This window comes from Haliotis rubra, unplaced genomic scaffold, assembly GCF_003918875.1.
Source record: "Haliotis rubra isolate DU_JTF1 unplaced genomic scaffold, ASM391887v1 Scf58, whole genome shotgun sequence".
In the NCBI taxonomy this organism is placed as follows: Eukaryota; Metazoa; Mollusca; class Gastropoda; order Lepetellida; family Haliotidae; genus Haliotis; species Haliotis rubra.
In genome coordinates this window covers 1,853,584-1,997,762 of record NW_025767279.1, presented here as the reverse complement: position 1 = coordinate 1,997,762, position 144,179 = coordinate 1,853,584, and the positions used below count along the sequence as shown (strand labels likewise).

Genomic DNA, 144,179 nt, shown 5'->3' with positions numbered 1-144,179 from the left:
TTCACCATGGTTTACTTCATCGTCTTTCACTTCACTTCCCCGCACTTCACTTCATCATGTTTCACTTCATCGTCTTTCACTTCACTTCCCCGTACTTCACTTTATCATGTTTCACTTCATCGTCTTTCACTTCACTTCCCCGTACTTCACTTCATCATGGTTTACTTCATCGTCTTTCACTTCACTTCCCCGCACTTCACTTCATCATGTTTCACTTCATCGTCTTTCACTTCACTTCCCCGCACTTCACTTCATCATGTTTCACTTCATCGTCTTTCACTTCACTTCCCCGTACTTCACTTCATCATGCTTCACTTCAACATCTTTCACTTCACTTCCCCGTACTTCACTTTATCATGTTTCACTTCATCGTCTTTCACTTCACTCCCCCTCACTTCACTTCATCATGTTTTACTTCAACATCGTTCACTTCACTTTCCAAGTACTTCACTTCATCATGCTTTACTTCATCGTCTTTCACTTCACTTCCCCGTACTTCACTTCATCATGGTTTATTTCATCGTCTTTCACTTCACTTCCCCGCACTTCACTTCATCATGTTTCACTTCATCGTCTTTCACTTCACTTCCCCGCACTTCACTTCATCATGCTTCACTTCAACATCTTTCACTTCACTTCCCCGCACTTCACTTCATCATGCTTCACATCAGCGTCTTTGACTTCACTTCCCCGCACTTCACTTCATCATGTTTTACTTCAACATCGTTCACTTCACTTTCCCAGTACTTCACTTCATCATGCTTCACTTCATCGTCTTTCACTTCACTTCCCATACTTCACTTCACTTCATCATGCTTCACTTCCCCGTTCTTCAGTTCACTTCCCCTCACTTCACTTCACTTCACTTCCCCGTACTTCACTTCATCATGCTTCACTTCATCGTCTTTCACTTCACTTCCCCTCACTTCACTTCCCATACTTCACTTCACTTCATCATGCTTCACGTCATCGTCTTTCACTTCATCGTCTTTCACTTCACTTCCCATACTTCACTTCACTTCATCATGCTTCACTTCATCGTCTTTCACTTCATCGTCTTTCACTTCACTTCCACGTACTTCACTTCATCTTACTTTACAGTACTTTATACACACCGTGATACGGTTTCTGCACTCTCCGAACTTCACTTTACCGTAATTCACCGTACTATATTTCCAATTACCGTCCTTCACTGCATTTCACTTCGATCCCCTTAATTTCAAGTTATTTCCGCGTTTATCCCTTCACTATAGTACTTAACTGTACTTCACTTCTCCATACCTCACTTAGCCGTATTTCGACGTACTATACATTAATGTACAGTACTTCACTGCATTTCACTTTTACCGCCTTCACCTCGAGGTACGTCGCCGTACTTCAGCTTACAGTACCTCGGAAGATATTTTAAAATAATCGAACAAAATGTTATTGGTTTTGACATAAAATAAGGTATGGTTGCCGTGAACGTGAACTGGGACCTTGATCTGACTGTACCTAAATAAATCCGCACTGATAGTGACAGTGGTAAAAATACCATGGACACAGATATACAGCTCATACTAATGTTGTGTGAGTGAGTGAGTATGAGCAATATTCCAGCAATACCAGAAATGGGCTGCAGATACCTTAACCACTAAACTCCCCTCACCGCCCTTGGCCGTATGATCAGTTGTGTTAATGTATAGTAAGGACTACCATACACCCAAACAACTGGAGTCGCGCTATTGCGCAATGAGCTAACACTCAGTATCGTTGCCTGTAATCAGTCAAACATCCAAGGATTCCATATAAAAACACAGAAAAAATCGTGATGATCACCTGTGATGATTAATGGGTTTTCACTGGAGTTTCATAATCATGTGTTGAGATAAGACATCCGGCTTCTAATGACGACTGTGGCAGTTGTGATTATGCATGAGTGTAGCCTGTGATCAACGCATGACTAATGGCTGACATGCTGTTAAAAAGGCACATTCCATCGCGTGGTCCTGGTCCTTTAAATTTATTTCTTTGTTTCTCGGATTCTTTGGTAAAATTTTAGGATCTGGGGAATACAATTATAAGAAACGTATATCGTACGTTATTTAACTCTCAATCGTCGATAGTCTATCTACTTTTTAAAATTTATATTCAAGTTCCACGGTGAGGTGTTTTGGTGTGGTAGAACAATGTGGTTAACATCAGAAATAGGCTTCACGCATTTTACCCATGTGGGGAATCGAACCCCGGGTCTTCAGCGGGACCAATCCATTTGACCTTTTCTGTCAATACATTATGTATAAAGAAAGAATCACCCGCCTACAATGCACGCACATACACATTGATTTCCGCAGGTTTTGACGCCTTCAATCAATGTTTTCTTGTATTTATTGGGTTAGCAAAATTCTGATTCGTCAAGCCAAGGGGCGGTGGGTAGCCTCGTGGTAAAGGCGTTCGCTCGTCACGCGGGTTCGATTTCCCACCTGGGTACAATGTATGAAGCACATTTCTGGTGTTCCCCGTCGTAAAATTGCTGGATTAATGCTAAAAGCGGCGTAAAACTCACTCACTCACTCACTCACCTGCGTTTACAGATGAGTCTAGATTTCACCAGACAGCACTGATGGTCGTGATGGTCTCGTCGTTGACATTTTCTACCCAACTGCAATGACGTACACACTTACTTCAGTTGTACCCGCTTTTAGGGGTATCTCTGTCTCCTGTTGTCAGGTATTGGTTGTATTCACGGCACTGCGAGACTTTACGTTGTTCAGTACTTCCGCTTTATACCTTATCGAATTGTCTCTTGCTTGTGAGTTGACAGTAAGGAACCGATAACCGAGGAATAACAAAGAAATTTCCGATCTAACCATCGCCAAATGAACCAACTATTAGAACTGTCAACAGCTGTGACAGCCAAGCATGGTTTACACTTGGTCCGGTCTAGTAAAGTCATATTTCACAGTCGCGCAATTTGGAACCAGAACTGGTTCTTGAATATACGCTTGTCACCGGAAATCTGGTACCGGAAGTAGCGCCTTGCGAGCCTTACGGGCCCTATTGATAATGTTTCATGGTAATATTTTCATCGTACGAAGGCCAAATATTATACTGATGCTTTCAACGTACAACGTACAATATAACGTATATATTTTATCTTACTGGATTTGTAAAATCAGTTAAACATATTATGACAAGCTTAAAACTTCTGTAAACATGGTTTCAACGATGTATAAAATAGTTTAAATAAAGCAGTGAAAGTCGGTAGAATAAATGTGTACATAGTGAACTCAAAAACAGCTAATCGAAAGGTTTTCGAACGCCGTGAACTGCATGCGTCATATTATGACGTCATACGATTGTTAGAGATACAGCTTCTTGCCGGAGAGTTTGGCGGTTACCGTGGCAGCGGGTATTTTTTCCAGTTGTCACCCTCCTGACAGGGGTGACATGGAAACTTGTTAAAGCGTCATTGACCAATGAAATTAAAGTATATTACATGAAGGTAAGATAACATATTAGGTATACATAACGTTTCATGAAGCACAGTTACTTTCCTTTAGTATACATGTATATAGACTCGTCACTATAAGGCTGGAATAATGCCGATGTGTCGTAAAACTCAATATAGATTCAGAAGAGAGAGTGAGTGAGTATGGTTTTACGCCGCTTTTAGCAATATTCCAGCAATACCAGAAATGGGCTTCACACATTGTACCCATGTGGGGAATCGAACCCGTGGCGAGCGAACGCTTTAACCACAAGGCTACCAGACCGTCCAAGATTCAGAAAGTCCGAAAGGGCTCCATCAAAATATTAAAGCAACATGAGGCAAGTCAACACACATATTTAAAGTGCGGCAAAGGTTAAACAAAAAAACTTTAATAGTTACTGAAAAATGTAGTGGATTGGTATTTACAGCCCGCGTTTGTACAATCCCTTTAATCTTTGACAGCAACACATGTTGAGACCACAGTATATAATTATATACTTTACGCATCATGACGTGTATCCTAATTTTCTCAAAGTGAAAGCTATAAAGATATGAACATGTCTGTTAATGATAGGGTGATGAATATGCAGCGACATGATTTGCAGTGTTCACAGACCATGGTGTCTCACCCTGGGACGAAAAAAATTCTCTTCTTATTTTCAGAAGATAAGATTTCGTAAGACTGAATTAGTTAAGTCTGTTTAAATGTTAATTTCTTTCGGGGAAAATGCACCTTGGAATGATAACAGGGCAGTGTATGGATCCTCCAACACAATGCGTGTAATAGTCCCGTATGTTTATTATGCGTATCATACTGTCATGGTTTGCGTGGGAGGATCGCTTGTTGTTCGAGCTTCAATTTTTCACGTTGGGTCGTGGCGCTTGGACAGCCCAGAGGTTCAAGGCACTATATCACACCACACCACAAAATAAGTAAATGCATTTCTCTCAATAATACTAACTATTATTTATTCCACGAAATATGACCTATTTAGATTACAATATTGAATTAAAAACTTCGAATGAATTAATGCAACGTTGCATTAAATCGACCCTCCCGCCCTCTACCGGCCGAACATTATTTCAAGCGAACCCGATAGAGTTATGTCCTTTGGAGAGCTCTTTCCGAATATCCCACGCTCATCTTGCGATTGAAACCAGTTCGGCGAACACCGCGTGCGACAGTTTTCTATGTACGGAGCAATTGTTTGTATTCCATATATGGCAAGTGTTCTCTATTTGGAAGCTGTTCGCCTCGAGGTTTCAATTATCGATTTCAGGGAAGTCGTAAGGGAGAATACGTCTTTTATTGCATCAATAGGAAGTTAAAGTAAGAGCATATGCCCAGTATATGTAATAAAGGGCCAAACTATTGTCAAAAATTTGTGACATTGTGCCTTTAAAAAGAGTGACATTGCGCCTTTAATGTGTTCACTTGGCAGGTCGAAGGGTTTGTTAAAAAAATAGGAACAATGTGTGACACCGGTTTTGTTGTCCCGGCATGATGTTGGACTACTGTTGAACGCGGCCTAAAACTATACTCACTCACTCACTCATTACATTGGGCCAGAAATTTTAAATACTGTAAAACACCTATGTGTCGCAAGTTAACGAGACTTATGCAAACACTCTGAATTATCCGAAGTTCGACACAACCGAAAAATATATGAATTAAAGTGAGAATACGAGGGGACAAGGCATTTATTTCGAGACAAGCGTAAATTCGACACATCAAAGTTTGACTGAAAATACATCACATTCTTAGATGTCAGCATCACAGATTGCAAACATTGGCAACAGGGCGGTACAGCATTTAGGGCGGTATAGCATATTTTTCATATTTTCAAGAAAAGAATAATGCAGTGGCTGACAGACATATATGTCTAACAACATACTGTAAATCACGTACTTTTTATGTCACGTTGACCAGCACATTGCGTCACAATATTTTTGCGAACTCAAGTCATTCGCAATTTTCGCAAAAAATATCATGCTCGCAAAGATTAAGTGTTTTACAGTATATCTTCGTCACTCGTCTCGTCGGTACAATAATTGTTATTATCGAGTACATTGTGTTCTTGAGTTTACAGTCTGTCTGAAGCCAGAATTGGCCCACCCATTAGTTTTGCAGTGACTTCTACGATTTCAAGAAACTTATCACCTTCGTTACAGGTGTCATACGTGAAGGACTTTGTGTCATCCGAACGTGTTCTGATGGAGTTAATCCATCGCCGCATCTTGTCTGACAAAGAAGAGGCTTTAATGTTTTTGAAGCGGGTAGTATCGAGTTACCTGTGATACGGGGTAATTAGTGTTTGGGTGAAAAATGAGTGGTACGTCAACTGAGATTAAAGACAGCTTTAACAATCACTTGTGAAGTGAACTGTGGTTTAGAGGTTGATATCGCGTTGTTTGATAGACGTTACCTGTGAGTTTATTCTGTAATCCGCCTTTCAGTGGCGGGGAGGTGGGGTAGCCTAGTGGGTAAAGCGTTTGCTTGTCACGCCGAAAACCCGGGTTCGATTCCCTACATAGGTACACTACGTTTCAGCCCCCCCTCTCGGTGATATTGCTTGAATATCGCTAAAAGCGGCGTAAAACTAAACTCCCCCACTCACTGTCGCCAGTACTGAGAAAGTAAAGGCAGGAATTTGATCCCAGGTTTATCACCGGTTCATCGATCTCCTGAGTACACGAGTAGATTTGAAACCTCTGATTGACGAATCACAATCGAGTGTTTTCCAGTGTAGAATTGGTTTCATCCGCTTTGAAATCATTTAAGATGTATGATGGGGTGTGGTTAACATGGGAAGAAACCTGGATAAAATTGTGATTTGAAACCTCTGATTGACCAATCGGGAGCGAGTCTGTTTCTGAGTAGGGAATGATTCAAGACTAATTTTTGACAGTATTTCAGATATATGCATGTCTGGTTAAAAAAATGTCCGGAGAAAGAGTTGAATTAAAACTTCTGATAAATCAATCGGAATCGAAAGAATTGGATTTTTCACCGTTTTGAATGTGGGATGGAAACCCTACATAAGTGAAACCTACTTGAAACCTATAATTGGCCAATCGGAATCGAGTACTTTCCTGAGTAGAAATTGGCCTAATATCATTTAAACGGTATATCAGTTATAGCACAGTGTGTTAGCTTGATGCGAGAATTAAGCTGAAGTGAAAGAGATGATTTGAAATCTATGATTGGCCAGTCGGAATTGAGTGTTTTCAAGGACAAAAATGGGCTTAATCCCACTTGAAAATATTTAAAGTCTATCAGCATGATGTGGGAGACAAGCTCAAATGAAAGAGACGATTTGAAACCTTTGACTGATCAATTGGAATGGAGGTTTCCCAGAGTAGAAATGGACTTAACGTCACTTCTAACAATATGTCAGTTATGTCATCGTGCATCAGCGTGATATGGTGGTGTAGCTGCTTCCCACACAAAATTGTACACCTGTCATGATCATCTCAGCCATCAAGTGTGATATACAGGGTTGAACACCACGTAAATACAATAAAACCAAACACTGACAAAGGAATTACCAAGAATGTTTTAAAAATATGTTTAAAGAAAGCTTCAGCACAATACTAACAATAGATCAAACACTACAGTGGCAATAGGCGTAGCAAATAGAGCTCAATACTGACGATTCCTCAATAGAGCTTGTTTTTTTCACAAATGTATTTAGGTCACTGCAGCGAGACGTACCACACTTTCCTTAGTCACCCGTACTATTGTTCTATCACGCTGGGAGGTACAACAAATTGAATTACACGTTCTGAAAAGTACAAGTTGCAAAAGCTGCATGCTTGCTTCTGCGGATCTCCAGATATTCTCGAGAAATGCCCCCTGCCTCGAACTGCTGCGCCCTGGAAATACCTGCAATGAATATGCATACAATGCGTGTAAGGTGTCCCCTGCATAAAAGGTATGTGAATATAATTTCATGCGTGCGTCTAACTCGCCATTAACCTACCTGTAACACAATCTCATGGAATGGTGTACCTATCCTTGGTGATGCACGAAATTTGTCGGTATTTTACTCATCAGAGCCACCGACAGTTGTACATTAGAATACAAGATACTATAATACAATACAATTAAATATTGAAGATGACGGGAATATTTAATTTGTTAGATGTAATAATATCATAAAATGATTAATGAAGATTACGGGAATGAAGTTTATATATTTTGTGTAAATGTACAATAATGTTATTGACTGTCTTTGCATAGATTCGTGATTTAAGTGTACATAGCGTAGACAGGTTGGGTGATCGGACGGTGTATGTTTAGACTAGACTTAGTATATATTTATGACGGGTGCCACCAGTGGGGCAGGATACCCTCACCTTCTCGCGAACACCTGGTGTCATCATTATTCCATAGTGATTAAAAAACACGTGCTCTGTCATAGTATCACATAGTGACAGTCACTGGATTGTCCGGTCCAGACTCGATTTGTTTACAAACAACATCGTACAGATGTAATACTGCTGAAACAAATGTATACTCATGATATAGTCATAACTGTACAATCGATGTACAATTTCTTATGTAAGCGGAAAGGTGTTTGTTGCTTCTATCATATATACATATTTAATCTCCGTACTTTTCAAAACTCATATATAAATAAATAAATAACTTCATTCCTCTACAATAGAAATGCACATAAATGACAGCATCTGGGGCCCGATCAACAGAGTGTACGTAGTACTACGGTATTCGTAAAATATGTAGCTACGATAGCTCCTAACGTTACGAACGCTTTGCGAATTGGGGCCCTGATATCTCTAAGTCTGTTATAACAACGAACAGTTTAAATGTAGCGATTATAGTAGAAGCTCAAAACTTCAGATATGGTAAATGTATATATTCATCAGATACATGTATATATTATTTTCAAGATTTGTAGTACGTTTAAACTATTTGACTTACCAGACATATTTCTTCCACTAATTAGTTCCACTTTTGTCAATATTCAGAATGTTCAGAGAAACATACAGTACAACCAGAAATTATTGAGAATTTAAGATTGTAATTTAAAAAAAATAAATTCACTCATTATTCACGTATTAAATGTGAATATTAGCAGAACATAACTCCAGATTCAAAGACAGGTGAACAGTTAGTATTTTGTCAAGTCACCATGGGCAGCAATGCAGACTTCAATGCGGCGGGGTATACTACTGATCAAAGAAGTTAGAAAGTCGTGGTCCATGCTGTCCCAATATTGGACCACCTCTTCTTTCATTTCAGCAATATTTTGTCAGATTTTTCTTATTGACACTTTCCTTCATAAGTCCCCAAACATTTTCTATTGGATTTAGGTCAGGGCTATAGCTTGGTCAATCTAATAATGCCATATCTGTGGTCCGAAACCAGGCCTGTGAATGCTTTGAACGATGTTTTGGGTCGTTGTCCTGCTAGAAAATCCACAAAAATTTCATAGAACACGTGAGCAGATGGAAGAAAATGTCCCTCGAGAATATCTGTGTACCGCTCACTGTTCATATTTTCCCTTCAAATAAACAGAGGGGCGTTGCCCCTAACACAGATATGCCATCCCACACGATAAATTTCGGACTGTACTTTGGGCGCTGATACAAAGGTTTTTCAGTTTGTTTGGTCCAGAATTTCAGTGTATTAGGACACAGCCACAAAGAACTTTCATCTAAGAAAATCACATTGTCCCAGTTAAAATTTCTATGCTGTAAGCACCAGTTCAACCTTCGCTCTTTTTGTTCAGGTTTCATGATCGGTGATGGAATTCCTCGACTTTTCTGCCAACCCATTGCATGCAGCTCAGTTTTAATTGTCTCCTTGCAGACAGCCACAGTTCCTCTATCAATCATATCCAGCCTTAAGTTTTCTAAACTCCTTCGTTTGTTTTTAGAAACAAGAATACCAAGCCGCCTCCTGTCACCGACAGTCAATTTTCTGGGCCTACCTGCGCCTCCCTGGTGCTCATTGCCATATCCATTTGCAATACTTTTCAAAACACGATAAACAGTGGACAAAGGGATGCCTGTTCTACTTGAAATCACTTTAGCTGATCTGATGTCCTTGTTATAATACTCTGAAATCAACTTCCTCTTCTCTAAATCATCCATACTGAGGATCACTGAAAATGTCGTCTGCTAGCAAGTAAACAAAGGGGGATAGCTCTTCACAAACTAATGAAAAAGGATTAACGGAGTTGTCTCTCTTGAATGAACCCAAGCACTTGATAGCTGGTCAAGGTTGTTTATACTAGAAATCCAATTAAACATATTCCTACAATTCTCAATAATTTCTGGTCATACTATAGTGAGCAGTTATAAACCATCTGCCATGAAAATCTGACTGAAAACAGGCATCACGAAATCTCAAGCTACGTGGCAAATCGATACCACAGCTGGTGTTTGGGTGAAATGTGTGCATATATTAAATCAGTGTTGTTATAGATATACACTGACAAAATTTACTTACATAGTAATGTGTCTCTTGCATATTGGCCAGTTAACTGATAGATGTAATATCCACTGCCCGAGTATACAGAACTTGTTTTGTTAATGTCAAGAAACACATGGCAATGTACATTAAGCATGTTAATGTCAAGGAACACATGGCAATGTCCATTAAGCATGCTAATGTCAAGAAACACATGGCAATGTACATTAAGCATGCTAATGCCAAGAAACACATGGCAATGTCCATTAAGCATCTTAATGTCAAGAAACACATGGCAATGTCCATTAAGCATGTTAATGCCAAGAAACACATGGCAATGTACATTAAGCATGTTAATGTCAAGAAACACATGGCAATGTACATTAAGCATGTTAATGTCAAGAAACACATGGCAATGTCCATTAATCATCTTAATGTCAAGAAACACATGGCAATGTACATTAAGCATGCTAATGCCAAGAACCTCATGGCAATGTACATTAAGCATGTTAATGCCAAGAAACACATGGCAATGTCCATTAATCATCTTAATGTCAAGAAACACATGGCAATGTCCATTAAGCATGCTAATGCCAAGAAACTCATGGCAATGTACATTAAGCATGCTAATGCCAAGAAACACATGGCAATGTCCATTAAGCATCTTAATGTCAAGAAACACATGGCAATGTACATTAAGCATGCTAATGCCAAGAAACACATGGCAATGTACATTAAGCATGCTAATGTCAAGAAACACATGGCAATGTACATTAAGCATGTTAATGTCGAGAAAAACACATGGCAATGTCCATTAAGCATGTTAATGTCAAGAAACACATGGCAATGTACATTAAGCATGTTTCAAAAATGAATTTCGTAAAGTTGGCATACACCCGTTACTGTAAATCATGAATCATGACGTCTTGGTATTCTGAGTGAGTGAGTGAGCGATTGAGTGGGTTTAGTTTTTCGCCGCACTTAGCACTATTCCAGCTCTTCTTGGTATTGTGAATAGAAACTGAATTGGTGAAATATATGAAAAGGATATGTTGATAGACAGCGTTGTGTTTCTTATTAATTATGTGCAAGACTTTGAGTAAAGGAAATAAAACCCCAAAAGACCCTCTCCATTTTCCTTTGAAAAATAGTAAAATGTACCAAAGTAAAGAATGAAAAAGCGACATTGTCATACAATTTATTTATAGTCTGTAATTGTTGTGAAGAGTGATAATTACGTGAAATGTTACGTGTTAACAATTTAGATATTATTTGTTTGAGTGGCATTCTAAAAGTTGGTGGAATAGAGATGACAATAATAATTTACTGTAATACTTTAGATACACAAGTTTAAAAGAAATTAATGGGCACACATGTAACCCTGGACGCACTTTACGACCCTGACTGTATGATCGGGAATTTACGCTTCCTAGTAATGTTGGAACCCTGTCCGTGATGTGAAATAGCTATGACTTGTCAAAGCGGATCGCAATCGTGACCAGAACATTACCGGAACAGTTTAGTCAGACGTCGGATCATGAGTAAAGTGAGTGAGTGAGTTTAGTTTTACGCCGCACTCAGCAATATTCCAGCTACACTCTAAACCTAAGTGTTCTAGTTCTGAACACTATGAGAACACCTTCCTATAACAGATTTAGAACGCAGTCCGAGTGTTCTGATTTAGACACTATGTGTTCTGCCGTCAGAACACTAGTGTTCCACTTACAGAACGCTCGTGTTCTAGATTTCAGAACACTGTGTGTTCTGTATGTGTTCAATTCAGAACACCCCCGGACGCCTCGGACGCTGTAACAGATTTAGAACGCCCTTAGAGTGTTCTGAGCCTTATTTCAGAACACTAGTGTTCTCAACTTCCACCAGCCTGACATGAACGAATAAAAACTACAACAATATGAAATGATTCAAAACTTTATAAACACCTATATTGAATACGAAAAAGTGTTCTTATCCTTTTGTTAGACCGCGGACATTTAAATAGAGCGTAGGAGAAGGAGCTAACTCTAACTGCAACAGCTCATTCGTGGACATCTTATGTATAGGTTAGATCACGAGAACCTGGCGTCTAATCGTTGAAGTGGTTAGTTAGATACCACTTCAACGATTAGACGCCAAGGTCCGAGTGGTCTAACCGACTTAAACCATGACACATAATTAAATGGCTACATGTGCATTAAACGTTATCAAAACAACGATAAATTCAATGCACTATATTTAGTTGCGCTCTCACGTAGTAAAAGTTATATTTTCACACTTAAGGTCCTTGAAAATTTCGTATAGCACGTGCCTTCACATGTCACTTACAGCACGTGCCATCTGATATATCTGAACACGATAAGGGCTGTTTGACAATGTAATGTGCCCCTGAATGCGCAGAGTAATTGTAGTAATTGATATGTTAATTCTTGGTTAGAGGCGAATGATTGAATTTTAGTTTGCCCTGTACGAGAGTTATTAATGAATGATTTTCCCGCATGCGCAAACGTTCATCAAGAAACATGCTTTCACATTCACCGCCATTGCCAGTGTCAGTAACAAATGGGTCCAGAATGTCTGAAGAAGATTTGATTCCGTGCTCACAAATATTTTTGAGCTCAAATGTTCATAGTAATGCAGTTTCTCCGACAAATTATGCTACTCTGTACAGTGATATTAGCGACAACGGCGACAACGTTGCTGAGAATATGCAGACTGCAGATAAACATTGTGACATACCGTCAAGTGAAGATGATGCCATGTATGTAGCTTCTCAATAGATTGAGAGCGAGTTGTTTAAAAAACAGAAAAGTGAATTTCTTGTTTTGTCTTCGAGCGATGATGACATGATATATGCAGTTTCACAAGAGATGGAAAGGCAATATGCAAGGAAATCAACTAATACACGCTTCGGTGAACCCTTATCATGCTATACTTAATTGGCCTCAACTTTGCTTTACGCAGTGGCGTTGAACACATAATTTTGACAGTTAATCAAATTGAAATTGGAGAAAATGACTAGGGTGAGTTCATACGCTACCATGAAAAGGTAGGTAAATGTAATCAACGTGGTTTGAAGGACTACCATGTTGCACCCAAAAGTGTTACTGCGTATGCTAGTGATGTATCTGATAAATGCATCGTCCACCTGTACCGGAAGTACCTCGGTCTTCGTCCTGCTGATGCTCCTACAGCTTTATACTTACGTCCACTTAGTAAACCCAGGCCTGATCGATGGTATTCAGTGTCGCCAGTAGGAGAACACACACTGAGTAAAACTGTGTCCAGATTTTGCGCTGCTGCCGGATTCAGTGGTAAGATTTTCAAATTCATTTATCTAAAAACCTGCATTACTCAAAATATATTACCAACTTTACAGTGTCAAAAAACACAATGAAAACATTTTTACATTTCTTCCTTGAACCAGGTGTTGTTTCTTTACCAGTAATTTAGTTAGATGCAAATGACAAAGCGTGTTTTACACAAATATAGCATCAATTCATCTCTTGACTTGTTTTGATTGGGTTAACATTTGTGTTTTCAGGTTTCTACACAAATCATTCGTTGAGAGCAACGTGTGCGACGCGGCTGTTTCGCTCAGGTGTAGATGAGCAGTTGATTGCTAAAACAACCGGTCACAGGAGTAACGCCATTCGCAACTACAAGCGTGTCTGTACTGAACAAGAGGCGACTATGAGCAGGATAGTGCAAGGGAAACCTAGAAAGCGACGAAGTGAAACGGCATCCATGTCATCCAGTTCATGCGAGAAATCTAGGGCTTTACAAAAGACCAGTACCGATGGTATCAACATGTCTGTCAACGTTACGGTCGCAAAATGAAACTTTGTGTATGTTCTGTGAATAAATACATTCTGCAGTATGCATTGCTGTTATTGTTTTTATTGTTCCATTAAACCATGACTGTTTTGTTTCAGGTCGTAGTCTAACCAACCCAGATATTAGACTACGACCGGGACTACTTTTTAAATGTTTGCTTTCATGTTGGAATCTGACCAGCTTTACTTCACATCAGCGTTTGCCAATTACAATCATCCAGCCAAAACTAGGCGCAGATTGTTAAAAAGGTCTTATGGAACAATTATTCATTGCTGTTATTTTTCTATTGTTCCATAAGACCTTTTCAACAATATTCGCCTAGTTTTGGCTGGATGATTGTAATTTATTTATTTATTTTTATTTATTTTTTTTCAACATTTTTTTATTCACATCAGTAGGTACAGTCAATTATACAAAAGTCGTACACAGAGACAGGTGACAGTTCTAGTTATAATCATTTTATACAAAAATCATACAATCAAGGTTGTATACTTGCGGATCGTCTAAGCTTGAGCAATTAGGTAAGTCGGTGCTATCGGTAATAATACTTGTTTGCTCCTGGGTTCATTTGGTTTGTTTTCATAATAGTACCATGTCATTCTGGGTAACCAAGAGGTAGAAACATTCATACATTATTATACAGATGTCATGCCTAATACAGGCTTGTACATGTTGACAATTCACAACACATCAGTCTGCAAACATGAGTAGGTACATTCAAGTATATATATTACTGCACAAAGATCATAGATTGTATACATCGAAGAGTCATAACACATCAGACCATGTTGTGTAATGGGAGCCCGTTTACTCCACATTCGTCTGGCTGGTTTTTCATTCTGGCAACATATCTTTCAAAGAAGCGATTGAGGATTTTAAGGACAAAATTAAATTTCTAATGCAGCTTATCGATATAAATATATATATCTTTTCCCGTCCGTGAATCGGCACATATTGTAATTCACTATATCAAAATTCTACTTTAAGCATGTTGAAGAGTCATAACACATCAGTCCATATTGTAAGTAGTGGTAGCCATTTGCTCATACATTCATTTATTTGGTTTTTCATTCTAGCAACATATCTCTCAACTATCTTTCAAGGTAGCAATAAAGGATTTGAAAGATACAACTTATATATATATGTGGTTCACCAGTTTGAAGTTTGCGGTCCCCTGGATACCAAACAGGATGGATTTAAGATTAAGCTGAATCTCATAACACAGATGTTGTCTCAAAAATTGTTCCAGATTGTACCAAAAATGACTAACCTGTGGACATTCAAAATATACATGCACAATCGATTCGTTTTCATTGTTACATCTTTGACAAATACTATTGTCGATCAAATTCTTTTTGAATAATTTCTTTTTGGTGTATATAATGCGATGCACAAATCTATGTTGATAATCTTGTAGCTTGATATCTCTACAGCATTGTTTAGGAAGACTAAATATTTTCTTCCAGTTTAAGTCAGTTAAGAACATGTGTTGCCATTTACTGCAGATAATAGGGAGATAATTATTTTGCACAAGTATATCATATATCTTCCGAGATCCCTTTGATGGTTTAGTCCATTCCATAAGAAAGTTATTAATCCTAAGATCGTAGACACATATAGGTTTAGGATTGTCTATCACCCTTATCCATTCTTTAGGGAGGTTACTAACAACTCGATGATGGTCCAAATAAGTACCCTTGAGGTTGAATTTTTTTCTTCAAGTCTACAAAGGATAAATGCCCGTTCTCGTCACATAGGTCTCTTATATAATGCACTCCTTTACAGAACCAGTTTTCTATAATAAAATTTGAGTCTGTACACTGGTGGTTAAATCATATCGGTTCAGCTAGAAAAGCCTGAATATCTCTTGCATCTGTCAAATGAGACCAAAAATATTTACTCCAAATATATATCAAATCCTGCCAGTAGGGGTTATCAATTTTACAAAGTCTGTAAGACGGTACATGGACACCAGGTTGAAAAAGGAGTTTCAAAGGAAAGTAGCTATTATAGAGGTTCTTAAACATGCTGTTTTTAGAATACGTAGCTTTAGCGATGATATAAACACATTTATATCTACCATTCTTAATCCACCATTCTCAAAGCTTCTTGTCAAATTCGCCCGTTTGATTTTATCAGGTTTGGAGTTCCAAATGAACTTAAAAAAAATTGAACTTAGTTCATCAACAAATTCTTTGGGTGGTTGAGGCAAAGCAGAGAATATGTGAACAAGAGTAGATAATGCTAAAGTTTTTATCACAGTTATTTTTCCAATTAATGTCGATTTACGTTTACGCAAATTTGCTAATAATCTCTTAATGTTTTCTAGTCTTTTTCTGGTGTTGATAACCCATAGTTTTTCTAAATTTGCGTTTAATATTCTTTCCAATCATTGACCCAAGCCATATTGCCTTAGTTTTATCTGAATTCATCCTTAATCCTGAATAATAGTGAAAACGTTCCAAAGTGTTAAGTGCAGCTCTTAGGCTTTCTTCTGAGCCGTCCAAAAAAAGCTGTGTATCGTCAGCATACTGCCCTAATTTATGCTCTATGTTTATTAAATAAATGCCTTTAATCGTATCATTGTCTCTAATCATAGTGGCCAGTATTTTGGCTACAAAAAGAAAGAAATATGGTGAGATTGGGTCCCCCTGTCTGCAGCCTCTACCATTGTCAAAAATGAAGAGAGGTAGCATACCTTTCTTATTCTTAGATTTTGTTTCCAGGATGATGTCGTACAATAATCTTATATTATCTGCTAAAGATCTCCCTGGAATGAATCCTGTTTCATTTTCGTGTATCAAAAGATCCAAAACAATCTTCATTCTCTTAGTGTTACATGTGCTAATAATGACAACCATGGCATGAGTATATGTATTGTGGGCAATTGATGAGTGTTGATCGGTCAGTTTAAGCAGAGCAGCGGCACAAATGTCCGTTAAATTCGAAAATGTTACTATAAAATGTTTTAATATTGATTTGAGCATACGGAAACATCACGGAATGTAAAGAGAAAACAATAGACAATAGAATAAAGGAGGAGCCTATCCTTGTTTAAAAGTGCCAGATATGGGGATGTCAAAGTAATGTAAGAAATAGATAGGCACAGGTTAGAATAAAATCCAATATCTAGCAAAGTTATGTTTGAACCTGCATTAACATTTCTTGTGTATGACTTATGATATTGTGGAGCATATAGATTGTTTATGCACTGGTCGAAGAGATGCGTTAATACTGGGTAAAACTAAAAGAAATGCCAATTAAAATATTCCTGTAAGGCTTACATGATGTTATATAATCCTGACTTTGTAGGTCCGACCTGGGTACGTGATGTTAGACATATTTCACTTAGTTCATGCTTTGGGTTTGTTTGTTTGAACATATCTTATTTAATGTTGAAAGGGATTGGGCACAAATTACGTTACTTATTACCGCCCCCTCCAATCAGACAAACATGAACAATAATGAATGGACGTAATGAATGGACATAATAATATTTAGACATATTATTCATTAATGGAAGCGCTTACTTCGTACAATGTATTTATGCACATGTCCAAAGATATTTTCATTAATAGTATTTAGTAGAGCAGGGTTGCCGTAAAGAATGGTATCAATGTCTAAGAACTTTTGATAGATCAAAGTCTTGCTTCGTATAAACGGCATCTTCCACCGGAGCACCACAATTGCAAGCTTTACTCTCTGATAAATTAACACGAAAAAGATCTGCATGTAATGAATTACACGAATGTCTTAACTTCGTGTGAAGTATATTTGTCTTTCTTTCACCAAATAGTAAATATTTTGGAACTTTGTCATTTTTTCAGATAACTTTGATTTAAACGATGATATTGAATTTGTACATTTTGTTTTAGAGGAGAGAGCATTCCATAAACTTGCAGAATCATAAATAAATGACTTTTGGAGAATTTAGGTGCGAAATTTAGGAACAGCCAAATCTGATTTGTTACACAATTTGTGTCCGGAAATGGTTTCAGTTAAAGGTGGAAGTAAATCTATCAGGTAATCAGGAGCTTGCATATTAACAATTTTGTAGAATGTACTGAGTTTTTTTGTGTTCGTCTAACTTTCAATGGTAACCAACCAGTTTCACTGTATAAACTATATCTTGAAGCGAATTTAGGCAATCCGGTTACAACTGTTGCTGCTTCAAGTTGTAACATTCAAGTTTATCACAAATAAAGCTAGGGCAATTATCCCAGACCTCACATGCATATTCTAAAATAGGCCTAATATACATTTTATACATACTAGAAAGGCTATATCGAGGTAATACGTACTTCAACGTCCGTAATGAGGAAACAAGTTTTGAGGCCTTTTCTAATACAGCAGATACATGATGTGACCATTTTGTATTATCTGAAAAGATGACACCGATGTGTTTATGTTTATGTACACATTCCAAATGTTCATTATTGAAAATCAAGTCAGGAACTTGTGGACAATTTCCATTTTTAAAAAGCGCGAATTTTGTCTTATTTGGGTTAAACTTAACTAACCATTTGTCAGCCCATTCATTCAGTTTTGTTAAATGACATTTAAGAGTAGCTTCTATGGTTTTTACATCTTTTCCTGCAACACCAATTGACAAATATGAGTCTTGTGGCATTTGTTTCAGGTGAATCATTGATGTACACAAGGAACAAAATTGGACCAAGGACAGAACCTTGGGGAACCCCTGCAATAACGTTTAATTCTTTTGATAATGTACCATTGATGGAAACACTCTGTCGTCTATCAGATAAATAGTTTGTTAACCAACTAAGTAAATGCCCACGAACACCATAACTTAATTTTTTCTAATTTGTGCAACAACCCTTTATACCACACCCTGTCAAAGACCTATGAAATGTCACAAAAAATCATATAATAAAGGTGATGAGTATCTAGAGCTGAACATATATTGTGATAGATTTCATTAACTTGAGATGTGGTAGAGTGGTTTGTAGTAAAACCTGATTGAAATTTACTTAAAATGCTATGTTTATTGAATGGTTATGTAAATGCTTTTACATTTATTTTCTCACAAATTTTCCTGAGGATAGATAATAACCTTATGGGTCTGTAATTAGTAGGGAAGGATTTACCTCCTTTTTTGAAAATAGGGGTAACATTGCCTGTTTTCCAAACTGAAGGAAAAACATACTGGCTAAAAGAAATATTATACAGTAAACAAAGAGATTCATCTATTGATGTACAAATCAGGTACACTAGATTTGTTTGAATACATGACACGTTTTATGGATAACAACTTCTTTTTTATTCTTTACACGACGATGTGTGAAGAATAAAAAAGAAGTTGTTAGCCATAAAACGTGTCATGTATTCATGTTCATCCAACTTCTAAATGCCCTTCAAAAACTAGATTTGTTTGCTGGTAAAGTCTTAATCATATCCGATACTTCCTTTTTAGTTACACTAACGCTTGTAATGCTGTGAGGTCAGCGATGGCTAACAGGTGGCAAAGTTTTGCCCTCATCATTGATATCAGAAACAATTACAAAATATTTATTCAATGTTTGGGCTTTGTCAATGTCTGTAAATGCTGAAGGTATTCAGGAATCATCAGTTACGAGAGGGGGAATGGCTCCCGATGAAGTAGAACCTTTCAACAAATTATTATGAACTTTCCAATAATCTGCTAATTGAGTACAGTGAGAAGATAAAAAACAAGCTGTTGGATGTATTGAAAGTTTTACAATATGTTCAAGTCATATTGAAATATAAATGATCGTTTTGAAAAGAAAATAGTATGTTACACTCTAAAACACCCCAAACATTTTAAGAATCACATTATATGATATAGAGATTATCAACCTCGTGTGTATCCGTATCATTAATATCATATATTAGGAATAAAAATTATGCATAATAGGAATATTTACATGTATTGTTAGTAATTGTTAGTAAACTTACTTCTCGATTATGGTAGCCTTATTCCTGTGGATACACAGAATACATACAGAAAATCAAAAGAAATTTTAACACTAAGTCATAGCTATTCCTAGTGGTATACCTAATCTACCCCTGAGTTATCTCCCTTGATCCTGACGTCACTGTATTGTTCTCCTAGAACCTTTCATAATTTTTCTAAAAACACATCTATGACATATTTCTAAGGATAAATTCGCAGGGAGGACAAAGGGTGGGAACTACTCCCCATAATCCAGAGGTATGTTTACTAACAATTACTAACAATACATGTAATTGTTCCTAATTATAACGTAAACATTCCCTCTGGATTATGGTAGCCTGAATCTCAAGTAAGGAAGGAGGGTTACCCTTGGAAGACACTACCCTCTATACCACTAACAGAGTTGATTACTCAACATCCTAAGAGGCACCCGTGAAGAGCCACCTCCTCGTGGTGGGTGCTGGGTAACGCTAAGCGCTCTTCAACCCCCTGTTGTGGACCCGGGTGTATATTTGGTCCACCAACCTGTTGGCCGTGGGTTGCGCCCCTGTGTTGGTGGAGGACGGGAGTCTGGTGGTTGACGGCACTGGGTCCAGGAACAGTGTTCCTTTGCCCAACACACCACTTTGCCCCTTACTTCACCTAGATGGGTGGTTGAATGGCCCGGTTCAACCAATCGGCTGGTCATGCCGAGCCCTGAGCACTAAATTGCATTGCTCTTTTATTATTTGGCTTGGTTATATTTGGACACAATATTGACATGTTTTGTTTTGTGTATCTACTATGTGATATATGGATTTTCAAAATTGTGAAAATTTGCCTGGATGCTGGTGCCAGAAGGCGGTGGCTCATGGGCCAATCTGGTGGAAAAATTACTTTTTGTTTTTTCTGCTTGAGTATATCATCCGAGTATCCTTGGTGCTGCAAGTCGGAGACCCTCTTGTTTTTAGCATTGTCCTTTGTGATACTCCGTGGTGGGTGGGGAGCTCGGATGATGAAGTCTAAACACTTACCATGGCTTATGAAACCCCAACAAAAACAAGCTAACGTCCTCTTGAAACTGATCCTGATGACAACGACCTCAGACTATCGAAACAAATTGATTTCTGGCCACGTTTTGTTGTCATTGACACCAAAGATAACACACCATTGAAGTTAAACCCTTTTGCTGTGTCTAAGGGTATTAAAGGCATTGCTGGCGATGTAAAGAACATTAAAAGATTACGTTCTGGTGCGCTGTTGATTGAGTGCAGCAAAAAACAACAGTCTATCAACCTGTTGAACACTGACACTTTTGTTGGCATTCCGGTTACCGTCATGGCCCACAAAACACTTAACACGAGCAAGGGAATCGTGCGAGACCGCGATAGATTGCTGGCTGACATGTCGGAAAATTGATATCGTCTCCGAGATGAAGGATCAGGGTGTACTATATGTTAAACGTTTATCATCACGTAAAAATGATACAACCATTAAAACCAACACATATCTGTTTTCCTTTTCTTTACCAAATGCTCCAAAATCACTGAAGGCAGGTTATTGTAACCTCAATGTTGAGACATATATTCCAAACCCTCTTAGGTGCTTCAAGTGTCAAAAGTTTGGCCACGGCGTGAATACTTGCACATTGTCTGTTGTGTTTGCTCACTGTAGTGAAAAGACACACACAACAGAAGATTGTGTCAGTAATGTCAAAAAGTGCACCAACTGCGCAGGGAATCTCCCATCTTACTCTAAGGACTGTCCCGTATGAAAAGAACAAATGGCAATTAATAAAATAAAATTCACACAAAACATTAGTTTTGCAGATGCCAAGAAACTAGTCCACAGCCCAGAACAGACAGAAAGTTATGCTTCCATTGCCAGACCAACGGCTGAGTACCATCTAGAGTAACTAAAGTGTCTGCAAGTTGTCAGACAAACTTAACTTGGGTAAAAACAGAATCTCCTAAACCTTCTCGCCTGCTACATCTACACAAACTGGAAACTCACCTCCTGGTACATCTCGAATCCAGTCAGAGACGTCCCCTGATCATGAACCATCTTCTCAGTCGTCAACAAAGTCTCAACAAGATATCACTAAACCCAAAAGTAACAAGCCAGATTTATCTAAAAAGCTAAGTGGCAGAGCCCCAAAAGGGTCGGAAAATAAAATTCAATTATACAACAAATATGGATCTCTTGAGGCCATGGACGTATCTGAAAACGTCCATTCTAGGGCACATAGCTTGTCGCCCTCCAAAAACGTGCGGGGTAGATCCCCAATAAATCCCCCCAAAAGATAATGTCTTCTTATAATCTTGTACAGTGGAACTGCAGAGGGCTAAGGAATAATTTCAGTGATTTGCAGCTATTAGTCCAGGACTTCACACCATCAGCCATTTGTCTTCAGGAGACATAATTAAAACAGACGGATACATTTGACCTACGCCATTTCAATGCATACCATTCTTTTTCACCTCTGGGTGACGGGGCCACTGGAGGATCTTCGATCCTTATCAAACAGACTATTATCCATAGCCCTGTTATACTTAATACTGGTCTCCAGGCGGTTGCCGTGCGACTAACGTTACATGCTGCGTTCACATTATGCTCTTTGGACATCTCACCGTCTTCAACTCTTCAGAAGACTGACCTTCAAAATTTATATGACCAACTCCCGAAACTTTGTATCATTATGGGAGATTTAAATGGCCACAACCCACTCTGGGGTGGTACATCTACTAATGCTAAAGGTAAACTATTAGAAGAGTTCTGTTCAGATAATGATTTATGCATATATAATGACGGTTCTAGCACATATTTACATCCTGGCACAGGAACTTATTCAGCTCTTGATTTATCAATTACAGACTCAGACTTATTGAATGAATTGAATGGTCCGACCACGACGACCTATGTGGCCGTGACCATTTTCCAACAATACTAAAACCGGTGAATCCATCTGATGTTCCTCCATCATCAAGATGGAACTTTAAAAAGGCTAATCGGCGTTCATATGAAACTTTCTGTGCTGACAGGCTCAGGCCTGAACTTTTTATGATATTCCTGATGCAATAAAAAAAAATTCAGATGAGCTCAAACACATATATAGCTGACAAGTGTATCCCGAAATCCTCTGAAGTTCCTCATGTACGAAAACCATGGTTTAACGATGATTGCAAACAGGCTCGCAAGGCACGGAAGAAAGCTGAAAAGTTATTTCCGTTGCCATCCTATGGTCCACAATTTAGACAAATTTTAAATTTTAAATGCCAAAGCACGGCTTACTTTTAAACAAAGTAAACGCCAATCTTGGCGAAACTATGTATCAAACATCAATTCACGCACACCGATATCAAAGGTATGGAACATGATCCAGAAAATCAAAGGTAAGGGCTCTAAATCTAGCATTCAGCATCTCAAAGACGGAGATAAATTATTAACTGATAAATCTGACATAGCAAATAAACTTGGAGAAACTTTGGCCAAACATTCTTCCTAATCTTACTATGTACTTGAATTCCAGAAATATCAAAGACAGCAAGAAAAGAAATCTCTTAATTTCAATTCAGATAATGGGGAAGACTACAATGAAACCTTTTCGATACATGAGCTACATACTGCTCTTGATCAGGCTCATGATACTGCTTCAGGGACTGATAATATACATTATCAACTCCTGAAGCACTTACCTGAATCATGTTTAAAGACGCTCTTACATATTTTTGATGACATTTGGACATCTGGAAATTTTCCTTCGTCGTGGCGGGATGCTATTATTGTTCCCATACCTGCACCTGGACGTGATCATACTGATCCCTCTAATTATAGACCAATTTCACTGACTAGCTGCGTTTGCAAAACCATGGAACGCATGATAAACAATCGACTTGTTTGGTACTTGGAAACCAATAAACCTTATAACTAATATACAATGTGGTACCATCGATCATTTAGTGCGTTTAGAGTCTTTTGTGAAAAATGCCATAATTAATAAACAACATGCAGTGTCTATCTTTTTCGATTTAGAAAAAGCATACGACACGACATGGAAACAAGGGATTTTAAAAGATTTACATGACTTTCAAAGTTGTTAAGGAGGCCAAGTTCTTGGGTCTAATTTTCGACTCCCATTTAACGTTTTTGCCGCATATTAAATCCCTTAAAGCAAAATGCCTGAAGGCCCTTGATTTGTTGAAAGTTGTATCCAACTCAAAGTGGGGAGGGGGATCAAGCTACCCTCCTCCACCTATATCGATCATTGGTCCGCTCGAAACTTGATTATGGCTCCATCGTATATGGTGGAGCCTGTAAAAGTAACCTAAACCATTTAGATTTTGTCCACCACCAAGGCCTAAGACTTTGTATTGGGTCTTTTCGAACTTCTCCTGTTGACAGTGTGTACGTTGAGGCAGATAAGCCATCACTTGCACAGCGCCGTATAAAACTATCTTTACAGTATATTACAAAACTTTATTCCATCGAATCAAACCCTGCATATAACTGTGTCTTTCATCCTCTTTATGAAGATTTATACAACAAGAAATCTTCTCTTGCTCCGCCACTTGGGCACAGAATTAAACCTTTTCTTTCTGCTGCCGGCATTGATCTTGAAACTATATCTCCTTCCCGTGTTCTTTCTTCCCCGCCTTGGCAATTGGTGAGGCCACAAGTTGACCTAACATTAACCACATTTAAAAAATCAGAAACAAATGAATTACAGTATAAACAAGAATTTGGTCAATTAAGAAATAATTATAATACATATAAATCCATATTTACAGATGGGTCCAAGGACGGTGGCGCGGTGGCTTGTGCCACAGTCATTGGATCCAGAACAATCTCTTCTCGTGATAACAGCTCTATTTCTACAGCAGAAGCAAACGCCATATTAACAGCCTTAAAATATATTAAAAAACACCCTAAATATCAACAATATATCATCTTTTCTGACTCACTTTCTTGCCTTCAGGCTATTAAAAATATTTCTTGTAAACATCCACTTTCATCAGAAATTATTGAATTGTATAATGAGCTTGCTACTGGCCAATGCGACATCGTCTTTTATTGTTTACCCAGCCAGTTTGGCATTTCTGGGAACACAATGGCCGATCTTGCTGCTAAGGCAGCACTCAACAAATCTTAGACACCACTTCTTATTCCATACTCTGATTACAAGGCTAGCACTAGAACTTACATCCGTGATCTGATGCAGAAGAAGTGGGACACTCAAGGTATTAATAAATTACATGCAATAAAACCCTACATTGGTTACACCTACTTGGGTTGTCAGTCCAGATTTGAGGAGGTCATCATACGACGATGTCGTATTGGCCACACAAAATATACTCATGAGTACATATTAAAAGGTGAGGATCCTCCGTTTTGTATCCCTTGTGATGAAAGAATCACGGTCAAGCATGTCCTGCTTGACTGTTGAATATTCCATCACAAGGGATATCTATTTCAAAGTAAAAACTATGAAGGATCTTTTTAGTAATATAAGTTCTCATTTAATTATTGCCTTTTTAAAAAAAAAAGACTTGTTAACTGATTTGTAAATAGATACATATTTTATTATTGGTAGTTTAGATTAGTAACTGAGATTGTTAGTGGCTGTACCCTCAAAGGGGGTTGAAGTAGCGTAAAATTATTGTCCTCATGAGAGGGTACGTAAGTCCCAAAACTTTCAAAGGAAATTTAAATTCACCAGCTGGTTTAAACGTAGCATTTCTGTCATTTTAATTTTGGCTAAATTTGACTTCAATCGCCAGCGGCTGAAGGGATGATATAAATCCAGCTAGGGCCCATGCAGGTAGCAGAAGTACTGTAAGTCCCATGGACCCTAGTATGGTGATCTACCTTCAGTTGTTGGTGATCTATAGCCTATTTTTATATTGTGTTGTCCCCTATAGTTAAAATGGTTTAGATTCAATTTTAGTTTTACATGTATATCTGTGATACCCTAGTTGCTTTTCTGTCATTTGTCGGCTGGTTTTTATACTATCTATATATATATTCTATTTTAAGGTCAAGTGTTCTCATCACGATATGGCTGAAATATTGCCGATGAGACGTTAAATAATAACTCTCACTCAAACAACTCCGGTTTATGATCTCTCTGGGAACATCTTCTAAGCCCGATCTGGTTAAGACAACTGTGTCCAATCGCCTAAAACTACAATGGTGAGTAAAGCATGGGGTCTCAAACCTTTCAAAAGAAAGGGTATGTGTTCTCACATCCCAAACACCACTGCTCTCAAATGAACAGGACTCCATCGACTGTCAAATGTTTGCACTCTGGCTGAAGCTGAAATAAGCTTTGAGGTTAATGACGTATTGTTTTCAATTAGTCTATCGCATTACGAAACACAACCAAAATACACGTTGCTGCCATGAATGAGTGAGTGAGTTTTACGCCGTTTTTTTTTAGCAATAGTCCAGCAATAGCATCAGTTCCAACATTGTACCCATGTGCAGAATCGAACCCGGAACTTCAGCGTGACAAGAGAACGCTTTAACCTCTTGGCTACCCCACTGCCCCTGCTGCCATGAATGTATACATTTCATCTGGTGTGTGTGTGTGTGTGTGTGTGTGCGTGCGCGCGCGTTGTAATGCAACTATTTTGTAAACCTCTCTGACAGCATTTAGAAGTGTGAAACGCCAAGCAAAGAGCTCTCAGTGAAGACGCTCCAAAGCCACGTGACCCTGCCAGCATGATGTGGCGGACTCCGGTCTATAAATCAAGTGCAAAATGTCCCACTCCCGTTTCTGTTTTCAGAAACCTGATATAAACTTTGCAATTCAAGGCGTCTTACAAACATATACATTTCATTTCTTCATGAAAAAAATTTATCCATACAACACGTCAAACAAATGGATTAACAAAACAGTCGAATAAACTGACAGTGCACACATGCCCTATTCACATAGCAATTGACGTTTTTCAAAAGTAACTACAAATATAGCTTTGCGAAAAGAAAGAGCGACATACTTAAATGTGTGAAGGTTTCATGGGTATAGGAGTCACGGAGTGCAGGCTAAATGGACACAAGAACACACCGCAGTTTTCACGTGGTGGTAAATGGCACAAGTAACGTGTTGAACTGTGAACTGCGGAGCACTATATTTGCAGAACAGGTTTATTATATTGGTAGAATCAATCCTACTACTAGTGTAGACGTGAAACTGTTTTAAAGGACAACAATCTCGTGTGCACGTATTGCCCCTTCAAGGCACATGAGGATCAGTCTTCCATGACACCGCAATCCCCTGAGTAGCGCCCCTTTGGCACACCAGGAGCCAGATTGCGTTCGAATCACAGTATGCCGGGATTCCATGCTTTTCAGTGCCAGACGCAGCCGGGAAGGAATGTTTTGTTTAGCTTGTGTGTTGTTTGTAGAAATATATATTGTTAGAAATACAGTCTGGTCAAGTCCACCCAGTGACTGACATCACAAGCATCAGATTCGATGACATCTACCAAGTCATCAAATGTCACATGGCGAAACATTGATCAAAGCGACACACACTCACTTGATAGGGAGGGGAATATATTCCTGGTTGTCCCAGTATCAAATGTCAGACAGCCTGAACACCTGATCAGTATTGTATTGTTACAAGTATAGGTTGATAGGAATCTATTGAGTAAATGATTAAGATGTTCCCTATGAAGATTCGATTTAAAACTGGTCTTCATCAACCCATGCTGTTCGTAAGAGGCGACTTACGGGATTGGGTGGCAAGGCTGCTGACTTGGTTGACACATGTCATCGCATCCCAATTGCGTAGATAGATGCTCATGCTGTTGATCACTGGATTGTCTGGTCCTTATAGCTGGAATATTGATGAGTGCCGCGTTTAACGACAACCAATGTAAGACGTCATGCCAGTATCAGCAATATGACAGTGACATCAAGGCCAGAGAGTCAAGTCTTAATACACAGTAAACAACCAATGTAAGACGTCATGCCAGTATCAGCAATATGACAGTGACATCAGGGCCAGAGAGACAAATCTTAATACACAGTAAACAACCAATGTAAGACGTCATGCCAGTATCAGCAATATGACAGTGACATCAAGGCCAGAGAGACAAGTCTTAATAGACATAAGATCTTTGAGGTGATGAACACTTCAACCATTAGGCTGCTCAATGTCTCCATCCTAACAACGAATCCAGACAGGGCAAGGAACTGATGAAGATTCAAGGTAAAAGTTCCCTTTGACAAGGTGTTGGCAGGTAAAGACACTCAGATTCTTGCTGCATAATGTTTTATTGCCTTGACAACTGCATCCCTCGTCCATGTTAATTTCACAAGAACATCATGTCAGGTCCCGTACAATGTACAGTAAGCTACAGGACATGTCTATGTAACGATGTACATTTCACCGCCATGTACACAAGTCACACTCATGCTTCTCATATCAAAAACACTATGTACACTGTACACAATAATATTACAATATATTACATTTTGATTAGCTTGGTTGACAATGTTTCAATACATGTAATACAGCAATCCTGTCCAAATCAAACCTTTAACCTTGGTGCCAAACTTCTGCATGGAGATCTGAACACCCCTTCAAAGAATCTCTCAAGGTCAGGTCATGTGACTGGATGACCGACCAGTCAAAATGAAGAAGGGATAGGTTCTTGAGCCAATTAGACATCAGGCATATTTTCTGTATCATTTCTTTAATATCTAATTTACAAATTTCATTCCAAGTATACAAAACTGGCCTACATGAATGTACCCTTGGTGTAGATGTATGGCATTTTGAATTGACATGATCCATAAAATATTCACTAAAATAAAACATGCAGGCTTCATTATCATTCACTGAGAACTTCATTATATCAGAGACCATATAATAGAGGGATGGCCCTCCCCAACAGTTTATCACTAACCATCAGCGCTACGGCCTGGCATGTAACTGATACACATCGACACCCTGCTGCTAACTTCCCTCTATTATATGGTCTCTGATTATATTATTCATGTTTTGATGTAAAGAAATCCAATATGATGGTTGAATGATTCACGAACTTAAACCAGAAAATTCAGTGTTGATTGGCTGAAGAGAATACTGACCTGACAGAACACCAGGTGTTCATGTTGACAGAAGTATCAGATTAAAGATTTGATATGGGTTGGATTCATAACAACAAACAAATTCAATGTCTTAATGGAGACAGGTCTGGGTAGTCGTGTTTGTATTTCTAATGCTGTATTCAACAATATTCAAGCCCTTACATACCATCACTGTAAAGACTTCACCAAAATATACCGATCCAATGCCATAAGTTATATTATGAAGGGGCGGTGGGGTGGCCTAGTGGTTAAAGCATTGGCTCGTCACGCCGAAGACCCGGGTTGGAATCCCCACATGGGTACAATGAGTGAAGCCCATTTGTAGTGTCCCCGCCGTGATATTGCTGGAATATTGCTAAAAGCGGCGTAAAACCAAACGCAGTTAGTCAGTTTATGAACAAGCAAGCTGAATGAATAATTTTGAATCAAACCTTGGCAGATATTTTCGCGTTTTATAACTTCTTCTGGGAATCTATTGAGTAAATGATTAAGGGGCATTTTTAGGAGTTGAGGTGATGAAGAATGATGATAATTTTATGGATATACAACTTCTATATTCTGTGAAAGGCAACGTTTCGACATAGATTCTAATGTCGTTGTCAAGCAAGTCGCAATGACATTAGAATCTATGTCGAAACATGGCCTCTCACAGCATGAAGAAGTTGTATATCCATAAAATTATCATCATTCACCTACTTCTAGATCACAAACTACTGCAGCTGGAGCTCACCTGAGCAAACAGTCAAGAATTTACAATGTCAGCCATTTAACATAAGTTGCTTTCAGTATGGACATTCAAACAATTTCTGTAGGCATACCTGGGACAAAACACTGGCACAAACGTCTATGAATCTGAACCAAAATCATGCCATCGAAAGAACTAACATGGCAAAGTACAGATTTTTAATTTCAGAGAACAATGTAGGCATGGAATACAAGACAAGGTATGACCAGGGTTGAGAAAAAATGAAATGAAATAACTTTACTGAAATTTCCCCAAAACAAAATAAATAAAAGAAAAGACTGAAAAGATATGTTCAGATCCACTGATAACTACGCATATGGTAAATTTAGTTATATTTCTAATGAAAGCTGCTTAGCAATGGCCATAGATCTTCATAAAATGTATTTAATTCTATGGAATATTCAGTTATCACCACTGGCAAGCATGTTAATCTTCAGCATCACTGGCTTCTGATAGGAGACACAGAAGACGACAGACAGACAAACCTGAGTCAGATAATCTACAAATGAAAGCATTGGGGGAAAAAAAATACCAGTTTCAGCCACGGTATGGCTGAGAGTTCATCAGTCAGACACCAGGTACATGCACAAACATTCACCCATTTTGATGAATGGTCAAATCTAAAATGTTATGTAAATCTATTTTTCCATTTCCATAGTCATGGAATTACTGCAGAACAACAAAACTAATTTGATGATGGTCAATATAAATAAGATATAAAAGTCGACCTGATATACAAATCATAATTAATTATATATCAACATATGTAAACATTTGGCAACATGTTTCCTTATCCGGCTGAAAAAACAGCAGCATTATGATAAAATAAAATATGGTAAAATATTTCTAAAGTATTACATATACATATGTACATATAGTGAGTATTTGACTTCAACTTCTAAATGAAAATAAAAAGGAATGTTTGTAAAATTCATATATGGCAACATGTGACCAGCAGTCAGTTTCAGCAGTTTATGAGTTAAGACTTGAGTGAGTGAATGAGTGAGTTTAGTTTTATGCCACAATCAGAAATATTCCAGCCATATGTGGGTACAATGTGTGAAGCTCATTTCTGGTGTCCCCCAATGTGATATTGCTGGAATATTGCTAAAAGCGGCGTAAAACCAAACTCACTCACTCCAGCCATATGGCGGCATTCTGTAAATAATAGAGTCTGGACCAGACAATCCAGTGATCAAATATGCTTAAATATGATGATGTAAACATTCTCTCCAGCTCACCCTCTCATCATAGCACAACATATTCGATTAGCAGTTGAACATTTAGTTAACAACACATTTCTCTTGAACATGAGTGAAATATTATCTAACCTGAATTAAATAATAACCTATGAGAAACAGCTGATTTGGATGTATTTAAATTAATTTTGGATGTTCAGCATTTGAAAAGAGACGGAATGGAACTGTATTGCCATGCTTTATTTTTGTATTACCTCTAATAATTCTTATGAGAAATGGCTAAAATGTGGAATTTATCAGCAGAGACAACTCAGCCAGTCTGTGATGTCAGATGCAATCGAAAGACACAATTAGTGCCAAATCTAACTTTTTTCACAGGTTGTTCAGTAACCCCAAATAGTGATGGGGACCCTCAAAAGGACTAAAATCTGTACTTTGCTGAGGAAGTGTAATCCCAAATATAACATATGTTATTCCTTCAAAGAGGTTAAAGAAAATATTCTCTGATAATATTTGCAATGACAGATAAACTACAGATTCTGGTGTTCCTTAACTTTTTGCTAGTAGTATATGATGACGCTCTGAGCGTATACAGGAGTGTATACTGTAGAATGAGTGCAAGCGTACCTGTTTCTTAATCATATACAACACAGATCACATGACATTAAAAACACACCATTCTTACAACACTCATGGTTTAACGAGCATGTAGCCTGGTGTTGCCACAAAAGGTTTTAGTTTCAATCACATGTTTTCTGTTAAGTCATCTCCTAATAATGTTTTTTTTTCTTTGAGAGGCATTTTAGAAGTTGTATAGATGAAGGAAAACCAAGTTCTAGGGATAGTCAATGAGGGCGACGTAACACTCATTGCAATAAAGAAGTTGACTATCCATAGAACTTGGTTATCCTTCATGTGTTTTTTTTGTCTTTTGAAATGTGAGAACCCACATCACATAAACAAATCACAGAAGAAAAAAAAAGTGTTGTGTTTGATCAAAATTTTCATCATTTACTGTAGGGAAAGGGAGACACTGAGTCTACTGGTTTAAGATCCAGTATAATGTCAGCACAATGTTTGTTAAAGAATAATTCATGTCAGCTACAACTGCCTCTTATAGCGTCATGTTGTGCAACCACCTCTGTCAGACCTGCAGAGTGAGTGAGTATGGTTTTACGCCACTTTTAGCAATATTCCAGCAACATCATGGCAGGGGACAGCAAAAAATGGGCTTCACACATTATACCCATGTCGGGAATCAAACCCAGGTCTTCGGCGTGATGAGCGAACACTTTAACCACTGGGCTACCCAACCAACCCACAAGTTTGTGACATAACTTGAAACCTTCATGACTGAAGAATCCAAATGATTAGTAGAACAGCCCATCACAACAGCATTGGTCAAGGATTTTGAATTTTGGTAAAGTGTATTACAGATTTGAATTTAGACATATCTGCACAAAAACACATAGTTAGAATTAAATTTTGAATCTCCAAAATGTAATACAGTTTGCTTTTTCATTTTTTGTGGTGAAATAAAGTATAAATCTGCCCTGAACTATTATAGGTGTGGTGAACTAGGATAAGGTCGAAGCATTTCGTCGTCAACGTCTTTGTGCTTTAACTATATTAGTTATAGCTAAACTATACTCCTTTACACAACACTTGAGGTTAGAGCAAAATATATTTCTTAAGTATGGTTTCAACTAGTGTTGGGAATTGGTTGAAATCTCACAATTGATGATTGTTTCATTACCAACGAACAATCATCGAAAAAAATTGGTTAGCGTCATTTTTCAGATTTTCCTATCCAGGTTGTTACTGCAGATATTTATAACATGATGCAACTTGCTACTTTAAAGTCACAGTGATGACTAATATATCATGAACATAAACTTACCGGAGTCTTCAAGAAATATTCAGTCATGGCTTTTCAGTTAGTGAAGTGAGTTTTCTAAGAATTAAACACGTTTTCAGGCCCTGACAACTTCAACGATATGTTCCATTGTCAAGTATTTCAAATACTAAAACAGTAGTTCCAAAATCGTTTATGTTCGTTAATGAGAAAATGTGATCGATTGCTTGGTTGTTTGGTCACTGCGATCAATCTTCGATTATTTCAATTAATCGGAACACCACTAGTTTCAACTCAACAGTTTGCATTTACAGAGAAAAACAAAAGTGTATTTCATTCAGTTTCTTTTTACTTTTAACAAAGGTAGGGTTGTTAGGTGCATGGAACACAAACATTTGCAAAGTATATCTTACTTGAGAGAATCAACAAAAATGATATAGCAGTTTTTAAAATATTGGTAATCTGAAAAAAGCAATTAACTTCATATGCAAAGAAATGTAGAAATCTCATAAATTATCACATTGCTATGAACATAAATAAAACGTTATGAAAAGTATAATTTTATAAAATGTCATACATAGTAAAATGACATAAAATGCCTGAGCAGTTCATAAACATTTCTAATATTCAACTTAGTTACTATGGTAACAACAAACAGAACAAAAGAGTACTTAATAGCAGGGGACACCAGGAATGGGCTTCGCACGTGCTACCCATGTTGGGGACTTGAACCCAGGTCTTAGGCATGATGAGTGAACACTTTAACCGCTAGGTTACCCTGACGTAACTGTATCAGAAACACAGAGTCAGATGAAAGGGATGCTAGGTCGAACATGGCGTGATTGTTCAACATATTACATGACACTGTGCGTAACAGTTCATAACAAAATATAATAAGACTATATACAATAATATCAACAAGCATGCCTCATCTCACAAACATACAGAATTCATTACATATTCCCTGTAATAATGAGTCTCCCTGTGTTCCACCCTGAAGCCATTTCAGGCGATTGTTGTTTATTTGCATCCCAGAATTATTTTGTCATAGTAACAAGTAGCAGGGGGAATAAAAATATTTAAAAAAGAACAAAAACATAACCTCATTTTTTTTATTGATTATTGAATATTTAAAAAGAAACCATTTTCAGTTCAGTTTAAATTCACTTCTGAACACTCTCGCAAGGTGTACATTTGAGTAATACACTACTCACAGCTGCGTTTTTGGGGTATTTTTTTCTCATCAGCACATAAAAGAGTTGGTTTTGGCAAAGTATTTATATCTAGGACTTAGGGCATATTTCTTGACTCAGTACACAAAAACTTTCACCACAACTCATTGACTTAATTGGCAAATTATTGATGCCAAATCAAGCATCGTAAGATTTATAGTTGACTTTCAAAAAACTAGCATCTACATAATTTTGCATCTGTATTGTTTTAGCGAAAATATTGCAAATTTTTAAGTCATTGAATGACATTGATTAATAAAAATTTGGATTACATTTTCACCCACAGTTTTAAAAATAGTAGGGTTGGCACATCAGTGAACCAACAAAAAATCCAGACAATAACAACATCGCTAATAGTAAAATATTAACTTCAAATTGTTTTCTCAAGGAAGTATCATCTGTACAAGAAAAGAATGGCACATGACAACAAATAGATTATGACTTCGAAACAAAAATCTGATATTTTTATATTTGCCTGAAAGGATTATGCTGTAAAACCATTATACCTCTTAAGCACAACATAAAAAAACTGTTTATCTTGAAACAAATAATTTCAACAACATTCAAATTACCTTTTTTTGGTGACTACTGAAGAAAACATAGCTAGACCAACAATAAATAATCAACATAAATGCTGTAGCTGGCTTTAACACATAATCATCAACATAATATACCCTTTAAAAAACAATCTCTGTTACTAAGAACTGTCATGTTATAATGCATTTATATTTTTCAAACAAAAATACCCTGAGAGGACTAAGATATTTAACCATTGGACGTATTGGCATCCACAGTCTCTGATGAGGGCTGTTCTTTATCACCTGACTCCTTTGATGAAGGTGGTTCTTCATCACCTGCATCCACTGAGGGCTGTTCTTTATCACCAGGACTGTTTGATGAAGAAAAATCCTTATCATCCTTCAACAATGGAGTGAGTGACGACTGAGAATTTGTAGCGCTGCTCTTCATGGGAGAACTTGATTTCTTCCTCTTCCTCTTATCCTTCTTCCTCCTTGGCATCGTTGACGCCTCTTCGGTAGTTCCTCTTCCATCCTCATCTTCATGCTGCAGAGTTTCCAGACTCCTGGCACCGCTGACATTGTCTTTGTCCCGTTGGTCTGAGGTCACAGAAAACACAGACCTTGTCGGTGACTTGTGTGACAAGCTATCAAACTTGTCAGTATTGCTTAAGATGCTAACACCATCCAACAAATCTACATTGCCCACATCACCAGATTTGCCGATAAGAGGGAACACACGGTTACTGTACATCATTGGCTTTCTGCTCTTGGGGCTTCCGAGAATTGGACCTGAAGGCATGATACGCTCCACTTGTTTCGGCCGCCCATTTGGAATGATTGGCAGACCTTGCTCCCGTATTGGCGACATGTCCTGACCCCTGGGACTGATTTTCAATGACCTCAGGGTCAGATATAAATGTCTGACCTTTGGTAAGGTCAATGTCACGTTCCCAGGCAAGCTGTGCTACAGTGGAAGAGAAAGTCTGCCCGAACAGATCTGCAGACGACGATAACTTTTCGTCATCGAAAGAAGTACTCTCTATTTGCGTCAGTGTGGGTCTGGATCGGTATTGAAGGCGATCAATATTAACTGTCTCACCACGTTTCCGAGCTTCCTTCAGTTGGGTCACTATCTCCTTGCCAATCCGCTAAAAAGACAAAAAAGACAAGGTATTGAAAATATCAAAACCCTAGCAATTTCCAAACATATTATCATGTATATATCTGTTTGATGGTATTCCTTACCAATAATAATCTAGTCTGCTTGCAGTGAAAACGTATCGATGAATTTCACTTTAAACAAAGAAGTAAACCAAATAAAGTGAAATTAAGATTGTTGCGAATCCTCATAATTTTACCTTGCCAATTGAACATTTAAATCTCAGAATTTTATTCTTCTTAGATTTTGACAATTTTACATTTGACATTTTAGTTTTGACAATCATAGTTCCAAATTGCTATTTTTGGTTTGTATTACAAGGGGGGTAAGCGCAGTAGTTGGAACAGTGAAACAAATGCGCGTGCAGTACATGATGAGTGTTAACTTAGACCAACCCTATTTGTTCTCAGTGTTTCATTCTGAGATTTAAACGTTCAGTTGGCAAGGTGAAATTATGAGGATTCTCAATCTTAATTTCACTTTAGTTGACTTACTTTTTTGTTTAAAGTTAAATTCATCGGCACGTTTTCACTGCAAACAGACTATAAGAGCAGCCCTTTCACAGTTTAGATGTTGATGTTTATTGGACTAAATGCATGTACCTTTTATCTGTGAATCTTACTCAACACTAAGGGACAAATATACTACCCATCAAAAGTTTAGACTCACTAGTGTAAATGTAGCCACTTACTTCAGTCAACTGTTCTGAACTAGATTTTGCCAAATATTCCATACTGTTTAAAGGTACTGTTTACACATGAACTGATGTATTGTAAAACATATTTGTAACGTTGAAATGATTATTGTCATAAGTTCAATAAATGATGAAACTCAGTGAAAATTGGTGAAATCTAAACAAAACTTTAACCCAAACGCAGCTGTTCACATGCACGATATTTGCACATGCTTTTCAGCAATTTGATGCATGATCCTCGTGCAATTCTTCTGCATAAGGTTTACAGTTGGTTCCCCCAAGTTAGTGGAGAAATCAATCTTCGATGTAACCATATGTATATACATAACATATAGTGAGTGCTTTGAGTGAGTCTAAACTTATGATGGGTAGTATATGTTACGAAACCATACACTACCTGCACATTGGTATCTATAATTCACAACAATAACCTTGACATGGTCAGGCCTGTTGTTATATACTTATACCATGTCAGTATAATTTTAAGTCACAGAAATTAGGTAAATGATCCTCCGCAAGGAAATAAAATCATGAATGTAGGTATTCTGGGCCGGACGCATGTTACAGAAAAAAACCTGTCTGTCATATCTTTTTGTAGTTATACAACTCCGAAATCAGTTCACCCATGAGGTGAGGTGAGGTGAAATTGGGTTTAACGTCGTGCTTGAGAATATTTCGCTCATATGACGACGTGCATGCGTGTGTACGTGTAGATGCGGCTCCTTGTACTAGCCCAGACTGAAGCTGGTTTTATAGTGCTAGCCCACTGAGATACCATGCCGCAGTGAAGCATGAATACCCCACTCAGACACAGTATACTGACTCCGAGCCGACCAGTCCTTCTTGTACCCATCAATGCCGAGCGCCAGGCAGGGACCAACAAGTACCATATTTTAACGCTTTTGGTATGACGCGGTCGGGGGATCGAACCCGCGACCTTCCGCTCTCCGGGCGGACGCTCTAACCACTACACCACGGAGGCGGTCAGTTCACCCATGAACAGCTGTGTTACAATTGGTCTTCAGCAACCCATACTTGTCAAACAAGCAAAAAACAACAAAAAAAACAACCAAACAAACAGAAATTAGTCAGTAGTATGCCATCTATATCAAGGACAACATAATTTGTAGGGCTGTGTATTGGCAAATAAATTGTCTTGCAATATCGCGTTTCAGGTACCCATATTGCATTACATATTGTGATATATTGGGTAAGTAAGTTTTTCTACATGATAGGTCAAATTTTTTGTTTGTTATGGTTCTGATAACAGTAATCTCAAAATTAGGTTGCATGGTCTGGGGGTTCTAGTTTCTTTTTTAATACAGTTTATAATATTACAGTATGTCGTTTTGTTATTGAATGATGAAGGAAAACATCTGTTGTGAATGAAAGTCTGTGTAGATTTCATTTTAAACCATAAAGATAATCATAAAAACTTCATAGATGATCTTTACCCAATATACCAGATCTCCGAAAAATATCATAAATACGCATCATTTGAAAAGTGCATTGTGGTATACTAGTAATACCATGCAGTCCTAATAATTTGACAAACCAATAACTGATATCATGACGATGATCAGTGTCGATGACTGCCACCAGTCCTGTTGCTAACTCTCACCACCAGTGCCGATCTACTGGCAAACAAGGAAAAGTTGAACACCGACCTGACAATTGACCCATATTAGCATGTATGAGTGCCACCCACTGGGGCTTGCCATTGTTATCGAAGGGGAGCCAGGTTGTCCACGATCAAGCATAGTGCGACTTGCTACACCGACGTGAGTCTTATCAGCAAGGCGTGTTCAGCTATGCCCGCAATCAATTTCATCGTCATGCAATGTACGTGCACTAGCCTACGTCTGCTCCACCTTTCACAAACCAAATGGGTTTGCTCATTGCTGTGCACTGCCTACTTCTCGTAAACGTGTTCTCTGGGTCGGTCCAACGTATCCTTGTTTGCCAGCAGTTGTGTCTTACATTAACCGACAACATGCTTCAGGTGTGGTGGTATCATGGACTACAGTCAAACAGCATAACACAACACATCTGTGGATGAGTGAGTGAGGTTAGTTTACGCCACACTCACCAATATTCCAACTATATGGCGGTGGTCTGTAAATAATCCAGCCTGGACCAGATAATCCAGTGATCAAAATCTACGCAATTGGGATACGATGACATGTGTCAACCAAGTCAGCAAGCCTGACCGCCCTATCCCGTTTGTCGCCTCTTACGACAAGTATGGGTTACTGAAGATAAATATTCTAACCCAGATCTTCACGGGTCTGTGGATGAGAGTGAGTGAGTGAGTGAGTGAGTGAGTTTTGTTTTACGTCGCACTCAGCAATATTCCAGCCATATGGCAGTGGTCTGTAAATAATTGAGTCTGGACCAGACAATCCAGTGATCAGCAGCATGAGCATCAACCTGCGCACCTGGGAACCGATGACATGTGTCAACCAAGTCAGCGCGCCTGACCACCCGATCCCGTTAGTCGTCTCTTACAACAAGCATGGGTTACTGAAGATCAATATTCTAACCCACGGGTACTGTGGATGAGAAACCCAGTTAGATAGCTGGTATAAAGCCAATGAGATCGAATACCAGTTCCGTGATTGGCTGCTCCATGGTGATGACCTTAGGTCAGACTAAAACGGACTACTTCCCTGATGGTAATTTCGGGATAAGTTTGATGAAGTTCAGTTAATCTTCATAGATTTTGGAAGTCTTAGGCTATTTGATGTGTACCATGAATTAATGCATGACCATGATTATGATAAGAGACAAAATATGCCAAAACACTGCAATCATAGGGTATGCAAAACATCACAGCACACGAACCTGTTAATTTATCTTACAACTCATTATATTAGTAGTTGCATTGGAAGTAGTAGCAGCACAAGTAGTAGTAGTAGTAGTAGTCTAAACTTTGATTGACTTGAACGTATTATCAGCTGATATAGCCATCACACAACAGAATTAAACGTACCACGCTGTGAATGATGCCGTTTCTGTCTCATGTTTCATGCCCTAGTTGACTACACTGGACACTACTTGTGCCAGGTAACACTCAGTGGTGCGGGTTTTATGTTTCAATGACTGTACCGCCCAGGATTTCCCTTTCTGGTAAACACAGTCATAAATATATTGAAAATTTGTTGAACAGGCCACGCGTTAGACAAAACCAGGAATTTGACATTAGTCAAAAACACTGATAAATACATTGAAAGTTTGCTGTTAAAAGTATGGACAAACAGCAAGAATTTGAAGCGACCAAAAAAATCCTGTGCTGGGATTCAAACCACAAACTTTCTGATCCAAAGTCGGACGCCTTGTCCACATGACTAAAGAAGTTAAACCAGTCAAGCTGACAATTCCTGTTCAAGAGAAACCTATTTTCAAAGTATCTTGCACATTTGTCCCAAAAAATGTCACTATGAAACTTTGTTACTTTACTTTTTGGAAAGTCTCTGTTGAAATATAAAACCTTGTAATAACCCATTAAGGTGCACTATCAATTAAACATTACGTCTTGTACAACTTGTTTGCGTCCTATTAATATGCACTGGCACATTCTTTTGAAAACTGATGAAATTGCGACCCTCTACGAGAACCCTACCTCTCTGTATTGTATAAGTCGAGCATGGTGTATGACTCCACTAGAATATATGTGTCCTTGTTAGGCATGTCTGTTATCGCCATCTTTTGTGTGGCAGTTTCCTTTATTTACTGTGTACATGAATAACACCAATTTTGTATGCAAACAACATATCAGCGACAATGAAAAGATTACATCTTGTCATCTTGTGTCAGCAATAAATTGTCCCCTTTCTCAATCACTCATGGGGTATGGTCTCTTACAGACAACTCTATTGTCGTAAGTTAAGGAATGCATGCGACGTTTACGAGGTGCAACTGCATTTAGTCTGTATAAAAACAGCAGTAGAATGCCCCTAGAATGCCCTTAACTGTAGAGGCCTGACAATGAGGTATCAGTAGCATGCCTTATGAAGGCACTGCAGAGGGCCTTACAATGAGGTCCCTGTCTGTATTGAGGTGCTAAAGAAGGCCTTACAATGAGCTCCCTGTCTGTATTGAGGTGTTAAAGAAGGCCTTACAATGAGCTCCCTGTCAGTATTGAAGTGCTGCGGAGGGCCTTACAATGAGCTCCCTGTCTGTATTGAGGTGCTAAAGAGGGCCTTACAATGAGCTCCCTGAGTAGGGCCTTAATATGTCTGTATTGAGGTCCTGCAGAGGGCCTTACAATGAGCTCCCTGTAGCATGTATGTATTGAAGTGCTGCAGAGGGCCTTACAATGAGCTCCCTGTAGCATGTCTGTATTGAAGTGCTGCAGAGGGCCTTACAATGAGCTCCCTGTAGCATGTCTGTATTGAGGTGCTGCAGAGGAGCTCCCTGTAGCATGTATGTATTGAGGTGCTGCAGAGGGCCTACAAGCATCCCTCTGTATTCTGTATTGAGGTGCTGCAGAAGACCTTACAATGAGCTCCCTGTAGCATGTATGTATTGAGGTGCTGCAGAGGCCCTTACAGTGAGCTCCCTGCAGCACTGTATTGAAGTGCTGCAGGGGGCTTTACAATGAGCTCCCTGTAGCATATCTGTATTGAGGTGCTGCAGAAGGCCTTACAATGAGCTCCCTGTAGAATGTCTGTATTGAAGTGCTGCAGAGGGCCTTACAACGAGGTCCATGTAGCATGTCTGTATTGAAGTGCTGCAGAAGGCCTTACAATGAGCTCCCTGTAGAATGTCTGTAATGAAGTGCTGCAGAGGGCCTTACAATGAGCTCCCTGTCTGTATTGAAGTCCTGCAGAGGGCCTTACAACGAGGTCCATGTAGCATGTCTGTATTGAAGTGCTGCAGAGGGCCTTACAATGAGCTCCCTGTAGCATATCTGTATTGAGGTGCTGCAGAGGGCCTTACAATGAGCTCCCTGTAGCATATCTGTATTGAAGTGCTGCAGATGGCCTTACAATGAGCTCCCTGTAGCATATCTGTATTGAAGTGCTGCAGAGGGCCTTACAATGCGCTCCCTGTAGCATATCTGTATTGAAGAGCTGCAGAGGGCCTTACAATGAGCTCCCTGTAGCATGTATGTTTTGAGGTGCTGCAGAGGGCCTTACAATGAGCTCCCTGTAGCATATCTGTATTGAAGTGCTGCAGAGGGCCTTACAATGAGCTCCCTGTAGCATATCTGTATTGAAGTGCTGCAGAGGGCCTTACAATGAGCTCCCTGTAGCATGTATGTATTGAGGTGCTAAAGAAGGCCTTACAATGAGCTCCCTGTAGCATGTCTGTATTGAGGTGCTGCAGAGGGCCTTACAATGAGCTCCCTGTCTGTATTGAAGTGCTGCAGTGGGCTTTACAATGAGCTCCCTGTAGCATGTCTGTATTGAAGTGCTGCAGAGGGCTTTACAATGAGTTCCTGTAGCATGTATGTATTGAAGTGCTGCAAAAGGCCTTACAATGAGCTCCCTGTAGCATGTCTGTATTGAAGTGCTGCAGAGGGCCTTACATCGAGGTCCATGTAGCATGTCTGTATTGAGGTGCTGCAGAAGGCCTTACAATGAGCTCCCTGTAGAATGTCTGTATTGAAGTGCTGCAGAGGGCCTTACAATGAGCTCCCTGTAGCATATCTGTATTGAAGTGCTGCAGAGGGCCTTACAATGAGCTCCCTGTAGCATATCTGTATTGAAGTGCTGCAGAGGGCCTTACAATGAGCTCCCTGTAGCATGTATGTATTGAGGTGCTAAAGAAGGCCTTACAATGAGCTCCCTGTAGCATGTCTGTATTGAGGTGCTGCAGAGGGCCTTACAATGAGCTCCCTGTCTGTATTGAAGTGCTGCAGTGGGCTTTACAATGAGCTCCCTGTAGCATGTCTGTATTGAAGTGCTGCAGAGGGCCTTACAATGATCTCCCTGTAGCATATCTGTATTGAGGTGCTGCAGAAGGCCTAACAATGAGCTCCCTGTAGCATGTCTGTATTGAAGAGCTGCAGAGGGCCTTACATCGAGGTCCATGTAGCATGTCTGTATTGAAGTGCTGCAGAGGGCCTTACAATGAGCTCCCTGTAGCATATCTGTATTGAAGTGCTGCAGAGGGCCTTACAATGAGCTCCCTGTAGAATGTCTGTAATGAAGTGCTGCAGAGGGCCTTACATCGAGGTCCATGTAGCATGTCTGTATTGAAGTGCTGCAGAAGGCCTTACAATGAGTGAAGTGCTGCAGAGGGCCTTGCTTGAGGGTCCCTGTACAATTGAAGTGCTGCAGAAGGCCTTACAATGAGCTCCCTGTAGCATGTCTGTATTGAAGTGCTGCAGAGGGCCTTACAATGGCTCCCCTTAGCAATGAAGCTCCCTGTAGCATGTCTGTATTGAAGTGCTGCAGAGGGCCTTACAATGAGCTCCCTGTAGAATGTCTGTATTGAAGTGCTGCAGAGGGGCCTTACAATGAGCTCCCTGTAGCATGTCTGTATTGAAGTGCTGCAGAGGACCTTACAATGAGCTCCCTGTAGCATGTCTGTATTGAAGTGCTGCAGAAGGCCTTACAATGAGCTCCCTGTAGCATGTCTGTATTGAAGTGCTGCAGAGGGCCTTACAATGAGCTCCATGTAGCATGTCTGTATTGAAGTGCTGCAGAAGGCCTAACAATGAGGTCCATGTAGCATGTCTGTATTGAAGTGCTGCAGAAGGCCTTACAATGAGCTCCCCTGTAGAATGTCTGTATTGAAGTGCTGCAGAGGGCCTAGCAGGGCTTGAGGTCCCTGTATGAAGTGCTGCAGAGGGCCTTACAATGAGGTCCATGTAGCATGTCTGTATTGAAGTGCTGCAGAAGGCCTAACAATGAGGTCCATGTAGCATGTCTGTATTGAAGTGCTGCAGAAGGCCTTACAATGAGCTCCCTGTAGAATGTCTGTAATGAAGTGCTGCAGAGGGCCTTACAATGAGGTCCCTGTAGCATATCTGTATTGAAGTGCTGCAGAAGGCCTAACAATGAGCTCCCTGTAGAATGTCTGTATTGAAGTGCTGCAGAGGGCCTTACAACGAGGTCATCTGCAGTATGGGATAGACACCATTACTCCCCTTGTATAGAGTGCTCCGCTGAGCAGAGACTATTTACAGCCTTGCTTACAGTTATCCACTTCTGAGACGTTTCCCAGACACTTCTTGTACCAATATATGAGTGATTTGACTGCAATTGGAGGCCTTTGTTCTACAACCTGTCTAGTGACATATCTACTTCCCAGTTCCCACTGGATGCCTCTCCGAAATCACAGTACACATATGTATTTTCTGATTTCTGGGTCATCCTATGCATGTTCTGAATCAACTCGTAACTTGCCTATGACTGTATGTCACTAAACATGATTATGTATACCACAGGAAGTTTGTTCTAACTTACAAGAACCATACTGGACGCTGTGTTCAGTCTCACCTTCCAGTTGCTGATGGCTGCCTTCCTCTGCTTTGCCTTTGTCTTGGAGGTTGTCTTAATCACCACGAGAGCCCTGGCCTCGGTCTTCTGGTTGTCTGGGGTGGGAGGTCCGGCAATCTTCACAGCATACTCCTGCTGGAACTTGAGGAGCTGCTTCTTGGAGAACCCTCGCTCCACCACAACCACGATCTTAGCCCACTGAAACACAACCACAATAATAACCCACTGAAATACAACCACGATCTTAGCTCACTGAAATACAACCACGATCTTAGCCCACTGAAACACAACCACAATCATAACCCACTGAAATACAACCACGATCTTAGCCCACTGAAACACAACCACGATCTTAGCCCACTGAAACACAACCATGATCTTAGCCCACTGAAATACAACCACAATAATAACCCACTGAAATACAACCACGATCTTAGCCAACTAAAACACAACCATGATCTTAGCCCACTGAAACACAACCACGATCTTAGCCCACTGAAATACAACCACGATCTTAGCCCACTGAAATACAACCACAATCTTAGCCCACTGAAATACAACCACGATCTTAGCCAACTAAAACACAACCACGATCTTAGCCCACTGAAATACAACCACGATCTTAGCCCACTGAAATACAACCACTATCCTAGCCCACTGAAACACAACTTAGCCCACACGATCTTAGCCCACTGAAACACAACCACGATCTTAGCCCACTGAAATACAACCACGATCTTAGCCCACTGAAATACAACCACGATCTTAGCCCACTGAAATACAACCACGATCTTAGCCCACTGAAATACAACCACGATCTTAGCCCACTGAAATACAACCACGATCTTAGCCCACTGAAATACAACCACGATCTTAGCCAACTAAAACACAACCACGATCTTAGCCCACTGAAATACAACCACGATCTTAGCCCACTGAAATACAACCACGATCTTAGCCCACTGAAATACAACCACGATCTTAGCCCACTGAAATACAACCACGATCTTAGCCCACTGAAATACAACCACGATCTTAGCCCACTGAAATACAACCACGATCCTAGCCCACTGAAACACAACCACGATCTTAGCCCACTGAAACATAACCACCACTGAAACATAACCACGATCTTAGCACACTGAAACACAACCATAATCTTAGCATACTGATAATTGCAGCCATGATCTTAGCCCACTGAAAGTGCAACCATGATCTTAACCCACAGAAACACAATCATAATCTTAGCATACTTATAATTGCAGCCATGATCTTAGCCCACTGAAACACAAGCATGATCTTAGCCCACTGAAATTGCAGCCATGATCTTAGCCCACTGAAACACAACCACGATCCTAGCCCACTGAAACACAACCATGATCTTAGCCCACTGAAACTGCAGCCATGATCTTCGCCCATTGAAATTGCAGCCATGATCTTAGCCCACTGAAATTGCAGCCATGATCTTAGCCTACTGAAATTGCAGCCATGATCTTAACCCACAGAAACACAACCATAATCTTAGCACATTGAAACACAACCATAATCTTAGCACTCTGAAACACAATCATAATCTTAGCCTACTGAAATTGCAGCCATGATCTTAACCCACAGAAACAGAACCATAATCTTAGCACATTTAAACACAACCATGATCTTAGCACACTGAAACACAATCATAATCTTAGCATACTGAAATTGCAGCCATGATCTTAGCCCACTGAAACACAACAAATATGTTAACACACTCAACAACAACCATGATTTTAGCACACTGAAACACAATTTCCTTAATCCAAGCACCCTGAAACAAAACCCCAAACTTAGCCCACTGAAACACAACCATAATCTTAGCACACTGTCACGATATGGCTGCAATATTGCCGATGGGACATTAAATTTTAACTCATTCACTCTTATCACACTGAAACACAACAATGATGTTAGCCCACTCAAACACCACCATGGCCTTAGCACACTCAACAACAACAATCATAAGCACAAGCACACTGAAATTACAGCCATGATCCTAGCACACTGAAACAAAAAACAATCTTGGCCAACAAAAACACAATTATGACATTAGCCCACTTGAACACAACCAGGAGCTTAGCCTAATGAAACACTAGCATAACATTAACTCGCTCCAACATCCAAAATCTTAGCTCAATGAAATAGGATGATCTTAGCGCCCAATGAAACACATCACGTACCTGTTTCCTCCACTCTTTCTCGGACTTGGAGATGACCTGGGTGTAGGTGTTGCCCATCATGGCTATCAACATGTTCAGCAGCAGGATCGGCACCAGGAACATGAAGAACGCAAATACTATCTTTGTCAGCTGGGGGTAGCGGGCGTAGTTGAACGGCTCGTACTGAAACAGACATCAGTCCAGTAACACCACTGAAATAGCCTTAAAGTGAGTGAGTGAGCATGTTTTTTCGCCGCTTTTAGCAATATTCCAGGAATATCTCGGAAGGGGACACCAGAAATGGGCTTCACACATTGCACCCATGTGGGGAATCGAACCTGGGTCAATGGCATTCCAGGAACACTTTAACCAGCAGGGGACCCCACCCTGAAATAGCCATCCTATCACTTATTTCATCTCTGAAACTTCATTGTCCTCAAGACTGGGTCTTAGGCATGAAGATCTGTTGATTGGTAACTATTGTTGATTTAACCAGTAGGCTCCTGTCCTGTAATGTCTTAGAAATAGACATCAAGACACTTATTGGTCAATCTCTATGAAACATCATTCCTGTATTGTCTTAGAAATAGACATCAAGACTGTTGATTGGTCAACACTGCTATTGCTGAAACATCATTCCTGTATTGTCTTAGAAATAGACATCAAGACTGTTGATTGGTCAACACTGCTATTGCTGAAACATCATCTTAGAAATAGACATCAAGACTGTTGATTGTCTTACTGCTATAGACATTCATTGTCTTAGAAATAGACATCAAGACTGTTGATTGGTCAACACTGCTATAGCTGAAACATCATTCCTGTAATGTCTTAGAAATAGACATCAAGACTGTTGATTGGTCAACACTGCTATAGCTGAAACATCATTCCTGTATTGTCTTAGAAATAGACATCAAGACTGTTGATTGGTCAACACTGTATTTGAAACATCATTCCTGTAGACAGAAATAGACTGTTTGATTGGTCAACACTGACATCAAGACTGTTGATTGGTACTGCTATAGCTGAAACATCATTCCTGTATTGTCTTAGAAATAGACATCAAGACTGTTGATTGGATTGGTCTGAAAACACTCCTGAAACATCATTCCTGTATTGTCTTAGAAATAGACATCAAGACTGTTGATTGGTCAACACTGCTATTGCTGAAACATCATTCCTGTATTGTCTTAGAAATAGACATCAAGACTGTTGATTGGTCAACACTGCTATTGCTGAAACATCATTCCTGTATTGTCTTAGAAATAGACATCAAGACTGTTGATTGGTCAACACTGCTATTGCTGAAACATCATTCCTGTATTGTCTTAGAAATAGACATCAAGACAGTTGATTGGTCAACACTGCTATAGCTGAAACATCATTCCTGTATTGTCACTGAAACAGACAATCAAGATGTTGATTGGTCAACACTGCTATTGCTGAAACATCATTCCTGTATTGGCCTTAGAAATAGACATCAAGAATGTTGATTGGTCAACACTGAAATTGCTGAAACATCATTCCTGTATTGTCTTAGAAATGAAACATCAAGACTGTTGATTGGCCAACAAAACACAATTAGCTGAAACATCATTCCTGTATTGTCTTAGAAATAGACACAGACCAGGGCAACACTGCTAATGAAACACATTCCTGTAGTCATGACATTAACTGTTGATCGGCTCCAACATCCAAAATCATTTAGCTAGAAATGAAATCAGGATGATCTTGGTCAACACTGCTAAATGAAACATCATCCTGTATTACCTGAAATTCCTCCACTGTTGATCGGACTTGGAGACACCTGGTGTAGGTGTTGCCCATCATGGCTATCAACATGTTTAGCAGCAGGATCGGCACCAGGAACATGAAGAGCATCAAACACTATCTTGCTGTCAGCTGTATTGGAAATAGGCGAGTTGAGTTGAGCGCCTTCATACTGAAACAGACATCAGTCCAGTAAATTCTTAGAAATAGACATCAAGACTGTTGATTGGTCAATTGCTGAAACATCATTCCTGTATTGTCTTTAGACATCAGCTATAGCTGAAACATCATTCCTGTATTGTCTTAGAAATAGACATCAAGACTGTTGATTGGTCAACACTGCTGAAACATCATTCCTGTATTGTCTTAGAAATAGACATCAAGACTGTTGATTGGTCAACACTGCTATTGCTGAAACATCATTCCTGTATTGTCTTAGAAATAGACATCAAGACTGTTGATTGGTCAACACTGCTATTGCTGAAACATCATTCCTGTATTGTCTTAGAAATAGACATCAAGACTGTTGATTGGTCAACACTGCTATAGCTGTCAACACTGCTATAGCTGAAACATCATTCCTGTATTGTCTTAGAAATAGACATCAAGACTGTTGATTGGTCAACACTGCTATTGCTGAAACATCATTCCTGTATTGTCTTAGAAATAGACATCAAGACTGTTGATTGGTCAACACTGAAAAACATCATTCCTATTGTCTGAAACATCAAGACTGTTCATTTCCTGTATTGAAACATCATTCTTAGAAATAGACATCAAGACTGTTGATTGGTCAACACTGCTATTGCTGAAACCAATCATTCCTGTATTGTCTTAGAAATAGACATCAAGACTGTTGATTGGTCAACACTGCTATTGCTGAAACCAATCATTCCTGTATTGTCTTAGAAATAGACATCAAGACTGTTGATTGGTCAACACTGCTATTGCTGAAACCAATCATTCCTGTATTGTCTTAGAAATAGACATCAAGACTGTTGATTGGTCATTCCTGTACTTAGAAATGCATAGTTGATTGGAAACTGCAATCATTCCTGTATTGTCTTAGAAATAGACATCAAGACTGTTGATTGGTCAACACTGCTATTGCTGAAACCTAATGCTGCTGAAATAGTTAACAACTTCATATGGTTAACATGTATATCAGTGGACATTTCTATTTTTGCAGCATAGGAAACAGTTTTAACATAACATTATCAGATTTACGATAGTCAAACTGTCCTCGTCGCCACCACTTAAGACTGAATGATCCAATTCTGCATGCTGCTCGTAAAACATGCCATAGTATTTCTCAGCTTTGTGTTCCTGGTGCTTGGTGTGATACCTGATGGCATATATCTGTACATCACATGAACCTAAATATACTGATTGTAAAATTTGAGGCAACACCTGACTGAACATGATGTAAATGAAACCACTCAAATGAAAACATTCAATGAATAAGTGTTCTGTGGTTTACGTTTGTCTCTCCATTTCAGAAAACAATACGCACGTGCATTACATGATTTGCTTGTGCATGCAGGTGAAATGCATGCATGTACACATTTCGCAATATGTTGTTTCGCGAGTAGAACTGTGTTAGTTGATGATTCATTAATATGGCTCTTGACCAGTTATCTGAGGCCACAAAATGGCAAATTGTAAGCATGAGAGAAGGTGGCATGTCCTTGCAGAAGATTGCAAGACGCATTAACGTCTGTCACAGCGTCATCAGCAAGTTGCTGAACAAACACCGCAGGACAGATGAAGTCAAGGTTGCCGCTGGTTGAAGTCGACCCAAAAAGACAAATTTGAGGGATGATAGATGGCTGCTACGAATGGCACGTCAGGAACCATTCTGGTCCGCAAATCAACTCCGTCATTGGTGGCAGCAAACGATGGTAGTTAATGTGTCACGGGAGCTGGTAAACAAACGTCTCTTAGCTGCAGGTCTACGAGCTTGTCATCCATTGAAAAGGCCCAGACTGACCAATCATCACATGCGCTTTCGTCTGGCTTGGGCACAGGCATGTCAAAACTGGAATTTGGCGTCAAATCATTTGCTCATTAGACCAGGTACAATCTGTACGTTGCTGACGGCCGTTTACGTGTCCAAAATCTTACCAACACTGCACTCAATCCTGAAAACAGTAGCTGGTGTCGGCGGATCAGTCATGGTATGGGTAGCTTTCTCACATGATCAGAAGGGGAATATCAAAGACATACAGGGCACGCTGAATGCAGAGAAGTATGGTTGTGACATCGAGAACACTCTGCTGCCTTTTCTGCATGCCAATCCTCATGTTGCGCACATCTACCAGGACGACAATGCACGTCCTCATCATGCAAGGATCATTACCGACCATAAGAGGCAGCATAACATTGAATCCTTTGATTTGCCAAGTGTAAGTCCAGATCTTAATCTGATCGAACACGTGTGGGACATGATTGGTCACCGTATTTCTGCCAGGAACCAGGCTGTGGCCAACATTCAAGAACTCAGGCAGGCCGTGCTAGACGAATGAAACAATCTGCCAATGCATTATTTCGAAAACTTGTGCTATCGACGAAGAGACGCTTTCAAGGAGGTGATATAGGCTTGTGGCAGATACACTCACTAATGATGACCCAGTTATTGTTTCAAATGTCAATTTCAGTGGATTCCATTTCAAGAAGTTCTATTGTTCCACAAAACATTAAAGAGTTGGCAAGATGAAGACATTTTTTCATCAAAATGTGAATACCTTTTGTTATGTGAATTTACCACTAGATTTCTCCAATGGAATAAATTATCTTGATTTTATAAACATACTGTGTTGTGTCGCTGCAGTTACTTTCAAGATAGTGTAGAATGTATTCACATTCCATTTTTGAAGGTAGCATACATTTTGCATACCAAACATGCATCTGAAAGCATTCGTAGCTTCAAATTTTAGGTGTTGCTTCAAATTTTACCATCAGTATAGTTTGCTTAGTGTTACTTCATTTTGTTTGTTTGCTTTTGGTCAACGCTGCATTTAGCAATATTCCAGCTACATGATAGCGGTCTGCAATCGAGCAATGATGTACACCACTTACTTCACGTTACCCCTCTTCTAGAGTATCCCTCCTGTCTCCTGTTGCCAGGTATTGGTTTCATTGATGTCTTTTGAAGACATTTCATAAATACGATGGCCAAATATTACACTGATGCTTTCGTTTGTTCGTTGTTTATCACCTCACTCAGCAATATTGCAGCTACATGGCGGCGGTCTGTAATTAATCGAGTCTGGACCAGACAATCCAGTGTTCAGCAGCATGAGTATCGATCTACGCAATTGGAATTTGATTACAAAGTGTTATTTTAAGCAATGAAAACAATTGCAGCCATGATTTTTCCGTGCACTCTTGATGGTTCTTCTAATTTCAACTTGGTCAGCGAACCCTACCACCCAATTTTGTCAGCTGAGAGAGAAGTCAATTCTCACGTCAAAGCTACCAAACTGATTTTTTAAGTCCATCAAATTTCAAACCAAGCACTTCTGCTAAATGCATCTATCTATATATTTCAAACGATGCATAAGAAGCAGTTTTATATACATTAACAAATTTTAACTGAAATAAAGTAAATAGCCTTATTTGATCTAAATCTGACCTTGAACTCTCCTAAGGTCATCTGGAAAAGATTCATCACTGTGTCTTCTAAAGTGGAAAACTTCTGGACATCCGAGTTGTCAGTTTCCACATCTCGGAACAGGAAGAAGAAGCCTAAAGTGCAAAGAAATGAATGAATTAGAATTATCTCAACATTATTAATGACGTTCCCCAAAAATGTCAAACAGGAAAAGGAGTATCATTGACAGATTATTTCAACAATAAAAATGCCTCTCAAAGAAATAAAATTGCAAATATATCAAATTCATTGACAGTATAAAATGCTTATGTCTCCTAAAAACGATTTGTCTTAAAAAAGAATCTGCAGTGAAAGAGAGGTGGGTATTGATTATTTTGGACTTAATTGAACAGAGAAAACACATAATTTCATACAATACATGCTTGTATTCATGGCACATGCTGTAAAGCTAAATATTACCATCATAAAATTAGTCCTTGTGGTTACATTTTGCAGATGAAAATATTATTCACGCAAATTGAGGGAGAATTAGTGTTTTCATAATTTAGCTGACAAATCTTAACAAATACTAAAACGTCAGACTGTTGCCAGGCAGATATGATATAAGATGGGTGTGTGAGTTTAGTTTTACGCCACACTCAACAATATTCCAGCTATATGAAGACTGTCTGTAAATAATCAAGTCTGAACATGACAATCCAATGATCAACAGCATGAGCATTGATCTGCGCAACTGCCAAACGATGATATGTGTCAACCAAGCCAGCGATCCTGGCCACCCGAATAATCGCCTCTTACGACAAGCATGGGTTAATGAAGATCAATTTGAACCCGGACCTTCACGGGTTGATATATGATGAGGCACAGTGCATCTTAAACCTACCTTGAGTGAATCCAATTAGAAAGATAAGGTAGATCAGAGCGAATCTGAAGAGGTCCCCTTTAATCATCTTATAGATCATGGTAACGAAAGGGCCGGTTAGTTTGACACCCCTGTGGAAAAGTGCAAAAACAACAATCAAACTGTGTAGCTCAACATCAATTGTGCTCATTGTGCAGTTAGTACAAAGTTAGTAATAACACCGAACTTATACTGATACAACTGCATCAGCAGTATTCTGGGACAATGTCCCACAGGGTTATCTCCCCTTTCTAATACCACACTTTCTATATGTGATAATTCTTTGTCTTGCTAATATATTGTGAGTGGAGTTTAGTTTTATGCCACATTTAGCAAAATTACAGCAATATCACAGCAGGGGACACCAGAAATGGGCTTCAAACATTGCACCCATGTGGGATATCGAACCCGGGTCTTCAGTGTGGCTTCAGTGTGTTAAAACGCTTTAACCACTAGGCTACACCACCACCCCTGCTAATCTGTAACAGAGTTGGGTTTAAAGCTGCTTTGAACAGCTACATCATGGTGTGTGAGGTTGATGTGGCAAAAAGAACGATAAAAGTGATGCAGGTCATAGATGTATACTACTTGGGGAAACAGACGCACAACCCAAAACAACAGATTCAAACCCATGACATAATTCAAACGCCATCACGCCAGAGCCATGTACATCATGAAGTCTTACAAAACCAGTCAACTGTTCCCCATCCCATCACTTGGTAATCAATAGTTTGTGATGGTTAAAAAAACCAAGAAATATTAAAAAATTAGGCATTTGATAATGTGGAAATTTTGATTGCCATGAAATTACTGGGTTGGTCAGTTTTCTGGATCTTATGACTAAAGGATTTTCACGTGTTTTCATTTAGGAGATAAACATCATGTGTTGGCCAATTTCCGGATGTTATTGAGTTTTTGAAGCAATTCATTTAGAGCCGATGGCGTTAGCAGGAGGTTTCAGATGAAATATTCCCGTGCTTCAAATACTCAATTACACACGGAAATTGGCCAACACATGATGTTTATCGACAGTGTAAACAAAATAGTAAACAAAAGGTCCACACATGTTTTTCGGTCGGCACACAAAACATCGTGTATGGGTACAGCAGTGAAGTCACTGTCATCTGGCCGTTTCAGCTGGTTCCCATGGTAGCATTTGGAACTGCTCATTCGTAAAGTCATTCCGACTTTACATTACAATATGATTTGAATGTCGTCACCACTGCTGACTACACAATACAATTGTGTACAATATTTGTATGTATTAATATGCAGGGAATAGTCCTGCAATTCAGGGAATCGAATACCATTCGATCATGTTTTTCAACCAATCAGATAAAAGAACAAAGTGACTTTTCGTATACAATTTGGTTTAGTATTTGTGAGTTGGTGAGTTTAGTTTTATGCTGCTTTTAGCAATAGTCCAGAAATATCATGGCGGGGGACAACAGAAACGGGCTTCGAACCCGGGTCTTTGGTGTCAACCACTAGGCTACCGCCCGCCCCTAGTATTTGTGAACTCATGGGAATTCAGGGCCCTACAGCTTATACAGAAGTCTCAAACTGTAGTTTCCTGAAATCTAAAACAGACATCAAAGATCTTGAATGTCCAAACACCGGCAGGTAAGTGAAAATCAAGATATGCACCATAACCTGACACCAGGAAGTGAACCAAGGATTGAAACAAAAGACCAATAGATAAATAGGAACACTCCAATCGTCTGAAATAAAGTCCTGTTAAACCTCTCAAGATAAACATCATGAAGATCATATACTGCGTGTTTCTGTGCAATAATGCACACTGTAGTAATTTGATCAATACACTCGTGATATGTTGTCAGTTTAGTCTGGTCAAACACAGAGTTTTATGGATAAAAGAAAAATGTGTGCGTGTGTGTGTGTGTGAGAGCCATAATGCACACAGTCATATCTAGATGTACACACAGTGACTTGAAGTCTGTTAGCAGTGTCAAATAACAAATCTCTTCTACACTATTTAATCCCATTCAGTCAGGGATGGAAATAACCCATTGCCCGACGCCCCAGTCCAGTGTTTTTTTCTGTCGGGCAAGGAAATTTGTATATGATGCTGTACCAGTTTCCAGTTGACTTTCCAAATGTTAATTATGTTGCTTATTTAAAAAATCAACAAGAAAATTGGCCGGTATAGTGGAAAAATTATCAGGGCAAGTGATTTTACATGTGCAACTGTACCGGAGTACACTAGCAATTTTAAAGTTATTTCCACCTCTGTCAGTATGTCAAGTTTTTAAACGACAGGCTTCCTCTCTGTTCCAGAAGATACCCAGCTCTATGAAACATCACACCATAAAGAATTTCTTTCAGTGGCATTTTAGAACTTGGGCATACGATATTGACAAACTTACATTTGTTGTGAATGGCTTCAGTGAGTTTGAATTGGTGAAGACTGTTTGATCGAGTAAGTTTAACTTCACCACATCCAGACCTCACCAAATGCAAGCTCACCCAAACAATTCACATCAAACACCAAAAGCCATCAACTGAGATCAAGGATATTTAATGATGCACTCCTCCACCAAGCCCAATCTACTGTGTAAACATCTCCTCCTTTCTGAACCACCCCTTTAGTTGTACATCTCTGGCTTTCTCCTCTTTTCCTTTGTTAACTAGCTGGCTTTAAAACACACACGGCCATTTTAGAAACTGGTCAAATGTAACATGTTATATTAAGCTGGCTTTATCAGCTTACTGCATAGCTAGTAGGTGACTATTGAGGGGGAAACAACTATTGCGATAGAGACAGTCCAACTATTGCAATACTATAACAATAGTTTTTTCTCTCTTTGTAATGTCTCATTTGAAGTCATTTCCCAAATGAATGTATTGTTTATATGAAATAAAAACAAGCTGAAGTAGTTTCAGTCTCTTTAAATAACTGACAAGAAACTTGAAACCCAGATGAAGTTTGTTCAAGAGGTAACAGGGGCGGACAATTTTAAATAAAAGTGAACAAATCTGGTACTTTGTGTATATTTTGCTGCGCATTTTTCAACGGAAGTCAATTACTAAACTATTGACAGTCACACATACTATCGATGCATTGATAGTTTTAGGTTTCTACAATCAATTAATTGCTATTGGAGACTCAACAATTGGAATCCATCGATAGTTCGATTTATCATTAGAGCCCTAGTAGCCAGTTATGTTGTTTTCTTTGTCCGTGTGCGAAATATGCATCATGTCAGAAAGTGCATGCTAAATCTCCAAATCATCATCATCATCATCATCATCATCATCATCATCATCATCATCATCATCATCAAGAAGTTGTTATAAATAAACTTTGTCATAAAAGAAATGCTTGTGAATATGGTTTTACACGCTTTTAGTAATATTCCAGGAATATCCAAGTGGGGGCCTCCCCAGGGCACACATGGTTACATATTGTACCCATTTGGGAAATCCAACCTGGGTCTTCGGCATGACAAGGAAACACTTAAACCACTAGGCTACCCCACCTCCCCCTTGACTTCCTTGACATATGTACCATCGTACCATATAAAGTAGCAAAAATTCCTTACTCAATTTAAAACAAGGGTATGAATGTTCAGCCTTGTTGATTACCTGGCTGTTCTACCAGCAATTGGTCCTCCCTCGTAAGAAGTAGCGAAACGTAACAACAATATAATGATCGTTTGTTAACTCATTAAGCCCGAGAGCCCCATCACTACTCAACACCTGGAAGCCCTCACTGATTGCCCACTCTCTGTGCCGAGACTAATTAGTGCTAGTCACACCTGATTTCCCTGGCAGGTTTCGGGGATCACAGGAAACTGTCTAGTCATACAAACAAGTCCTGATTGTTTAATTGTGTCGTAAAGATATATGTTGAAAGAAATCAGGTGTGAATACATGTCGTGTATTGCAAGCTTTATGTAATTTTATTGCAAGTTTCTCTTGTAGACCTTTTGTCGGTTTGTACATTTATGTTTTATCACAATATGCATACACATGTATTCTTTGTACGCAACAAATGAGACACACGTTAACAAATACTCTCTCTTATATCATTGTGTGAGGTTTAAATTTACAAAACATCTATGACAATGACAGCACAAAGCAAGAAGAATTTACTTTCATACTTTATAATCTTCGACGAAAATAACATATTCCTTGCATAGACATAAAACAAAGAGTCACGTGATAGGGCATCATCAAATTTCCCGAATAGAACGTTCGGTATCTCAACTGTTCAATGTAGTGGCTGGTCATATGTTATCTGCGACCAATCGTATCATGAGATACCTGTCACAGAGGAAAGGACAGGTGATGGGCGTGGGCGAAATTTCTGAAGAGCACGTTTGGTCACTCAGCAGCTTGGATAGAGATTGGTTATTGGCTATATCCTTGACCAGTCGATATGCTGGGTTTCGGCTTTATCAACTCAAGCTATCATGTAACAGTTTGTGTATTGTAAACATACACACTGGTAACGATGTATGAAATATACACATAAGACAAATAGGAGTAGATAGTCACTTTGGCAAGTTTATTTGTCCTCATTTTAGTGTTTTTCGATAAGTAAAACAAAGCGATTGAAATCCAACCACTGAGTAGAAGTAGTATTTATTTTCATACACATTTTATGCACACAACTAGTACATAAAACATAATGGTTTGCTGTACATGTAAATATAATCTTCACCTTGATACGAATGACTATCCAAACTAGAGTACACGCATTACAGAATTCACGAGGTGACACTATACTGAATTATTATAGTGTATAAACTTGCAGTTGACACCCCTACCCCAATATTTATGAAGGTGAAGTGCCTATATCTTCACTGAATGCAAAGCGAGGTTCATAAGATTACAGATGTGCATGCATGTATAAACATCACAGAGAGGGCGTGAGTCCATAAAGCAAGATGTCCAATGATATAACAGCGCATCTGTTTATTTTACACTTGTCGCGGGACAAACCTTTCAACAAGGACGTAACTACATATGCATTCTACCGAGGCTGTTATTTCAAGGTCGAAGAGGCGTTCAATTATCTCATTACTGTAATCTGCTTGAATGATCATACGCCTGTGTATCGATACCGTAACTGATATACTATCCAGCTTTTATTTCACGATGGATCAATAGAGACTGAGTTGATTGATAAACGTGATAATTGGACCGGATTTGATAATTACACAGATCAAATACAAACGTTTTACAGAATGCTCATGTAAATTGCATAGAAAACTGACAATTCAAATCAACATGAAACTTTCAAAACAGCTTGAACAAAATGCTTGAAATACCTTTGTATGGCTTACATGTAATAACTTATGATATTACTTCTGTCCATGTGTGACAATGTTTTTAATTACCAACTTACTGTCTTTGTAACAAACGTAGTAAAACATTTCATTGTTGTAATAACACTGACATGTATATATGTATTCGATGCAAAAGACATATCACTTTATATTCGCTTAGGTAACATTACTTAACTTTAGATTATGGAAAACAACTAGTTACAATTCAGTAAACTTCAAATTAAGTAAGTTCAATTATGTTTAATCTATTCGAGCTTGGATGTATAATTACTTGTGTTTATACATTATGTTTCAGTATATGAAACATGACAACGTAATGATGCCTAAAAGTAAATTCAAACTATTCTATTGTGTTTGAATTCTTTGAATGTCCTTGAAATTTAGGTATATTGTTTCCTATTTATTAGGTAGTTGAAGGAAATATAATTTTTTAGTAACCTCTAAACCATTAAATCTAATTCAATCAAGATGCATCTGAAGTATTTTAGTATCCATTCCCAAGGAAGAGTACCAGGCACTTACCTCTGTAAAAACATCATAATCCCCTTTCTCGCCGACATGCGTTCATTTGCTAAACGCTGTACAAGCCTTTGATAATGATTAGCAATTGTTATCAAAACACTTTAAATACTTCTTCTGATTGATACTAAAGGTGGGATCTCTCATAAGAAAAGCTAACATTTGCTCAGTACTGCTAAATTGGTTGTAATAATAGGTACAGTGCGATTTTTAAAAGTACAACACACATGTGCGTCTCTCGCTGAATAAGAGGTGCTTTCTGTTGACGACTGTATGTGGCTCTCGCTGTGAGAAACTGCTAATTACCTGCCCCATAAACTGCTAATTACCTGCCCCATAAACACGTCACTCGCTGTGAGGAGCTGATTAATTTGCCCCATATATGCGTCTCTCGGCCTTAATGAGTTAAACAACTTTTTTATTCGGGTGTCCAAAATTATGAGACAAATCATCAGAGTTGGTCTGTCAATTTCATGTGACTGTGCAAAAGTTCGTTTCGTTGCAATTATTAGATTTTGTGTTAGTGAGCAATTTATCGGTCCAAAATGAAGTCAAACGGACTATAAACGACCAAGCAATCGATCATGTTTTCTCATAATTGAACACAAACAATTCTGGAACACTTGTTTGCATTAACAATATTTTTCACAAGGTTGGTTTTGTCTGTTACATTTCATGACCATTACAAGCTCGTTTCAAGTCATGATTGAATTTATCTTAAAGACTCCAAGAAATTAATGTTCCTAACCTACTAGTCATCCTTTAAAGACGTGAAATTTGCAAATGCATTTTGTGCAATTTGCAAAAACACCCAAAAAATACATGATTTTTTCTTTATTTTTTTTACCATTAACAAAAATAATCAGGAAAATTTCATAAATGACACTAACTAATTATTTTCGATGATTGATCGGTTATAATGAACCAATCATCAATTATGAGATTTTAACCAATTCCCAGCTTTAAGTTATAGAAAGGCTCAAACAAAGTGTTTCTTCAATGATCCGTAGGTTAAAGTTTCCAGCCAATGAATGAACTGTGAAAACTGTGAAAATTAGTCTCTTAATATCAATAATGTTGCACATAGTGAATGGCACTCATTTCAAGATGCGATGCATATCATGTTGTGTTCTACTTCACTTTTATGTGTACATGTATATTTCAATATGGACGCTAAAGCTGCCATGTTTAAATTAATATCAGAATTCTATCTATTGTAGTAGGCTGAAATTTCCAATATTTGTGATCTCATATCCCATGACAGAAGGAGCAGGTTTGGTTTAATAAAACTTAGAACAGTATCTGAGTGATATCATTGCATGTTAGCTTGAGTTGTTATGGAAGCCAAAGTGATGAGAATCTTAAACTGGTGAATCCAAACTCACAGCTTTGTCCTGACAAACCAAGACAGATAATCGGGAGAGATGGATTCAGACTCTGTGGACAGTGAATTGCAACACCTCAGCCAACTGGACCATCCACATCTAAACATCCCACAAATTATTCCAGGTTGTGTCAAATTAAACACACAAAAACAAAATTCCATCACTAATGCATCTAGAATACCACACACTTATCATGTTATGAAATCTCTAATACATACAGGAATAACTTAAGACATGAGCAAAATACATATTTTCAATATGGCTACTTTGGTGGCCATCTTGGAAATCAGATCAGAACTCTTTCTGTCCAGGCCAGCTATAAATACTGTTGACCATAGAAGCAATTATTACACTGTAAACTCCAACTTTAGCTACCCCTGACTTCAAAGAGATAATTAATCCCTAAAATCTGCCTACATGATGATCAGTGAAGGGGAATGTATATTAGACCACAGCCTGCACAATCACAATACATTTAGATGTAGAGCCGCTCCTAAATCATTGCAACAGTGAATATGGAATGTCATAATGACAGTCAAAACATCACAGATGCAGTCACCACAGTATGCATGAACTACTTCCGAGTAAATGTTTTGTTACTTTCTCTGAAAATAACTCATTCTTAAGAAAATTGCAATCGTTAGTATTACAAAACATACATATGAGAATAACATTCAACATTAAATCATTAAAAAGTTGTTTATAAAATGTAACTATATTGAGTGCAAACAGTTAAAGGTTTCACGGTTGTATGACTTCTAATGCAGATGATGAGCAAGTCTTTCTTATGTATAGGGTATTTAAGAAATAGATCGCCAAGTGATGTATGTGGAAACACTGTATGAACATCTGTATCTCAGATTAGACATATACCATCATTGGATTGAGTTTGCACTCGTACACTTTAAAAATGATCACTTAGATATGCAATTACGGAGAATGAACAAAGTTTTTGTAACATTTTAAATCACTAAAATATAGTAACGTTGAATGTGATGCTATGAATACTTTATTAACGAAACAGAAGAGAAACTGTAGCACGGCATGTTGACAAGAAATCCTATTCGGTCGAATGAGGGACCACATTGTGCAGAATTGCAAGCCTGACACTGAGAAGTATAGACATATGTTTGAAGCTTACTACAATAGGGGGTTTACACACTACATCCCGATATCAAATTTTTAAGATTAGACTCATAGTGACGAAAAACAATTATGTACCAAAGCCTATTCGTCTCCCCTTGCCGCCATCTTTGACGATTTGTATGCCGTTTCGGGATGCTATGACTGCCGTGTTGGGATGCTATGAATGCCATTTAAGTATGCGGCTGACTGTTCTCGCTCGCTCTTGTAGCTGATACGCGAGTTTTGTTTCCATTTCAAACGATTAGTCTTCCATTACAGATGTATTGTTTCGGTTTAGAGGATATGGTTGCAGTTTTGGTGATTTTTGTTCTGTTTGGTGCATATGAGTTGATGATTTGTTCACCGTTTGTATGGTAGGCAAGTACATGCTGCTGACGTATGGACCTCTGTAGTGTATAACACATTGAATATTCTCTAGTCACAAAACATGAACTCTTAATTCTCCTTGAAAGCATTTCCTAGGCAATACTTTATCAATTAATTAATTAATTAATTAATTAATTAATGACATTATGTTTATGATATTCATACAAATATTTTTTGCATTAACCTGTACAGTTATCTTAAAATTTGACCAAAAGTGATTCAAATAAGTGCCACCATCATCAAGAAGGTTACTAAAAGTTTGGTGGTTTAAGCCTCGATAATTTTGAAGAAAATATAACCACAAACTTTCAGAGATATGATAAACAACTCCTGCTTTTTATATTTGGCCGTCCATATAATTCCTGAAGATACTGTGAGATTTATCCAGGATGCTCTGTGAACTTTACAAAAAACAGCCACTGTTTGAATTCTGATGAAGCCTCAAGCAAGTAATCATGTACAAGCCCTAGATGTTCATGAAGTTCAGTAGTTTCCATTGGCTAATACATATCATTTACATATCAGGGGATTCTAGATAGACACACCAGAAAAGGTTCATGGACAAGCCTCATTTAACATTTTGAAAAGAAACAATATCTGTTGACAAGGTTTCTGGAGCATTAATAATCACGCCGTGTCATATAGATATGTTAAATGATACACACTGACTCAGTGATTGTCATACTGCATACGCTGGACCCTGTAATCAGGGACGCATGCAGATTCTATTATCAGCTTCAGTATTAATGCTGTAACTGTGCAGAGAATACCTGCCTCTTACTGTACCTAACAAGGCAATGACGAATGTGTAATACACTCAGAAGATCCCTATGTGATACGAAAATTAGCAGTCTGTATTGTAAATAACCCATCCTGGGCAGGCAGGTTTTTTGAATGCTGCTACTGGCCACTGGCACCAATTGCAGACTGGCGCGCTCACTGGAGGACTTACTGTGACAGCCTCTAAACAGCAGTAGTCATTATCAACAGGGATCATTATCACACTGTTAATACCATAGCATTAAGCTCTAACAGAGTTCTTTTATGAGATCATACAGTAATCATTCTCTCTGAACCTATTTTATGTGCTTTTTGAAAGCAGGGCTCGATTTAAGAGATGTTAACCCACTTGCACCAGGTGCAACCTAAGATAAAAACCTAGTTGCACCAGTCAAATTCCAGTTGCACAGTTTTTATTGCAATATGTAATATCAGAAATATGCTATTGAATTATTTAGATGTTTTATTCAGAAGGTTACCCACTCAAAAAATTGACTTGCACCTGGTGCAAGTTAGACTCATAACTAGGTTGCACTTTGTTATATTGGGTTGCACCAGTGCAAGTAACAAAGCACTGAATCGAGCCCTGGAAAGATATAAATCTTTTGAATATCTGAGCTTGGGTCTCATTACCATAGTTACAATGGTTATCAAAGTATAAACAGTACGTAATCTAGAAGGCTGTAAGCTTCCATGCTGGAAGTGTTTGAATCTAAACCATTATAATAATTTAGGAAAAGAGTTTTTGGGAAAAATGTACGACTTAAACAAAAATTATCCTGTATTTCAAACAAAAAACCCAAAGCATGCAGAACAAAATCGACCTTTCAAGTCATTCAATTCAAAATATACATTAGAGAATATCTTTGTATAGAATAGATGTTTTGAAATGACTGTAAACCTATCAAATATTGTCAAGGCTTACAAATATATTAACTTAACATTGTGAAATATGTACCCATTGTGAATGTCAATAACAAGCTGACAGGAGTCTGATTCTTATATAAGAAGTGGTCATACGAAGCTCCTGATTGGTCAGATCAGTTTGAGTGACAGTTGACAAGCGCTGTCTGGAGCTTTGAGATCAACACAACAGATGCACCTGTTATGTAATCGTCGTGACATGGTGTCTTTAGACAGCCAGTATACATTTCAACCATTAGAATCACAAAAAAAATAAAGGACACTTGTCTTGAATTAAAGATTAATTTCACTACTAGACACATAAACTTAAGGGGGAAATGTAGATGAATGTGCAGTAATAGACAATGTCAGAGGCTTTACACAATCAAAAAAGACTTTTTTCTTAATTCACAGACTGAATTGAATGATGAGAAAATCCTTTTGATAGACTATGTGAGTGAGTGAGTTTAGTTTTACGCTGCACTCAGCAACATCCCAGCTACTAGTATATGACGGCGGTCTGTAAGTAATCGAGTCTGGACCAGACAATCCAGTGATCAACAGCATGAGCATTGATCTGCGTAATTGGGAACCGATGACATGTGGCAATCAAGTCAGCGTGCCTGACCACCCGATCCTGTTAGTCGCCTCTTACGACAAGCATGGGTTACTGAACTGTAGATAGATTAAACCAATTCATCTTTTGTGATCCTGTATATATAATAGAGTGTTTGTAAAAACATTTTTGCCCACATTGTTTGATTTACACACGTTTGTTGATGATAAAATACAAAATGATTTGTTTATATCAGAGTAGGAAACTACTGCCCACCTGAACGCCCGAGATGGGTTAATTCTCTGGAGGGCTGGCAAAAAATAAATCTTACCAGCCTGACGGTTGGGCTCATATTTATGGATGATTTACAGTTACACGTAACACATCCTTGCTACAATGGCATAATATTGATAACACTAGTTTTGAGACTATTGTTTACCTGTTTCAAAGCACTGTGATGAAACTGTTTCTTTTGTTGGGCATTTCAATAAACATGAAACTTAATATTTTGTTTTCATTATTGCTGAGCTGAAATGTGAAATTAAAGCTGGTCTGGCGATTTTTGGAAAGGGCTGTTAAGTTTTCAGAGTTACCAGTCCTGGTGTCTGGTAGAATTTTCTGTTAAGTTTCATGCACTGTTTATATGACATACAGTTTAACAATGATTGGTGTTATTTCTCGTTTTTGCGACATTTAGATTCCATTGTAAATAAATAGATCAAGATCAAAAACAATGGTCATGTTTGCTTCACTGTCGTGGCTGATAAACTTCTCACACAAAATCTATACATTAGCGACTAAATAATAACATTTCTCTGATCAATGTGATGACACATAAGGGACCGTTCATAATTTATGGCTTGGGGGGATGATGATGATTGTTATGGAGAAGCATGTACAAAATGAATTACTCCCCTTCCCCTTCCCATATTTTTTAAGCATAATTTTAAAATAAATTTATTTATAAATTGAAGTTTTGGCCATGTATGGTAGACAGTGTTTGATGTGTAAAGACCACTCCAACTTTTGGACATGTATGGTAGACAGTGTTTGATGTGTAAAGACCACTCCAAGTTTTGGCCATGTATGGTAGACAGTGTTTGATGTGTAAAGACCACTCCAAGTTTTGGCCATGTATGGTAGACAGTGTTTGATGTGTAGAGACCACTCCAAGTTTTGGCCATGTATGGTAGACAGTGGTTGATGTGTAAAGACTACTCCAAGTTTTGGCCATGTACTGTAGACAGTGTTTGATGTGTAAAGACCACTCCAAGTTTTGGCCATGTATGGTAGACAGTGTTTGATGTGTAAAGACCACTCCAACTTTTGGACATGTACGGTAGACAGTGGTTGATGTGTAAAGACCACTCCAAGTTTTGGCCATGTATGGTAGACAGTGGTTGATGTGTAAAGACTACTCCAAGTTTTGGCCATGTATGGTAGACAGTGTTTGATGTGTAAAGACCACTCCAAGTTTTGGACATGTATGGTAGACAGTGGTTGATGTGTAAAGACCACTCCAAGTTTTGGCCATGTATGGTAGACAGTGGTTGATGTGTAAAGACTACTCCAAGTTTTGGACATGTATGGTAGACAGTGGTTGATGTGTAAAGACCACTCCAAGTTTTGGACATGTATGGTAGACAGTGTTTGATGTGTAAAGACCACTTCAAGTTTTGGCCATGTACGGTAGACAGTGGTTGATGTGTAAAGACCACTCCAAGTTTTGGCCATGTATGGTAGACAGTGTTTGATGTGTAAAGACCACTCCAAGTTTTGGACATGTATGGTAGACAGTGTTTGATGTGTAAAGACCACTCCAAGTTTTGGCCATGTATGGTAGACAGTGGTTGATGTGTAAAGACTACTCCAAGTTTTGGCCATGTACTGTAGACAGTGTTTGATGTGTAAAGACCACTCCAAGTTTTGGACATGTATGGTAGACAGTGTTTGATGTGTAAAGACCACTCCAAGTTTTGGCCATGTACTGTAGACAGTGGTTGATGTGTAAAGACTACTCCAAGTTTTGGCCATGTATGGTAGACAGTGGTTGATGTGTAAAGACTACTCCAAGTTTTGGACATGTGCACGGTAGACAGTGTTTGATGTGTAAAGACCACTCCAAGTTTTGGCCATGTATGGTAGACAGTGTTTGATGTGTAAAGACCACTCCAAGTTTTGGCCATGTATGGTAGACAGTGTTTGATGTGTAAAGACCACTCCAAGTTTTGGCCATGTATGGTAGACAGTGGTTGATGTGTAAAGACTACTCCAAGTTTTGGCCATGTACTGTAGACAGTGTTTGATGTGTAAAGACCACTCCAAGTTTTGGCCATGTATGGTAGACAGTGTTTGATGTGTAAAGACCACTCCAAGTTTTGGCCATGTACTGTAGACAGTGGTTGATGTGTAAAGACTACTCCAAGTTTTGGCCATGTATGGTAGACAGTGGTTGATGTGTAAAGACTACTCCAAGTTTTGGACATGTACGGTAGACAGTGTTTGATGTGTGAAGACCACTCCAAGTTTTGGCCATGTATGGTAGACAGTGGTTGATGTGTAAAGACTACTCCAAGTTTTGGACAAGTATGGTAGACAGTGGTTGATGTGTAAAGACCACTCCAAGTTTTGGCCATGTATGGTAGACAGTGTTTGATGTGTAAAGACTACTCCAAGTTTTGGCCATGTACGGTAGACAGTGTTTGATGTGTAAAGACCACTCCAAGTTTTGGCCATGTATGGTAGACAGTGTTTGATGTGTAAAGACCACTCCAAGTTTTGGACATGTATGGTAGACAGTGGTTGATGTGTAAAGACCACTCCAAGTTTTGGACATGTATGGTAGACAGTGTTTGATGTGTAAAGACCACTCCAAGTTTTGGCCATGTACTGTAGACAGTGGTTGATGTGTAAAGACTACTCCAAGTTTTGGACATGTATGGTAGACAGTGGTTGATGTGTAAAGACCACTCCAAGTTTTGGACATGTATGGTAGACAGTGGTTGATGTGTAAAGACCACTCCAAGTTTTGGCCATGTACTGTAGACAGTGGTTGATGTGTAAAGACCACTCCAAGTTTTGGACATGTATGGTAGACAGTGGTTGATGTGTAAAGACCACTCCAAGTTTTGGACATGTACGGTAGACAGTGTTTGATGTGTAAAGACCACTCCAAGTTTTGGACATGTATGGTAGACAGTGGTTGATGTGTAAAGACCACTCCAAGTTTTGGACATGTACGGTAGACAGTGTTTGATGTTTAAAGACCACTCCAAGTTTTGGCCATGTATGGTAGACAGTGGTTGATGTGTAAAGACTACTCCAAGTTTTGGCCATGTACTGTAGACAGTGGTTGATGTGTAAAGACCACTCCAAGTTTTGGCCATGTACTGAAGACAGTGTTTGATGTGTAAAGACCACTCCAAGTTTTTTCCATGTACGGTAGACAGTGGTTGATGTGTAAAGACCACTCCAAGTTTTGGCCATGTATGGTAGACAGTGGTTGATGTGTAAAGACTACTCCAAGTTTTGGACATGTATGGTAGACAGTGGTTGATGTGTAAAGACCACTCCAAGTTTTGGACATGTATGGTAGACAGTGTTTGATGTGTAAAGACCACTTCAAGTTTTGGCCATGTACGGTAGACAGTGGTTGATGTGTAAAGACCACTCCAAGTTTTGGCCATGTATGGTAGACAGTGTTTGATGTGTAAAGACCACTCCAAGTTTTGGACATGTATGGTAGACAGTGGTTGATGTGTAAAGACCACTCCAAGTTTTGGCCATGTATGGTAGACAGTGGTTGATGTGTAAAGACCACTCCAAGTTTTGGACATGTATGGTAGACAGTGTTTGATGTGTAAAGACCACTCCAAGTTTTGGCCATGTACTGTAGACAGTGGTTGATGTGTAAAGACTACTCCAAGTTTTGGCCATGTATGGTAGACAGTGGTTGATGTGTAAAGACTACTCCAAGTTTTGGACATGTACGGTAGACAGTGTTGGATGTGTAAAGACCACTCCAAGTTTTGGCCATGTATGGTAGACAGTGTTTGATGTGTAAAGACCACTCCAAGTTTTGGCCATGTATGGTAGACAGTGTTTGATGTGTAAAGACCACTCCAAGTTTTGGCCATGTATGGTAGACAGTGGTTGATGTGTAAAGACTACTCCAAGTTTTGGCCATGTACTGTAGACAGTGTTTGATGTGTAAAGACCACTCCAAGTTTTGGCCATGTATGGTAGACAGTGTTTGATGTGTAAAGACCACTCCAAGTTTTGGCCATGTACTGTAGACAGTGGTTGATGTGTAAAGACTACTCCAAGTTTTGGCCATGTATGGTAGACAGTGGTTGATGTGTAAAGACTACTCCAAGTTTTGGACATGTACGGTAGACAGTGTTTGATGTGTGAAGACCACTCCAAGTTTTGGCCATGTATGGTAGACAGTGGTTGATGTGTAAAGACTACTCCAAGTTTTGGACAAGTATGGTAGACAGTGGTTGATGTGTAAAGACCACTCCAAGTTTTGGCCATGTATGGTAGACAGTGTTTGATGTGTAAAGACTACTCCAAGTTTTGGCCATGTACGGTAGACAGTGTTTGATGTGTAAAGACCACTCCAAGTTTTGGCCATGTATGGTAGACAGTGTTTGATGTGTAAAGACCACTCCAAGTTTTGGACATGTATGGTAGACAGTGGTTGATGTGTAAAGACCACTCCAAGTTTTGGACATGTATGGTAGACAGTGTTTGATGTGTAAAGACCACTCCAAGTTTTGGCCATGTACTGTAGACAGTGGTTGATGTGTAAAGACTACTCCAAGTTTTGGACATGTATGGTAGACAGTGGTTGATGTGTAAAGACCACTCCAAGTTTTGGACATGTATGGTAGACAGTGGTTGATGTGTAAAGACCACTCCAAGTTTTGGCCATGTACTGTAGACAGTGGTTGATGTGTAAAGACCACTCCAAGTTTTGGACATGTATGGTAGACAGTGGTTGATGTGTAAAGACCACTCCAAGTTTTGGACATGTACGGTAGACAGTGTTTGATGTGTAAAGACCACTCCAAGTTTTGGACATGTATGGTAGACAGTGGTTGATGTGTAAAGACCACTCCAAGTTTTGGACATGTACGGTAGACAGTGTTTGATGTTTAAAGACCACTCCAAGTTTTGGCCATGTATGGTAGACAGTGGTTGATGTGTAAAGACTACTCCAAGTTTTGGCCATGTACTGTAGACAGTGGTTGATGTGTAAAGACCACTCCAAGTTTTGGCCATGTACTGAAGACAGTGTTTGATGTGTAAAGACCACTCCAAGTTTTTTCCATGTACGGTAGACAGTGGTTGATGTGTAAAGACCACTCCAAGTTTTGGCCATGTATGGTAGACAGTGTTTGATGTGTAAAGATCACTCCAAGTTTTGGCCATGTACACACAGCATGTCAACGACAAAGTTTGAAAGGTTCGGTCTTACACCTCTGTTTTTGAAAATCCCATTTGAGATAACTGGTATCAAACATGTGTGAGATCAAATTCCAGGTCTATGATAGGCTACTCCATGGTGAGGACTTAAGGTCAAATTACATTCTAAGATGCTTTGGTGAAACATCAAAGGTTCCGACATTATTTTATCAGACGATAATGTGCACTTTTTGCATTACGTCACAATGTATTGGCGTCACTGCGCCGTTCTAGTCTGCCCCCTCGTAATCGTACACTTTTGCATTGCGCCACAATGTAACCGATACCACAATGCATGTCAGTTGTCATCGCCTCATACATCCTCCTACAGTAAATTACTCTGAAGCACCCCGTTTCTTGGTTTGCAGTTGCTTAACTCGGCGAAAATCACTGGAGGAAACATTACGTTTATGTTTATCGATGGATATAATGTATGAGTATGATTCACAATTAAACAGCGACACGGCAACATTCACAATATTTACATTCCCACAATGCATCCGTGGAATGCTGTGTGACTACTCAGCTTCATCTGGATGTACTGATCTTAACTTACACTGGTAGTAGAAATGCGACGTTCATATTGCCCCACACGGTTTATGTTAATCACAGATGTAATTAAAATAATTTAGAGAAGATATTTAACCAGAACGTAAACCGTCATCAAACTGTTTTTCTTGTAACGTGTGCGTCAGGTAGGGGGGCAGACGCGTCAATAGAACAGCAGGTCAGTTAGCCCTGAACGAGGATTGTTAATTTAGGTCACAGACACCGTCGCTTTTCTGTTTGTTTTCTGCCTTAGATTTATCGTCGATAAGTATTAAATTTGGCATCTTTTGCCCTGAACTATTTTAATGTTAAAGCACTCGGACGCAAGTGTGCTTTATTACACTATCCATGGTGGTAGAACAACACATCGCACTCACTGCAATAAAGAAGTTGCCTATCCATAGGACTTGGTTTTCCCAATTTGTGTTACATTGTCAATGATTGGTGCATTTAGGCAAGAGTGTGCCTCTCAACCAATGAAAGCTGATAATTGTTTTAACTAAAAATGCTGACAATGACAAGGCAAACATCAGATATGAACCGAATGACATTTGAACAATTTATATTCATCCATAAATGAACACCATAATAACCAAATTAGTCAATAATTGTTTTGTTATATCTAATTAGAGTGTAACAAATTAATCCTTGGAGTTTTTAAGATGTAAGGAATCAAATACATGGTCACAATGATGAAATAAACATATAATACACACACAGAGCAGGTATCTCAATCACGTGTGATTTCTGATTGAAAAATGAATTTTTGATTAACATGCCTGTTCTCACTTACTTATGTTCACTTAAAAGATCTTTTGTCACAAAACCAATGTGACACCTATCAAGTTTTATTTTCTAAATTGTTTTTTTTTTAAGAATTGGTTTAGACATGTTAGAAGGGGCCTTAGCCTTATCTGCCATTCTGTTAAACAACAGATGTTTGGCCGCCAGGTGTTGTGCCGGCACCTTTAAAGTTCAACTTACACTGTACAAGTTGCATTTGGCTTTCTGAGATGAAAATATGACCAAATGCCACTTTCCTTTTAGTTTCAGTTGCTTGGGAAATAACTCTAAACAAAGCTGTAACGAGTACGTGTTGAGTCAGGCTGGGTTGAGTAATGCTACCTCAGGTTCATGGAACCAAAGTGTCTACCTACAACAGGCCTAGAAAGCAGTATGTAGGATGATGTAAGCAATGAATATATATGTTATCTACAGCCTCATGAGAATATGCATTGATTTATGGTATGAAAAAGGCCCGTCCGACAGCCCAAGACAGGCTAGATTTCTGACGGACGGTCTACATTTACAGCTAGCCAGCCCAATGGTCTTTTAATTATTTTTAGAAATCATGTTCCATACATTGGTGTAATTTTCTTTGGATTGTCGGGTCAGGTTAATCCACTTTGGGCTGGTGACATTTGGAAGTTACCAGCCCTGATGTCTGGCTGGGATTTTGGCTTATTTCATACACTGATTGCTTAGATGCTAAAACTGGGTTATTCTAAGGTGTGCAAAGAAACATATAACTTTTTGTTAGACAAACGGTATCTCACACATGCTCATGCAGTAACCTCTGTTGCAGTGCTTCAAACTACACAGCCAGTATAACGGCAAATCTCCGGATGTCATTGACCACCATACAAGTCATCATAACAACATTAGGCCCTATCAGTGCTGATCCCCTGAAACAGATTAACATCAACATCATAACAACATTAGGCCCTAGCAGTGCTGATCCCCTGAAACAGATTAACATCAACATCATATCAACATTATGCCCTATCAGTGCTGATCCCCTGAAACAGATTAAGTTAACAGCATAACAACATTAGGCCCTATTGGTGCTGATCCCCTGAAACAAATTAACATCAACATCATAACAACATTAGGGCCTATCAGTGCTGATCCCCTGAAACAGATTAACATCAACAGCATAACAACATTAGGGCCTACCAGTGCTGATCCCCTGAAACAGATTAACATCAACATCATAACAACATTAGGGCCTATTAGTGCTGATCCCCTGAAACAGATTAACATCAACATCATAACAACATTAGGCCCTAGCAGTGCTGATCCCCTGAAACAGATTAACATCAACATCATAACAACATTAGGCCCTAGTAGTGCTGATCCCCTGAAACAGATTAACATCAACATCATAACAACATTAGGCCCTATCAGTGCTGATCCCCTGAAACAGATTAACATCAACTTCATATCAACATTAGGGCCTAGCAGTGCTGATCCCCTGAAACAGATTAAGTTAACAGCATAACAACATTAGGCCCTACCAGTGCTGATCCCCTGAAACAGATTAACATCAACTTCATATCAACATTAGGGCCTAGTAGTGCTGATCCCCTGAAACAGATTAACATCAACATCATAACAACATTAGGCCCTAGCAGTGCTGATCCCCTGAAACAGATTAACATCAACATCATATCAACATTAGGGCCTAGCAGTGCTGATCCCCTGAAACAGATTAACATCAACATCATAACAACATTAGGCCCTATCCCCTGCAGTGCTGATGATCCCCCTGAAACAGATTAACATCCCCCTGAAACAGATTAACATCAACATCATAACAACATTAGGCCCTAGCAGTGCTGATCCCCTGAAAGAGATTAACACAAACATGCCGCGAAACTAACCAATAATACAATGAAACACATAAAGGCGAGATAATTATGGATGTCAACATACATAAATTCTCGCCTTCATGTGCATCCCTTCTAAATGCCGTTGAAGTCTACATTGAAACATGTATATATAAAAAAACATCTGCAGTTATTTTACGCTGATTATAAGAAAAGTTATGGATCTGGACTATTTCAGGTGATTTTATTTGTGTGAGGAGTAGCCTGAACACACTCACACCAAAACTATCAATGATCCCTAACTTTTTCGGTTGAGCATGTTATTACATATACATGTAATGGGATACATGCGAAGAATGTTTCAATTATTATTGGAGGGTTGGATGGATGAATGATAACTGGAAGACCCATGGCAAGTTCACACTGACTATACACCTCCTAGAGTTATCTCCCTTATATGTGAGCCATGCAATATACCATCAGAACGCTCAAAGAAGAAACAGCTTCCATTCCACCAGAGATCTTGGTGCTGACAACCGTTTTCCACACAACATAAAGTGGTGGAGATGATTGGGCAAAATGAACAAGACAAGGTTACCTGGCGAAGAAGAGCAGGAAGAACCACGATCCCGGAATGGCTATGATGAGAAGGATGTCTTCCACTGTGTTGAGCTTCAGTATTCGGAACGGTATACACAACAGCATCAGTAGACACGATATCATGTACACCGTCTGAGCTGGAGCATGCATCTGGAACCAAACACCATCATAATCACACGTCACAATAAAAAATAGCAGCAGGTTTACTTGTTAGTCGTTAAACGTTGCACTCAGCAATATTCCAGCCTAACGGCAGTGGTCTGTAAAAATCGAGTCTGGACCAGACCATCCTGTGATCAACAGATCTACACAGTTGGGATACAATGATATGTCAACCAAGTCAGCACGCCTGATCACATGACCCCGTTAGTTGCCTCTTATGACAAGCATGGGTTGTTGAAGACCAATTCTAACCCGGATCTTCATGGATCTATGCAGCAAGACCGCACGTGCATCAAGTCACCAAGTCTTATCACCCAGTCCAATGAGTTCCCTTTCATGACGAGAACAGGTTGATGGGGACCAATTCTAACACAGGATAACATGCAAGAACAGCATGAAACTGCCCTATCATCACAGTCAGTAGGAGTGAGTGAGTCAACATTTACCATCACACAATCAGAAGGAACCATGCAGGAATAACATGAATATGCACGAATACTGCTCATTACTTCTTCATATGTCTTCGTCATATGAGCAAAATATTCTCAAGCACAACGTTAAACCCAATTTCACCTCACCTTCATATGTTTAAATTATAGCGCCTTAAGATCAAATTCATACCTTATACCATGGGATTTAACATCACATCTGTACTATAAAAATTTCTTAGAATCGCAAAAGTTAATCAAAAGATTTTGGCATCCATTCACAATTTCATTAAACAAAAAAAAAGATTTCAGATTGATCACTACTATGTAGATGAATATGCAGGTTATTCTTCATACCCGACACACCTCCAACATATTCACTGGTATTACCTTTGATTTACTATCTATTTCTAACTTGATTGTAACACTCTTCATTTGTGATTTGTATATTCCTGGAGCGGTATCTAGCTGTGGTCGGGTTACGGAAATGTTTAAACCAATAACATGCGACTGCCCTATCATCACAGTTGGAAATCACGGAAGGTCATCAATTCCAACTTGGAATCACTCGTGTTAACTTACGCAGTTCTGGATGAAAGGCTTGCATCCTTGAGAACCAATTGAAATTCCATCCACCATGATTGCACTAAAACATCCCATACACACCAGCACCTCTGCTATGTAGCGAACCTGAAACATTTCACACAGAAAACCTGTATAAAGTCCAAATGAGATTTATTTTGAAAACATATATATTCATTACATTATTATTTAAAAACAGGAAATGTCATAGCACCAAATTTAAAAGCAAGCAATTCGTTATTCACATTATACAGTTACAATTTATGATACAGGTCAACTTCCCTCAGTAGTTAACGAGATGCCCGCTCACGTGAGAAATTAGATCTTTCAGATTTCTCGCATCATAATGTGAATCCCTTGCAGTCGAAAAGTCCACACAGTCAGTTGTATAGCCACAAACATATTCAGAAGCCCATTAGAGGGTAAATGTGTTTGAATCACAATTCACAAGTACTTTTGGTTTCTGAACATTGAAAAACCTTCAAATGCATATGGGCCTAAATATTCTTTTAAATTTTCAAATAAAAAATTGACATTTTTTTTGTTCTTTATGTTTTAAATTTGTCACTGTAATTATAAACGTAAATTACTTCATGATCAATATTACTCTCAGACACGTCACATCAACACAATCTCTCTGAAAGACACCATCTGGTTTTGCTTGACAAATATTACACTAATACAAAATGTTTGCTACTAAAACTTAAATCATGCATGTATAAAAATGTATATTAATACCCTACACATGAAATAATATATCTAAAGTCTTCATTTCTTTTATTCTCAAAGTCCATGGTCAAATTTCATACAACATCATGCTCGCCAACAAACCTGCAGCATATGGTGGAAGGGAGATAATCCAATCCCACTATAAGTTCAACCTTCATGAACACATTTGTCAAATGACATGAGACAGCTATGGGTGTATCTGAATATAGCATTCAGAGTCATCCAACATGTAGTGCAGTATTGTGAGTTACATGTGACAACCGAATAGCTCCATGGCATTTCATGAGGCAAAATGTCTTTAACTGAGACTAAGATGGTTGCAAGAAGACTGAGCATGTAAAACCTGTGAGGTGAACTATGGTCTAACATCATATTTAAGATTATTTCGCTCATATGATGACGTGCATGTGTGTGTATGTGTGGTTGCTTGTACTAGTCCACACAACTGGTTTTATAGTGCTAGTTCACTGAGATACCATGCCGCAGTTAAGCATGAATACCCCACTCTGACACATTATACTGACTCCGAGCCAACCAGTCCTTGTTGTACCCATCAAAGCCAAGCGCTAGGCAGGGACCAACAAGTACCATATTTTAACGTCTTTTGGCATAACTGCTGCCAAAGTAAGGTAATGTAAAGTCTGTAAATACTGCTGATATAAACATATTCAGAGCTTATCCATCACTAATATTTTCTGCGATATATTTGTGAGTGACAACAAGACCTATCGTGAGACATCAAACTCTCTTGTGTGGTGAAAGTGTCAACTGTGACAAGCAGGTGATGTCATCTCATAATGACTCTACACCATCTGTGCTGCCTGGCCAATTTGTACAACATTTTGACAGGCAAATCAGACAGATAGATCCCTTAACAAGTAATGGCCGACGGTCGTTTGTCTCGCCAGCACGTAACACTCACAATGTCTATAGTCCCCCTGAAGCCCAGGAGCTGGCTCCCCTCTGGCCGAGTGTAGATGACGACGCTGATCAGCGCCAAGTGGAAGAATGCTATCACAAGTCGCAGGATGAACCGTCTCTGAAGATGACAAAATATTAAACAATTAATCTTACCCCAAATATCATATGACTGATGTATTGAGCAAAGAGCCATGTTGTTGGTCACAGTGACACACACTCAACAACACCACCAAGCTTCATCTATTAAAGATGGGATATTTAGGGGTCTGAATGATCAGAAACGTGTCACTATTTATTCTTGCTATGGGATCCCCCGGGTTTCCCCAGGAATGTGGAAATGGTCCGTCAGTGTTTTCGTTAGTTGAAGAATACTGTCCGAGAAGAACATACGGACATCAAAGAGTGGTAGTCAAACGGACATGTCAGCTGAAAAAAATGCATATTGTGTAACTCTAAATACCATTCAAACACCCGTGAAACTCTCACTTAAAAATATTTATGTGTAGGGGAGTTATTTCAGTTTATTACTTGTCCATGGAAGATACTGCAGTGTAATATTTTTACGGCGATATAACACTAGTGTGACCGCTAGACATATGACGTCATAATAGTTTACAGTTATGAGGTCACAAAGCTAATACCTCTGTCACAATGGTATTAGACCTTGCTTGACTCGTGGAAAGCTGAGACTCATCACACTACATAGGCAGTTTCTATCAATTATGTTGGAGAGTAATAAACAGAATACTAAAGACGCTTCTGTGTAATACCATTTTTATTAAACTCGTGAAAGATTTAGCATCAAACTTGATGTCTCTCGTTTGATACCAAATCATTAACTGGTTTAATAAAATGGTATTACAGGGAAGGTCATTTAGTATCCTCTATGTATATTGAGGTTTGGTAGTCTAGTGTAAATTAGTGTTGGGAATTGGTTGAAATCTCACAATTGATGATTGCTTCATTACCAACGAACAATCATCGAAAGAAATTGGTTAGCGTCATTTTTCAGATCTTCCTATCCAGGTTGTTATTGCAGATATGTATAACATGATGCAACTTGCTACTTTAAAGTGATGACTAATATATCATGAACATAAACTTCCCGGAGTCTTTAAGAAATATTCAGTCATGGTTTTTCAGTTAGTGAAGTGAGTTTTCTAAGAAATAAACACGTTTTCAGGCCCTGACAACTTCAACGATATGTTCCATTGTCAAGTGTTTCAAAGACTAAAACAGTTGTTCCAAAATCGTTTATGTTCGATTATGAGAAAATGTGATTGATTGCTTGGTCGTTTGGTCACTGCGACCAATCTTTGATTATTTAAATTAATCAGAACACCACTAGTGTAAATACAGGTATTCTAGTGCATATTCAGGAGTGAGTGAGTGAGTATGGTTTTACGCCACTTTTAGCAATATTCCAGCAATATCACGGCGGGGGACACCAGAAATGGGCTTCACACATTGTACCCATGTGGGGAATCGAACCCGGGTCACTAGGCTACCCCACCGCCCTGCATATTCAGGAGTGGTGTTCCAGTGTACAGTCAGGTGTGGTACACCAGACATTCATCAGGTATATTTACCTATATCTAACAATGTTCTCAACATATAACAAATGAAACCAATATCTCCTGACAATATCTCAGATGAACACATGCGGCACAGATCGTTACCCTGGCAAATGTCTTCCACTTCTCGTCCAGTAGCTGACGGATGACCCCTCCCTCCAACATGTCCAGGTGTTCCTCCGTCTCCCCATTCACGATGATCATCAGGGCCGAGTTCCAGTCTATAACACACACCACTCACATCATCATCAATCTCTCCATCCCTAAACACCACGTCACAATGAAGGAACCGAGTTCAAAGTGACCTACACAGGGCTCCAGATAAGGGCCGTATCGGCGTATGTAGGGATAAAAAATATGCATGATACGGTAGGAAATAATTTAGAAAACGTAGCAAATACGCACCACATCAATGGTGTACGGTCTCAGAATCATTTACAAACGTATTTTTCTGAAAAAGTCTTGTTTTATTGTTCATTGACCTGTTTACACAAGAATCAATGTTGTGGTGCATACATGAAACGAAACACAAGATTACTGATACTCCATTAATTTCCATTCAGTACTCTACATGTACACTTAAGGTTTTCCAGTACTCCTATATTGAACAAATAAGGAGTACGTACTCCTGATGTGAAAAAATTATCTGGAGCCCTGCCGACACTTTTTTTTCAGATACCCCTTCAAGACCCATAAGTTTTGTCTCAGAAGCCAAACAATGGGGCACCTGCAACAAGTTTAAGCTTCTGTTCTCTAAAACTTGAAACCAAATTCCATAATTGTTTGTAACAAATGCAAAAATCAAATCTCGCCCTAAATTCTGTTAACTGTTTGAAACAAATGATTTTCTTGAAAAGAATTGTCAAATCTTCCTCCATCCCATGTATTTCAAACTGTCATTGGTAATTGCTAGACACGTTTAATACACAAGTGCTGATACATATATACCCATGTAGACCCATGTACTTACTCATCGCCTCTTGCTAAACAATGTCAGTTGGATTCATTATTCAGTATATCATACTGACATAACATAAATGATCCATTTACAAACTTGTTTTAAGAGTGAGTGAGTGTGAGAGTTTAGTTTTACGCCGCACTCAGCAATATTCCAGCTATATGGCAGCAGTCTGTAAATAATTGAGACTGGACCTGACAATAAAATCAACAGCATCAGCATCAATCTGCATAATTGGGAACTGATAACATGTGTCAACCAAGTCAGCGAGCCTGGCCACCCGATCCCGTTACTCACCTCTTACGACAAGCATGGTTTACTGAAAATCAATTCTAACCCGGATCTTGACAGGTCTTTGTTTTAAGAAGTGATGCCATCACCACCATCACTCCTACCAGTACAACTAACACACAATTCTTATCACTTTAGAGAATTTTGATTGGATGACTATTTTTGGCATACAACTGTTGTGAATATTTATTACTCCCCCGTGGAAGATACTGCAGTGTAATATTTCTACGGCAATATTACACTAGAGTAATACCGCTAGACTTATGACGTCATAATGGTTACAGTTTTGACGTCACAATGCTAATGCTTCTGAATCATTGGTATTAGACCTTGGTTGACTCGCGGAAATTGATATGAGAGTCATCACACTGTTGGCAGTTTCTATCAATTTATGTTTCTAGAGTAATAAACAGAATACTAAACTCGCTTCCTTGAAATACCATTTTTCTTAAACTCGTGAAAGATTTAGCATCAAACTCGCTTTCGTTCGTTTGATACCAAATCATTAACTCGTTTAATAAAAATGGTATTACACGGAAGGTCATTTAGTATCTTCTATTTATCTAACAGGATGGAATAAAACACCCTGGATGACAGAGGATGGTATGAAGGATAGTTACTTGTTTCTCCCTTGTGTCCAATAGAGTCCAGGCTTGTGAGAGGGTAGGCCGAACACAAGATGTTGCTGTAGCGCCACAGTTCCTGAAACGATACACCACCATCAGTACACTTGACCAATCATCACACAGACAGGCAACACAAGACAACAGGCTGTGTTTCATTTCAACACCCCTACTGTATTTTCGAGGGTCGAAATCTGGTACTTTTGTGTTAGAACTGTCCTTGAAACAATGATCCACCATCAGTACACTTTACAAATCTTCACAGAAACAGGAAATATTTGAGGCGAAACAAGTGGATGTTTGAGGGAAGATCACATATACTTGTATCATTGCTTAGTGCAGGATTAAACAACACATATCTTGTACAAGGCAACTACTAAAAGCCCCATAATGATAAAACCTTCTTGATTACTGTTTTATACTCATGGCAGAACTCATTAAGAAAAACAAAACATTGAAAGAGCATTGAAATATGGATCCATTGTTTCTTTGTGAAATACAAATTTGGTTAGCATAGATTATCACTTTGACAGGTTTTACTTGTGTTCGGCACTATTCTCTCTGTGCTGCGAGAAGCGACACCTACTGGAGAATTGAAGACAGCGAAGCTGTTTATCTTAACAAGGGTATACAGTAAAGAGGTACAGCCAGACTGATGTGTTTTTGTTGTTGATTAATGCTTGCAAGACTTAAAGTCTGAAGGTATTGGAGAACATCATTGTTACGCACAGTACAAAACTACATAGTATCCCTTCAGAGATTTCAGGTAAACGAACTGGTGATAAAAAGCTTGGTCAATAAAATGTGAAATCTGAGATACATTATCACTAGACATGATAATTTACCATGTGTATTGTATTTTTTGGGTGTGATAGGCATAGTTTTAGATATAGAGATGTTCTGGTATACTCAGTCGGAAACTAGCAATCAGCTGATTCGTTCACAAATCTATCTGTGGCTCAACTAAAAACACCTAAATAATGTAATTTGGTGCCATGATCAAAGGAAACTTATTTTATTAGAAATTATGTAGTCCAATATCAAGTTATTTTATTTGCAACTATTCAAAATATAAATAGCTCTTTAGAAAATTGCTTTCTATTGCTGGATAATTATCATGTATGGGACGGTTTGACCAGTAACCATTGAAGCCTCACACTTTCCTGTTACAGCCAATGAATGAAAACAAAATGCAAACATCGTAATTACAACCCAAACAAGTTAAATGTATGATGTCAGGCGGTTAGCTTGTTTGAGGAATATGTCCATCAATATCTAGAAATCTATATCTTCAGCTATACAAAGAAACTCGGTCAATATCATGTGTCTAACAATCAGATATTTAAAAATATCTCAGCATTTCTGGATATAATAACTCGTTCAAATTTCAACTCAAGATACTCAATTAACGTATTACTAGCTAACCCTTTGAATAAAGTATGTAGTTTTTACACAGGCACCAAGATATCGTAGTATTCCCTCTGCTATAGTAACAATACATACATAAACATTTCTCACAATCCACTGTGCAAGATAACAGTGATTAATCAATCAACATATCGGTTAATCCTGTGAATGAATTGAATCCTGTGAATCAACTGGCCATTCGTCTCTAATGTTGTGCCGTCAAGTGCATATTACATGCAAGACATTCACCACATTGAACTTTTATTACATGAGCAAATGTCCCATACGACTTATACAAAACGAGTGTGAAATTTTGTATTGCCCAAGCAAGCGGGAGAGCGAGGAAAATACAAAATTTTGCACGAGTTTCGTAAAAGTCGCATGACATACTTACTGGAATGTAATAATTTCTTTATTATTGATTTTATTCATTCCATTTGTGCAAGTGTGACGGCTCTGTTAATTGACGTCACATTCCATTGTTTAATGACATCACAGATGACGAAATACAGAAACAATCGTTGCTAAGCAAAAGTGATGTGCACAGTCTTAGATTTAATAATTACACCTGACATGAGAAATGCCAAAGGTGAACCACTGTTGGCTGTATAGCCTTAACACGCTCAGAGTCAGGGGAGGACTTTGTTCGGGTATTATGCATAGCGTAGGTAGATCCGAGTGCTGCCACCACTAATAAATACTTGTAATAAAATCATTAACCAAGCATCAAGTAAATGAAGACAAATTCACAAATGTAGGGCTTATACAATAAAACATGGATGAGAAGAAGGGAGTAGGAATTGTTGTTTTACATGCAGTTTGCCTGAAAAAGTAGGGGTCCTTACAGTTTTAACGACACTAAGTGAACTTCATTGTTGCAAAAATTATATTTAAACGTAAATGCTGTATTCTAAAGTACATAAATGTACTTACACATTCACATGTGCATACAAAGTGAATTGTTTGGTTAATCATAATGCAATCAAATATAAGAATTTAAAGGGATTCCCCTGAGAGTAATTCAACAGTGTTCAAACAAGATCAGACACATTTTGTAGAATATGAATAGACTACACTTCAAACATGTGACAATACAAGCTTACCAAACTGTCCAATTCAAGCATTTCCTTGAAGATGGTATGTCTGCCGAGCTGGCTGGCAAGAGTGAGCGGAGTAAGGCCATACTTGTTCTTGATGTGGGTATTGGCGGGCCGTTCATGGTGGCACACTGCATAGCGGTACATGGTCTGGAAGATCAAGTCAGTACAACATAGTTTATCTTGATGTGGGTATTGGCGGGCCGTTCATGGTGGCACACTGCATAGCGTTCATGGTGGCAGTACACTGCATAGCGGTACATGGTCTGGAAGATCCAACATACTTTGTAAGCCGCTTGACATATAGAAATTAGACGAAAATTTAATTCTCTTTGGGTCCTTTTTTGTGTTAGAATACTTTTTCAGTCTCTGAATTAAAACATCCCAACTTTTTTACTCAAAAAGAAGCTAAACAATTTATTATTGGCAACAAAATCGAAAAACAATATAACACATGGTAAAAGCTTACTACAGTCCGTTTGAGTCAGAAACGGACCGCTGAATTGCAAATTTGATCATTGTACAAAATTGCCACATAAATATAAATAGTACACATGTTTATCATTTACTAATACCCAACAGCTTTCTCATATTTGAAAATTTTCCAGACTCCACCAAAAAAGTTGTTTAAGAAACTATCATCATTGAAAACGCAAAAGTTGTTATCTGTCACGGCGGGGTGAAACCGCAGAAACGGAACAGCCACTATCTCGCCGTGCACGGAATACACATGCCTGATGAAAAATGAAGTTGAATGCTGACGTGAAACGGTTGATGATTAAAGTGTACAATTTTTTCCGTGCTGAAGCCGAAAGGGGCAAACCATTTTATGCCATTAATAAATTCCGTAAGCAGGCATCAAAAGCTTTAGGAGTATCAGCAAGGGTACTGACAAATGTTCTGGAACACAAACATTGTGAGGGTGATGCGAAGCAGGTAGGGGTCTTGTCAAAATCACACAAATTAAAACATTAGGACAACTTTCAAAAGAACCATGTAAGGCAGTCTATCAACAAGCTCTATTCTGAAAACAAATACATGTCGCTGAAAATTTTAACACAACCTCAGAGTATTAAAGTTGTGTACACACTCTGCCGACTCTTACACTCTTTCGGGTATCGTTATAAGAAAATTTCGGGGGAGAATAGGTCAGTACTCTGTGAACGCCCTGATATCGTTCGCTTGAAAATAATTTTCTCAGGGTTATACAGAAGCGCGAGGAAGGGTTCGAGCCAGAGTACTTGGACGAGACGTGGGTCAATGCCTCGCACACTGCCAGCAGTCAGTGGGTACCCGATGGGGGTGATAAGGGGTCACGTAGAAAGCTGCCTCTAGGGAAAGGAGAGAGACTAATCATTCTCCATGCTGGTTGCTCCAGCAAAGGCTTTCTCCCAGGCTGCGACTTGGTATTCAGGGCAAAGTCCACAGATAACAGAGACTACCATTCCGAGATGAATGGTGCGGTTTTCCTCGATTGGGTTAAAAACAAGTTGGTACCAGCTCTACCAGAGAAGTCTTTTATCGTAATGGACAATGCCCCATACCACAGCATGCAGGACCCCGACAGTAAAGCCCCAAACAGTCGAAAAGGTGATATGATATCATGGCTCGACAAATTCAGATCGCACGGCCTTCAAAGGCAACGAAGCCTCAGCTATATGAGATCATAAAAACCCACAAAGGTGAACCTTTCTACAAAGTTGACAGTTACATAAAAAGTAAGGGTCACGATATTCTGCGACTTCCACCCTATCACTGTGACCTTAACCCCATTGAAATGATATGGGGTATTGTCAAAGGAGATGTTGCCAGATCAAACACAACTTTTAGATTACGTGACGTAGAGGTTTTTGTTAAGGAATCCCTTAACAAAATCACGACTGAAACTTCGCAAAACTGTGTCAACAAGGTAGCTAACGTCATTGAACAAGGTAACTGGTCTAGGGATGGCTTACAACAGGCAACTGTGGCACCACTTGTCATCCCTTTAAGTCGTGACTATGACACTACGACGGACGAGGAACCGACAGGTCTCCCGGAATAGATTTTGAGATGTCCCCTGCCATGACTGGCTGTTCCGTTTCTGTGGTTTCACCCCGCCGCGACAGACAACAACTTTTGCGTTTTCAATGATAATAGTTTCTTAAACAACTTTTTTGGTGGAGCCCAGAAAAATTTTCAAATATAAGAAAGCTGTTGGGTATTAGTATATGATAAACATGTGTACTATTTATATTTATGTGGCAATTTTGTACAATGATCAAATTTGCAAATTCATCGGTCCGTTTCTGACTCAAACGGACTGTACTTGAAACCTGACTTTCAGATTACTATATTCGATCTGCCATGACACACTAGCTGCATGCGTAGCAATAGGATGATTTATAACTTCTTTCAAGCAGTATATTTTTCAAGAACAGATCACTTTGTTCCAGACAGAAGCAGGTCTTTCCAAAATATCACATGACCCCCTAGCAAAGTCAAACTGGGATCTATTCTTCATGGAACTCTACATGGAACTAATGTAAACACTGAGTGAATGAAAGGGTGGGACACAGTGTCCAAGTTTATCAGTTCCATCAAAGATCGACTAGTTAAAGTTTTGATGACACAATGTCTGACTGCAGTGTGATATTATCTGCACAGTGTGATATTATCTGCACAGTATGATATTATCGGCACAGTGTGATATTATCAATGATTCTTCTCTGTAATCTTTGAGTGAGCAAATAAGAGTTGGGTTTTATGCTGAAATAATTTAGCAATATCTAAGATCAGGGACACCATTTAAAGAAATGACACAATGTCTGCTTCACACCCATGTGGAATCTGCTTCGAACCCAGGTCTTCGGTCTTCAGGTGAGTTTTATGCCGCTTTTAGCAATAGTGAGGGACCAGTTAAAGCTTCACCCATTTGGCAGCAACCCAGTTATGTACCCAGCATGTCCACAGGCCACCATGTCTTTGCGAATATTATAAAAATATTTTTGAGAAGATCCCCGACTCGAAATGCTCCACAGTACAATACATTATGACAAGGCCGGACACCGCCTTGTTTTGTGCTGACATATCGTCATCCATTTGTGTCAAGATCATTTAGTTGAGAGTCAAAATCGGGTTTAAATCGACTTGCAGAAATAACAATAAAGAATTGGTAGGTGTCATGAGTGGTGATCGATAGGCCATCCATGATAATATTTACATTAAGTTTTAATCGATTGCATGCAATGGGAGCATAGCGATCGGCAAACCAGGGGGTAGGGTACACTGAAGTTCCCGCCTTGTCATAAAGTAGTGTACTGTGTAGAATTTCGAGTCGGGGGTCATCTCAAATCTTTGATATTTTTCATAACATCTTTAATCCTCGCAAAGACACAAGGGCCTGTGAGGTGAGGTGAAATTGGGTTTAACGTTGTACTTGAGAATATACAAGGGCTTGTGAGCATGTCTGGTGGGGGGAACACCCATAGACACACGTCTCAGAAATTCTCCACTTTGGTCAGACCCACAAGCATGGTGCACACAAACCAAGAAACACAATCAGGGTCAACCAGGATTCGAACCCATGATCACAGGTTTCTGGCCCTGCCAAGAGATGCAACTCTACAGAGCATTCACAGCGCCTTAGTTCACTAAGCCAATACTCTCAGACAGTGGGAAAATTATACGTGAGAATCAAAATGGTTTAGCCAATGAAAATCGAGTGCACACTAGTCCTTTGACCGATATAATAATAAAGTTTATCAGGGTCTGAACACATCTGAGCAGTTATAAACGGGAAACATGACAGAATCAATGCATAGATTTCTTTAAAAGTAGTTCCTGCAAGCTGACCTCATTTGCATATTTATTGGATTGTTATACATGCTTACCGGATTGGGTTTAGCATCAATAATACAATAAATAATCTTACAAGGATGTTTGCAATATCAAACTGTATTCCATTAGCTCCATAACAGCTCTTGAACACTGACGAATATATAGTGAAGGCAGCAATAACTTCAGGAAGAAATGATCGGTTGGGAATATTGACATAAGTTTGCATCTAGCAAATATTTCATTCAAAATAGTAATGACATCCATCAGGCACAACACACACATCCAAATCACAGTATGTTCTATCAATCCCTCCTGGATTCCGCGACGCATTTCTAAGAATTACACAGCAAATTAAAGTGAATTCTGCATCCCATTTTTCAAAATACTGCAAAAAAAACTTGAAAAAAAACACCCCACAAAATAATGCAATTTCAATCTTCCAAGGATCGATTTTTGTGCACATAATTGCAGTGTCAAATTCAAATAATATTATTGGAAGGTTTCTGAAGAAAATATTACCTCATGAGTATTTTGAAAATATCCTTATAACAAATGTCTCAGTTCGTTTTTGTGTAACCAATCATCATTTTGATATTTACCCCTACTTTTCATTTCGGTTGATAGTCAATCTTGATTTAACTTTCAAAATAAGTAAATTCTGCATGAAAATGAATTTTCCACGGACCGGACGTTTTTCTGCATCAAATGGTAATTTCTGCGATTCATACTGCAACTGCGGAATTGCGGAATCCAGGAGGGACTGTTCTATGGACTGCCAGACTCAAGTACCTGACCGCTAAAACCACCTGGCCTGTTACTAAGAGTCATTGACCCTGAATATAAAACTGATTAATCCACTGCCAGCTTAATGGAACCTCTAGCCATCTCAACGGGACAATCTTGCTATGAGAAGATCACTGAGGATAAGAGGATATCACTTGGTTTTCCGTTAGTTTTGATGGAATTAGAATTCATATTTGTTTGGGAAACTGGTAAAAATATAAATGCAAAATCATGAACTGTTGTGTTGAATATACATATTTTGTGAGTGAGTGAGTGAGTGAGGTTTTATGCCGCTTTTATAAATTAGCAATATTCCAACAATATCACAGCAGGGGACACCAGTAAAGGGCTTCACACATTGTACCTACATGGGGAAAAGAACCTGGCCAGCTATATTTGAAATGTTCGTAGACCTACAAACTTCTTAAGCCTATTCTTAACACATTGACTACAATCAAAGTTAAGAATTCTTAGGGCTACGAACGTTTCGAGAATTATACGGACGCAGGTCTTTGGTGTGATGTTTTAAGCACTTCTCTCTTTTTTGAGAAACCAGAATCAGACTTAGTCTCTGAATACTTAAATTTCAAAGGAGCCTCAGCAAACTCAGAGATTCAAAACCTGAGGAAATGCTTCATGAAGAGCTTTTGCATTTCAGAAAGGGGCGAGAGAAAGGGACACGAATATGGTTCAGGGACTGTGAGACAGACTACTGTTTCGGAGTGTCTACTGACCGGCTGGTCTGCAATGACCACCATGTGTAGAACTGTGTTTCCGAAGGAGTCCTGGAGGTTGGGGTCAGCTTTGTGCTCGATGAGGTAGTCGTAGATGTCCTTGTGACAGACACAGGCAGCGAACGCCAGTGGGTACTCTCCATAGTATGCGTAACCTGCAATAGAAACCACACCGTCTATATCATTTACAGTAGATGTCCTTGTGACAGACACAGGCAGCGAACGCCAGTGGGTACTCTCCATAGTATGCATAACCTGCAATAGAAACCACACCGTCTATATCATTTACAGTAGATGTCCTTGTGACAGACACAGGCAGCGAACGCCAGTGGGTACTCTCCATAGTATGCATAACCTGCAATAGAAACCACACAGTCTATATCATCTACAGTAGATGTCCTTGTGACAGACACAGGCAGAGAACGCCAGTGGGTACTCTCCATAGTATGCATAACCTGCAATAGAAACCACACAGTCTATATCATCTACAGTAGATGTCCTTGTGACAGACACAGGCAGAGAACGCCAGTGGGTACTCTCCATAGTATGCATAACCTGCAATAGAAACCACACAGTCTATAGCATCTACAGTAGATGTCCTTGCGACAGACACAGGCAGCGAACGCCAGTGGGTACTCTCCATAGTATGCATAACCTGCAATAGAAACCACACCGTCTATATCATCTACAGTAGATGTCCTTGTGACAGACACAGCCGGCGAACGCCAGTGGGTACTCTCCATAGTATGCATAACCTGCAAAAGAAACCACACCGTCTATATCATCTATCGGGGGTGTTCCATATACATGACATCAGGAACTTTTTCCGTTTTCTTGTTAATTTTTTAAAATAAACAACATAATTAACATTGGAAATTCAACTGGACACTGGTACAGTGTGATATACAAATTTGCTTGCCCGGCAGAAAAAAACACTGGACTCGGACGTCGGGCAATGGGTTATTTCCACCCCTGACATGGCTTATTTGTTTGTGTTTATCTCTACATGGAGTCAGCAATATTCCAGCTGCAAGATGGCAGCCTGTACATGATCAAGTCTTGACCAGACAAACAAGAAAACAAACAAACAACATCAACTCTATAAATGTATTGGGTTATTTGACTTCAATGCATCTCCACAAACGGTAGTAGAAGCGTGACTATGTAAACGGTTGCAGACATAATGTTGACAATACACTTCTGAAAGTCATGTACTTTAACCCAGTCAGTTCCTGAAGAGTAAATGGCATTTCATTAACTTGCTGCAAATTGATTATGGACGAGGCTAAGCCACACAAATCCCCATTGTCATCTTCAATCCACAAGATCTACCCCGGTGCAAAATGACAGACTAACAAAAGGTGTTAACGGATCATTCAACATGGCCATGTTGGTCGCTTTCAAATCACTTTCATTATTTCTCGATGTTTGTATTGAATGCAACATTAAACACTAAAGAATACATATACCTATGCCTCAAAACTACTTCTACTGGTTTAAAGTTGTGACCCAATTCCATCAATAAATTCTCTAACAAAACTGATCAGGTGAAAGTGCCTTGTATGCAGAGTCGATGGGTCGGCATAAAGGATCCGACAGCAATATGATTGATGTGCTCTTGTGTCAAGGTTTCTTCACAGATCGAAATAATGAAAGTAGAAAAGAGAATGTGGGTGATCTTGGCCCAGGCGATCTTGGCCCAGGCGATCTTGGCCCAGGTGATCTTGGCCCAGGCGATCTTGGCCCAGGCGATCTTGGCCCAGGTGATCTTGGCCCAGGCGATCTTGGCCCAGGTGATCTTGGCCCAGGCGATCTTGGCCCAGGTGATCTTGGCCCAGGCGATCTTGGCCCAGGCGATCTTGGCCCAGACAGGTTGGTTAGGCTCATCAGCCAGGTTGTCGTTGTTAAATGCCCTAACTCAGCAATATTCCAGCTATATGACGGCGATCAGTAAATAATCGAGTCTGGGGCAGACAATCCAGTGATCAACAGCATGAGCATCGATCTGCACAATTGAGATCCATGTCATCACTGGACACTCGCCCCTTTCACATGCAGCCCTGACAGAGAATGGGATTTCTCCCAGGAAGTGCTGCCAGTTGACCTATTGTTGGGAATCGGAAACGAAATCCACTTTCGTTTAACGGAGGACTTGTGGTGAACTATTTTCGATTATAATCGAAATATATACATTTTTAATGTAATCACCAAATTTAAGGGTTTTTCCCCAAGTTTTTTCTAATTAATGCTATTTATAACTAATACTGTCATGCAATGAAATACACGCATGCAAGAAAGACACTGGAATTGTAATTAAACAATAAAAGTGGTTAAAATTTTACAAGTGCATAGCTTTACGCTGTTGAGCGCATGTGTGTTTGTGAAGATTCATCAAATTTAATGGTTAGTTTACTTCATTCAAGTGTGTTACACTACAACAAAATTCCGATTAATCGAAAATATGTTTTTTTTACAATCGATAATTATTTTTATTTCCTCCTTTCGATCGATTATTTTCGATCATCGAAACATCACTAAATTGAACCCACTAAGAACGTTTTGGAGAATGTGCAGACTCCCCTACACTGCAGCCTTCTGCATTACCAAGAGATATTACTATTATTAGCTGCTATATTACAATACTTACCATCAAAATTTGTCTTCTTTTTCCGACTCTTCTTCTGGTCTTCAGGCAAGAAAAATCGCCCAGTGGCTCTCTGGTTGATAATAGCACCATTTTCAACAAGGGTTTTCACACCCTCAAAGTCCCCCTGAACCACTGCTATATGCAAGGCACTTTCACCTGAAATGGAAAAGGAAACTTTAGGATGTATGTAATTCTATTTAACAGATGCTCTAGTTGTTGCTTGGGATAGCTGTGGCCCAATCATTAAGGAGCCTAGATTTACTGTATAGAGTTGTGTCCCTTGAACATGCCAGGAACCTATGATTGTGGGTTTGAATTCTGCTTCACCATTATTATAGTTCTGGGTTAGTAAGTTCCATGTGCTTATGGGTTTCCGTAAAGTGGTAAATGTCTGAGACTTTGAATCACTTCATCTGCATCTGAGCATCGCTCTGGGCGTTCATGAGGCGGTGAGGTAGCCTAGTGGTTAAAGTGTTGGCTCGTCACACAGAAGACCCATGTTCAATCCCTCACATGGGTACAATGTGTGAAGCCCATTTCTGGTGTCCTCCGCCGTGGTATTGATGGAATATTGCTAAAAGTGGCGTAAACCTAAACTCAATCATTCTGGTCTTTCGTCCCACAACAAGTTGACACATATTGACATAACTGGAATAGTGAGTTAACTCCAGGTAACATGAGCAGCTGTGTTTTCAGTTCCCAATGATTCTAACAATCATGTTTCTTTTCACAAGCTATTGATATTTTTAAATACCATTTTATTCCATGTATTTCAGATGTGCATGTGTATATCGATTTCTTACATGATAACGATATGATACAGGCCTTGTCAGAAAACCCATAGATGAGGATGACAGTGTGCGAAATAGTTTCCAAATTTTGCTAGCCAGTCGGGTAAGCTGTGCCTGAAAGTTACTAGCCCACAAAATAATTCACTAGCCCAAATTTGAATGTAGAAACTAAGCAAAAATTACAAAAATAGATGAGAATAAGATATTGTCGGCATGACCCGGGTTTCATCATTAAGCTGCTAATATGATGAACATTTTTATCATGCGATAATTTTGCATGATTTAAAGGTGTATTATAACTTAAAAAGTCAGAGGTAGTGATTATTTACAAAATGACCCCATGAAAATTCACTAGCCAGTCAGGCCAGTGACTGTGGAGATTTACTGGCCCGACTGGATTTTTACTAGCCACGTGCTAGCGGGCCTGGTTCAGTGGTTATTTGGCACACTGGAGGATGATGAAATAATTTAGCATGTGGCGACACAAGAATGACATATCACAGAAGTTAAGTACTGTTGATTGTGAGGAGTGGCCAGATTGGTCACCTTGATTGCTGACCTTGAGTTACTGTTTAAAACAAATAATGTTATTTAAACGACAGTGATATTATCAAGTCTTGGAACCCGCATCGGACTCATAGACTTGGTTCATATATGTCAATAACTATATTGTCTGATCCATATTGAAATATTTACAGACCACCCTCATAAAACTTGAATAGTGTGCTGGAGTATAAGAATGTGGTTGACCTTAGTGAGCGAGTGAGTTGGGTTTTACACTGCTATAAGCAACATTCCAGCAATATCCCAGTGGTGGACACCAGAAATGGGATTCACACATTCTACCCATGCGGGTAATCGAACCTGGGTCTTGGGCATGACGAGCAAAAGCTTTAACCATTGTGCTACCTCAATGCCCCTCGTTGAGCTTAGAAGAGATGAACCAGAGGTCGATACAGTGAACAACAATTCTCTCCCTTGGGGTATGATTACATGCAATCACCCATTCACCAAGCCTGACGACTCAGTCCATGTGTTGCCCCTATAACCAGCATCAGGTGCCTGTGAACTACTCCGACAAAAATCCCTACAGTGGATTATGTAGGTACCTAGGAGATTTGAAACGGATAAAAATCAGTTTACAATTCCCAAACATGAATCATGGTTCATGATATTATTTTGCATTCATATAATTCATTTCAAGAGGAAAACTTTCAAATTGAAGTAGTCTTTAATTCAGTTCCATTCCAGAGCATGCTAAACTATCCCTCACATAACTGTTAATCCTAACAACATCTTAGAACACAACGCAATGACTTAATACCCTTATAGACGAAGAAATCTTTACACCACAAACAGTGTTACATTTCAAATAAAAATCCCACAAATACCTTTCCACAACGGTCCATTAAGCACCAAGAATAACATTACCACAATAGCTCTGGGAAAAGATTATCTCACTCTCTGACATAGAAACCAACAATGAGAAATATTAGAACTGAACCTTGTTCCAGAGAGTAACAGGACATTACATTTGTCCATGGGGCTCAATTTCATCCGGGAATCAATACACGTCATCGTAAATGTAGTCGGCGCTTATTGCAGGTGGGAAAAATCAATGGCAGGTCGGTGTCTAAATGAAACTAAACAGGTAAACGCTTCACCCTGGTAAACAGCCACATGAAATATCCCAGCCTATCAGTGTCGTAAACAATGATCAATGATTGACGGTTGTGTGACGACAATTTACTTTCACACTCTCCATATCGTTTATGAACATTTCGTCTAGCATGTGCCGACGGCGCTGTGTGAAAGGGCTGAGTATGGTAAGGTAATTAATTAATATCAAGTCTTGAGGATACGGGAACCAAACCAGGAAACATGTCCTGGTTGCCAAGGCGTCAAAGAGAGGGTTATTCCTTGTTGTCAGTAGTAACACTTGTGTCTTGGCACTGCCCTGAACCATTCCTCCAACAACTCCCAGCACCATTGGCCAGGGTCAGGTACATTAATGGCTTTGACCTAAAGATAATTAACACAAATTGGCTTTCCTGAACTTGAATGGAATGAATACAAACAATAGGAGCATAAAGTCTCTGCAGTATTGTTCCTTTTATCTTGATTAGGAGAGAAACGCTGTAAGTCTTGAAATACGAGGTGGTCTCACTTACAGTAGATGTTTCTTAATCTAAAACCAAGCGCTTTAATGGTTTTCGCAATAAGATGTAAAACTGCAATGTATAACGTATAACTGAACATAAAGTCATTGTAAATTGCCAACTAACAATGACTGGGAAAGAAGCACTTTTCTTTATATAAACATGCACTGTGTTGATGCTGTAATCAATCGGCTATTTCAGTCGGAGGTGGTTATTTTAGTGGTGATAATTCTGATTGAGCAATCAGTTTCAAGGTACTTCAAAATTCAATGTGGAATAACGACTCCAAATGGAGAAAAGCCAGGGTTAATCATGGTCGATGCTGCTTTAAAATATCATCCTTTATCTCAACTGTTCAAAGATGAAGTTCTGAGTTGAATTTTTTACCTAATGATTCACACAATGGTAAAATATTTTAAGTTCTTGAGGATGTTTTTTTGTATTCCCTTCAAAAACTTTAAAGCTAATTGATAACCATTCAGCAACAATATTTTACTTGAGCGAAAATAATTCAAAGAAATATGAGTTTCTAGAAAATATTTTCCACTTCAACCAGAGAAGGTTTCAAAACAACTGTGTAAAAATGATGTATTAATGCATTGTACATCAGTGATGTGAACTATGAAATATCATGAGGTGTATTGCAATACCTTTGATAAGATTCACTATTTCAAAGACAGTTAATCTCAATAAAAATTAATCTAACTTGATAAATCCTGATAAGATTCACTATTTCATAGACATTTAATTCAATATAAGATTCAGTGTTTCAAATACTGAACTTACTGTTAGATTTCTTATGTGAGTAGTTATAGTGTGTTTAGGAAATTTTGTCATGTAATTGTTTGATAACATCTTCATTAATTCCAGTAAATGATAAATTCTTTGGTGTCTTTCTGTGCCAAGCAGACGACAGTGCTTGCTACCCCGATACATACCAGTAGATTAAAGGACATCCCAATTCAGGTCTCATCAGATTGGACTTTCATCCACCCAATAAAAGTTGCTTCAGAGATTGCAAAGGTGAAAGTCCATAAATGTTTACCAATAATGCAACCTTGAAAATATCAACACAGTGAGTGAGTTTTACACCACATTCAGCAATATTCTAGCAATATGGTGGCTGTCTGTAAATATTTGTGTTTGAACCAGACAATCCAGTGATTAAAAGTATGAGCGTCGATCTACACAATTGGATACAATGACATGTGTCATCTCAGAATTTTATTCAACTTAGGATAAAAGTTGTTTAACAAACTGTCATAGTTTCAAATCGCTATTATTGGTTTGTATTACAAGGGGGTATGCACAATAAATGAAACCCCGAGAACAAGCAGGGTTGGTCCAAGTTAACGCTCACCACGTACCGCACCGGCATTTGTTTCACTGTTCCAACTACTGGGCTTACAGCTTAGTAATACAAAATATTAATAGGGATTTAAATATATGATCGTCAGGGGTTGCTTATTCCTGGTCTGTCTATGAAGTATTTTCTGATTGGCAAAAACTCGACTGCATTTACATTTCTAATATTCATGATATAAGAGTGAGTGAGTGAGTGAGGTGAGTTTTACGCCGCTTTTAGCAATATTCCAGCAATATCACGTCGGGGGACACCAGAAATGGGCATCACACATTGCACCCATATGGGGAATTGAACCTGGGTCTTCGGCATCACGATCGAACATGATATAAGTGACACTTCACACAAACAATATGTATATAATAAACAATCAACAGAGATCAAGGTTATTAGACTCCTATGGTTTACCAGGGCTCCAGATAACATTTCAACATCAGGAGTACGTACTGCTATTTTTTTCAATATAGGAGTACTGGAAAACAATAAGAGTACATTTAGAGTACTGAATGGAATTTAATGGTGTATCAGTAATCTTGTGTTTCGTTTCATATATGCACCACACCATTGCTACTCTTGTGTAAACAAGGTCAATAAATAACAATACAATACTTTTTTAGATAAATATGTCTATAAATGATTCTAAGACCGTACACCATTGCTGTGGAACGTATCTGCTACGTTTTCTAAATTATTTCCTACTGTATCGTGCTTGTTTTATATCCTTACATACGCCTATACGGCCCTTATCTGGAGCCCTGGTTTACCATCATTTATTCAAGGCCAATCAAGATTATCCCGCCCTCTACCCTTTGTCCTTCTGGCTTCATACCATTATCGATTATCACAACAACCATTAGTAATGTCATCACACTGTACATCAACCTCGTTAGTTGTATAAACTCTAACATCCTTCATGTATATGTTCTACTTGTTCATAATGTTGCGTATCACTAAATGCTTGATAACGGTGTTAGGATCGTAAAAATCGTTCCAGTTCATCACACCAGCTTCTAAATGTCACTCAAACAACATATATATAACAGTTCATATTTTATTACTACCGTGATATAGCTGGAATATTGCTGAGTGGCCGGTGTTAACGACTAAATCATATTCCTTTGAGGAGTCCTGAGTCTGATTCTAACTGTTGCTAATCACATGAAACTAGACACACAACGGTATTGAGATTGCTTTTATCAGAACCATAATATGTTTAGGGACTTGGAATGTAGAAAATAGGATTGACATGTACAATTTGTGGCACTTACTGTCAAACACATACATAAGCTCCCAATATATCGCAGTACGTATCACAATACAGGGACCTGAATCACAATATATTGCAATACAATTTATTTGCCAATACACAGCCCTAGCATTTACCATGGAGGTTGTGTGACAATCAATCCCAAGCACTGACTGGAAACTTATCTTGCAAATATAGATATGATTGAACTGACAATCAAATCACATTTAAAAAATATTCAGCTTGCTAATAATATTTGCTTGAGACTTGCTGTACAACACCCTGAGGCCTGTCTAATATATTTTTATTTATTTGGCAAACTAATCGAAACAAAAATCCAAACTTGATTAATCGGAAGGTAAGAGTGTGACAAGGAAGCTACGTATGTGCATCAAAAAGTCTAAAAGTATTAACATCCCACAATTACGATACTTTAAGGTTGGTTGGTTGCAGGGTTCTACACCGTAAGACTTTGAAAAATGGGAGTCATGGTGACTCACAATATTTATTTTTGGAGTCATTTTCAATATTTGGGAGTCATGAAAATTTAATATTTCTTTGTGTTTATCATTCTCAGTATGTAACTGTGTATGTCACACCACCAAATGAAACTACAGCATTGTTCAGTTCAAACAGCCAGGATTACTGTCTCCTCTGAGTTCTCTGGAACAATGTGACAGCTCTGTAAAAGTCAAACTATCATCGAACAATATCATTTTTTGCTTATTAAATCAATTTTATTGAACTGAATTGTGAGGGCCACCTATAAAACTTGCGTCAAGCTTGACTCGTATGATAATATTTTGAGAATCGTTAACAAAATTGTTGCATCAAATAAACGCACGGTCCCTGGAAGTAAATTACTTAACAAAAGAGACTGGATAACTAAATTAGCGGAATCATCGTCATGTAAAACCCTGTCGGTGGGTTTGATGTTCAATGCCGCACTCAGCAATATTCCAGCTATATGGTATTGGTCAGTAAATAACTGAGTCCTTTATGACAAGAATGGGTTGCTGAAGATCAGTTCCAACCCTGATCTTCAAATTCTTTAGGACATTTGGTTGACTGGATTTCGATGGCTACGGTAACAAGGAAATACTGAACGTGAACCTGAATTAATGTACTTAAGATTGGTAGAACTAATTGGTAATTTTTATTGTCAAATCTTGCAAAACACTAGTTGGGTTTGAAAAACTTTGATTTCTGACAGGAGAACAAATATTATTTCACCTTGGTAACCATCTACAAGGACAAATGAAACCTAATTCACTTTTCAGAAACAATATGTTGAACCCATGCCTGAAAAGAGCCCTTTATGCCTACACTCGGATACACTGCCGACTCAGCCAAAAATCATGTCCACCTGTAATTTGCATATCATGTGATAGGGTTTTTCTCCTGTTTGTGAAAAAATGTGCTCTTTCTGTAATCAGAACGAACTGGCCAAATGCAAGCATTTCATTGTACTCTGATTATTGGTAAGCTTAATCATATAGATATGCTACTATAACTGGGAAGTGCTTGACAATCCATATTTATACATTAAAGTGACTATAGTCAGCACTGAATGAGGCTTTGATGTTGGCACGTGAAGCCAAACACTGACTGAGTTTGGTTTTACGCCGCTTTTAGCAATATTCCAGCAATATCACGGCGGGGACACCAGAAATGGGCTTCACTCATTGTATCCATGTGGGGAATCAAACCCGGGTCTTCGGCGTGACAAGCCAACGCTTTAACCACTAGACTACCCCACCACCCTGAAACCAAACAACTAATGTACAAACAATGCAAACAAAAAATAACATCGCAAACGGATAGTTTTTCACATTTAGAATATTTCCTCAATGAAAGTAAATAAGTCTAACACATATGTTCATCGTTTTTTGCAGACCTGACAAATATGAAACATATATGAAACATATAAAATACATATACAACATCGTGAATAGCCTGTGTAAGATTGTTTGGGCAGGTCGCCTGGAACTCTGGGCAGGACTTAAGTGAACCAGTTTGTCTTAAAGTTGCGTCTATAATCATCCATGAGACGTAAGCACGACAAATGTTTTTCACATAATGAGAAGATTCCGAGTACAGTGAAATGGACCTGAAATGCACAGCAAATTTGTTTTCCCAGCATGTATAGTCATTAGGTTTGTAATCAATAAAATGTCCACATGGCTTTCTCCATATCTATTTGAAGGAAACTGCAGATGGACATGGTGGAAACTGATTGTAACATTCCCCTTCATGACCGCTGTTATTGGGCTGATGACCGAACCTTTTCATATACTTCCCATCAAAAGTTTAGACTCACTTAAAACACTCACTATATGTTATGTATGTATATGGTTACATCGAAGATGAATTTCTCCACTAACTTAGGGGAACCAACTGCAAACCTTACGCAGATGAATTCCACGAGGATCATGCATCAAATTGCTGAAAAGCATGTGCAAATGTCGTGCATGTGAACAGCTGCGTTTTGGTGTAAAGGTTTTTTTTAAGAATTCGCCAATTTTCACTGATTTTTATCATTCATTGAACTCATGACAATAACCTTTTCAACGTTACGAATTTGTTTTACAATACATCAGTTCATGTGTAAACAGTACCTTAAAACAGTATGGAATATTTAGCAAAATATATTTTAGAAAAGTTGCCTGAAGTAAGTGGCTATATTTACACTAGTGACTCTAAAGTTTTGATGGGTGCTATATGTTTGTGAACACGATGGTCAAGCTGGATTAAACACGACACACTAAGAAATGTGCAAGCATGTACCTTGAAGGTATAAAAGACATAAGTTATCAGGTATTTTCTGTAAAAGCCTCTCCCTCTCGTCCTTACTCAATGTCATCAGATGTGTATCTCTCAACATGCTTTGATGGCATGAAAACGGAACCTTAGGAGAATTACAGACTCCAAAATCAATTCCTTCTTATTCACAAATCAATCCCCTCTTACTTAATCAATCCTTTCATATTCCCAATCAATCATTCTTATTCACAAATCAATCCTTCCTTACACCTTATCAATCCCTTCTCACTCCTAATCAATCATTCCTGACTCCTTATCAATCACTTCTTACTCTTTATCAATCATTCCTGACTCCTTATCAATCCCTTCCTACTCTTATCAATCCCTTCCTACACCTTATCAATCCCTTCTCACTCCTTATCAATCCCTTCCTACTCTTATCAATCCCATCCTACACCTTATCAATCCCTTCCTACTCCTTATCAATCCCTTCCTACTCTTATCAATCCCTTCCTACACCTTATCAATCCCTTCCTACTCCTTATCAATCCCTTCCTACTCTTATCAATCCCTTCCTACACCTTATCAATCCCTTCCTATTCCTTATCAATCCCTTCCTACTCTTATCAATCCCTTCCTACACCTTATCAATCCCTTCCTACTCCTTATCAATCCCTTCCTACTCTTATCAATCCCTTCCTACACCTTATCAATCCCTTCCTACTCCTTATCAATCCCTTCCTACTCTTATCAATCCCTTCTCACTCTTATCAATCCCTTCCTACACCTTATCAATCCCTTCCTACTCCTTATCAATCCCTTCCTACTCTTATCAATCCCGTCCTACACCTTATCAATCCCTTCCTACTCCTTATCAATCCCTTCCTACTCTTATCAATCCTTCCTACACCTTATCAATCCCTTCCTACTCCTTATCAATCCCTTCCTACTCTTATCAATCCTTCCTACACCTTATCAATCCCTTCCTATTCCATATCAATCCCTTCCTACTCTCTTATCAATCCCTTCCTACACCTTATCAATCCCTTCCTACTCCTTATCAATCCCTTCCTACTCTTATCAATCCCTTCCTACACCTTATCAATCCCTTCCTACTCCTTATCAATCCCTTCTCACTCTTATCAATCCCTTCCTACACCTTATCAATCCCTTCCTACTCCTTATCAATCCCTTCCTACTCCTTATCAATCCCTTCCTACTCTTATCAATCCCTTCCTACACCTTATCAATCCCTTCCTACTCCTTATCAATCCCTTCTCACTCTTATCAATCCCTTCCTACACCTTATCAATCCCTTCCTACACCTTATCAATTCCTTCTCACTCCTTATCAATCCCTTCCTACTCTTATCAATCCCTTCCTACACCTTATCAAGCCCTTCCTACTCCTCATCAATCCCTTCCTACTCTTATCAATCCCTTCCTACACCTTATCAATCCCTTCCTACTCCTTATCAATCCCTCCCTACTCTTATCAATCCCTTCCTACTCCTTATCAATCCCTTCTCACTCTTATCAATCCCTTCCTACACCTTATCAATCCCTTCCTACACCTTATCAATTCCTTCTCACTCCTTATTAATCCCTTCCTACACCTTATCAATTCCTTCTCACTCCTTATTAATCCCTTTTTACTTCTTATCAATTCCTCAATGCTAATCAATCCCTTCTCACTCTTATCACAACATCCTTCCCATTTAACTTGTCAGAGAGTAATCAATACATTGCCATGTAACATTATTTCACAATGTTCAAACAATGTGTACTTTGTGAAAACATTGTGTATTACACATCAAACATCACTTTTGTAACAGCATATCTGAAACATTGTGACAATGCTAGAGATATAGCTGGCTCAAGATAAACTGGGTATCACAGATGTTTACAGATAACGTCCACAAGCAAAGATCAATACCGCCGAGATTAATGTTGTGTAACATCACTTAAGAATTTCACCACGCCATTGCATGTAGATTGTATGAATGACACTGTGAAGGCTGCTGTACATCTATTGATTTTACTCACTTTATGTATGTTTTTAAGTGATACTATTCATTATCTTGAAACATCTAAGAGTATAGGAAACAAAATGACGACTGGAGTGCCACCGAGTTTTGAATTAACAGGATCATCCACTCCATTGTCTGATGATATTAATGCACAGTTTAATTAAAATGTTGTTTGAGAATCTGTCCAAATCTCTTCAGGTCATAATCAAACTCACATCACTTTTCACAATCTATTGTATATCCAATCAGCAAAATATGACTGAATCAATAAATATATACTTCCCAGAGAAACAAAGTATCCTTTATCAGTCACCCCAGATTTGGTCTTCCGAGTCTGCACATGCCTGGGGTGAGTAAGTCCAATAAAAATGACGGAGTAACAGTTAAGATGCAGGTACAGTTAAATGAGGCTCACTGCACTGGTAGCTGACATTTTTTTATTCCATAATCATGCATTAAGTCACCACTGACGTTGCCTCAGATGTTGTCTAATATTTAACTTATTCCTGCTTTTGGAACTGTTCACCATTTAAATTAAAACTGGGTATCTCACACTGTGCCTTGAGTAAAACATCTTCTATTGTGTCTAACCTTGTCTTAGACAAATATAATATCTACAAGGTTGTTTTCAACTTTCCAATAGTAAACTTTCCTTTCATGTTCTGCTATAATTCCAACAGCTCCAGCCTTTGGACACTGTTTACATTTCACAACTCTGAGGTACAATCCAGCATTTACCAAGTTTTCAAACAGCATCATACGACTCTTGCTCAGAAATTGTTCGATCAAGGTTACTACATTCAAGGCGTCAGTAAAGCTTTCAAAAAAAATTCTTGAAGGCATGAGGGAATTTTAAAATTTTATACACAAGTGACAAAACTGATGTCCAGTGTAATTCCCTATTTTAATTTGCATAACATATTCCTGAAGATTTTCAAGTGAATAGTTGGCGAACCTTTGTATTTGTTTTTGATGTGTGCCACCGGTGGGTCAGGATACACTGACCTTTTCGCGATCACCTGGTTATCATGGCTATCTGATAGTGATTCATAAACACATGCCCTTGAGTTAGTCAGAATGTTACAATCAACTCTGCTTTTAGCAGAGATTTCTTATCGTTGTGGAAAGGGTTTTGTCTCTTGTATTCATAGCCTTCTGTTGTATTTACATACAGCACTCACCAGGCACTGACAAGACAGCTGATGTGCCAACTCGGCACTTTATGTATAATACTTTAATACTGTTTGTTATTTAACACAGAACTCATCAATACTTCAGCTATATGGCGGTGTTCTGTAAATAATCGAGTCGGGTCCAGACAATCCAGTGATCAGCAGCATGAGCATCGATCTACGCAATTGGGATATGATGACATGTGTCAACCAAGTCAGCGAGTCTGACTACCCGATCCCATTAGTCGCCTCTTACGACAAGCATGGGTTACTGAACACAATTCTAACCCGGATCTAAAAAATAATAATAACTAAATAAAATGCAATCTAAGTACACTGTTTCATATCATAGTCATCACCATATTATAAACAAGATAAACGCTGCAGTTACCTTAGGTTGATGTACCAGCTACTATGTAGGTGAGTCAATGCTATAACAACTGTCAATCGCGATTCATGTCATAATGTGAACTGATGTGAGAGTGAGTGAGTGGGTAAGGTTTTATGCTGCTTTTATCAAGATTTCCACAATGGGCAACACCAGAACTATGCCTTACACATTGTACCCATGTGAGGAAAGGTATTCAGTTTTAGGGCCAGATGATCAAACTCTTTGAACACTATGCTTTTTAATAGATTCAACTGCTGTATACCAACTGTAAAAATGCAAAACAGATTGACATAAATCTCAATGCAGAGTTTCACAAAGAAGTCATAATATTTACAAAAATCCTGGAAAAGAATCAGAATATATAAAAAACCACCATAATATAATTTGTCTAGAAGCTTGACAAATAGAGTGAATGGCCTGAAAAGAACATCATAAATGTCGGCATGAGGATCGGAATACTTAGTAGGGATTCTGGGACAGAACTGCCCATACGTTACCAATGCTGATTCTAACAGGTGAGTTAATGGATCAGTTGGACACTCTGGGTGACTTGGTGTCATCTAGCGGGGTAACGATACAGTGAGGCCATGATACAATATGTTTCCCGATCATATAGATGTGATACGATTTGAATCAAAACAATCATTCTCAAAGTGAGTTAAACACGAGCGCCATAATCACAACCTTAATCTTTCCCTGCTATCAAACGCCATGAGGCTCAGTGACCTGACCCACAAACTAACGTCAATTATCAAAGATGAAATGAGGACCACAAACCACTGTAAATAACTTTTATCAATCCTGCTATCGGATGCAGGCATTCTACTTTCAGTCCCCGCAAACAGGTGGTCAAGTATCAAGCCATCTCCCACAGGTGAGGTCAAGGTTTCTCAGGGGTAATGGCAAGGTCTCTCAAGGGGTAAGGGCAAGGTCTCTCACAGGGGTAAGGGAAAGGTCACTCAAGGGGTAAGGGCAAGGTCTCTCAAAGGGGTAAGGGCAAGGCATTCCAGATTACATTTAATCAATGACTTTGTTTTTTAATCCCCAAAATAACTGAAAGCAGGAGGAGAGAAAACAATGCATGCCCTTTATCTGACTGAACTTGAAAGCTAGAAAAGTCAGAATGAATGCGTGCCTTGTCAGAAAAACAATAGATCACACAACTAACCACGGTTCTAAGTTAGACAGAACATCTAAATATCTAAAATAGGTTACTTACGTAATTTACATTTAGACTTATCTAAGATTTATATATATCACTGGTATCCCCGGCTGTGATGTTGCTGGAATAATGCTACAAGCGGCATCTCACTCACTCATTCAATGCATCTTAGTCTTGTTCATGACAAAACCAACTGATAAAAAATTTCCTCTATCACTGTGCAGTCGATCACAATTCACCAAAATTGACAGATTGTATAATTATGTTGACATTCACAGCCTGTGTATGTATTGTAACAATTAGGGTGAACTCTTATTTATGTGGCTTTTCAACTGACCATACTTTTTTTATAAAAATATAACGGATCACTTTTGCATATTTTACCCTCTTTTGTTATCAAAGAAGTGTAAAATCACATCAAGAAAGATAGAAATAGTAAAGTACATTCATTATGTGTGCAATATCCTTGTGAAAATTAACACTGAAGTTAAGTCAGGGTTATTTATTGTTTACTGGTAATCTTGGTTTGGAGCCAATCTCTTGGACATGGCCCAGAGCGGTAAAACGTACAATCAAACCTTGCATATCTCAACCTGAACTTCAGATATCTGAATCAAGTCAAGTTGACGTAGCTCTCTGGTAATGGGACATCATGAATAATGTTGTTGTTTTTCACTTTAAGTAAATGGAACTGTCAGCATCTAGAATTTCTTATAAATGAAACATTCTAAGTAGAGCTTTATCAGGTACGACCAAACAAGCAGCTATTATGGAGCAATGTTTTTTCCATATAAATTTCACACAATGCTGATCGTGACAGCTTTGTCTGTACACATTCTTTGATCATGACACTTCCTCTTATAGCAAATATAAGAGGAAATAAAATATAAATCGAAACATATAAAAAGAAAGAAGGAAAGGAAACGGGCATCACATCGTACTCCTAAACGTCTATGGGAGGTGAGAGGACTAAGCCAACAGGTCTGTCCAAAACTGGGATACCTCTTTCTAAAAAAACATCATGCCTATTTTTGGTTCATCTGAACTTCTAGACCACGATGCAAGGTTTTGTTGGCCATGAATGGATAGTAAAGTCTGAAAAACACTAAATCTCCACAAATTTGCCCCAGGATCCTTATCCAAACAAGTCTCATTGGAATCAAAATCATGATGAAAAATGCACAATATGTGTGTCTCTATTTAATATCAGTCTTGCAGAATTGTCTCAATGTTTAGATATTGTAGAACAACTAGCACATCCGATGTATATACTTATACACTTAGGTAAATAAACACTGCAGTTTGTACAATATTAGAAAAGTGTTGGGATTTAGTATTCTTTAAAGCCAACGAAATAATATACAAATTGTGAAAATGCTTGCTTTACAATCAATCAAAACATTGTACTGTGAATGTTAATAAAATTGTACATGTGTACGCTGTTTTGAAAAGTTGACAAATACTTCTTCAAACAAATGACAAGAGGTCATTCGAAGTCATCAAGAGAATCAATCTACGCAATTCATGTCTTAAATCAAACATGTCCTGACCACCCAATCCCGTTAGTCGCCTCTTACGACAAGCCTAGTTGTTGCTGAAGACCAATTCTAACCTGGATCTTCACGGGTAGAACCCACCAAGAATACTCCCGGATAGTGCAGCATTCTGCATTGCCCAGAAATATTATTATTATCAAGGATGGACTGAGTGAGTGCAGGCTTACAACACTTTTACCAATATTCCAGCATTTCATGACAGGGAACAGCAGAAAAGGGCTTCACGACCAAGAAAGAAGAAAGAAAGTACTGAAGTGAAGGTTAGGTCATCAAGATATAAGTATGAGTCCATCCATGGACAAGCAAGATCAGGGAATCATGTTCTTTAGATCCTGATCTGGCCAAGGAAGGTAACTCAGTGTCATCTTCACTTGGACTAACCTTTCTAAATATATGACATACTATATACAGGTTCCTTGTCATGATTATAACAGCGTTTAAAATTCCCGCCTGCCCGATCGTCCGGAACGGTCTATTTTCATCTCGGACAGTCAAATTTCAAAAGTAGCCTGTCCAGTGGTCTGGTAGATATTTTTTACCCCTAAGAGCAAATATTTCATAATATCAGACAGGTTCTCGTGTCGTCAGTTTGAGGTGTTTGAGATATTATTAAAATTATGTTAACCAATCATAACACATGTACTTTTAGTTTACCTAAACTCGGTGCATTGCCTGTTAGTGCTATGCAGTTCATTACGGTGCCTACAAACAGTGAATTGAGCTTGCACGAGTTGGAAATGGCAGTCGCAATTTTTTATTGTTGAAAACCGGACAGGCAAGTTTGTATCCGGACTGGTAATTTTTTTAAGTTACCAGTCCGTCTGTCTGGCTTGGAATTTTGGGAGTTTTAAACACTGATTATAAGATGTGTATGCTTGCTTGAAAACATCTGAGTGCAGCATTATACAACCAACAAACAAACAAACAAACAGTCAGCAGTCAATCACCATTTCCCCAACTCAGTGGCATATCAGCATTGACAAAGAGGTGAAAATTCTTCACCTCATTCATTCTTCATGGTGGACAGATTGCCCTGGGCTCCTAAGTATCAGAGTCATCTTGACTTCAAGGGAGTCATATGCATAAAATAAGTGATCTCTTTTCAAACAAAGGATCATGTAACAAAATTAATTAACTAATTCAGAAGCAATAAATAATCAATCATACCATTGTCAATATGTGATATTCCATAATGATCTTCAAACAGAAGATTATAACATGCCAATCTAGCTGCATTAATAAATTCAAGTGTTACAGTAAAAAAAGTGATGGCTTGACAAGACGGGATGGCTGAATGTAAATAATAGAGAATGCATTGACACAAAATTATATTTCAAACCTTTTGTATCAGTATCCATGTGTCAGTATGTTCTGTAATGTAACTTAGAGAGTTGTATGCGCCCCAGGGAGTTGAGATTGATAATACGATGTGCTGTTTGACATTGACATCCAATGATCAAGGGAACAAGAAAGCGCCTTTGAGCAGCTGAGCTGGCTATAAGCGCTGTTCAAACATTACAATAATGATACTAATAACATCCTGAGAATTGGTTGACTTACCACTGGGTCAAATTGACCCAACAGCAAAATTAACCTGAATATTTCCACCACAGATTGAGTCAAATACACAAGATTTCTGCAGTCCCTGGATATAATAAACAAAATATTTATCAATAAAACACTTTTGTTATAAATAAACGAGTATTCTGCATACTTACCCGAAATACTCCTCCCCTTCGTAAACATCCAGTGTCATCTTAGGGTACATCCGTAATAGAATCTTAGTGACTTCATTGTGCACAGGGCTGTCCATGAGGTGAGCTATGTGTAATGGCGTTTCACCAACACCACCTCGTTTATTCAAATCCCAGCACGCTTCATGAGGAACAATCTTATTGAATTCATCCTCTTCTAACTCTTCCAGTAAACACTCATTCGATTTTGTCTCTAGTTCCACATAGCCCTGAAATAAAAACAGCGGTCACTGTAAAAACAACTTGTGTAACAGCATAAGATTTAAATATTGTATCATTAATTATTCCCTTTTGAAGGAGCAAGCACATTCATGAGGTTCTTGAGAGGCATATAGGACTTGGTATTCAGACATAAGACAAAATATTATGGATGTCAACTTCTTCTTTATTGTATACACAACGTTTCTGGGCTTTTCCTTGTCCCTTTGTCAGGTGAATGAAGGGGCAAGGAATAGCCCAGAAACATTGTATATACAATAAAGAGGTGAGGTGAGGTGACATTGGGTTTTTACGTCGTACTTGAGAATATTTCGCTGATATGACGACGTGCATGCGTGTGTATGTATGTGCGGCTGCTTGTACTAGCCCAGACTGAAGCTGGTTTTATAGTGCTAGCCCACTGAGATACCATGCCGCAATGAAGCATGAATACCCCACTCAGACACATTATACTGACTCTGAACCGACCAGTCCTTGTTGTACCCATTAATGCCGAGTGCCAGGCAGGAACCAACAAGTACCATATTTTAACGTCTTTTGGTATGACGCGGTCGGGAATCGAACCCACGACCTTCCGCTCTCCGGGCGGACGCTCTAACCACTACACCACGAAGGCGGTCTCATACAATAAAGAAGTTGACATCCATTATATTTTATCTTAAGCACATTCATGTTTAATATTAAATCAAACAAATTAATATCAAACAAAACTGAATTTAGGTTGCAAATAGAAAAATAAGGATTAAATATGATGATGCATTTGTGTACAGTTAAAACACTGCAGTAAAGTTACAGTACACATGTGACCCCATGTGTAATGCTAATTTATATACCCTGTCTACAAAGCAAAGAATGAAGCACATCACCAATGCATAAAAAATATAAAACATATTTGTCTGTATGATAGATACAATAATGTATATATGATTTTAATTTATCAGAGTGACTGAGTAACATTTGACGCCGCTTTTAGCAATATGCCAGCAATATCACAGAGGACACCAGAAATGGGCTTCACACATTGTACCCATGTGGGGAATCCAACCTGGGTTTTCTCTGTGAGAAGCAAACACATTAACCACGAAGGTACCCTACCCTTCCTTTATTTGATCAGAAGAACCATCTGTAAAATATATATGTGAATGAGTGAGTGAGTATGGTTTTATGCTTATAGCAATATTCCAGCAATATCACAACAGGGAACACCAGAAATGAGCGTCACACATTGTACACATGTGGGGAATCAAACCCGGGTCTTCAGCATAACGAGCTGACGCTTTAGCCATTAGGCTACCCCACCACCCCATGTAAAATAAACAGGTATGCAAGCTGAAAAGATTACACTGGACAAGTCTGAATTGTGTTGCTGAACAATCAAGTTATGAAATTTGTTCGAGAATATGTGTATGCAAATTCTCATGTTTAACTGGATAACTGTGACATATGTTTCATACCATGTCTATTCCACTCAAATAGATAACTTATCAGTGGTAATTGCATTTACAATATCAATACCTTGCCAAAATTCAGACTTTCTACAGCTTTTTCACTATAAGTGACTGAGTCTGAGCTTTGAATAGTATTCAAGTTGTATCATGACATGCCATCTTCATGTTGGAGGTACGCCTCAGGTGGAGCAGGTATTGGTCGTTTCTCCCTTTGGCGAAACCCATGATCACAGGTATCGTGCTGACAATAACATAGTTTTCAGGATTCGAACCCGCAATGATAGGTGTCTGGTACACCTAAATTACAAAATTCTGCACAGTTGTAGATGACTCAGGCACCTTTGCTTCTCTTTGGTATATGGGTGAGTGAGTGAGTATGTGAGTATTATGCCGCTTTCATCAATATTCCAGAAATTTCACAGCGAAATTTGACAGGACACCAGAAATGAGCTTCACACGTTGGGGAATCGAACCCGGGTCTTCAGTGTGACGAGCGAGCCCCTTAATCATTAGGCTACCCCACCGCCCCTTTGGTATATGGAAACAGTGGGGTAGCCTAGTGGCTAAAGTGTTCGCTTGTTACGCTGAAAGCCTGGTTCTATTCCCCACATGGGTACAATGTGTGAAGCTCATCATCTGGTGTCCCCTCACCTCAATGCTGGAATATTGATGAAAACGGCGTAAAACCATACTCACTCACCCCTTTGGTATGGCAGAATAAACAGCACTATAGTCAGTTTGCAGTGAAAACGTACCGATGAATTCCACTTTAAACAAAAAAGTAAATCAAATAAAGTGAAATTAAGATTGCGAATCCTCATAACTCTACCTTGCCAACTGAACATTAAAATCTCAGAATTTTATTCAACTTAGGATGAAAGTTGTTTAATAAATGATCATAGTTTTAAATCGCTATTATTGGTTTGTATTACAAGGGGGTAAGCACATTAAATGAAACTCCAAGAACACGTAAGGTTGGTCTAAGTTTAACGCGCATCACGTACAGCACGTGCATTTGTTTCACTGTTCCAACTACTGTGCTTACCCCCTTGTAATACAAACCAATAATAGCGATTAGAATCTATGATCGTTTGTTAAACAATTTTTATCATAAGTTGAATCATTCTCTTCCCACAGAGGTTACTCCTGTCATATCTTCCTACGTAACCTCTGTTCTAATACGTCCCTTTCATGGTGTGAGCGTTCAAGACTCGTGATTGGAGACAATCAGATTTAGTTGTGCAATCAGCGACGTTGTTTCAAAAGTGATCATTCGCAAGGCCTCGGTAATTTCCGTATACTTCGAGAAAACTAAACCTCTTCCCCTGCGCGATGCGCAAACGTTTCCTCTAGACAGAACTCAGTCATGTTATGGCGGATCAGTGGCGTCTCCATCGCCCTCATTGACAACGGACAAGCTAGCCATTAAACGTCTTGTGTGTAACATCAACACAAGTCCCCGGCAGATGGGGGATATTTGTGGCTTCACATCTGCTTGTGTTAGTCAAGTTGAATCTAAGTCGATGTAACACGTGTTCTGATTGGATAGAAAGAAGGGAGATAATTCGTTTTGCGATCTTTTGCCGCTAGGGGATTTTAAGAGAACCGGGAAATATGGCCGTATTAGAACAGAGGTTACGTAGGAAGATATGACAGGAGTAACCTCTGTGGGAAGAGAATGAAGTTGAATAAGATTCTGAGAGTTAAATGTTCAATTGGCAAGGTAAAATTATAAGGATTCGCAATCTTAATTTCGATTTATTTGATTTACTTTTTTGTTTAAAGTGAAATTCACTGCAAACAGACTATAAGAATAGCAAAGTTAAAACATTCAAGTTGAGCTGTCTTCATGAGTGAGTGAGTGAGTATGGTTTTATGCCGCTTTTAGCAATATTCCAGCAATATCCGGCGGGGGACACCAGAAATGGGCTTCACACATTGTGCCCATGTGGGGATTCGAACCCAGGTTTTCGGCGTAATGAGCGAACGCTTTTACCACCAGGCTACCCCACCGCCCCTATCTTCATGAGTATTTTGACAGTCAAATGGCAGCTTAGAAAAAATAATTTTATCAATTTGTGTAACAGTTCAAGAATTTCGTACACGGAAAAAATGGACCAAGAGAAAACCAATGTTTCCTCACAGCTTGGAACATAATTACTATAGTCTGAAGGATCAATATAACATAATAAACAATCAATACATATCTTTGTGGGCAATCATGATGCTTATAGCCTACCCTTAAATACGAGTTAATGACGTAGAAATCAATGGATGAATAACTACTAGTGAATGAAACCTAATGAAACCAGTGAGGTTGTATGCACTTCAAATGCACCAGCACACATTAAAAATGCATTCACTGGATTGTTTGAAGCGAAATTATAATATCGGCTCTGTTGACGGCAGATCAACCATTCGGTTTTAAGCGTAACAGAATTTTCGTGAAAAACAGTAGTGTTATATTTATATGTTCACTTTTGATAGCCTGTCAAAATACATCCCTGAATTAAATGTAACAGATTGTTTGATATCAAAATATGGTCTTGGGTTGAGAAATCAATATTGCAACTTAATGGCCATTTTCTCTCAAGACACTCTTGTTGCAGTACTGAAAATCGATAGTTTGAAATTAGTTGTGCTGGTGTGGATGTCGTGGAAGTACAAGCGTTTTGACACCAACGTGCAAGTTTTTGTGATAATTCTGTGATACTTGAAAGTGACACACAATTAAATCACACTCGTTGAAAAACAACTGGGACATTCTACAAATCTGTATAGTCCAAGTGTATCAATGACTGCACATATCCAGGTATCGATTCCAAAATATCATGATTCATCAATAAATAACTACTAACGATGAATTATTGTGTATGAATACAGATATCAGTGTTTATCATATACCAGATAGGTTTCTGGGTAAGATAAAGCTACTGGAGTCCGCGGGGGTCTTATGGCTAAATATGCAAATATTAAAGGTCAGGTAAGTACTGCTTTCACTGTGTAGAAACAACAATGGCACTGTCCTTGTCTAGCAACAATCATGTTCAAATGAAACATCAGGGATATGGAAAAATTATTAGAATAATTATTATCATTATCAGAACACACAAGTTGCCAAAATCCAGGTTTCAGTTGGAACTATATTATGTGGCGACTAGTGGTGTTCTGATTAACTGAAATAATCGAAGATTGGTCCCAGTGACCAAACAAACAAGCGATCGATCACATTTTCTCATAATCGAACACAAACGATTTTGGAACTACTGTTTTAGTGTTTGAAACACTTGACGATGGAACATATCTTAGAAGTTGTTAGGGCCTGAAAATGTGTTTAATTCTTAAAAAACACACTTCATTTACTGAAAAGTCATGACTGAATATTTCTTGAAGATTCAAGGAAGTTCATGTTCATGATATATTAGTCATCACTTTAAAGTAGCAAGTTGCAAAATTTTACACTGGATGTGAAGTTGCAATGCAATTTGCACAGTTTCTAAATAAAACAAGCGCCAAAACAACAGAGAACCATGTTATTTTTATCAGCAACAACAACCTGAATAGGAAAATCTGAAAAATGACGCTAACTAGTTTTTTTTCGATGATTGCTCGTTGGTAATGAACCAATCATCAATTGTGAGATTTCAACCAATTCCTAACACTAGTGGCGATTGACCAATCAGTGAGTCTGTGAATACGTTAACTTGCACATTTGCAAAGACTAGATACTGTTTGTGGGAGATGTAATTAGTTTTTTTACAACACAATTTAAGAATGACACCACATAATAAAGTTAATTATGGATGGTTAATAACTACATATTTTGCTTACAAAGGATTATGAAAGACAATTGTTATTCCTAATACAGAATATTCATAACCCCAAAGCTCATTCACGTGGCAGCATCTAAAGGCAGCATCTAAAGACCCAGCTGCTTTACGCATAGCTCTTGGCTGCTCCCTATAAACGATTTCGATTTTGGCTTTTCATGAAATACACAAATACAGTACTCTATAATCTTGAAATAAAAGCATTAGTACTAGTGTACTGACCAACTTCGAGTACACATCTGAGAGGATGCGAAGTTGATAATCATGAATATTTACAGCATTACAAACCAACAAGTGAAACATTTCTTGTCAAAGCAGAAGTGAACTTGCCAGTGTTTTTGCTGTTGGGCATATAAAAAATACTTTGGATTCAAGAAAGGAAGTGCCTCAGTTCACCAATTGCTGATTCTCATAACCTGGCGGTGGGAATAACTAAAAGTACCACTGCCTAATAAAACATTCAAATTTACAGGTGAGTGAGTGAGTATGGTTTTATGCCACTGTTAGCAAAATTCTAACAATATCACTGTGACGGACACCAGAAATGGGCTTCACACATTGTACCCATGTGGGGAATCAAACCCGGGTCTCCACTGCGGTAAGCGAATGCTTTAACCACTAGGCTACCCTACTGCTCACATCTAAGGTGGGACCATGAAAGTGTTTATAGGCACTTAGAAATTGAATGTACAATCCATTGTGTTTATAATGAACATCCTTGTTGCTTAACACGAACAGATTGATATAACAGCCTGTTTTCGGTGTTCCAGACACATGCTGTATAATTTAGTTGGAATGTGTAACGAACTACATTCATAACAAATCAAAATCTACATTGATGCTGAACCTCTATTATATACACGCACAATCTGTGAAGCCCATTTCTTGTGTACCTCATCGTGATATTAGTGAAATAGTGGTGGCATGTGGTCCTGTTCACAGAGCTCAGGTCACGAATCAATTGAAGTTAAGCAACGTCGATCTCGGACATTCCTTGGATGGGTGACCGTGTTTGGCAGCTTGACTCCTGACAGTTTCTAGGACTTCAATCCTGCCCCACAACGAAGCACATGTGATACATGTGGTCTCACCTTAGGCAAGTGAGTTTGTTCAAAATTGCCTCTGTTCGTTCACCCAGCAGAAAATGGGTACCTGGTTGGATAAAGTCATGTGACTATAACCTTCTAGCACCTAACAGGCAGGTTGGGTTATCCGGGGTAATAAGAATCAGATTCTGATTAAGCGTCGCGAGCAATCACTCGGTGTTTGGAGACTGTGCGCTATAGAAGATGATTTATTATTATTATTATTATTATTAAAGAATGCTAAGAGCAACATAAAACTCACTCACTCACTTCAATACAAACCATCCTAAATCTGACACTGAGTCCTACATGCTGTCCTGAATGACAGAAGCTGGGCCTCTAATTAGACACAGTTCCATAAGCAATGAAATTAATGATCCCTAGCAAAACAACTTACACATTAATGATTACCATTTTCCTGCAAACATGCCCTTTGTGTGGCTAGCATTTGGGATTTGCTATGAGTTGCCACGGTGCCAGCATTATACAGAATAGACGCTGGGTGTTTAATAGAAGCTGAGTCAATTTACTCGAAATTAATAGACGCCCAGCCAGCTAACAGAGGGAATACAATATACAATCAAAACATGCAGTAAATGATTGTATAAAATAGTGATTATGTAGTGAAGACTTCTTCTTATGGGATGTTGGGGTACAGTAGTCATGTGAGGTGAGGTTTAAGGTCAAGCTGGAGAATATTTCGCTCATATGAGGACGTGCATGCGTGTGTATGTGTAGGTGCGGCTGCTTGTACTAGCCCAGACTGAAGCTGGTTTTATATTGCTAGCCCACTGAGATACCATGCCGCAGTGAAGCATGAATACCCCACTCAGACACATTATACTGACTCTGAGCCGACCAGTCCTTGTTGTACCCATTAATGACGGGCGCCAGGCAGGGAGCAACAAGTACCATATTTTAACGTCTTTTGGTATGACGCGGTCGGGGATCGAACCCGCGACCTTCCGCTCTCCAGGAGGACGCTCTAACCACTACACCACGGAGGCAGTCAGTAGTCATGTGATGATATAGGGTACTGTATCGCGATATGAGGTACATGAGACAATGTATCATGTATACAATACTCATGGATTGCAATACCTATGATACATTACAGGATATATTGGTGTAAATACATGTGAATTATAACAAAAACTGTTCAAGAACCAATTTATACAAATTGTCTAGAATTGCCTGACTCGCTGTAAACAGCAGAATCTCACAGTGCCCCCATTTAGTTGATATGTTTCTGCCCCACAATATGCAATCTTCACAGTTTTAAAAACAAATGACTCGGGGCTGTCATTCACCTGCAAAAATCCAAGTATCCAAATTGTGTAGATCAATGCTCATGCTGTTGATCACTGGATTGTCTGGTCCAGACCTGATTATTTATAGACCACCGCCATATAGGTGTCATATTGCTGAGTGCAGCGTAAAACTAAACTCACTCGCTTGCAAAATGGGAGAGAATAGGAATTTATCAAATAGAAGAACTGTATCTGGAAGCGAATCATATCGCACCCTTATGATGGCGCGTGGTCCTGTGCTCAAAGCTCAGGTCACAAATCGGTGAAGTTAAGCAGCGTCGAGCTCGGAGAGTCCTTGGATAGGTGACCGTGTTTGGCAGCTTGACTCCTGAGAGTTTCTAGGACTTCAGTCCTGCCCAACAACGAAGCACATGTGACACATGTGGTCTCACCTTAGGCAAGTGAGTTTGTTCGAAATTGTCTCTGTTCACCCAGCAGGAAAATTGGTACCCGGTGGAAAAAGTCATATGACTATAACCTTCTAGCGCCTAACAGGCAGCTTGGGTTATCCGGGGTAATAATGTGCTGTGCCTTGATTGTTAGCGCTATGAGCATACCTAGTGTGGAGTTTGACGCTACATAAATGGACACATTATTATTATTATTATTACTATTATTATGATCAGGCTATGTATCATACTGACTCACTCAAGTATGTGAAGACATGCAGTGCTCTCCTCTTTGTCACTTACTTGATGAAGGAGCAAGGAGAAGCCATGGAATTTTGTTTGCTTAATAATACAGAAATTAATATCCAAAATATTCCTACTCCTACACCTGATCGTACTCCAGAAATTTGTACATTCAGTGATATCACCTATATCAAAGTGGCACCATGCTTGTCGTTAGAGGCGACTAACAGGATCGGGTGGTCACACTCGCTGACTTGGTTGACATATGTCATCATGTCCTAATTGCGTAGATCGATGCTCATGATGTTGCTTACTGGATTGCCTGGTCCAGATTGATTAACAGACCGCCGCCATATGGCTGGAATATTGCTGAGTGCAGCAGCATTAAACAACAAACAAACCAATGATAACCATGCTGGGCCTGCCCTTCTGTTTCTTAAATTACAGGTATTTGACCAAAATATCCCGGACACAACATTCAATGCGATACTCTAAGCTTTACACTAAATACTCCACACTAATCATCATAGTTTCTCCCATGTCTCCTGGCCACATTATCAGTGACGTACACATCCCTACAAGGCCAATACGTAAGTCTAAACTTGATCAACACACTAGGGAAGAAGATAAATACCAATTTGTGAATTTTACTGAAATCCCTTGAAGATTCATTCAGAATATTGGTCTCTGAGCCGATAAATCCATCAACATTGTGGCCCACTAAGTCTAAACTAACCCTAGATGAGAACAGTTGTGGTAATATATCTTAATTCTAAAGACAAGAACTAAAAATTTAAGTTTTTTCAAATGAAGGAAACCGAAAAATATTTTTAGCAAGTAATCGTCCGTGTGATCCGCAGATTTAACTGACCGCAAACGACTGCAGGTATGTTTGTGGCTTACATGAACAATCCATTATATATGCGACAAGTGAAATGAACAATCTTCCAGCTAATTGCTTATTTTATTATTCACCTATCGATCAATCAATGTTGCCCGTGCTATGAGACTGCTATGCACCTGTCGAGACAGAGAGGTAATTGGCGACTACGTAGGGCATGGAGATTCCGTTCTTTGCCCACATCGTTAATTCTCACTGGGGGTCCTATACAGAGTGTGGAAACATTACTATAACAACACGCTGGTGCTAGCCAGGCACACATCCTCCCGCTTATGGTTATTGGGAGGGGGTCCCACTGTGTGTCTGTGTGGGGGGGCAGGGTGGAGGTGCTGGGTATGGATAAGGGGTGGGGGTGCCACATTGTGGGTTTGGGGGACAGCTGGATGGAGGTGATGGTTGAGATATAGAAAGTGTGTTGTGGGAGGGGAAGGGGACAGACTGTGTGTCTGTTTGGAGGACAGCTGGATGGAGGTGATGGTTGAAATAAAGAAAGTGTGTTGTGGGAGGGGGAAGGGGACAGACTGTGTGTCTGTTTGGGGGACAGTTGGATGGAGGTGATGGTTGAGATAAAGAAAGTGTGTTGTGGGAGGGGGAAGGGGACAGACTGTGTGTCTGTTCGGGGGATGGATGGAGGTGATGGTTGAGATAAAGAAAGTGTGTTGTGGGAGGGGGAAGGGGACAGACTGTGTGTGTGTTTGGGGGACAGTTGGATGGAGGTGATGGTTGAGATAAAGAAAGTGTGTTGTGGGAGGGGGAAGGGGACAGACTGTGTGTGTGTTCGGGGACATGGTGGAAGTGTTGGGTGCAGGATAAGTAAAGGGTGGGGAGTTGTGTGTTTGCTTGGGGCACCTTTAAGGTGGAGGTTGTGCGTGAGATAAGGAAGGGGTGTGGCATGAATGGACTCCCACAGTGTGTATGTTTGGGAGAATAAGTGAAGTTGGAGGTGATGGGTGGCACAAAGAAAGGAAGAAGGCGTCAGACTGTATGTCTGCTTGGGGGGCAGGGTGAGATGGAGGTGCTGTTTTTTGTTTTTTGTTTTTCTTCTTCTAGATCTTTCATATGTGTGATAATCCTTTTATGTTTTAAGCTTATATTTTATACATTTTATGCACATATTGTCTAGTGTGTCTCAATGGCCATTTGGCCTGGTGTAATAAATTTAATGTTTTTACCACTGCCTTTTTAATTGCAAATGTACATTCATGTGACACAAAAATAAACTATTTTGTCTGTCTGTACCTACAGGGGTGTGTGTGGAGGGGGAGGAGAGTGAAAGCTGGGTGTACCTACAGGGGTGTGGTGGGAGGGGAAGAGAGTGAACCAGCTGGGTGTACCTACAGGGGTGTGGTGGGAGGGGGAAGAGAGTGAACGCTGGGTGTACCTACAGGGGTGTGGTGGGAGGGGAAGAGAGTGAACCGCTGGGTGTACCTACAGGGTGTGGTGGGAGGGAAGAGAGTGAGACACGCTGGGTGTACCTACAGGGGTGTGGTGGGAGGGGAAGAGAGTGAACAGCTGGGTGTACCTACAGGGGTGTGGTGGGAGGGGAAGAGTGAACCGCTGGGTGTACCTACAGGGGTGTGGTGGGAGGGGGGAAGAGAGTGAACAGCTGGGTGTACCTACAGGGGTGTGGTGGGAGGGGAGAGAGAGAGTGAACAGCTGGGTGTACCTACAGGGGTGTGGTGGGAGGGGGGGAAGAGAGTGAACCAGCTGGGTGTACCTACAGGGGTGTGGTGGGAGGGGGAGGAGAGTGAACGCTGGGTGTACCTACAGGGGTGTGGTGGGAGAGGGGAAGGGTGTGGAGAGAGTGAGCAGCTGGGTGTACCTACAGGGGTGTGGTGGGAGGGGGGAGAGTGAGCAGCTGGGTGTACCTACAGGGGTGTGGTGGGTGGGAAGAGAGTGAACAGCTGGGTGTACCTACAGGGGTGTGGTGGGAGGGAACCGCTGGAGCACTGGGGTGTACCTACAGGGGGTGTGGTGGGAGGGGGAAGAGAGTGAACGCTGGGTGTACCTACCAGGGGTGTGGTGGGAGGAAGGAGAGTGAACAGCTGGGTGTACCTACAGGGGGTGTGGTGGGAGGGGAGAGTGAACGCTGGGTGTACCTACAGGGGTGTGGTGGGAGGGAAGAGAGAGTGAACAGCTGGGTGTACCTACAGGGGTGTGGTGGGAGGGGAAGAGAGTGAACCGCTGGGTGTACCTACAGGGGGTGTGGTGGGAGGGGAAGAGAGTGAACAGCTGGGGTGTACCTACAGGGGTGTGGTGGGAGGGAAGAAAGTGAACGCTGGGTGTACCTACAGGGGTCTGAGTGGTGGGAGGAAGAGGTGAGCCGCTGGGTGTGCCACTGCAGGGAGTTTAGAGGGGGGAGAAGAGTGAGCAGCTGGGTGTACCTACAGGGGTGTGGTGGGAGAGGAGGAGAGTGAACACAGGTGTACCACAGGGGGTCAGAGTAGGAGAGGAAGTGAAACATGCAGGTAGCCTACAGGGAGTGTATGTGAGTAGGAGAGGAGGAAGTGAACCTTCAGGGTGGCCTACAGAGGGGTGTGGTGGGGAGAGGGAGAGGGAGTGAACACTGGGTGCCTACAGGAGTGTGGTGGGAGGAGAGTGAACAGCTGGGTGTACCTACAGGGGTGTGTGGTGGGAGGGAGAAGAGAGTGAACGTGTGGTGGGAGGGGGGAAGAGAGTGAACAGCTGGGTGTACCTACAGGGGTGTGGTGGGAGGGAGGAGAGTGAACAGCTGGGTGTACCTACAGGGGTGTGGTGGGAGGGGGAGGAGAGTGAACAGCTGGGTGTACCTACAGGGGTGTGGTGGGAGGGGAGGAGAGTGAACAGCTGGGTGTACCTACAGGGGTGTGGTGGGAGGGGAAGAGAGTGAACAGCTGGGTGTACCTACAGGGTGTGGTGGGAGGGGGAAGAGAGTGAACAGCTGGGTGTGCACCTACAGGGGTGTGGTGGGAGGGGAAGAGAGTGAGCAGCTGGGTGTACCTACAGGGGTGTGGTGGGAGGGGGAGGAGAGTGAACAGCTGGGTGTACCTACAGGGGTGTGGTGGGAGGAGGAGAGTGAACAGCTGGGTGTACCTACAGGGGTGTGGTGGGAGGGGAGGAGAGTGAACAGCTGGGTGTACCTACAGGGGTGTGTGGTGGGAGGGGAAGAGAGTGAACAGCTGGGTGTACCTACAGGGGTGTGGTGGGAGGGAAGAGAGTGAACAGCTGGGTGTACCTACAGGGGTGTGGTGGGAGGGAGGAGAGTGAACCGCTGGGTGTACCTACAGGGGGTGTGGTGGGAGAGGAAGAGAGTGAACACGCTGGGTGTACCTACTGGGGGTGTGGTGGGAGGAGGAGAGTGAACGCTGGGTGTACCTACAGGGGTGTGGTGGGAGAAAGAGTGACCGGCTGGGTGTACCTACAGGGGTGTGGTGGGAGGAGGAGAGTGAACAGCTGGGTGTACCTACAGGGGTGTGGTGGGAGGGGAAGAGAGTGAACGCTGGGTGTACCTACAGGGGTGTGGTGGGAGGGGAGGAGAGTGAACAGCTGGGTGTACCTACAGGGTGAGGTGGGAGGAGGAAGAGAGTGAACCGCTGGGTGTACCTACAGGGGTGTGGTGGGAGGGGGAAGAGAGTGAACCGCTGGGTGTACCTACAGGGGTGTGGTGGGAGGGGGAAGAGAGTGAACCGCTGGGTGTACCTACAGGGGTGTGGTGGGAGGGGGAAGAGTGTCCAGGACTCTGTGTTGAAGTGATTGGTGTGAGATAAGGAATGGGTGTGACTAGGAAGGAGAAGGTGTCCACTGTGTGTCTGCTTGAGGTAAAAGGAGGGTAGGAGGCGATGATTGTTGGAGGAGGCAGACATTTGGTGGAAGAGGGAAGGGAATCCAAGTGATTGTCTCTCTGAGGGTTAGGGAAGGGTGGAAGTGGAATATGGAAGGGGGACAAGGAAGGGATAGTTGGTGGGAAGGGAGTGGGTTCGAAGGGCAAGGGGTGGATGTGATCGGTGTGAAATAAAGAAAGAGTATGCTGGGTGGGGAAAGTGGTCCAACTGTGTGTCGGTTTGTGTGACAGGACGAAGTGGAAGTGATGGACTCAGGATAAGAAAGTTGTTTGGTGGAAGAAGGGATTCCACCTTCTTGCCTATAAAGCTGCATTGGACTCGTGGCTTTTGAGAACAGTCTTGTAGACTGTGTAACAGCTGCCGGTGAAAGACACACCAGAAGTTAGGAGAAACATTTATTTATTCTTTAAACTGGTTTTAGGATAAATAAATAAACAACATAATCACTGGCGGTACTAAACTACTAAGATGCCTAAATGTGTTTTTGATAATGGTTCAGCAGGTGTGACCTGTTCAATAATGGCCTGCTTTGGAAGGGCAAAATGGAATGGAACTGAACAGATGTGCAGAAATTGTGTTGACCATCATGTGATCATTCTCCATTGTCAAGGCGTCAGTGTTACTGTTTTTTGTTGGACAACAACGTAGAATTAAATTCCTTTAGGAGAGGTGCTGATGTGAGCACTGTCTCAAAACCATTACTGAGTCAAAATGTAAGAATGGTATGAATGTTTGTGCATAAGTTTCACACTGATGATGAAATTCTGTTCTAATAGTAAATAATAGCAAATATTATTTGTTGTAAAACTGAAAAAGCTAGAAGCTACTTATATTACTTCTTTGTGCCAAATTGATATTAAAAATGAATTCCACACATGCAAAAGAAGACACATCGTGCTCATAGTGTTTTACCTAGTGCTACAAAGCTGAGGTTCCTCTGTTCCCTTAATTACAAAGATTGTCACAGGTGTGACTGAGTCACTAAGTTTAGTTTTAAGCCGCTGTTAGCAATATTCCAGCAATATCACGGTGGGGGACACCAGAGCCTCACACATTGTACCAATGTGGGGAATCAAACCCAGGCCTTTGGCATGACGAAAGCAATATCACGGTGGGGAACACTTTAACCACTAGGCTACCCCACCGCCCCACCCCACAGGAAATGTCAGCTAGGGTCCTGCGAAGTATCAAAGTATTGTAGTATACTGTACTGTAACATGTAACAATTACATTTCAGGGGAGGAAATAACCCATTGCCCGACGTCCCAGTCCAGTGTTTATTTCTGTCGGGCAAGCAAATTTGCATATCATGCTGTACCAGTGTTCAGTTAACTTTCCAATGTTAATTATGTTGTTTATTTAAAAAATCAGCAAAAAAATAGGCCAGTATAGTGGAAAATTTATCATGGCAAGTGATTTTACATGTGTCACTGTACCGGAGTACACTAGCAATTTTAAAGTTATTTCCACCCCTGCATTTAGGAAACGGAAACTTTATATTTCTTTGAATTTGAACATTACTATGAAACATATTTACTTGTTTTTTAACACCACACTCAGCAATATTCCAGCTGTATGGCGGTTGTCTGTAAATGTTTGGGGTTTTTTTGGCATCCATTTTGTACGTTAAGGATGCACATTTCCGTGTTGTGTGAAACCCTGGTTCAACATAGACTCACAAAACATGCCAAATGTGATTTACTTCATTTATGGATGATTGGACAGCCCTCTCAATAATACAAAGATTTCAACAAAGGTCTGATTCTACAGAGTGGTTTAACATATCAACAACATTACCGGTGTGTAAGGTTAGAACCTTTGCACTATCTTGCACTGTATCAGTTCAAATCACTGTTCAGGTCAAACTTCATTGTACGATAATACATCCAAATACCAATTTTGGAAAAATAGATCCTATAATTTGACAATTACTGTCCTTGTCGGGCTAAAAGAAGCTGTCAGGTATCGGTGAACATTTCCAATGAGGATTCGAGGATTCCAGTTCATGTTGTATTAACAGTTGTATCAATGCCATAGCTTGGTCTGGTTGACTTGTGTTACACATTTAACAGGACCAATGCAAAGGAAGAGGCTTTAAATGTTTGTTTTACATTATTGAATGTATTGTAAACATACCTATTTCCTCTAATAAGTGCAGTGTCTCTAACAAGCGCCATGCCTCAAATAAGCGTCGGGGGTAAAACAGAGGTTTAAGAAATAAGCGCCGGGCCTCTAATAAGCGTCGGGTACATTTTTTATAAATGTATTCTCCCTTGATCCAAAAGTAGATATATTAAGGAATGGTCCATTTAGTTATAACTTCCTATCCTGTTAATTACACCCAGTAAGCACAATAAGTGTCAGGTCTCCAATTAGCGCTGGGCCTCTAATAAGCACCAGGTCTCCAATAAATGCCAGGCATCTAATAAGCACCAGGTCTCCAATAAGCACTGGGCATCTAATAAGCACCAGGTCTCCAATAAGTGCCAGGCCTCTAATAAGTGCGAGGTCTCCAATAAGCACAGGGCTTCTAATAAGTGCCAGGTCTCCAATAAGTGCCAGGTCTCCAATAAGTGCCAGGTCTCCAATAAGTGCCAGGCCTCTAATAAGTGTCAGGTCTCCAATAAGCACCGGGCCCCTAATAAGCGCCAGGTCTCCAATAAGCACTGGGCTTCTAATAAGCACCAGGTCTCCAATAAATGCCAGGCATCTAATAAGCGCCAGGTCTCCAATAAGCACAGGGCTTCTAATAAGCGCCAGGTCTCCAATGCCAGGCCTCTAATAAGCACCAGGTCTCCAATAAATGCCAGGCATCTAATAAGCGCCAGGTCTCCAATAAGCGCCAGGTCTCCAATGCCAGGCCTCTAATAAGCACCAGGTCTCCAATAAATGCCAGGCATCTAATAAGCACCAGGTCTCCAATAAGCACTGGGCATCTAATAAGCACCAGGTCTCCAATAAGTGCCAGGCCTCTAATAAGTGCGAGGTCTCCAATAAGCACAGGGCTTCTAATAAGTGCCAGGTCTCCAATAAGCACCGGGCCTCTAATAAGTGTCAGGTCTCCAATAAGCACCGGGCCCCCAATAAGTGTCAGGTCTCCAATAAGCACCGGGCCTCTAATAAGCACCAGGTCTCCAGTAAGTGCTGGGCCTCTAATAAGCGTCAGGTCTCCAATATGTGCTGGGCCTCTAATAAGCGCCAGGCCTGGAAGTCCATTGAAAAAGTAGAAGAAATACTGTACATTGTTAAATACATCTCAATACAAAAATAGGAACATAATCTTTTTCCCCTATGTGTCTGCCATGTACTAGTTGGGGTGTGTGGGGTAGCCTAGTGGTTAAAGCGTTGCTCATCATTCCCAAGATCTACGTTCAATTCTCCACTTGGGTCCTTTTAGTATAGCTGATTTCTTATAATGTCCTCTGCTGGGATATTGATGGAAAATTGCTAAAAACAGCATGAACCCACATTCACTCACACTATTAGTTCGGAATAATAGATATATCCCTGCATTCCATAAAAGTGATGCAATGCAAATACAGTCCAAAACCAGTCTATAGCAGCATGATGCTTGAAACTGACTTTGTTTCATATGATACATTTGTAAAGGCTTTTATTTTTTGTGGGATGTTTTACAAACCTGACTTACAAAACAAATAAAATTAGAAAGTACTTGACTCCAAAGACAGAGGCTTACTATGAAGTAATATTGCGGGTGCACACAGAGTTGAAGCACTCAGTTGTACCGGTGTCAAACCATTGACAACCAACACTACACCAACTGACCTCCCAAGTCTAAACCTGTTTACCATAGTCTCCATTTCAAGTGCCTGGAACATCTACACAACTTATAAAGTGGCCCAACTGAAAATATACATGCCTGTAGTTCTTGAGTATCATAGCAAGGTTTTACAGAAAAAAGTGGTATGGAAGGACTTTATAACTATCTAGTAAATGTTGATTTACAAAAAATATTGGTTTGATGCGTGAAATTAATTTGTAGATAGACTCTGAAAACAAATTTAACTAGTGCATACTTTAAAGGTCTCAAAAGTTGGGTTAAAAGGTCTTATTGGGCATTGAGTAAGTGAGTGAGTGAGTTAAGATTTAAAGTCACATCGGCAATATTTCAGCCATATCGTGACTAAAACTAGTTCTAAATTCATAATACATACATATAATATATAAAACCCTGTCAACGAAAGAAGTAAAACCACTACATTATCACAGATTAAATTAATACTAGCTAGCATATATTTTTAAAAGTAGAAAATTATTTTTGGACAATACAATGTAAAAATGGGCTACAGATCGCCAACAACTGAAGGTAGATCACAATACTAGGGGGACTTACAGTGCCTTTGCTACCTGCATGGACCCTAGTTGGATTTACACCATCCCTTCAGCCGCTGGCGATTGTAGGAAAAGTTTAGCCGAATATTGAGCATTGTCTTGCCTGGGCATTTGCAAAAGGTATTCAGGTACACGCATAACAATCTGTTCATGCAAACACTTTGATTGAAACCATATCTTTTCAAACATATAAATGTCATAGGAATGTGTGCTTATTCAGAATGATTTGTAAACATCAGTGACTTGTGCTGTAACCATGGAGAAAAAGTGAATCTATGTCAACAAACATCGTATCACAAGACTAGACATGTTTCTGGGTAGTCATGTGGGTACCCAGGTCCTACACGGTACCCCTCCCACCCAAGCTCCTTATCACAGCCCAAGCATTTTCCGTTATTAACATATATTTTGAAGTTGGATTTTTTTAAAAGCAAATATATTTTTTGAACACCATTGCATTTTGAACTAATTTTTTAAATCAGTTTATAAAAGTAAATGACCTAAATTATAAAATAGATGTACAACTTAATCAACAGCATGGTATGGCAATATTGTCTCTGGGTCACAACACAGAACCCAGAACTGGCGGAGGTCCAGGTTATCTACACAATACAAGCTTATCACCAACACCGATAACATCTCCTGTGGTTTAATAATGGTTGCTCCACACGACTGGAGCTTCCATTGTTACATTCTTTAAGTCTAACTGATCAGATAGGGCTGATGTTAAAATGCCATTCTTCATGACACAGTACAACTGATCTGTGTGTGGAGTACAACTGATCTGTGTGTGGAGTACAACCAATCTGTGTGTGGAGTACAACCAATCTGTGTGTGGAGTACAACCAATCTGTGTGTGGAGTACAACCAATCTGTGTGTGGAGTACAACCAATCTGTGTGTGGAGTACAACCAATCTGTGTGTGGAGTACAACCAATCTGTGTGTGGAGTACAACCAATCTGTGTGTGGAGTACAACCAATCTGTGTGTGGGTCACTGGGTTGTCCTCAGTGACTGCCATCTGTCTGTAATCAGTACAACATGTTTAAGTTTCTACTGCTGTCAGTTATAGATTAATTATCATTCTTGCGTGACTCAGCTGATCAGAGGGTCAAATTTCTGGTACAGTTTCTATGCATCAGTAAGGTCGTAAGTATACATCCGTATCATGTTACTCTACATTTCATTTGAATTTCACGGTAGCCAGTTCCGTCTTCCCTAAGAGAGCTAACTGTGCCATTACATTGTAATGACACAGTAAATGGTATAGGCTGATCTGGACCTGCTTAAAGAACTATTTGGTCATAATTCGGAAGAAAACAGTTCCAAAACTGAAATTTTATAGTTACAACAAATGTTATGGCTTTATAGAGATGAATGCCACTGATAACAACTTAAAAACAAGGAAGAGGGTTAGTTCTTAGTTGAATACATAGCAATTTTAAAACAGTTTCGAGAAAATATCTCACAGTTTCAGGAAATATCATAAAAAAAGAAATCAAAAGCCTCCTCAACAACATGACCATTTTATCGTAATTTGGCTGTCAAGAGCACTAATAATCAGTTTGGATCCCTGATAAACATTCTTGAATGGTACATTAAAACCATTGAGTAGAATGCTTAACACAGCATATACTCAACACATACTTTAAGGCCTAAACTATTCTGTGATTGAGTACATAGATTATTTAATTCTTTATCAGAGTCAAATAAAATCACTGAATACAATCTATAAAAAACAAATGAGCATTTGACCATAAACAAAATCATTTGACCATTAACAAAATCATTTGACCATTAACAAAATCATTTAACAAAATCATTTGATCATACACAGATCATTTGCTCATAAACAAAATCATTTGATCATACACAAAATCATTTGATCATAAACAAAAATCATTTGATCATAAACAACATGCGGATATATGTCTCCAGCTGATTTACTGTTGTATGGAGAAGAAGTCAAGAGCAAGCATCATGTTAGCTGGTGTTGTTAGGTAAATGTGGTATGTTCAGTTTAGTGTACGTTTACAAACAGTTTGTGTAGAAACAAAAACTACATTTTCAAATATTTCCTTTTTGTGAGAATATTTAGTTGTACATAGGTTCACTATCAGACTGGCCTTCAGAATGTGGACAGATTTATTTATATTATTGATGTTGTTTCAGGAATCAAATGTGACTAAGATCTTTAGAAAATTATGTGCTACTGAAAACTTATGACAACAATCCTGTGTTTGTCCATACGATAAGTTTACTGTGGAAGAAAGAATATACCAATAAGTACAAAAATGATTTGGGGAATTTTTGTTGCCTACCGGTACTTCGGGATGAATTCTGGCTGCTGAGCAGGTCAAGATAAAACCCCTGGTGCATGAACCTGACCATGTTTGAACTCAAAATCTTCAACTTGGTCAAAAATAGAAAACTTCGCCATGTGTGTACTAAGCACTGATAACTGATGACGAAAGATTCTAACAGGAGAAATAAGATGCTAATTAAATTTTCCTGCATCAATCATGAGAAATCTGGAGAGGGGTACACTGTTTTCACCTTAATAGCGTATACATTTTGATAAAACTAATTTTTCACCTAAGTTTGGATCATACTTTGAGCATAGTCAAACAAGGCACACTTAATATCGAAAACTGTAACATTTCCAAGTGTTTAATACTTCTATTTGAGTGGTGTTTTAGAAGTTGGGCAGTACAATATTGACAAACGTTATGGATTCCAACTTCTTTTATATCGTGAGTGTAACATATCAATACAGATCATTGTAGGGCTGTCAAGCACTCAAGAAATAAAAGAAGTTGTAATCCATAAAGTTTGACAATAATGTTTAACACAAGCAAGCATGACATTTCTTTGACAATGTTCAAACATATGTGACAGGCAGCTGACAGATCTATCACAGACATACCAGTAAACTTTGTAGTCTAGCCAGGTAAGGGAGGGTCAATTACTGTTCTAACAGACTGGTCCTTAACCCACAATGTCACTCGACTCATCAGTTCTACTTGGTGGCATTCCATGAATAAGGTAAACTTCGGTCTGTTATTGGCAATGATCTTTCAATGCAGAATAATAAAAATGGATTATTCATATTTTATTTCTGATAGTTTCAATATTCAGAATGCTATTTCATTTATCTTTCAGTACCTGCACCGCGTGCAACCTGGCTTATAGATTTGGCTGCACCATCAAAATTTTGGATGTACCATGAAATAATGTCACTGGTTCTAAATATTTGTTCAGCAATTTTCATAACAAGTACTCAGTATGGGATACATTCAACAGAACCAGAACCCATGACGATGATGAATGATTCTGTTTGCAATACCTTTATTTATAAATCTCAATTATATAATTACTGCTACTTAACTGATTATATAATGAGTACACAAATGTTTATGTTTGTAAGAAGTCTTGTTATTTCCAGTCACCTACTTCCCAATTAAAACACTCGATAACAGCAATAAGATGTTGGAGGATTTATTGTTACCTGCACCGGGTGCAACCTGTTACTAAAAGCAACCTGCACCAGCCATTTTGAACATGCACCGGTGCAGGTTGTAAATAGCGAAATCGCACCCTGATATTTGATTTAATAGTTGAAAGTACTGTTATATATAAGGAAGAGAGTGTTATGGATGTCAACATCTTTATTCTGAGGAACATCACATTTTGGAGTATGTACTTGCTCCTTCATCAGTTCAAACATTATGTTCCTCATAATAAAGGAGCTGACATCCATAAACTCTCTCCCTAATATGTATCTCTTCTAAATGCCACACAAAGACCTACTGTTACACACTCAAACAAAAACCCAACAAGCACTTGAATAATCAGTTTGAACATCCAACGAAAAAAAATTTTTTTTTGCAGGTCTATTGATGCTTACAAACATCAGTTGGTGTTGCAAACATTACACAGTCTCACGCGAAATTCTGACCGAAATAGAAAGTAAGACTGAGATGTTTTCGTAAGCAATCAATAACCAAACACGACAACGACAACTAAGTAAGTACTCCAAACACTTCTCTGTAAGGCATGAAATCTAACACTTGAGGTACTTCACTATTTCAATAAGTGTTAAATGTGAAGCTACTTATTCTGTAGGATAAGAATTGGCATAAAAAGAGTATAAAGGTTAAGCACCATATATACCTTTACTACAGCTGTAGAGTGTTAGGATTACAGTACAAGGTGTAGGATTGGACGCATTCATTTCCTTAACTATAAAGTACATATACTTATAAATTCACCCTAACGAGGGTTTCATTGACTAGCTAATCTGTCCCTTGTACAATCTCTAAGTTTGAAAAGCGTTTAAAGTAATCAGTAACATGTATAGAAAATGTGTTGTTTTTTTCAAACATACCTATTTTGTTGTTTTAACCTTTTCTACCTCTTGATCAACAGATCTGTTTAATCTGGTCAGCAAATGAGCAAAAATAAACATATTTAAAACAGATTTGAGATTTGTTGTGTTGACGTTGTCAGGAGTACAGTATTTGTTTAGCTCGTCTCATCACATGACCTGTGACTGACAAATATCTCGTGGTATGACATTTTGTGTAAACAAGTGTTGCAATGCAAACATGCAAGATGGCCTCTAGTGGTATGGAATGATTTTTAAAGCACACAATTTATCTTCTAAATTTCAAAGTTAACACAGCTGACTTTTGTACTTGCCCTAGGAAAATATATGATATTATCCCACTTGCCCTGCACTTAATATTCATGAGTCTGGCAGCACTAAGAGACTTAACATCCTGTAATGTAAAAGGGTTCAGTTATAGACATTTTTTTATGTGATGTAATACAAGTTTATCTCAGCAGCTTTTGTTAGTCCAAATATAAATTATTAATGTTATAGTACACCTCATTGTCTGTTATGGGAGGTTTCTCCGTACCGCGGCGGGTCATGTGAAATAGCCACAACAACGTCTGGGGTCGCGATAACATGATACCACCCACCCCTGTTAATCCTCAGACTCTATTGTACACAATATCTCGTGTTAAGATAGGGCCAGCTTATTGATAAGCTCAGATGTCTATGGAATTTCTGCTCAAAAGTCAAACCATTGTAAAATACAGCTTACAATGTATGTCCACTACAGCAAATGTCCTTTACACTTTCTGAAAAATGCTAAGCTGAATGAACATGAGCCTATTTTGTGTATTTACTACTCTCAGCAAAAAACATTTTCCTCAAGTTGGAAGTAAATTTCAACAGGCAAAGTTAGCTCTGAACACCAATCATTGTAATTGTGTGAGATATTTCATCTGTCCATAAAACTTCATTAATGCCTCTTGTGAACTGATAACTCGAGATTTACGAGCGTCATGGTGATTGGTCCCTTCTGGGCTTTACGAGATTAATATCAACCAATAAATGTTGTTCATTGAAACAATACTCTCAACAACTGTGTAGACACAGCAAAAACATAATCCAGCAAAGTGAAATATGAAGAAAAGTGTGAGTGAGTGAGTGAGTTTAGTTTTACGCCGCACTCGGCAATATCCCAGCTATATGGCGGCGGTCTGTAAATAATCGAATCTGGACCAGACAATCCAGTGATCAACAGCATGAGCATCGATCTGCGCAATTGGGAACCGAAGACATGTGTCAACCAAGACAGCGAAACTGACCACCCGATCCCGTTAGTTGCCTCTTACGACAAGCATAGTCGCCTTTTATGGCAAGCACATGGGTTGCTGAAGACCTATTCTACCCCGGATCTTCACGGGTCGAAGATAAGTGTAGCAATAGTAACAGTGGTATTTTTACTAATGAAAGAGTTAATTGTTTCATTGTTTCTTATACATAAAACTCCCCATTGTTTGCAATGTTCCTGATATAATAATTTTTTTATTGATTATCAAATCATTCAGTGTTACTGCTATGTACGTAGGAACTGACTCAGAAAAGGGAGTGAGTGAGTGAGTTTAATTTGACCCCACTTTTAGCAATATTCCAGCAATATCATGGCGGGGACACCAGAAGTGGGCTTCACACATTGTACCTATGTGGGGTATCAAACCCGGGGTCTTTGGCGTGACGCGCTAAGGCTTTAACCACTAGGCTACCCCAACACCCCTGACTCGGAAAAGAAACAGTTTGACCATATCTCTCACTGACATAAACATTTAGTATTTCTGCAATGTTCAAAACTCAATGTTTTTGTCAAAACTTTATACAACCATAGAATCTCTTTCCCACTCAACAGCATCATATAAATGAGATATATCTCACGATAAGGAAACTAAGTATACAAAAATGTTTATTGAAGTATGATGTATAGATAAAGCATATTTATGATCCTTAGGGGCAGTGTGGGTAAGCTCCAACCCCCCCTTGATCCTTTTGAATGAAAATAGTGACAAACATGTTCTGTACCAGCTCTGAAAATAACAACTGTTTGTAAAATTTGGTGATGAACACAGCCATATATTCAGTCAAAGAAACCATACCCGCTTAATGGCATAATCTGATCCACAATAGTCTAACAGAATATTTAGACAATTACACAAATGTTTCCCACTTGGTTGCACAAAATAAACAATTTTTTTCATTTCAGAATTCTACTAGTGGGATGGGATTCATTGTAACAGAATTAATTTCATGTCAGTATTACTTACTACAGATGATGCAATGATGGCAATAATAAAATATCTGAAAAACTCAAAAATATTCTTGAAATAATAATCTCTATAATTCCTCAGAAAATCTCAGTTAGTAACTTTCATGAGGTTTTCGAGACAAATGTTTTTAGGTGTTGGCAATGAGCCTTGGAAATAACAAATATATTATTAACGACAAAATACTTTTAAAAAATGTAACAAGAAAAAGCACATGAAAGGGCAAATAGTTTAAATAGTACGGGTTCCATCATTCTAAAGGTCAGGAACACAAGACCATAAATAAATAGGATCCAAATCAATACTCACAGCACTCTTGGCTAGCTGTCTTCGGCACCACTTAATATATTCCAATTTAGAAATAACGGCACCTTTTCCACCGTTATAGAGGTACGGTTCAATTTCTCTGCGAGCTAATTCTTCCACCCGTTCTGGGCCTCCCTCATTGTATGCATCAATCAAGGTACCTCCTTTTTTGAAATTGATGAAACTGTAGACAGAATTTTCCTCTATTTCTTTGTTTTGTTGTCTCCAGGCAGAGTCGGGATCCTCCTTCAACTTCCGTTGACACGCGTTCCCCATGATGATGTTTCACAATTTGGACTAACAAATTTCCTCTTTCTCACATGTTTTAATGGAATTTTAGTTAAAATATTTTTAACTGGTGTCGAGTATTTCCTGTTGGCCTTTCATGATTGCTTGATCTGTAAACAATGTGAAGAAAATTATTGAAACAATTTTTATAACATATAACTGAAGTCATAAATGCATTAAATGTAAAATGTATCAATAAAGCATGTTTTCAAAAGGATATTATACTTTTACTATCATGATTTAAATTCTTTAGAAAAATTCAAAGAAAGCATATATTCACTTAAAAAATCTCAAGTTTCTCATACACACAGTCTAACAAACAAATTGCCTACGTGAACTTGTTAGTTGCTCAGGATAACTGAATTCCAAATTTTCAATTTTAATTTTTTTAATCTAATTGCCCAACTAAAGTTTCTTTTAGATTTTGTTTTAGATTTCTTCATATTTCAAAACAGTCAAATCAGTTGAACAGGTAAGAAACGAAAATTGGTAAATTTCTTTGAAATGGCAGCATTCAATAACAATTTCACTTTTAGACATCATCTTGTGCTACTTTTTTCATACAAAACCTTCAGATTCTTTCAGACTTTTTACTACTTTTCAATTGCTAATCGTTTCAATCAGTATAAAATAATTATAACAACTAGCTGGAAACACAAGAAAAGCACCTGTGTTGTAAATGTCGCCACCACTCCCTGGTGATAACGGGTCTGTTTAGTTGTGTCAACAACAGCACACGGAGCCTAATGAATCAAGTGATGCATATCTTGCGCTCAGGAGGTCGAAGCGTCTGTTAGCAACCGATTTCGAAATGGGAGAAATCGAAAACTACACACTGCCACGCACTGTTATTGAAAATATTTGTTTTTCGCCTAATACTTACCTATTTACACTCCATTGTCAACACACATGGGTCTCCGGTAAGTGGTAGTATATCCTTTTATCCTTGCACAACTTCGGTCCTAGAGACATGCCTCATCGTTCGCGTACGGTTCGTGACGTCAAGTCACGTGACTTACTCAACACGACGGAGTGAAACGGAAAAGCAGTGTCCCGTTAGGGGGCATCTCATAAGTAATTGAGATTCATTTAACCAGAAATGAACCGCTTCTGCTTTATGGGATTAAACTCGTTTTCACACAAAAACTCAGCCTATGATGTTTAAGGTAAATATTTGCAGAATATATCAGCTTTATACTTGACAAAAATGTAAAAAGAAAGTTATTAAAGACATGTGTACACGCCAACACATCATGGTATCCCAATTGTGTAGATCGATGCTCATGCTCTTGATCGCTGGATTATCTGGCCCAGACTCGATTATTTACACCATATAGCTGGAATACTGCTGAGTGCGGCGTTAAACATCAAACGAAATAAAAACCCAACAGCATATATATATATATCTGTCGGTTTAAGTTGAGTTGTTGTTTTGAGTTGGGTTTTACGTCACATCGGCATTATTCCAGCCATAGTGACGAGATCAAGTCTGAATTAATACACATTTTTAAGTACAAGTTGAGTTGAGTTGGGCTTTACGTCACATCGGCATTATTTCAGCCGTATACAGACGAGAACAAGTCTGCATTCATGAACATTTCAAGTACTAAGTGTAAATGAGTTTTAGCTTCAAAACATATATATTCATCACATTCTTATTTAAAAACAGAAGATGTCATAGCACCAAATCCAAAGCACGCAATTCGACCTATCAGTTTAAAGGTCAAGATAGAATACGTCAATGTTATCATTGAGAAGTTGCGACTGACGGGATCTGGTGGTCAGGCTCGCTGACATGTCATCATATCCTCATCGTGTAGACCGATGTTCATAATGTTGATCACTGGATTATCTGGTCCTGCCTCGATTATTTACTGACCGCCGCTGAAATGCTACTGAGAGCGGCGTTGAACGACAAACAGGCTGTTTTCCAGAACACTGAAAAACTGTTGGATATTTATATCAGTATTAAATCATATGCTTTCATGCATGTGATGTAATTTACACACTGGTAACAAACGGACAAATGTTCTGTATGATACGGTATTACATTTATTCGAGAGTGCTTATAAGCCGGGCCGGACCGGGCAAATACCGGCCTCTGATAGAATTGTGTAATTACTCCATTACTAATTCCTTCTCGACAACAACGCCTACACTTTATTAATGCAACATACACACATAACAAAACTGATCAAACCATAAACGTCCACCATAATAATGTTATTGCTAGTAAGGCGGACGGTCTTTGAACGCAGCTTGTTAAAGGTTATGTGTAAAAGCGGAATCGTTAAACGAAACAGGATTTGAAACAGATTAATACTTTAGTCTGTCCGAATGCACATTTCCATTTGTCCGGAAAAGCTTCTAATCTACATCGAAACAAATACAACTTTAGAAAACCCATCAACATATCTTAAAATAGTCCCATTAAATTTCAAAAACAATCTAAATTCCCTGGCCTTATTTTCGATGAGCACCTCAGCTGGGATACCCACGATACAAATCTTATAAATAGGAGCACGGAGGACCTAAACACCTAGACTAACGCTTAGTCCCTGAACAGATATAATTTTGATAGTAACAAATAAACCCAATTAATTTGAAAAAGCGCCCCAATGAGTTGGAAGATTCAGGACAGGATCCCTGAATCTGAAGAAATGTAGACTTGCTTCATTAAGGGCTTATGCATTGCAGGGAGGGCTTGGCATTAGGGAACATAATGTGGTTCCGGGGACTGTGAGACAGACTACAAAACACCCTTCACTGTTTGGTGTGCTCTGACTAGGGGGCGGCTCCAAGGACACCCTGCTATTATTATACATATCAGTAATTAATAGACTTCTACTGCGTATTCTATACTGAACCAAAAAACCCCAGAAACTTCACATATGGAGAAATGAATTATATTAAAAATGGGTAGTACAAGGTAGTAAATATGGGCGAATACCATAATGACCAGGGTGCCGTTCCACAAAGCTATTGCAGCGCTAAGAAGATCGTAACTCCCATACTTTAACATAGACTTACGACTGTCGTAGCGCTACGATCGCTTTGAAGAACGGGGCCCAGGTCGAACCCGACGCACCCGCAGATTTCAACGGTGTTGAACCAAGCGGGGTGCATGCAGTACGCTCTTTCGTGAAAATGCGACCCTGCACGTGTGCGGGGCCATGTGACCACAATTTCGTGTGTCCAACCACTAACACGTGTACAGGATTTGCTGGTGATTGAAAAAATACACGTAAACAACCCTTGAGATAAACAATTCTCATGCCACGTCATACAAAATTTAATGTTGAACGTGAACGTGCTATTGGCATGTTCCAGGTTGGCTAGGTGAGGTGAGGTGAAATTGGGTTAAACGTCGTGCTTGAGAATATTTCGCTCATATGACGACGTGCATGCATGTGTATGTGTATGTGCGGCTGCTTGTACTAGCCCAGACTTAAGCTGGTTTTATAGTGCTAGCCCACTGAGATACCATGCCGCAGTGAAGCATGAATACCCCACTCAGACACATTATACTGACTCCGAGCCGACCTGACCTTGTTGTACCCTTTAATGCCGAGCGCCAGACAGGGACCAACAAGTACCATATTTTAACGTCTTTTGGTATGACGCGATCGGGGATCGAACCCGCGACCTTCCGCTCTCCGGGCGGACGCTCTAACCACTACACCACGGAGGCGGTCTTCCAGGTTGGCTAGTCGACTGTGGCAGTAGACGGATAATTCATAACCTGAGGACACGATCTGGGCGCCATGTTGGTACAGCAATGGGACAGGTTGCCTGATGCTGTGCTCACTGGTGTTGTGGTGGTCAATGAGACAACGTTGCCTTGCTGTTGTGAATGCGAGAGCGGGGCATAAGCGGTACTGAACAAGTTCCAATACAGGGCCTAGATTTTCGAAGCTCTCTTAGCGCTAAGATAGTCGTAAGTTAATGTTAATGCATGGCACTTACGACTATCTTAGCGCTAAGAGAGCTTCGAAAATATAGGCCCAGAAGGGTAGGCCCTGTGAAATATGAAAGTGACCCCATCGTGTTACTGTTGACTGGAGGGTGCACCAAGCACTCTATGACGACTGTGGAGGGTGCACCAAGCACTCTATGACGACTGTGGAGGGTGCACCAAGCGCTCTATGACGACTGTGGAGGGTGCACCAAGCACTCTATGACGACTGTGGAGGGTGCACCAAGCGCTCTATGACGACTGTGGAGGGTGCACCAAGCACTCTATGACGACTGTGGAGGGTGCGCCAAGCGCTCTATGACGACCATGGAGGGTGCACCAAGCGCTCTATGACGACTGTGGAGGTGCACCAAGCACTCTATGACGACTGTGGAGGGTGCACCAAGCACTCTATGACGACTGTGGAGGGTGCACCAAGCGCTCTCTATGACGACTGTGGAGGTGCACCAAGCACTCTATGACGACTGTGGAGGGTGCACCAAGCGCTCTATGACGACTGTGGAGGGTGCACCAAGCACTCTATGACGACTGTGGAGGGTGCGCCAAGCGCTCTATGACGACCATGGAGGGTGCACCAAGCGCTCTATGACGACTGTGGAGGGTGCACCAAGCACTCTATGACGACTGTGGAGGGTGCACCAAGCGCTCTATGACGACTGTGGAGGGTGCACCAAGCACTCTATGACGACTGTGGAGGGTGCGCCAAGCGCTCTATGACGACTGTGGAGGGTGCACCAAGCGCTCTATGACGACTGTGGAGGGTGCACCAAGCACTCTATGCCGACTGTGGAGGGTGCACCAAGCGCTCTATGACGACTGTGGAGGGTGCACCAAGCACTATATGACGACTGTGGAGGGTGCACCAAGCGCTCTATGACGACTGTGGAGGGTGCACCAAGCGCTCTATGACGACTGTTGAGGGTGCACCAAGCACTCTATGACGACTGTGGAGGGTGCACCAAGCGCTCTATGACGACTGTGACGACTGTGGAGGGAGCACCAAGCGCTCTATGACGACTGTGGAGGGTGCACCAAGCGCTCTATGACGACTGTGGAGGGTGCACCAAGCACTCTATGACACCTACTCCTGTTTTAGTGTACGTCCATAAACCAGTTTTATCCACTGGTGACATACTTTGTTCTATGTGGGTATGTTTGGGACATCAGTAACGCGTGTGAAGTTTCATGTTTTGTTTAGTATGTAACACTCTAAACGACTCAATAAATAATAAATTAAAGTCAAAACAATACATAGCCTCTTAAATATATCACATGGACACAGCAAGGAAGCTAACCTATCTCTTTACAACCACTAACAGGCGAAATACCCTTAGAATTAAATTTAAGGATGACATAAGATCTTCTGAGCTCTTCTTAAATCCACCTACAGATGCCAACGAACTCACTGATTTGTTCAACTCAACACTGTCAGACCTCCTGGATATACACGCACCAACCCAAACTAGAAATGTGGTGAAAAAACATCAAAACCCCTGGTATTCGTGTTCATCAGGCCAAAATCAAGAAGCACAAGGCTGAAAGGCGGTGGCGAAAGACAAGATTGGAGATTGACAGACAGATTTTCAATTCAGTTAAACTTGAAGTTAACACACTTTTGAAAAGATTGAAATCTGATTATTTCAACCAACTCATTGTCTCCCAGAATCCAAAAGCGCTTTTCTAGTATGACGCCAGAAATTATTGAGAATTTTAGGAATATGTTTCATTGGATTTCTAGTATAAACAACCTTGACCAGCTATGAAGTGCTTGGTTTCATTCAAGAGAGACAACTCCGTTAATCCTTTTTCATTAGTTTGTGAAGAGTTATCCCCCTTTGTTTACTTGCTGGCAGACGATATTTTCAGTGATCCTCAGTATGGATGATTTAGAGAAGAGGAAGTTGATTTTAGAGTATTATAACAAGGACATCAGATCAGCTAAAGTGATTTCAAGTAGAACAGACATCCCCGCGCAGGTAGGCCCAGAAAATTGACTGTCGGTGACAGGAGGCGGCTTGGTATTCCTGTTTCTAAAAACAAACGAAGGAGTTTAGAAAACTTAAGGCTGGATATGATTGATAGACGAACTGTGGTTGTCTGTAAGGAGACAATTAGAACTGAGCTGCGTGCAATGGGTTGGCAGAAAAGTCGGGAAAATTCCATCACCGATCATGAAACCTGAACAAAAGGAGCGAAGGTTGAACTGGTGCTTAAAGCATAGAAATTTTAACTGGGACAATGTGATTTTCTCAGATGAAAGTTCTGTGTGGCTGTTTCCTAATACATGTACACTGAAATTCTGGACCAAACAAACTGAAAAACCTTTGTATCAGCGCCCAAAATACAGTCCGAAATTTAACGTGTGGGGTGTCATATCTGTGTTAGGGGCAACGCCAATCTGTGTATTTGAAGGAAATATGAACAGTGAGCGGTACACAGATATTCTCGAGGGACATTTACTTCCATCTGCTCATGTGTTTTAGAGAAATTGTTTGGATTTTCCAGCAGGACAACGACCCAAAACATCGTTCAAAGCATTTACAGGCCTGGTTTCGGACCCAAAATATGACATTATTAGATTGGCCAAGCTATAGCCCTGACCTAAATCCAATAGAAAATGTTTGGGGACTTATGAAGGAAAGTGTCAATAAGAAAAATCTGACAAATATTGCTGAAATGAAAGAAGAGGTGGTCCGATATTGGGACAGCATGGACCACGACTTTCTGACTTCTTTGAACAGTAGTATGCCCCGCCGCATTGAAGCCTGCATTGCTGGCCATGGTGACTTGACAAAATACTAACTGTTCACCTGTCTTTGAATCTGGAGTTATGTTCTGCTAATATTCACATTTAATACGTGAGTAATGAGTGAAAAAAATGAAACAATTTACAGTCTTTAAATTCTCAATAATTTCTGGTTGTACTGTATCTACCATGTCTTCTCTGATGGGTAAATCTTTAGAGGTTGTTCTTCCAGATTCTGGACACGCTGATGAAACCCCACAAATGTTCAACCAGTATTTTAACGAGAAGATCTGCAAGATACGGAGTTCTTTTGGTGCGAGTGATCCAAACCATTTGCCTCACACAGGCAGTACTCCAGCAACCATGGAAGTATTCACTCCATTTCACTCCAGTGAAATACTGAAGTTGATCCAGAGTTCGAAACCAGCATCCTGTCAGCTTGATCCCATACCTACCAGGTTGTTACCTGAAGTTCTGGACTGTCTCCTACCTGTTATTACAGCTATTGTAAACCTCAGTTTGACTTCAGGACAAGTACCAAAATGTATGAAAACTGCTGTCATTAAACCGCTGATTAAGAAATCTAATCTTGATCGCAACAAACTGCAAAGTTACCGGCCGGTATCAAATCTAACATTTTTATCCAAGATCTTAGAGAAAGCAGTTAAAACAAGATTCCTGGATCACCTTCAGTCTCGGGCCTGCTTGATATGTATCAGTCGGCTGACAGAAGTGGATTTAGTACAGAGACATCTCTCAATAAAGTATTAAATGATTTAAGGACCAGTGTGTATGATACATTAATAATAAAGATGTTGTATATCCATAGAACTTTCCCCGTTGTTCATCAAACCAACTTCTAAATGCCACTCAAAGAAGTTACCCATAAAAGGCAATGACTCGCATGTACGCCATTGTAAACAATTTTTATCTGTATGATAAACACTTGGTCGGACATGATACACAATGATAGGACATTGATAAATTGACACCTGTTTGACGTATATTGTCATTTTCGGATATCAAGCAGTTAATAAAATCGACAAAACTCTTTCCATAATTATAGAAATCCACGCCGAAAGCGGCACTCATGAAGAGCGACCTCCTTCTGGGTAACCCTAATCACTCTTCCCAGTATGGATCCGGGGCAGAAAAGTTCTTCAGCACCACCTTACTGGTTGTATGAGGTGTCTAAATCGAGCACACCTTTTGCCGTGGTAGGGCCCCTGTGTCGGTGGAGGAAGGGATTCTAGTGTTGGGGGCACCAGAGTCAGAAACCGTGTTCCTTTTTGCCCAGCACACCACTTCGGCTGTCTTCAATCGGCTGGTCACGAAAAGTCACAATTCGCAGACCAAACATCTTAACAACAGCTCGCAAAATGACTAAATTTTGTAAATGCATGAGCACACTTCCAAGCTGTCTGAAATCCAGTCTCTAATCTTGGACATGTCAAGGTTCTTCAGGGGATCTTTTAGTTTTGTGAAATGTCCATAAAGACGTTCGTCATCTCTGAACATTGGACCAATGTTATGAAGCTAATCTGTTAACTTCAAAATGTCCTGACTGATCCATGTTGGTGTGTTTTCCTGAACTCTGCCGCACGTTAGCTGCCCTGTCATATTGCGCGCATATACTCGAAGTTCACAGGCAACATAAGCTAACTCTGAGAATTGCTCTTTTTTGTATATTTTCCTTGGTAAGTATGCTCGGAGTGCTTGGCAATCTTATTACAGTGCTCAAGATCGAAGTCATTTGGATGGTTGGTGTCCAGTTTCCAGGGATGGTTGACTGTCATTTCACATTCGTGACCAACTCGTGTTATTCCGGGACAAGCCGAATAGCGACTCGTGCCCCTCTGGAAGGATTTCATATTGGCGCATGAACATCAGAACTACTTTAAACAAGAACGATAACTCTATCCCTGTTGGATTCCAATGTTTCTTAATATCACCGAAGCACATGTACATTGCTAGGTTGTTGTTTTTGCTTTTTTTTTACTTCTTTATTTTAAAGACTTATACCTCTTTGATACAACTAAAAGAAGGAGAAAAACATATTTGTTAAAGACATATTCTAATGTAATTATTACCAGCTGTTCACCTTATATTGCCAATTATGTTAATTTTCTTTATAGGGTTTAATCATGACAAATGGGAATTGTTTTATTGAATATACAAAAGAAAGAATTTTTAGCTACATTAAATCCCAAAGCAGATACTCAAAACTGACTTTAAAATATTTCTCAAACTGAACATTCGTGTAACCTTGCTGTCACACCCCTGGTGGAATTTTAAATGAATTCGCTGAAAAAATATGAATGACCGAAAAACAGTCAGACTAAAATATCCCCAGAGATATGAAGCCCAATGTTAAAGATTAAGGTTGATTAGTTACATACAAATACGATATTATTGCTTTGAAACTCGTAGCGATTATAATTACATTTCCTAAAAGTGGTCGAAGCGCACGTACAATCTCTAAAACAAGCCCGCAAGATCTTCAGAAATACACTCAGTTGGTCCCATGAGAGCAGTTATGTCAACAAACGCACGTGCGTGTATTTGAATCTCTCACCGTCAATCGCATGATTCTTATTAAAAATTTCACAGTAGGTAGCAAAATCCTTTTAGCTACGTTCTTTGTACTTTCAATATGACGATATATATTTTTCATGATTCTTTAAACAATGACGTAATGCCATAAACGATTTAAGTACTCGGGATTATTTTTATCAAAGCACCGCGCGTTCTGAATGGTTTGTCGTATTTTCGCACATAACAAGTAACGAGTCTTCTTGGAGGTTACGAAAAGGGGCGAGTGGTGACGAATGTGGCTCCGTAGTCATCATGAAATACACTTAAACATTTGTTAACGATTCCTTTTTACCACACCGAAATTTGTCCTAATTTTTTCCACAGTCTCTCATGTCCAATCCGGCCAAAACTATATAGCCACAGGTTAATGAAAAATAAATAACATGAAACTCATGTGTACTTACCCAACAGTACAAAAGCAATAGGCAGAACAGGGGTCTGCAGTGACGGTGTCGAGGACCAGGTGAAGCACTTTTCAGGACGTCATCTGCCCGTGTGCTCTGGGACGTGTTGCCCTCAGCCTGGATGCAGTAAAAGTCCAAATACTAGTGACCAGGATGTTGGGTCACAAGCAGGAAATGAATGTTCTCCTTCAGTTGATAAGCAACCGAAAGTTTTTATGTCTTGAGTGTACTGGCATCTAAACTTTTGCATCGGAGGAAAACTAAGTTCTATGGATAGTCAAGTTGTTTATTGCAATGATTGCGACGTTTCGGTGTTGGTACTAACACCGTTATCAAGCAAGTGATGCATCACAGTGTTCTTAACGGTTTGTCCTGGATTGCGCGATTGCAGAGTAAATCGCAGATATTACCTTTTGAAGCAGAATAACGTATGGTTCGCGGAAAACGCATTTTCATGCAGAATTTGCTATTTTTCTGCCGGGGAATTCACTTATTTTGAAAGTTGAATCAAGGTTGACTATCAAACGAAACGAAAAGTTGAGGTAAATGTAGAAAGTATGATCGGTTACACAAAAATGAACTGACAATATTTTCAAAATATTCACGAATAAAGATGATTTAATCATTAAGTAATCTTTTCTTAAGCTCATTTAAGTAATATTATTTGAATGTGACACTGCAATTATGTGCACACAATCTTTTGAATATTGAAATTAATTAAAGTACTGTCGGAAATAGAAAAAAACCCTGTTTTTTGGCAGTTACTCTGTATCCCTAAAATTTACACAATTGAAACTAGCATATGTCGAAATAACCCACATCAGCCTAACTGGGCGTTCAGTGGGATGCGTAATATGACATGTATGACACAAAGCATGTTTTCTCGTAAAATCGGACAAAACTTAGAAACAATACGAATAGCTGCTGAAAACAATAGATCAGACTATAGATGACAATTAGGTCGCTCGGCCAGGTATGACGATGGACCGTCGACACACCGAGCAGGGAATGCACGTGCTGCCTACAGGCAAAAGGGGCCATCTCAAAGATATTCTATGCGTTTTGTTGTGTTTTGAATATGTCTCAAATATTGATTAACATATAACGTGTCTTTTTTCACAAAGTTTATGTTGAGATATGTAAAACAGTATGATACCCATAGAAAGGCTTAAATCAGCCATAGTATAAAAATGTCTCAAAATATATAGGTAGCATGGTCACCCGAAGATCGACGGGACTGGATATTATTTGTAAATTGTTATGGCATGCCGTTTACTTCCCCAGTTTAATTCCCCTAAAGGATTATCTTATCTTAGCTGATATCTCTATCCCCCAGCCCGACCCCAACCATCGTCTGCGACACCCGACCTGGTTTTGCTTTTGAGACGACCCTCATGTTTTGTTTTTATTCTGGGATGCGGAATTTACTAAATTTGCACCGGAATCCAGGAGGGACTGCCTTAGATCCAATTCAGCCTATAACTGTGTGTTTACTTCTCAGTCTCAAGAACTCTACGAATAAACAAAAACATCTCTTACTCCACCCCTTGGGATACAAATCCAATCACATGTTTCTGCTTCTCAAATAGATCTTGGAAATATAGCTCTCACCCAACTTTTGTCTTCACCACCATAACAATTAATAAAGCTATTACCTAAATTTAAGAAATCCGAAACAAATGAACTCATCTATCAATAGAAATATCATGAATTAGGAAAGATATATGCTACTTATATAGCTAATTTCTCAGATGGATCCAAGGATGGTGACACAGTATCCAGCGCCACCGTTATTGGATCCAGGACTATATCTTCAAGAATTCGAGATAACAGCTGCATTTTTACGACCGAAACAAACGCAATATTAATTTCATTAAGGTGCACTAGTAAACAATCTAAATATTCCATACAATCTACATATTCCATTACGTACAGTCATTTCATGTCATTCCCGAGGTATTGCCAGATCAAATGCCGATCAACATTGTGTTATCTGGGCCAACTGAAATCGACATACCACATGACACACGTGCACCACGGACGCCGACCGTCACCCGTTATCGCTTCGTGTGGGACTACAACAAACAGCGTGCCATTAAACTGTCATTAGGGCACAGCCTGAAATCATGTCAGGACTTTTTTTTGAAGAAAACTCTGATGATGTTGATAAGTGTGTATTTCATTTACTACACCTATTTGTTTCTTCTTTCAATGACTTAGGCTTTAAAAGTAAGAATGACTTTAATAATTCTAATTGCAGTCCCCCAGTTCAGCAAAAATGGTTCAATCAGGAATGTCGCCATCTGAAGCGTGACAAATATAATATTTTCAGAAAATCGGATTGTGTTGACTATTGTAAGAAATACATTGAAAGTAAACATTATTTTCAGGCAGTTTGTCCCATGGTCACTAGTGTGGTGCTCTACCTTAGGTTGTTGGTGATCTATAGCCCGTTTTTATTTTGTACTGTCTATAGTGATTTAATTTTACGATAGCGTACTAGTTTTAAATTTATATAGCTGTGATACTCTAGTATTTTTCCTGTCCTTCGGCGACAGGTTTTTATGGTCTCAGTTTATTGATTTTCATATTGATATAAACTAGATTGTTCTCGTTACGATATGGCTGAAATATTGCCGATGTGACGCTAATTAATAACTCACTCTCTCACTGCGGCAGTTTGTAAACAAAAGAAGAAAGAATATGATCGCAATGTGGTTAATGACGATCTCCTTATCTTATCTTCAGGCAATAAAAAATCAGTCTTGTAACCATCCACTTTTAATAGAAAGTATTGAATTTTAAAATTTTCTTGATACTGGCCAATACGACAGTGTCTTCTGTTGGTTACCCAGTCTTGTTGGAATTGCTGGTAACCCAATGGCTGATGCTGCTATAAAAGCAGCACTCAACAAATCTGTGACACCACTTCTGATGCCATAGACTGATCATAAGCCTTCGATAAGATATTTCATTCGTGATCTTGTGCAAAAGAAGTGGGACATTCAAGTAGGTATAAAAAAAAGTTACATCAAATTAAACCAACTATTGGTTACACCTACTTGGGTTGTCAGTCCAGAGTCGAAGAGGTCATATTATGACGATGCCGTATTGGTCATTCGCGACACAGGGGCTTGTAACGCTAAATACTGCCATCAAGGCATATACTATCACTGACGGGGTCTTAGTACTATATATCCTTTTATATAGTACTAAGACCCCGTCAGTGATAGTATATGCCTTGATGGCAGTTTTTAGCGTTACAAGCCCCTGTGATTCGCGATACACTCATGAGCACATGTTAAAAGGTGAAGAAGATCCTCCATTCTGTATCCCCTTGTGATGAAAGAATATTACAGTCAAGCATGTCTTCCTTCATTGTGTTGATTTTCCCATCACAAGGGATAAGTATTTCCACGTTTGAACCACGAAGGATCTTTTTAATATAAATGCTCTTTTAATATAGTGTTTTAAAAGAAACTGAATCCACTCATAAGTTTTGGTCCAATTGTTTTCGTACCGTCACATGTTTTCGTTCGTCATATGTTTCTGCTCGGCCATTTTACATCGCGATTATTACGCGAGTTTACGAGATATGACGTCATCACTGCTGTGTTTGTCAACAACGCAGGCCCTGCTCTCGCTCCGATGACAAAATGCTGCGAATCAAGTTACAAAACGTAAGTTATTTAAAAAATATTGGAAACATAAGTCTATTAATCCAGGATGACAAATGCAAAACTTACCACTTTGAATAATACCAATTATAAGCGTATTCGTGCTTCTAAAGTGTCATCGATGTTTCGACGCTAAGAAGGATTATCGGTTATCAAAAAGTCACGTGACACTCTCGCTTAAAATAATATCTATGAAAGGTCAGTTGGGTAATGTCTTATCTGTTTTTTCGTTCACTAGACGTTTTGGGTGAATCTAAATCGGGAACCAGGGCTGTTTTTTGCTTTTTAGGCTGTTGTCAATGCTGGAAAGGCCAGTCACAGGCGATATTCCTTGGAGGCAATGGAAAATGCGTACGAGGCAGCAGTGAGTTGAGTTGAGTTGGGTTTTTCGTCACATCGGCATTATTCCAGCCATATAGTGACGGGATCGCGTGTGAATTTATAAACGTTTTAAGTTCAAAGTCCAAATGAGTTGTTATTCAAAAGCATATATATTATTTACATTGTTATAG

The 144,179-nt window shown here is 39.3% G+C and overlaps 1 protein-coding gene across 1 annotated transcript; it reads right to left on the bottom strand.

The window, feature by feature from the left end:
* Window positions 1-32,883: 32,883 nt before the first annotated feature.
* On the bottom strand, window positions 32,884-131,265 carry LOC124254712 (transient receptor potential cation channel subfamily V member 5-like). The gene is made up of 16 exons (XM_046688559.1): window positions 131,153-131,265; window positions 129,985-130,379; window positions 105,390-105,634; window positions 89,040-89,194; window positions 86,393-86,547; window positions 81,063-81,206; window positions 78,550-78,631; window positions 76,786-76,901; window positions 75,108-75,224; window positions 73,457-73,564; window positions 72,283-72,434; window positions 52,070-52,179; window positions 51,208-51,320; window positions 45,825-45,986; window positions 43,612-43,809; window positions 32,884-35,455 (listed from the first exon to the last, which is right to left on the bottom strand). Exons 2-16 carry the CDS (start codon window positions 130,255-130,257, stop codon window positions 35,048-35,050), a joined length of 2,538 nt encoding a protein of 845 aa, XP_046544515.1. The 5' UTR covers window positions 130,258-130,379; window positions 131,153-131,265; the 3' UTR covers window positions 32,884-35,047.
* Between the last annotated feature and the right edge of the window lie 12,914 nt (window positions 131,266-144,179).

Excerpts from the sequence above, each read along its gene's own strand:
- LOC124254712 (XM_046688559.1), bottom strand. The coding sequence starts at position 130,257 with ATGGGGAACGCGTGTCAACGGAAGTTGAAGGAGGATCCCGACTCTGCC. Across the intron at positions 72,435-73,456 it reads AGCCTTTCATCCAGAACTGC|ATGCATGCTCCAGCTCAGAC; the intron begins GTAAGTTAACAC and ends GTTTGGTTCCAG. Across the intron at positions 43,810-45,824 it reads AGAAAGAGTGGAGGAAACAG|TGGGCTAAGATCGTGGTTGT; the intron begins GTACGTGATGTG and ends GTTGTGTTTCAG.